Here is a 131,041-nt window from a genome sequence, read left to right as displayed (position 1 = left end):
GAACAGGGAGGCTATCCCAGAGCATCTCTGGGACTCTTCAGCTGCCAGCAGCCCTCTGCTGACCCCAGGATCTGGCTTTCCTGCTGTTCCCTGTGGTGACAATACTGCCATTCACAGCCTTCCCTTCAAGTTTTTGGGCAAGAGGTCAGTACAGGGTGCTGGCTATTGAATTGCTTTTGGATTTCTGCAGCACCAGAGCACTCCTAGGAACTTGCTCAGCGGAGCATCCCTGGCTTCAGTGCTACACCCTGGTTGTGCTGGGCCCCTCCAGCACACTGCCTACAGCAAAGCACACTCCTCAGGAAGCTTTAAACTTACATCTCAGGACCTCTCTGGCACCATTAATTATGGCTCCTCAATTTATTCAAATTAGGACTCTATATCTAATAAAATAAAAGAACTTAAAGATTACTTTATTGATTTCCAATTGAGGCAGCTTTTCCGTTTATGGTCAAGGGCAATCTACAAAACACAGGCTTTAATTAACCCTGGTGAATACAGCTGATGTGAAATGTCGATACCCTCAAAATATTCAGCACAGACAGTTGAAGGGTCTTCTCTGCTCCCTCATATCCACCCTGCACATTCCCCTGGATGAAGAGCCACAGCAGAGGCACTTCCCTACTGGGCTACCCTGCAACAGGGACAGAAACCTCTGCTACCACAAGCATCTATTGCTGCCAGTGTTGGCTATGCCTGCTGACATGCCTGTCTGTTTGCCTTCATCTAGAGGATTGGACTAGACCTTTGAAGGTCCCTTCCAACCCAAGTCACTCTTGTTCTCCCATGGCTTTGCAGGTACGCAGGACAAAGACTCACAAGTAACCTTTCATTCTCTGGCTGTCACATTGTGGCTGCTGCATTATGCTGGGCCTGTTCTCTGCAACAGCCTCCTGTAACTTAAGGCTTTGCTGCATAGAGTTTAGTCAGTTACTTGAGGTCAAAGCTACTGAGGTGCCTAAGCAGGGCAGCCCCATCACAAGCTCTGATGCACTTCCGCATTCTCACGGGTGGCAGAATTCATTTTTTTCGTCAGCAGCACATGATCCAGACTTTTTATCCTCTCCTTTTTGTCCCCACAGGAAGACCTTACAGAGGAGAAAAAAAAAACCCCAAATACACTTTCTGCACAACTCGTGCAAACTTGGGGGGCTGTGTCACACCCATCCCACTCCCTTGGTTTCTGCCTTTGTTCCACCACTGCTGTTGTTCCCTGTGCTGGGGGACAGACTTCAAATGGCCCTATCCTTCAAAACCTGCCCCAGGGATTTGAACCTGCAGCATCTTTTGGGGAAAAGAAAGAATCAGCAATCAGGACCTCTGGCTGGCCAAAGGTGCAACAGAAACTTGCCTGTGGGAAAGTGTGTCTCACTGCCTCACATGGCAGGGCTTCTGTAGCAGAGATGCCAGCTTTTGGGGCCTATCCTGGTTTTAGCTAGGGTAGAGTTAATTTCTTCTCAGTAGCTGTTACAGTGCTGTGTTTTGAATTCGAAATGAGAATGCCGTTGAGAACACACTTGGTTTTTGCTAAGTCTTGCTTATCCTAACTCAAGGGCAGTTTTCTTCCCCTTGTCTCATGCTCTGCCAGCGGGAGGGAGCATAGCTGGGACAGGCCACCTGAACTGACCAAAGGGATATTCCACACCATAGAACATCATGCCTGGTATATAAACCAGGAGCAGTTACCCAGAAGGGGGACTGAGCTGTGTTTGGAGAGTCTGGCATCGGTCAGCGGACGATGAGCAATGGTATTGTGCAGTACTTGTTTGGTTTTTTTAAATATCCTTTTTATTATTTACCATTATTATTATTATATTTTCAATTATTAAACTGTTCTTATCTCAACATAAAAGTTTTACTTCAATTCTCCTCCCCATTCCACCAGGGGTGTGGGGGAGAGGGAGGAGAGGGGAGGGATTGAGCAAGCGGCTGCATGGTGCTTAATTTCCACTGACAGGGCCACATCACAGCACACAAGGGAACAGCACTAAATAGCACAACTACGGAACTCACTCCCACAAAAAAACCCCTAAAAAAACTACTAAATAAAACTGGTAGGGAAGAAAGAGCTATGTGGGCAAAGAGCATTTTGCTAGTTTTCATCTCTGCTTTCCACTGTGCATTTATTTTCTCTAGATTTGTGGCTTTCTGATAGAAAGGCAACTCTGTTGTTGTGTTCTTTTTTATTATTAACAACTTTCACCTTTCTCATTACATCAGTAGGACACTTCCTCGGTCAGGCTCTAATGAACATGGCTCATTTGTCTGTCTCCCTCCCTCTCCACTCTGCTTTTTGTCTGCTTGCTCTTTGGGTAGTAATTTGGTGTGTTGAGCTCTCACCACCTCCGCTGCCCCTGGGGCTGGAGTTCTGACGATGCTAAACAGTTAAAATGCAATGCAATTACAGGCAGTGCAGAATAGCAGAGAATAAGCCAGCAAAAATTCAGCCGGGCATAACGCTGCAGAGACGGTGTGCCTGTCAGTCTCCAACTCCAGGAGATAATTTGGGCTTTTTAAGAAGCAATAATTGAGCCTCTTGCATATGCCACAGTTATGAACTAGTCAAAAGCCTGTTTGCTCTGCAGCCGAGAGCACCAGATGGATTGAATAGTCCCTGCAGTTCTTCAGGGGTGCCAGCTTTACACTTCAAGAATTTCAAGCTCCTGTAGTTGTAAGTTATTCCTTTGACAGCTTTTATGCATAAGAGTGCCTTGTCTGAATTTAGCTGGCAAAGTGAGGGAGGAAGGATGAGGAAGAGTTTGTCAAATGAAGCCCAGAGCTGAATTTGGTTGCTCACATCATCCCAAGAAAAGCCCACATGAGAGAGAATACCATGTCTTACCCTCAGGCCTCAGATTATGGCAAGTGCAGGATGCGGCCACAGGTGCCCCATGCCATCCAGTTTGATCACACTCAGACTCTTTCAGTCCTATTTTCATTAATTCCACATGCATATTTCTGAAGAAGACTCAGTGCTGTGAAGCTCAGCAAAGAGCTGCTACTAGAAACAAAGTAAGTGGAGGGAGACTTTTCCCCTGGGATTTAGCAGCTGACCTCAGTAGAGGACACCCAATGCAAAGGGCAGAGAGGAGGTGATTGCAGGTACCTGCAGCTGCTTTGCTGACCATCAGGGATGATTGGCCTTGCAAGTCAAATCCCAAGGGTGAGCTACAGAAATCTTTAAAAGATTACCAAAAGAAGCCCCCAAAAGATTATATTCTTGACTAATGATAATTTGTACTAGTCTCACTGAGGATTGCATTTCACTTCTTATGTCAAAATGTGTCTTTGCTTGACTCAAGCAAAGGTTATGGCTTCAGATATTTTTCCCAAAATCTTCACAGGGAAGTGCAGGTAGATAGTCTATTAGAGAAATATATATTAAGACTGTTCAGAGTAAGTAAATACATTTTTGAACCCCTCTGATGGTAGGCAGTAGTGAGTGGCTTGTTCTGCAGAACAAAAACCCAGGCATGTTTCTTATTGCTGGGGCTACTTTGCTTTGGCTGATTTGGAAGTGTAGGTTCCGCTTAGCCCTGCAGTTACAGAAAAGACCACCTTTCAACACCTTTTAGTCCCAAAAATATGGACAGGTACATGCTGTCAGCACTTGCTGGCCATGTCCCGTGTATCTCCCTGTGACTAATGGGGATATTTCTGCCATCCAGCACTCTGGGTCCACATCAGCACCCTGGATCTAGGAACTACTGCTGGCTCCTCGTTCCCTCTGTAGACAATTTGCTTTTGCAGTAGGAAAGGTAAATGGTGATGATGGTGATGATGATGATGATAGTGATGGTAATGGCCATGGTGGCAGTGCACTCCCCGGCGGTTGCTTTAGGTCTTTGCTTCACTGCTTTTGCTCACTGCTCTCTTCTGTTCTGCAGGACAAATGCTGGACACAGCAGTTCACAGTGCTACATTCTTGCGATTGCCCTGAAGCTTACAGGCCTTTCAGAAGAGGAAGAGCTTCACATAAGCTGACAGTGCTGCTGTCATCAGCTGACAGTGGAACATTATAACCATTGTAACCATATATAAACATAGCAAGGAGCAGCTTGGACCATAAACGAGCTCTCTAAATACCTACCAGTTACTCTCAAAGAAAATAGTTTTCTTTGGATGTGTGCGCAACCTGCTGCTCTTTCAATCTACAGAGCACAGAAATTACAACATTTGCAGCAAAACATCCACCTGAGTGCATGCTGAAAAATAGAAGGCCTCTCATCCCAAGCACTACCTGTTTCTTTTCTCCCATACAACACACACTGGTCACAAGAACTACCAAGTTTATGCCTTTAGCACCTTTCCACCAAAGTCAATGACTACACTGTGGTGAAAAGAATGAGCGCTTCTGACTGGTCAAACCAAGAGTGTTATTTCCACCTACTGAAAGATGTCTCTATCCACCAGCAAAGTCCGGCATAGATGAGCAGACACACTTGACTATCTTTAAGTTAATCAATACTTTATTTATAATTAAATTCAGGAAAAATGGAACTATACACAAGAATAACTATATACATGAAGGAAAAGGTCTTTACATGGCCTATCCCTCAAGATCCATCTGAGTCTGTCCTGAGAAATAGAAGTGCTCATATATAAATGGAATGATACTGTTCATGAGTGAGTTCTGTCCTGCAGATTGGACACGTGTTGGCAGTCTCAAGGGCAACAGGGAGGCACTGACTGCAGAAGACATGGCCACACTGGGTTGACAAAAACAGTCGTTCACTTTGCAGAATCTGAAGGAAAGAAAACCACAGCATGTATTGGGAGGAAAGAATTCCAACTTGCTGCTCTGTTGGCAGCAGAGAAAGGAGGCTTGGAATATCTGGAATCAGTCCATTACTGCTAGAATGATGAGGGACCCAGAGAGCTGCCAGTGCCATCTTGGCAGGGGTTTCTCTCTCTGTGTACAGCACCAAGAAGTGACTTATGGAGCTTCACAGCAAGGTTTGTGCTTCAAGGCAGCTCCCCGTAGCAGCTCACATAAGACAACTGAGTTGCACAGCTCCCCCTCTGCCCCCTCCTCTCTCCAACAAAGCAGAAAGGATGACAATATGTGAATCCTTACCTCTGAGTAAAAATCCATGCAAATCGGACACCTAATGGTACCCTCTGGCCATGCCCTAGAGAGAACAGAACCACAAAAAACATGCAGCCATTAATATCACTGCGCATCGAGGGTTACCGATATATAAAATGTCATATAATCATCTGACTGCACTGACTGGCCATTGTCCATTTGATTTGAAGAACCCTGCAAATCTTTAGCTCTGTTTGCTGCATGTAATGAGGAGTTTGGATCTCCCTGGTCTAAAGGAAACAGCATCTTGGTTTTCATGAGGAGAAAGATGCAGTCAGTCACCCTGCTCTAGGATTTGAAGTAACAGGAACCTCTAGCGCTGGGCAGTCAGTGTATGGCAGCATTAATTTCCAACAGGTCATCAATAACAGCTTTGTAACTAAAGCATAGAGCTGTCCTCTGGGAACTATTAATTGCAGAAGGAAACAGGGCCTGATGCTACAGAGTAACACTGCAGAGGGCCTTGACAAGTCCAGCCCCAGGAAGGACCCTTTGGTCAATGTTAAATGCGGCAGCACCAAGCTCTTTCAGCCTGGGCTAAACAAAGCCGGAAAGTGCACTCAGCAGAGAAGCTTGAGACTCAAGGAACAAAATATTCCTTTTTTTATATTAACCAAGTGGTGGGATTTGTTCACTGACATACTTAAGCAACCAACACTTAAAGATCTACAAATCCAATGGCAAAATGCACTATGGTTTAGAAGAGTAGAAGCCCTTTAGGTGGTGTATTTAAGGCCTGACACCCAAAAGTACCATACTCAAGTTCTCTCCTACATTGCCTTTTATCAATCCAAAAGGTTCAAATATTAAAACCTGCATGGAATTTGCCCAGCTGCTGCTTCCGATCCCATGATGCCAAGCCTCATCAACACCAATTTCCATATCTGACATCACTACTAGAGCTTGGCAGGAAAAGCAAACGCTATACTTTTTGAACTATGGCCTGTCATTAATCCCCTTTTCTTGCCATACACCCATACTTGTCTTTAAGGTTCTATGCAAAGTTGTTCATCTGCCTTTGGCTGCCTTTTTCTCCTGAAGTGCAAATGGTATCATTTGATCATCATGCAACACAGGAGAAAGAGGGAAATAAGTAGAGTAAGTGAAGGCTTCAAAGATAAGCCAGGCCATAGCAGTATAACTTCATCCTGCCTCTATTATAAAAAAAAAAAAAAAAAAAAAAGAAAAAAAGAAAAAGGCAAAAAATTCAGTCACATACACATCATTATCTATCGCTTCATCTTCATCATTGCTACCCAGTACAGAGCTGTCTGACTGTCGCTGGCTTCTTAGTGTAACGTTTCTCCTTTGCTCTTCATATTCTGTAATTTAATTTTGATAAGTTAGATCTATTATTCTCTCTCTCCCTGAAACTATGCTTGAAATGTATTATTATAAATAGTCTGTAATGGTTCCTATTCAGCTGGGTTAAAAGCAGTCTTAAACAAATTAGTTTCCTAAATATTAAGGCTGAACCCTTCCAGACATTGTGACTCTTCTGCTACAGACTGACACAAAACATTTGCTCTGTTCACTCTACAGACGGCTAAAAATATGACCTGAGAGACTCTCAGTGTCTTAAGTTCCATAGAGTTGCACTACCTGTAAATAAATTTGCCCTATAAAGGGAAGCTCCTTCCCCAATTTTTACTAACAGAGTCTGCTGCGATCCTGTGGTGAGGAAGGGCAACAATTGCTGTCTGATGGGGGAGAGAGAGGTCTGCAGTCAAGTTTCGAAGGAGCACAGCAACTTAGCACATACACAACAAAAAAGCCTGGAAAAACAGAGTGCTTTGTTCAGAAAGTTTCATAAGGGACAGAAGAGGTGCTTAAATCTAAAACTGTTCATTCTAGAGGTGCTGTGCTTCCTCATTGCTGTATGATGCTAAACCGTTGCACTCTTTTCGTCTGCATTAAACCAGACCTCACCACTCAAAGGAAGTTTCTATCCAATGTGTCTTGTTAAGGACAATCCTTGGAAATTATAAAAAGACTTGAAGCAGTGTTTCCTTAGAAATTGTAATCATTTCCCTCCTGAGTTAAGGTAACTTGAAAATGGAGTTATATTGCCCAGTTTCAAGGGAAACCAATTTTTAATGGCCTGGTCTGTAAAATCCAGAGAGTTAAGAACTGCTGTTTGATTTTTAACTCTCAGAAACTGCAGGTAACAATGATCTCTGCTACTCCAGTGTCCATGTAACAATAATCAAGTACTAACCAATTACAAGTACAGAAAGTTTCACCAAATTAAAATTTCTTCCTGCATAAGTATTCAGCTACAACTTTTATTGCAAGGACTTTCCACTGTGTCTGAGAGTGGCTTCCAGACAAAGATTGGATGCTTTCTCTAAGCCACTGGCCAGAGGCTTTAGCACTGTCCTTTGCCTTTTGCTAACAGTTTCAATCCCTGCTGCTAGAGTTTCTTGGAAAAGACAAACAAAAAATAATGATTAAATTTAAGACAATTCCATTATCAACTGTAAAACATTAACTCACCTTCAAGAAGCTTCATCAATACATATGCGAAGGGAGAGAAAAGAAAATACAATTAGATGTTGTTGTGAACTCCTGATGTTGCATGCAAACAGCAGTTCAGCAATGCAGTTACAGTGAGGAATAAATGGTTATTGCCCTCTTATCTTGGGTAAGAATGTTCAAAACAGGAGTCAATCAGCTGCTGTGCCGAAAACAAATAAATAAGTGGGTCCTGTAGGTTCTCCTTCCACTGCTGCAGTGGGGTAGAAATAAAGGCAATATAGGAAGAACCTGAACACCCCCCTCCCTGCTCCCCTGCTTCAGTTCCCTAGCTGGATTTAGGCTGGAGGTGTTTGTTTCCCTCTTTCTTGCCCAAATAGGCAAATTCAGCTGTGATAGCCACAAACACTTTGTGTAAGATAACAGCTGCTGAAGAAAGGAAACCACAACAGGGACTGGGAGGAAAGAATTCCTGTTGGCTGCTCTGTTGGCATCAAGCAAACAAGATCTGCAGTCTGGAGTATCTGCAATCTGTCAGTCACTGCTAGAACTATAAGGAATCCACTGCCATCGTGGAAAGGGTTTCTCCCTCTATGTACACCATAGCATCCCACATAAGACAAGAGTTGCACAGCTCTCCCTCTCCCCCTCCCACAAAGCAGAAAGGATGACATGTGGATCCTTACCTCTGAGTCCTCATCCACCCAAAACAGAGAACTTGCAGGGCCTGCTGGCCATATGCTAGAGAGAACAGAATCAGAAAGAACAGGCAGACATTAATTTCACCAGGGTTAATTAATTGCATCCCGGGTTACTGATAAATAAAATCTCAGAAAATTAAACATCTGCTGTTCTGATTTAGCAACATCCCAGCCCAACAAAACAATCATTCAAAGAATTTTTATGTACTGTAGTGTAGCTCAAGTCATTCTGTAAGAAACATTCGATAAGGATGTCATGAATAGAGGAGAAAAAGTTTTCTGATGTATTTTGCTGGTTGGGTTTTTTTAATTAGTTCTCTTCCAGACAGGCCACTATATTTCAAGTCAGATTTTTCACACAGGATCAAGCAGACCTCAAAAGCTGGGGACAAACAGGTTTCTACTGTAGAGCAGAAATTGGACTTTAGAGAGAGACTTTCTCACATACTCATCGTAATCTCCTTGTTCCTCTTCATTGTCACTCATCAGTAGCACTGCTGAATTATCTGCTGCTCTGAAAAAACGTGGGTATTGCTGGCTCTGCTGCCACTGCTGCAATGGGGTAGAAATGGAGGCAGCTTAGGAACCACCTGAACACTCTCCTACCTGCTCCCGTTTAAATTCCCTGATTGGTTTTGTGCTGGAGATCTTTCTTTCCCTCTTTTTCCCCTAAACGGGCAAATTCAGCTGTGGTAGCCATAAATACTTTGTGTTAAATGAACAGGTGCTGAAGAAAGGAAATCACAACAGGAACTGGGAGGAAAGAATTCTACTTTGCTGTTCTGTTGGCACGAGGCAGACAGGACTTGGAGTATCTGCAATCTGTCAGTCACTGCTAGAACTGTAAGGAACACAGATTTTCCAGTGCCCCAGGGGAAAGGGTTTCTCTCTCTATGCACACCTTCAAGAAGTGACGTGGGAAGACATGGTAGTATGAGCTCTGAAGCAAGGTCTGTGCTTCCAGCCAGCTCCCCATAGCATCCCATAAAAGACAACTGAGTTGCACAGCTCCCCCTCTGCCCCTTTCCCCTTCCCACAAAGCAGAAAGGATGACAACATGTGGATCCTTACCTGTGAGTCCTCATCCACCCAAAGCAGAGAACTAAATAGACTTGCTGGCCATGTGCTAGAGAGAATAGAACCAGAAGAAACATGCAGACATTAATTTCACCGTCCATGAAGGGTTAGAGATACATAAATGGTCAGAAATTAAAACAACCCCAACTGCAATTTAGTAACATCCCTGCCCAGCAACACACTAATTCCCAGAGCTTTTATGTACTGCAAGTATTTCAGCATATTGCAAGCCATTCTGTAAGAAACAATGATGTCATGAACAGGGAAGAAATGTTTCTGCAGGATTTTCTTTAATTACATCTCTTCCAGACATGCCATTATATTCCAGCTTGAAGGTTTTGCACAGAATCAAACAGAATCCAAAAGCTTGAGAATAACCTGTTTGTACTGTATATCAGAAATTAGACTTTAGACAGTCACTTTATCTGTCACATACCCATTATTGTCTCTTAGTTCCTCTTCGTCATCACTCATCAGTAGCACTGCTGAATTATCTGCTGCTCTGAAAAAACGTGGGTATTGCTGGCTCTGCTCCTGCAATAGGGTAGAAATGGAGGCTTAGGAACTTCCTAAGTTACTAAATGGAGGAGAATCTTAGGAACTACCAGAACACCCTTTGCTCTGTTCCCCTGTTTCAGTTCTCTAATTGGATTTAGGCTGAAAGTATTTCTTTCCTACTTTCTCCCCCAAATAGGCAAATTCAGTTGTGATAGCCACAAACACTTTGTGTAAGATGAACAGCTGCTGAAGAAAGGAAACAACAACAGGGACTGGGAGGAAAGAATTCCTGTTGGCTGCTCTGTTGGCACCAGGCAAACAAGATCTGCAATTTGGAGTATCTGCAATCTGTCAGTCACTGCTAGAACTATGAGGAATACACAGATCTGACACTGCCATCATGGAAAGGGTTTCTCCCTCTATGTACACCACCAAGAAATTACTTGGAGGGTCATGCAAGTTGGACCATCACAGCAAGGTCTGTGCTTCCAGCCAGCATCATAGCATCCCACATAAGAGTTGCACAGCTCCCCCTCTGCCCCATTCCCCCTCCCACAAAGCAGAAAGGATGACAACATGTGGATCCTTACCTCTGAGTCCTCATCCACCCAAAACAGAGAACTTGCAGGGCCTGCTGGCCATATGCTAGAGAGAACAGAATCAGAAAGAACAGGCAGACATTAATTTTACCATGCATCCGGGGTTACTGATAAATAAAATCTCAGAAAATTAAACATCTGCTGTTCTGATTTAGCAACATCCCAGCCCAGCAAAACAATCATTCAAAGAATTTTTATGTACTGTAGTGTAGCTCAAGTCATTCTGTAAGAAACATTCGATAAGGATGTCATGAATAGAGGAGAAAAAGTTTTCTGATGTATTTTGCTGGTTGGGTTTTTTTTAATTAGTTCTCTTCCAGACAGGCCACTATATTTCAAGTCAGATTTTTTCACACAGGATCAAGTAGACCTCAAAAGCTTGGGAAAAACAGGTTTCTACTGTAGAGCAGAAATTGGACTTTAGAGAGAGACTTTCTCACATACTCATCGTAATCTCCTTGTTCCTCTTCATTGTCACTCATCAGTAGCACTGCTGAATTATCTGCTGCTCTGAAAAAACGTGGGTATTGCTGGCTCTGCTGCCACTGCTGCAATGGGGTAGAAATGGAGGTAGCTTAGGAACCACCTGAACTCTCTCCTACCTGCTCCCGTTTAAGTTCCCTGATTGGTTTTGTGCTGGAGATCTTTCTTTCCCTCTTTTTCCCCTAAACGGGCAAATTCAGCTGTGGTAGCCATAAATACTTTGTGTTAAATGAACAGCTGCTGAAGAAAGGAAACTCCAAACCCAAACCTGCTTTTGGTGTAGCTGGAGCTAAGTCATGCAGATTCTGTCATAAAGTTTGAGGCCTTTTCTTTGCAAAGGCTCAGGAATAGCCCTATCAGGAGATACCTTCGTGCTATGCCTGCTGCATGTTCTTTGTGTGGCAGCAGTGGTATCCCAAAACTGAGGAAATAAACTACACTGTGAGCTGGATCAAAGACTATTCTTTCAAATGGCAAGAAAATTGAAAAGAAAAAGAAGTGACTTTTTTAAAGACTTCATGGAGTAATAAACAGGACTAGTTCGTACCCCAGTCAGCTGCATGTGCACTTGGCACCTCAGTGACAGGAGTACCTTAAACTGATGTTGCAGCTAAACGCTTCTTATTTGGGAAGTCAGAGACCTCTTGTCCTCTCCTTTGCTTTTTCTTTAAATCACTGGAGCAACAAGCTCTTTTAGATTACTCTTCAACTCAAGTCGAAGAGATGCTCAGAGAGATACCCAGTTAGATGCCAGAAGACAGGTCCAGGAGCACAATAAAAAACTAATTTCAGTGCAAGATGGAGAGAAGTGTGCCATTCACTGCTTACCACAACTGAATTATCATCAGTTAGGTCACTGACTTCAGGCTCAGAAGATCTATCTGTGAGATCTATGACTTCTTCAACAGCTGAAAAACGGAACGTTAAAATCAAGATCAGAGACTGCAGCAGAATGAAATGAGTTGCCACTGTGGAACAGGCTGAGGTTGGATTCAACTTTTCCCTGGGTCTTTTCTCTTCAGGAATGTGTCCAACATTTCATTCAAAGCTTTGCCCTCAAGAGTCCACAGAGAGCATCATCAGCTCTGTTTCCTGCAAGGGGCAGTGCAAGAGAAACATCAGCTGACCTCCTCACACAGTTCTGTTGGATGACCCTAATTTTACATGCTATACATGTTCCCTTCAGGGATGGGGCACAGCTAATGACACTTTTTCTTATCTTCTTCCAACTTGGGAGATCCCAGATTCAGTTTGCCACCCTCTGTAGTGGCAGCTGCAGTACCTCAGAGTAGACATTCAGACTTTGAGCAGCACTTGAGGACCTTTGCTACACAGCTCATCTCCCACTAGTGGTGAATATATTACAGCTCAGTCACAAACCAAAACAGTTGTCAGAAGGCTTGTTGTTCAGAGATGTCATACTAAGCGCTTCCTAAAATCCAAATTTCCCTTCTTTCCCAGTAAAGAGCCTAGAAATGGGCAAAAGCTCACATTCAACTGGACCCCAACCCTTCAGAAACAGTTTTTGTTCTCACAAAGCTCAGAAAAAAGCGTACCACTTTCTCTGGGGTCTACTGGCTCTGCTTCTGAGGCTCCACCTGTGTTAGAAGCCACCAGCATTCTTCGTTTCCGAGCTTGTCTGGAATCAACTGGTTCCCCACAGTGCTTCGGCTGCCTCTGAGAGAGAACAAAGCCTTAGCATTTTCCGTGGGAGTAATATTAACATGGCCCTCATTTCTGCAACAACAGTGAAAGCACATGAGGATACAGAAAACACTCCCACAAGGGCTGGAATATGCATCAAAATGGTGCTGTGGGCCATTCCAACCAGAGCACGTGACATCAAGGAAAGGACATTCCCCTGATCTCTTACCAGTTGCCTCAAAAAGAAAAAGCCTGTCCTGATGGCTTGCAAATGAGGAGAGTAGTTCACAATTATATCAGACTGTTGCTCACACTGTAAGCATTTCTGAACTATTACAAGCACCCAGAGAGATTCAAAATCTTCTATATCCCAGAACATGAAGTTACATGAAGTTTTAATAGGCTTCTGTTCCCATGCATTTGCTACAAACTCTTGAAATCCCTTCTAGAACACCCTGGAAAACATGTTTCAAGAATCAGATTTGCATTGAGCAGTGAAATACTTACTGTGCTCATGGCGTTTCGTGATCTAAAACCACTGGAAAAGCAAGCAGACACTGAAAAAAGAATGTCAGGGAAGCTACAGCAATCAATCCCTTGGGTTCCTTTAGGTAGCACACTGCTACAAAGCTCTGATTTCTCAGAGTCAGAGAATGATGTTCTTCCAAACCTACCAGAAAAGCAGAGAGATTATCTTTCTAGAATGCCTGTTCTTTGAGACACTCCCCTGCTCCAAGATTCCCATTCCCAAGTCATCAGGTTCTGCCCAAAGCTAGAGGGGAAGTCCATGAGTTTGGTACTTGATCCCACCTGCAGCTGGACCTGAAGCCCAGAATAGTCCCTCAGCCTCAGAAATCTCTTCAAAAATCATCTGCTCTCACCTGTACACTCAGTCCAGAGTTTTTCTCACAATGTCAGCAAATTGCCTTCTGATCCCACCTGGGATGGAGAAGACAGATGCTCTGCATCTGATGCCCAGCAGAGAATCCACCAACTGACTTAACAGACTCCTGGTAACCAGAGTCCTCGAAGCAGGACTGTCCATGTCAACCGCTTGGTAACATTCCATGCCCAGGTAGCAGGAGTGCACTTTGCACCCTCATAGAGTTCCAGAATGCCTTGCCTTGGAAGGCACCTTGAAGATCACCCAGTTCCAACCCCCTGCCATGGGCAGGGATGCCACCGGCTGGATCAGGGTGCTCAGGGCCCTGTCCACCTTGGCCTGGAATGGAGCCTTCCAAGGATGGGACATCCACAGCTTCTCTGGGCAGCCTGTTCCAGTGTTTCACCACCCTCACAGTTCTTCCTAACATCCAATCCAAATCTCCCCTCTTCCAGTTGAAACCCATTCCCCTTTCTCCTATGACTCTCTGACTCCTTTAGACACTGGAAGGCTGCAGTGAGGCCTCCCCAGAGCCTGCTCCTCTCCAGGCTGGACAGCCCTGGCTCTCCCAGCCTGGCTGCAGAGGAGAGCTGCTCCAGCCCTCTGAGCATCTCTGTGGCCTCCTCCAGCCCCGCTCTAACAGGCACATCCTGCCTGGATGCAGCACTCCAGATGGGGCCTTCCGAGGGCAGATCAGGAGACATTCACCTCCCTCCACCTTCAGCCTGAGTAACACTGTAGCCTTCCCATGGCTAAAGAAACCCCACCAAATGCCCTGCAAAAAAAAAAGAAACTTAAACCCTTCCTTAGCCTTTGTCCTCCATGTTTATTCTTCTGATGCTGAAAACTCTTATGAGACTGTTTTAACTTTAACCCTAGTAAATAGCAATTAAAATTAAATCAAAAGATTTTTTTTCAAACTGCTGAAAATCTAACAATTTAGATCCTTATTTAAAGTCTTTGAAGCCTTGATGTTTTCAGGTGTTCAACTATTCCTCTGCCAGCATTTCACAACAGGGCTGGGAGGAGGTTTGCTCTGCTCCTGGGGACAGCGTCTTCCTCCCAAGACCCTGCTCTGCTTTGAAAAAAAGTCAAATTAAAATTCCGTTTGCCTTCTAGCCAGTCTGCCACTGGACCTGCATTCAGAGGGATCAGCTGAGGCAGCAGGCCTCTCTCAGCCCTGCTGGATACAGACATGCTCCTCAGCCTCTGGTCCCATGGGTGTTCTCAGGTGTGGGGAGGATGATGGAAAGTCATCCAATGCTGTGGATAGCATAAGGATATTTTTAGCTCATGCTCTACCTGAGGAGGATCATTTCTTACAAAAATTTCTCTGTTATTACAACTGTTGCTTTTAGGTAATTGGCAAAGTGCTGATTGTTTAAGGATGGGTGAGGATGACCTTCCATTTTTCTCCGTCCTGTGTCTGGGAAGTGACACATAGGCTTGTTTCTGTCACCGTATTTGCATCCTTCATTTCTCATATTCAGTGCCTGGAAACTGACACGAGGTACTTAATTATTCATCTATAAAATATACATTTGGAATTGCTCTAGCACCCTAGTATTTTTTTTATCAAGCATTAAATTTCCTTTATGATTGCTTTTATCTAAACCTCTGCCCTTTGGATCCAACATTTTTGGAAAGCAAAAATGTTTAAGTTGAGATGAAGCACAAGTGGATGTGACACATCCCACATGTTAAAACGAGGAGCCTGTCCACTCAAGCTCCAGGCACAGCTGAGGTTGGCTGAGTGGACTCGGCACCACCTGTGTTTCAGGGAAGGACTGGATGGCTTTTAGCAGGAATGTGTCTTCCGGGTAAGGGAAGAGGGAACACTGAGGAAAAGGAGGGGCACCTTTTAATAAGTCAAACATTTGAAGGCTATTGGGCTTGATCTCCCTCATCGCTGCTAGACAATCGCAGCAGGAGGCTGGTAGGCCTTTACTGTAAGGCCCAACATTTTTTAATTAAACCTGCTATTGAAAATATTCATCACTCAATGGTGGGACAGAGAGAAACTTTCATCCCTTCTCTGCACATCCTAGGGAAGCTGTAAAGGTCACATACCTGTTTTATCTCGTCCCATTCGGGCCAGCTTTGAAGCAAGGTGTAAGACCACTGAAACAACCCCTGCCTTTCCATTTTGGGAAGGAAGAAGTTTACATCTTTCAACTTTCAAAAATAAAAGGTTAATTATGGCAAACAGCCTAAACTAAGCCCACATTCAGCTGGCTTGGTGTATTAATCAGCTGGAGGTACAGCATCAGCATTTTCACATGATTGGCTACAGTTTGTCAGGAATGTTTAGAAGGAAAAGTCACCTCAGGAAGTGAGAAACCCACAGTTCTCTGGACAGGGGTTGTCAGCTCTGTACTCTCCCAGATCAGAGCTACCCTGGGTGTCAGAGCAAGGACCATAAAGTAATTTAAGAAGAGTGTCTGTAGTATAGGTTGTCATATACCAAAGTAACCTGCTGCATGGCAATCACAAGAAAATCTACAATGACATGAGAAAACCAACTTGTCACCCCAGTTGGGTCGGTGCTGCCTCTCTCTCTGACTGACTATCTTTAATAACCATAATGGTTTTGAGCTGTGGGTAGACAAACAACTGCACTCCACAAGGCAGCAGAACTCCAGTAACCAGACCAGTCCTTCAGCCCCATCACTATGGCCATGGTTGCCCACAGGGCTCCTACCAACAGGCAAGTTGGTTTCTCTACCATAGGGACCCACCCAAGTGAAAGAGGTTCTGTGTTGTCCTCATGAGCCACCAAGGATGTGTGACTGGTTATTGATGGGGGGTGCGAGACACCCAGCTCTCCACACGGCTCAGCACAGGAACAGGGTTGCACTCCCCAGAGCAACCCTGCAGACCAGTCCCTCTAAATCCACTATAGGGATGCAGGGAAATAGGCAAGAATTACCAAAAGAAGCTCCAGAAAGATGTTATTATTGACAAATAATAATTTGTACTAGTCTCACTGAGGATTGCATTTCACTTCATGTGTCAAAATGTGCCTTTGCTTGACTCTAGCAGTGGCTATGACTTCAGAATATGTTTCCCAAAATCTTCACAGGGGAGTGCAGGTCTATTAGAGAAATACCTATTAAGACTGTTCAAAGTAAGTAAATACGTTCTTTAACTCCTCTGATGGTAGGCATTAGTGGGTGGCTTGTTCTGCAGAACAAACATGTCTCTGATTTCCTTCTCTCAGTTTTTTCTAATTCTCCACAGATGTTTGAAATTCTCCCGTAGAGTCTACATGGGCTGGAAAGCTGAGCAAGATTTATACCTTGCTTTGAATCTGAGACAACATCTATGAGTGTGCTTGTAGGAAAATGTGCATATAAGGCTCTTCAGGCAGTAACTGAATGGATAATGTTTTTCCATATAGCTTCTGTTGCTTTTTCATACTCAAGACCTAACACTTGGAAAACTCATCTTTGTAAACTGCTTTCTGTGAAGATAGGTATCATATAGTGCTTTATATAATGTTAGGCAAAAATTACCTTTAAGGATTGGGTCACTATGGTAACCGTTCTTATCTCAGAATCAAATAGCCGCTATAGTTGTAATTAAACAATATATGATTTCTGTGAAGAATAATTCTGAATTATAATTCATTTTCTGTCACATGCTGGAGTTATTTTTATTGCCCCCAAAGGCATCAGGATTTGTTATAATTCAGCAATGCAAAACTTTATAGAGACTATAACCTACGTTGAATCTACTACCAGAAATTGCAGTCAATGACTTTTGACTTCAGTCTCTTAAATAGTTCAACATACTCCAGCAAAACATCAGTAACATTTTTTGTGGAAAGCAGAAGATAAACAAGGTCTTCTGAAACTTGCATTTTGTCACAGCTAGACATGTATCCTGAGCCCAGTGGTGCACAGAAAGGGGCCCAGGTTTGCTGCTGTATGCAGGTGGGTGGGCCACAAATTCAGATTTTCCTTTGGCTTAAGCAGAAGCTTTATTTAAAAACAAACAAAAAAAATAAACAAAAAAATAAACAAAACAAAACAAAAAAAAAAAAAAAAAGAAGAAGAAATGAAGAAATAAAAAAAAAAAAAGAAGAAGAACCTTCCTTGGGTACTTTTGCCTATCACTTCTGTTCCCAGGACCAAGGTCATTCATGGAAACTTTGGCAGACTGCTGAGATATTGTCAACATTTATAGGTAAATCACTGTGAAAAACTATAACATGAGTAACAGGAGTATAATGCTCCACATGGCCTCAATCAAGCCACTGGTAAAGCTGATTTTCAAATCAAGGGGAGCAAACCCACCCTTGTGATTAGGTGAGCTGCACTAGCTGGCTCTGATGGGAGTTGTCCACAGGAAGGATAGAAGCTCCCAGTGCTAATAGGAACCATTTCCAAAGGGGTAGCAGAAGGGTGGTCCCATTCCTTTCTCATTGTCCAGGATCTGCACCAGGTCAGGAGACTTTTAGTAGGATTTTTTGGCACTCACCCCAATAATTCTTTTGGGGGGGGGACTGGAGTTTGTTTGTTCTTTTTGGAGCAAATATTCACCTATGTTCTATGTAAATAGTAAGAGAACTGTTTGCCTAAATATTTCTCTTTTTATTCTCCCTTTCCAAGAGGGAGGCAGGACAAACATTTATTTTCCTAAAAAGCTGTAAATTTTTGAGGCACTTGTTTCTCCATAGTACAGTTGTGAATCCCTGTGGACTCTTGAGGGTTTTCTCCTGGAAGTGGATTTACTGCTCAGTGACTGCAGCTATTACATCACGACATATAGAAAGCCTTTTTGGTGACTAAAATGAGAAGTTTGTTCTTCCTGGTCTGGAGAAGCAGACTCTTGTACTCCAGATGAGCAGTAATGTTAGCTTACTGAGCCATGAACTAATAATTTTTATACTTTCAGAGCTGTTCTGGCCACCCATCCACCCCAGAGCTCTCAGCGGAGGAAGAGCTACAAATCATCAAGTTGCCTGAAGACTTTTGGGAAAGGACCCTGTAAAAACCCCAAACCACAGTCCTCTAGAAGAGCCCAAATACATCGTTGGAGCCTGAGCACTGCACCCAGGACATGGGCAGTCCTGCCTGCAGTGGCAGAGCTGCTGCCCTCATTTTGATTCTGTCACAGGGATGCTCTCAGCATCTCACCCTTCCCACCACACTGGCTAACACTGTGGGCTTTCCAGGTGAATCTGTTGCCACCTTGATAAGCTAAATACTTAATAATGGCTATTAATAAAGCCGAGTGGTGAATGACTTCGTTAAGCCTGGGCTAATAAATAGCTTAGTTAGCTGAAGCACAGCTCAACAAAGTGCAGTTCAGAGATGAGTCAGCTCTAGCATGCCGTGCTGAGGGCAAGGGAGGGTGCTGACAGTGGGAGGGCTCTGAGGACCCCTGCTGTGGTGCTTCCCAGGCATGGAGGGATACAGTGCTGGAGGGGAAGCATCAGAGAGATGTCCTTGGTGGGGGATAGCATCAGAGGAATGCCCTCGGAGAGTGGGGGGTTCCTGACCCTCCAGCTTGCCCTGGAACAGCTCAGGGACAGGACTAAGTGAAAGGCAGCTCCTGTAGCAGGGGAACTAAACATTCTGGCCTTGAGGCATGTCTGTGGCTTTGGCCTGGGCATCAATCCCTTAGCTCCACTGGGTAGCAGCAGTAATTTGGCCTTTCCTCTGTAGGCTTTTCCCAGAGCATCCCTTCTGGTTTCTTTATTCTTCTTTGGCAGCTCACACTAATGGCTTTGTCTCCAAAACCCAGGCTGGTGGATGCTTTTTTTTCTTCTCTCTTCAGTTTTTAAAGTATGCAGCAATTCCCCTTTTCTTTAGAGCTGCTGTGAAAGTGTCCCAGCTGAGCTGTGGCTCAAGCTATGGGAAAATATCCTACTCCCAGCATGCCATCCCATCTCCCAGTGCAAGCAGGGTTTGCATTCATGATGGTTTTAATGTCAAGCAGTGCCTTCAAGTGGGATATCACTTGCAGAGGCTGGATCTCCTGCACTGCCATGAATTGTTAGCCTCCTCTGCCACCCTTATCTTTCTAGTTTCATGAAGGCAGTTTCTTGCTGGCTTAGCCCTACCCTTAGATTCAAGAAATGAGCTTATCTGTGTTGAGACTCAGGTCTACATTTTTAGTTTTCAAAGCTGGGTGTTTGCAGTGTGAAATCCTGCTTACCACCAAGGATGTGCTTCATAGCCAGGAAGGACCACAACTCCTCCCTTAACAAGCTGCTCCATGGACAGTGGAGTTGAGATATGCTGTGATGAGCAGGACAAAATGGTGTGTTAGTGCTGCAGCCTCAAAACAGAAAAAAAGGAGGCCGAAGCTCTTTACCCTTCCAACTTACTGAGAGCCAACCTCCTCTTCCCCACTCTCCCAGCAGCACTTGGGATCAGAGACACAAGAGCCCATCAGAAGGAGTTTTGGGGGAGGAGGACTGCTCTGTAGCAGTGCAGCTTTGGCAGTCCTCATGCTGAACTCTGAGGAGCTCTTGGCAATCATAATTACTCAAGATAGTGGAGGCTATGCAATCAGAGCCATGCTAAGCTTGGAGGAGCCTACTTCAGTCTGAAGTGTGTTAGCATGCCCAGTACTGGAGAGCAGAAACCAGCATGACACACCCTCATGCTGTGAAGTGAGAAACAAATCCTGCTGTTCAAGCTGGCTACCAGGATGCAGAGGCCCTCCTTCTACTTCCTCAGCCTGAATTCATTTCCTCATCCCTTGCAGAGAGTAGGACATGATGGTCATTGCCCACGGGGTAACAGAAAGAAGGAAAGCAGAGACATTTGCTCACAAGACACAAATAGCACCTTGCCAAGGTAGGACCAGCCCATGATCTCTCTTCCAGCAAACAAAACACCAAGCAGACAAAAACTCTTCTGAAAGTCTAACATTCACTGCACTCATCCTCTACTCATCACTCTAAAGCTGAGATAATGTTTTTAAAGGACTTCCCTGTGCAGAAGCTCCTATTCTACCACTTGCTGATGGAGCACCTCAAGGGACTGCGCCTTCACGCTGCTTTTTCTTCTCGAAGCAGCATCCTGCCATGGTGTGACTCTTTGGAGACTTCCCCTGGACATGCCAGTGGGTTGGTTAAGGGGGTTGGAGGAGAAGAAAACCAGGCTGAAAGAGGTGACCAGGAGATCTATGTAATGAAGTGCAACATCAGTAAGGTCAGTGCCTCCTAGCAAAGGTCCTTCAACCAGATGTACTCATGGGTGAGAAAGGAGGGATGGATGTGTCAGTTCCTGATGCCTCCAATAGCTGTTGTGTGCAAACAGATTTCTCGCACTGAAAGTTGCACTTCTGAATGACCAGAACAACTATTTATGGTTCCCTTTGCAAGTTTAGTTTTCGGGTGGGACACGTTTTGGTACCCTCTCCTCTGTCTATGCTCAAAGCCTGTTTGCAGTTTCAGCCATCACTGTATCAGCTTTACAGAGAAATCCCGGATTTCTGGTGCCAGAAAGTCTAGGCCATGGGCAGCTGTGTGCTGTCTCTATGGCTGTGGTCATTAATGCACCTGTAACTTGCTCGTTTTCAAATGGAGGATTTGCACCAGAAATCCTGGATGGATCACTGGTCGGTCTCATTGCATTTCTTTAGCTGATAAAGTTCTCTCATCTGGGAAAGCCCATTCTCTGTGACCCTGTAATGTAAATGACACATTCAGGCCGGTTTATTTAGAGATCAGTCACGCATACAGGCCTCTTGCAGCATCTTTATTCAAATACACATAGTCAAAAGTCTTTTCCCACTTGCTTTTAGTGAGGGAAATAATCATTGTAATCACCTTAGTGATGCTTCTGCTGAGGCTTAAAAAATTTATGGACTCTTGCTGTCTTTACCTCTGCCCAAATCTACTTTCCCCTGCTCTCACCAACACAAGTATCCTCTGCCTCTGCGCTGAACAAATGCAACAGGAAATGGAACCCTGAAGGGTTTCTTCAGGAGTGTGTTTTGCTGCACCCAGAAAAAAACCAACAACAACAAAAAAAAACCAAAACCAAAACCAAAACCAAAAACCAAAACCAACAACAAAACAAACCTGTTGCCCTGGGGACTGCAAAGGGTGGTCAGAGCAAACCAGAAAATTGTGTGTCAGCTATTGCAAGGTCTGTTGCACCAGTGGCTGATGTTTAGCCCACCTGTTCTCCCGGAGCACAAGGCTGTATGCAGCTGGGAATTAGGAAATACAATAGTAGTTCCTGTAATATGGTGTAGGGTGTGTGTCTCACTCAAAGATTGCCACCCCTGATTCATGCTGTGCTCCCTTTATGTTGAAAATTGCCCTTTCTCTTATCTAGGAGGAGGAAACAGTGGATGTTTCGGTGAGCTTTGCTTTTGGTGAGCACAGTGTCGGTGCTGTTTTCAAGGTGTTTAAAGCCCATCACGGCTACTTGATTTTGTCTGGTTAAATGGGGCAGAGAGTCACTGCTCAGACCTCCTGCCTGTAAGGACTGGCCCCGCGCAGTTAGTGTTGGTGTTGGGGGGGAGGGCGGGAGGTTGCCTTGGTTGTTTTGACTCATCAAGTTAGAGAAAGCTTTGAGAGGAGTTTCTAGCAAGCAATAGGCCAAATGCTACAGTGGGTGATGGATTTAGCTCTGCTTATCTGCTGCCGCGTGCTCCTCCTATTTGGCCAGGTGACCTGGGTACTACAGCAGTGATGGTGAGGCAGACAGAGAAACATATAAAAAATGTTCATCCTCAGGAGCCAAGATGAATGAAGAAGAAATATCTGAAAAGAAATTATGCACAATCTCAGCTGCCCATTTATAAGGTGAGTGATAGGCTGATATTGCTGGGTGGTTGAGTACTTGCCATCTTCCAGGCAGGCCATTTCTATATTTGAATATGAGGACAGCAAAGGCAGGTGCTATCACTATATATGGGCAAGAAACCCAGGGATCTTCAGGATCTTTTTACTCATGTCTGAGCAACAACTTGTCACCACTCCAGCAAAGTTTGCAAGGAAACACGTCACAACAGCTTTGCATTTACTTATTCAACAGCAGTCTGTTCTTTGATTTGAATTTTATTAGCTATTAAATGGGACTTATGGACTATCAGACTGCACATCTGACAGGTTGTAATGGGTTTTGTTTACAAAACTTTTTCCCCTTGTACAGCCAGGTGTAAAGGCAGTCAGGAATGGACCAGCTGGGCTGACTCTGCTGGCATTGGAAATGCTGTGCTGGTCCTCAGTGGCAGTGGAGCCTGTCTTCTGCCCTCTGCACCTTCCCTAAACCAAGCACTCAACCTTTGGATCATGTGAATACATTTTAGTTGGCTTTTTCTGAATGTTGGAGCATCCACAAGAGGCTTTTCATTTGACAGATTTTCAGCCATTATATAGGGAAAAAAGTTATCCTAAATCATATCTTGCCAGTGGCTACAGGAAACTACTTACCAGTCTGGTTCCCACCTCATGTAAGAAGGAATATGTGTGTAACCGTGTTTTCCCACATCTCTGAAAAAGTGAGTTCTATTACAGTTGTTACTGCTGTTTTGTGAACAAGCTTTGGGCAAACAGCCTGGGAAAAACTGAGCATGCCAGAAACCCAAGGCTCTGACTCAATTGTTCATCCATATTTATAAAATAATTTAATAGAAAATAGTTTAAGAGTGGACTTAATCGCATTGCTGAATTGAGACTTTCGGGTAAAGTCCCTGCTGGATTCAGTTCATCTTGAGCAGATATTCATCAGAGTTTGGACAAAGCCACTGACATTTTGTTAAAAGCATTTCATAAAGATGCTGTTGGTGATAACTTGGACACAATCGCAGTGGCATTTTGGGAAACAGATGAGTCTCAACCAGTATTGTTCTGGATAAGTCTTACAGGAAAGGCAGGAAATTGGCTGATTTTGCTATTTTTAAGGCAGTCAGCCATGTTGATGTGAGTGGCCAACAGAGGAGAGCCAAGTGAAAGTCAGCCATGGTGGAGTCCATGATGGCCTGCTATTCATTTCAGTGGAAAGCTGGCGGTAAAAGGGACCTGGTCATCATTAAGCTCCAGCAGCATTTATTCTAATTCTATCAAGCTGACTCCTTAATTAAACAGTTGCTTTATGGAGAGCTGGAGAAGTATTGGATGTGCACTAGTGACAGGTGGAGGCTGTCATCTGAATTCACTTATTTTTTCTGAATGCTGAGAAAACATTTTCCACCTCTGAGAGGTTCTTCTCCCAAAATCTACCAACCGCTCCCTGAGCAGACAAGACAAAAGGTGTGTGTGGAGGGGTGGCCCGTTCTTTTTGCTGTAGCCATTTGCTGCTGTACTCCAGCTATAGAGGATAATTTTGATTTCACTTTCCAAACAGCACACAAGCATTTGTCTTTTCCTAAGGGACAATTTAATTCCTCTTGTGAACTCATTTTGGGTTATAATGTGACTGTAGTTCAATGCCTCTTATTAACCCAATATTGAAGGCAAGCATAGTAAAGATGGGGGAAAAGAACTACAGTATATTTTTTTCCTTGCTTAAGGTCTTGTTTCCCTCTCCCCATGCCCAGGGCTTTCTCTGGGTCTCAACCCAGCAGCCCCTCCATCTCACAGTTCTCTTCCTAAAGGATTGATATAAATCTCAGATATACAAGAAATATGGTTGGTTGTGTCTTCACATTGCTAAGATGCAGTGTTGGGTCTACATAACTTAAAGGCAAAGTTTTGGAAAGTCATCTCTATGGTTGGCAGTGAAAATACGATTGACCAGGCAGGACTAGGATTTCCCCTACAGATGGGGTTTTCAGGCAAAATGGTAAACTGGAAAACCTTGAAGCTGACCTCCTTAATGGCATACAGCAAGCACAGAGTTGCTGGCAGCAGAGGTGGTTTCCTGCACAGTTTGGATTTTTCAGATTCCTAGTACATGGTTTTGATCAGCTCATGCAGGGCACTGATGGGAACCTAAGGCTTCTCATGCACATCATCCCTCACCAGGAAAAAGCATCTGCAACCAGGTGAAACTTCAAACAATAAGTGTGTGCATCCACCTGCATATGTGTGATGGACATGCAGGCAGTGAATTCAGCAGTTTGCCCTGTCACCGTGGCTGATGTGATCACTGATGTGCATAATTGGTGCCTACCATTGATGTCTGGATGATGGACAGTGATTTTGGGGGAAGAAAAACCAGATTTTCAAGGTCTATGGCAAATCTAGCCAGTGCTGGAGCCATGAGGGTACCTGTGAAATTGGTGGGCTGGCAGCAACATGTGAATACACAGACAGCACTCAGAGCTATTCAGGATATCACATTTGGCTTCTGTCTTAAAATAAATTAAATATCTTTTCATCGTGACTGGCCCTTGGCCAAGGATGGCTCAGTCACAATGTTCCTCAGGACAACCTGTGTTCCTTGTACACAGCTTGTTTTGTTCAGCAAACTGTGGGCAGGGAAAGAAAAATTGTCCGAGCCTGGAAGAACTTGACTTGTTATTTCTAAGGCCTCTGAGCTAAAGCATCATCTGCCCTCAGCAAAGTTATCCAGGGCCAGCAGAGGAGATTTGTGGTTTTTCTAAATGGGATCTCCTCAGCCCTAGCTCCATGGCGCACATCACTGTGGACCAGAATACCTGATGTAATATGTGGCAGGTACTGCATGCAGCAAGATGAATAAAGTATTATCTCTTTGTTTGTTATTGACCCCTGCACAGTTGGCGCTTTTTTTTTTTTTTGGTTGGTTTGGAGAGACTTCTTTCCAGCCATTGCTGATGGCTGATCTGCAAGAGGGTGACTGGCTTCAAGCACCTCAAATACCACCAAGTCCTTCCCTGCTAGCTGCCACCTTGCTGCTTAAGACTAGCACTGCTGGCCCTCACCCCATACATAGCACTTTCTGACTTATCAGGGTTGTCTTGGGGGTTTATAAAGTACTGCAGACTCTGATCTTGAGCTGTTGGGACAGCTCAAATAAAGCAAAAGATCCTTGCAGCGAGGAGCCTGGTGCTGCTGGTGGGGAAATCCTTCTGCCCCAGGCCGGCCACAGTGCTGCTGCATTAGCAATGCCGTATTTCATTCTGCTTTGAGATGGCACTGGCAGTACTGGCTGCTGTAGCAAATTTGTGTCTGGGAATGACTTTATTGAGATGCTTAATCCTCAGCAGGTGCCACGCAACTGACACATGCTTATGTCTAGGAGGTAATAACGGTGCATTGATGTTTCACTGTGTTGTTAACCCTTGGTGCAATGAGATATTGCAAATATCATTCACCTTCTGTGCTGTTACTGATAATAACAGGTGCTCTTGCTTGGAGACATCCTACCAAAGCAATGATTGATACAGTGCAGGAAGCAGCTCACTTCTTATGGCTGTTGTGTGCTTTATATCACTCTTATTTTCCACGCTTGTTGTTTCACCTCTGTTCCAACTCCCTGGAGTCTCACACAACAGAACAGAGGGTCCAGCTGCAGGATGCAGCATGGTCTTGCTTTTATGGTCACGCCTTGCTGCTATATGGATCTCATAGGGTCTCTTATTTTCATAGCTGTTCCCACCTCTTTTCTTAGGTAGGCTTAAGAAAATTTATGAGGAATGTAGCTTTCTGTAAGGATTTACATTTTTATTCCATGAAATACATTGTTTCCTGAAAAGCAGGTTTGAGATATGTTTGGATCAATCTATGATGCACTTCCCATGTTGTAGATCACTTCTTAATACAGTGCATGTTGCATCTCCTTGGTTCTTCCCTGATCAGTGAAATCAGTGGAGTTTTGACTACATTTCAGTGGAGGACCGAGAGCAGATGCATTTGGGTAATGAGCTGTATGTGCATGGAATATTTTCCTGATTATGGTTTTGGATAATTGGGGACATTTTCACAAGAATTAGAAGCCAGTACAGGGACATTACCCTGTTTTACATAGTAAGTTCAAATTGACTGAAGTATGGAAAATTAACACTGATGAAAACAGCCAGAAATTTAGGGTTCTAGCTTTATTCTGATTGTGTCATTACAACATTCAGATCTTTTATGCTTAGAAAACTAGAGAAAACCTCAATGGCATGACACTCTCGAGAAGTCACTGCTCTATGACTGCAACTCATCACCTTTCTCAGCATCTAATTTTTGCCTTGCTCCCACATCTAGTAACTTGCTTGCATCCCACCTTTGTGGCCTGACAAAGCTTTCCCCTGGGTTCTTCTGCCTGAGTCATGCCAAGCTCTTCGACAGAGATAGACAGGTAAAGGGCTGTGGTGCCACACAGAGGCTGGGGCTGCAGTTCTGCCTCTCTACTGTATGGATCCTGCCAGGGATCCCTCCACCTCCTCCTATTCCCTCCTGTCTATCCCACCTTCTTGGCAGCCTTGAGGCTGGATCACCACTTCTGGGCAGGGATGTATGGGTATTTGGTTGGCAGCTAATGGCAAAATAAGCACTAGCATTGCCTATTTTTAAGGGGCTGCTGTCTGTACAAACTGCTGCACTGATCACCACTGCATTCCTTCCAAGCTGAGGCTATCTCCAATATTTTACAGCCACAGCTGTCCATTTTCCCCGGTGTTCCCTGGCCACAGCATGTGCCCAAAGTGAGCTTCAAACTGGAAAGCAGATGGCAATTATCTGCAGCACTAAGGAAGGCTCGAGTGAGAGAGTGTGGTACCTTTTCTTCTTAATGCCTCAAGTGTGAAAAAAAGGTAGTGAATCCTTGTTTACTGGGATGAGGCAAAGCTCACAGCTAGCGAGGGTGCCCTTATGTCCAGCTTGTGACCAAGGGAAGCAACCACTCAGGAATGGGTTTGAAAGGGTGGTGGTGCCTGGTTCAAAACATCCAGCTTGATTATGCTGTATTTTCAGTAAGTCCCAGTTAAGATGTGTAGCATGGAAAGGTGCTTATTCTGCCTGTACTTAAGTCTTTTCCCAAACAGGTTTTTGCTCAGGAGTATTGACATAGTATTTACCACTATTGGGTATTGACATACCCAATAGTGGTAAAGTTCACTGAGCTAGAGAACCACAGATGCTTTACTGCCTTTGGGAATACCCTAAGGATAATTGCATTTAGCATTATTATTCATCATACATTTTACTGTCCAGTGATAAACTCTGCTCCCTTAGGTGTAGGTCCATATCTTTCTTCTGGTGAGGCATGATTATAGCCTAATTCAATATAAAGACAATTTGACTCTTGGAGCTAGCAGACTCCATGTTGTGTGTGAGGCTGTATGTGAAGTCATCAACCATCCTGAGGAATAGCAGGTAACCTGCTGTTACAGAGGGTAGAAGAAAACTTCCCTCAGCTGAACAGCATAATGCAGCAGTGAGATCTCCTTGAGCTTGACAATGTGCTGGCCTGGAATATTCATTGGAGTGATAAGGAAAGAGGGGCACAAGTGCTGAGCTGGGCTGGGAAGAGCCTTGCTGCTCCCATCTGGACACAAGCACCAATGTTTGGTTTCTCCTTCTCCCCATACCTCCTTCGTGAGGAAGCTGACCTGTGCTCTCATCAAAGTGATAGTGAGGGACCCACAGAGTTTCGTAGGGTGGGAGAGTGTGATGGGGAGAAAGCTGGTCAGCGGGGGTGTCCTGTGCCCTTAAGACACCTGATGGATGCAACAAGTGCAAATGATCTGTCTAATCCCCCTGCTCCTCTCCCATGGGAAGAGCCTAGCTCCTTGCCAGCTGGAGGAGGTTAGGTGCAATGTGGCAGTGCCATGGCAGAGCTTCTCTCACACCTGCCCACAAACAGTAAATCTCCATTACCAGACACAGAATTAAATCCACAAATGAAAGATAATGTCTCCTGAGGAAAATAAACTGAAAGGGGGTCGGGGGATTGGCAAAACAAAAACAACCCTTCCCACTTCAATAGCACTTGCAATTAAGAACAAAATGGAGCAGAAAGCTCTGAAGCTTGACTTTGGGCAGAAAGAGAAGGCCCTCTCCGAGAGCCTCGGGTTTCTGTAGGCACAGTGCAGCAGCCTCTGTCTTCATTTTATGTCAGAGCATTAATTCTGTGATTTTGCCCCTGGTATCAACAGAGCTTGCCTGGTAGGTGGGTGGGGTATTGGGATTTATGTTGTAGACAAATTCGGGAACACTTCAGTCTTTTTTCTTTTTTCTTGTTTTCTCCCCCCCCTTACAAAGCTTTTGAAAGTCCACTGGGGACCCCTAACGTTCAGCTGCTGCTGAAGCACACACTTCAAAGCCAGAGCTGCACACTTCTTTAGCCACCTATGGGTTTGATCATTCTGGTGGGTTTTCATTGCAGGCAGTAATGCTCCCTTCCCCCTGTTAAAAGTCATCTTTCTGGAAAGTTCTGAGAGCTCCTCAAAATGTTTGGTAAAACAACATTTCTGTTGTCATAAAACATGCCAGCCATATTAAACAGGGTAGGCCCTGGAGATGCTTTGAGAGGCAGAAACCTTCGTGCCACCTGCATAGCAGGTAGGACCCTTTCCTGCCCTGAGCTGTGGCAGCAGAAAAGTGCTTAGAAGTCACGGTTATTGCAAAAGGCATTGGGAGGAATAACTCTGGGGATTTCTAAGGATGTCGGTGACAAATTGGCAGATGCTCAGCTCTCCATAAACCCCTACTGCCTAGTCCCTAAACCCACACATGTCCCCATGGCTGCCTCACTTCTCTCCATAGAAAATCTCCTCTGCCCACATTCTAAGGCCTGCACCAAGCTGGGCAGCCTCCATGACCAAAACCTACAGTCCCCTCATTGCCCTCAACCAGGGCAGATGGGAATTGCTGTTATCATAGCCTTTTGTCCTGGTTTCCTAGTGCCTCTTCTGATGGGACCAAGCAGGACAGACAAATACGTCCATTGCAGCCTGGTTTAGGGGTTTTTTATGTCGAATTCATGAGATCAGCTTTTCTCTCTCTTATGGCAGAAATCTGTTGTGTTTCACAGACCAGCATTAATATCATTATAACTTCCCCCCCAGTCAAAGGCAACAGAGTGGTCAGTTACTGGGAGTGGGTAGCCACACCAAATCCACCTGAAAGTCTGAGCAGAAAAATGTTAGAAATGCAGCTGGAGTAAGTTCCCTGCTCTCTTTCATGCCTCCAATCCCAAGTAAATCAGAAAAAATCATGCTTTCTGAGTGGCTTCTAACATAATGAAAGTCAATTAGAGTGATGCAAACGGAGCTGATAACTGCAGGTTTTCATCACTGACTCCATGCTAAATGTCTGTACTGTGTGGTTTGCAAGGAAGTAAGGGTGCATGGAGAGGAAAGGATGGGGTTTTTAAAAGCAGTTAAATTGCCTCTAATTAGGAACACAACTGTAGTCAAAACATAATGTGAGGATAATAAATTGATATTTGCATAATGGAAATACTACCAAACTGTACTTCAAATAAGCTGAATTAGATTATAATTAGAGCTGTGTTTTGGGAAAGAAAATCCTTCTAATTGCCTGAGTACAGGCAGTGCCAAGGAGAAGAGGGCTGGCAGCTGCCAGGGAGGTCCTGTGCAGGACAAGCACTCCACAAACAGGGACTATTCCCTGCAGGGGGGATAGGGTGCCCACACCTACCAGCAGCCAGCACAGCCAGAGTGAGGCAGATCTGTGGAGAAAAAAGGAAAAAGCAGGAGGAATGTGAGGGTGCAGACTCAGCCATCGACTGCAAAACTCAAAACTGAAAGAAAATCCAGGGTGAAATTGTAGGGGCAGCAATTAGGGTGGAAAACACCCGTGTCTCAGGGGAGATGGTGTGAAGGTAAAAGTACAAGTGTTAAACCTGCAAATTGCAGGAAACCAGTGAACATCTTTCTCTGGTGAATTCTCAGCACTATACTGAGTTGCAATGGCCTCTTCTTCCTGCTGTTTGATAACTGGCTTTACTAAACCAACAGTAATTTTTTTTCTGCTGGAACATAGTGAGGTTGCTCGTGATTTATTGTCAAGCTCTTACTACTCTTTATTAAAAAACAGGCCACCTGGACAGCACTGGATGACAGGTCACTTGCCTGTTGTACAAGACTATGTATATCAGCAAGGAGGCTACAGCTGAGATAAAGGAAAAATGTTATATTCCAAAACAACTCTTTTTGAGATAATGAACACAGTAATTACAGCTTGTCACTGAAGTGAAGGCAGCATGAACCTTGAGGCTGACTTGTTGCCTGGTAGCTGCAGAATCTCATGGTCAGTGTTAATGCCCATTTTAGGGCTGGGCAGTGACACTATCCAGGTAGGAAAATTGATCAGCATACAAAAGCCTGCTCACTCATTTTAACTGGGGGACAGAAAACAGTGATTTCTTAAGTTCCATGTGTATTGGGTTTGCAAGGCCAGGTTTTGATAGTGAGGGGGCTATGGGGTTGGCTTCTTGAGAAACTGCTAGAAGCTTCCTCAAGAAGCCAGTTCCAGCTGGCTCCAGGACAGACCTGCTGCTGGTCAAGGCTGAGCCAAACAGAGATGGTCATAATGCCTCTGTGATGACATATTTAAGAAGGAAAAAAGTTATTGTGCAGATCTAATTGCGGCTAGAGAAGAAAGGAGTGAGAATATGTGATAGGAAAAACTACACAGAAGCAAGGTCAGTGGAGAAGGAGGGGGAGGAGATGCTCCAGACACTGGAGTGGAGATTCCGCTGCAGCCTCTGGTGCAGACCATGGTGAAGCAGCTGTGCCTCTGCAGCCCATGGAGGTCAACAGGGATGCAGAGATCCATCTGCAGCCTGTGGAGGAGACCCATGCTGGAGCAGGTGGATGCCTGAAAGAGACAGTGAACTCATGGAAAATCCATGCTGGAATAGGGTCCTGGCAGGCACCTGCAGGCCCATGGAGAGAGGAGCCTACACTAGAGTAGGTTTCCTGGTAGGATTTGTCCTCATGGGAGACTTGCACTGGAGCAGCCTGTGCCTGAAGGACTGCACCCTGCAAAAAGTGACTCATGTTGGAGCAGTCTGTGAAGAACTGCAGCCTGTGGGAAGGACTCATGTTGGAGAAGTTTGTGGAGAACTGTCTCCTATGGGATGGACCTCACACTGGAGCAGGAGAAGGACTCCTTTCCCTGAGGAGAAAGCAGCATCAGAAACAACCTGTGATGAACTGACCTCAGCACCCATCCCTGTCTACCTGCACTGCTGGGGGGTAGGTGTTTTTAAGATTTATTTTATTTCTCATTTTCCTCTGATTTTGCTAGTAATAAATTCAGTTAATATGCCCAAGTTCAGTCTGTTTTGCCTGTAATCAGTGCGTGATCTCTCCCACTCCTTATCTCAACTCATGAGGGTTTCGTTCTATTTTCTCTCTCCAGTCCAGTTGCAGAGGGGAGTAAGAGAGCAGCTTTGGTAGGTACCTGGCACCCAACCAGGGTCAACCCACACTGCAAAATACAATGACCCTGCCCACCAGGCTCTCAACATATTTGCTCCTCAAATACCCAGGTCAGTACACCTTAGCTCACCGAGGCAGTGCCTTATGTCATATCTGGGCCACTTACAGCATCATCCTGAACCCAGTGGCAATAAGAAAGGGGTGTGAATTTTGGCATCACCGGTTGGTGGAGGTGTACTATGGGAGATATGGCTCTCCCCAGCCATGCTTGAATGTCCCTCTGATATTGGCTGCTGTGGTTAGGGAGGATGAAGAAAACGAGGATGATTTCGGGGGTAGAGGAGTGGCAGAAGACACTATGGTTCTGAGTTTCAGTGGGGATTTTGAGACAGCTCTTCACATTATTTTCTCAGTGGATGCTGCATTATGGGGAAAAAACCTGCATTTTCCTGCTCACAGGCACAAAAAGGAGGGTAGCACAGGCCTGGAAAGGATGCCTAGTGCACTTAACTGGTGTGTCTCTCTCTATATGAGATGTATAGCATAGGTCTAGTTTCCAAAACAGGAGCTACAGCTCATGCGTGTTCATGAGAAAAAAAAAAAAAAGCAGGTCAGACATAATGCAGCACAAGTTTCATGCCAAGGGAAATACTCCCCTGTCTATAAAGGGTCCTGGCTTGGGGCACCAGTCCACAGCCACTACAGAGGCCACCGATATAAGCTCCTTTAATATTTGGAAAATGGTGTCTTGCTTTTCTGCTTGAGGAAGAGAGAAAATCTCCTGGTGCTCTGCTCTGCTGTGCAGTTTGTGGTACCAGATTTAATAAAGGGATGCGTGGGAGGGAGCACAGAAGGGAAAGAGAAAGGAGACAAGCAGGGGGAGCAGGCAGCTGCACTGCATCAGAGAGCATTGGTCTGCAGCACATGGTGCCAGGGCTGAGGGAGGCAGAAGGATAGCCAGGCCCCAGGTCTCCTCCCCTCTGTGCTCTCCTCTTGGGAGCAAGATGCAGAACTGGCCCTGAGGAGCCCAGATTGGGGACAGTCAGGTGAACAAGAGACAAAGTCTGGCTATCCCTTGCTTAATGTGTGGCCATCAGCCCCTGCCTCCCTCCACTACGCTGAGTGCTGGCACGTTGTGCCTGTGGGACGCACCCCAGTTGTTGCCAGCATCACTCTAGAAAAATATTGAGGCTGACACCCAAGATGGGACAGGAAAATAGGAGCCTGCCCAAAGTACTTCACATCTTTGCCTACAAGTCACAGCACAAATGCAGTTCTCAGAAACCAAAGCCTGGCCCCCCACCACGGGCTTGCTGTCCCATTTGCTCCCTCAGTGGCAACCCCTGGGTCTCAGGCCCACCAGCGAGGCCTCAAGCACCCAGGGGGAGCGCAGGACCTCACGTGTGCAACAAGTGAGCTGGATAATCACGGTAGCAAGAAGGGAAAGATTGCACACCAACAAAGGCAGCCCTGGGAAACAATTTTATTGCCAGCAAAATGCTGCGGGTCTTTGTTTAGTGAGTGCACTTCCCATGAAATGCAATTGCTCACTGTGGTTTTAAACCTGAAAATGAAGGCAGTTTCCATTAAACTGAATTACTTTTCCCCAAAACTGGCATGACAATGGTAATGCCAATAAGGAATGATAGCATTAAGTGAGAGCATCATTTATATTTTCTATTAAATCACTGTCATTTCTATTACAAATGGCATCGTGCATGCATGCCATGCTGATTTAAAGTGATAAAGGCTTAGTCATGATTAGTTATCACAATGCCTAAGCAGAGCATGAAATACAGGTAGCACAAATGTGCAGCAACCTCACATCAAGTCCAGGTGAACGCTGGGATCTAAACTGAACTTAGTATTAGCAGATAAGTTGGTACAAACATAGTGGTGTTTTTTCGAAAACATTCACATGCCCATCACCAGTGTAACCCTGAAGGCTATTTGTCTCCTCCACCCCACCTTTTCCACGCTCTTCAGAAGTGGCGAGCCAGGAAGCAAAAAGAGAAGGTGCAGCAACACATGACTGCCATAGATCTGACCATGGAGATCCAGTACAAAGCAAGTGCAATGTTCAGTGAATGACTCAAATGCCTAAAGACACTCAGCAAGGAGAAAGTGGGGTTGCTAAGTTGGCAAGGTTGGACGAGCACTGGTGTTGCAGCAGTCAATCAGGGAAGGTTTCTGCTCTTGAGGATGTTTTCCAAAAGTTGCTGAGCTTCCTGGAGCCCATGGGCTGCTGCCACACTGAGAAGTTTCTCCACTTCCCTGAAGGACATGAAACTTTCATCAAGAAAATTTAGGAGGATGTTTGATTCATTCATAACTAAATTTCAATTACCCAGGCTTTTATAAGTGGAACACAGCTACTGAAAATGTCTGCAAAGTTTACTCTTCACTATTCAGAAAATTATCTGATTTTCCTTCTGCTTTTCACTGTGGCCTGAGCACATGTGTTTTGGGTTTGGTGATTTTCTCATCTTAGTTGAAGTAGAGATGGATTTGGAGCTCTTGAAATCCCATTCAAAACATGAATCTGCCTCATCATGCGACATGCAGTGGAAATTGAAACAAAACGTGCTGGCCACAAGGTTTGCCCAAACAATGCTATTTTAGCTTCATGTAGTTCAAAACTGCTCTCTCCAACCTCAATTTCAATTTTCAGACTTGGAGTAAACGCAAAAAAATCAAAACTAAACAATACACAAAATCGATCAATCACTGTGTTGGGAACTCATCAGTTGTTTTAGCTTCACTTAGCCCCAGGACTAGTCGCCACAGCAAATGTACAAAGCACAAGGCAAGTTTTCTTTGGCTGTGGGCCTTGCTGGGAACACTGGTGTGAAGTGTGCACAGGCACATCAGAGAGAAAAATGTGTCCTGAGTGGTTTCAACCCAGCCCCCAGGCAGGCAACAGGAAACTTCTCATTGACTTCACTGGATGGGAATAAGAGCGAAAAGGGAGTTCCCCCCCAAAAAGAAAGACAGGTCTTTATAGCAGAAAATTCACATGTCACTTCAATAGCTCTTTCTATACCAGTATGGGTCTTGTCCCTTGCCTTGATTGGGAAGTCATGATGGAAACACATATGCATTCAGACCACAGGAATTTTGTGTACTGTGGCACTTAATTTTTAAAATCTCGTTGGACTAACTGGAGTTTTTGGTTTTCCTCTGCAGGTAGGGCTGCATTACTGACATTACAAGAAGAGGGCATTAGAAATGCCGGAGTAGCTTCATGCGTGGAGTACTTACAGCACCAGTTTCCCCCCCACCTCCCCAGGAGGAGCTGGGAATGCAGCTGTAATGGGAAGGAAGAGGATTAACTCAGGTTACCCTTCTTCAAGTGCCATGGTCATGTTTCTGAGTGCCCCCACCGCCAGGTTGAAGGAGGAGTGGGGATGGCCCTGTCCCGCAGCCTGCCTACAGGGGGGAAGAGACAAGCAAAGTCAATGGTAAGAGACATACAGAAGAAGAAAACCTGAGTTTGAACATTTCAAAATGAGGTAAGAGCTGTCCTGATTTTGGCTGAGGTACTAGTAGCTGGTACAGTGCTGTGCTTTGGATTCAGTATGAGAACAATGTAGATAACACATTGATGTTTTGATTGTTGCTGAGCAGAGCTTACCCTAAATCCATGATTTTTCAGTTTTCCATGTTCTGGTAGTGGGGAGGTGTACAAGCTGGGAGGGAGCATGACCAGGACAACTGACTCGAACTGGCCAAAAGGATATTCCACACCATAGTGTCATGCTCAATATGTAAACTGGGGGGGAGTTGGCCAGGAGCTGCCCATCACTTGTTGGGGACAGGCTGAGCATTGGTCAATGAGTGGTAAGCAACTGTATTGGGCATCACTTGTGTTTTTTGGGGTTTATTCCTCTCTTTTATTATTATTATTATTATTATTATTATTATTATTATTATTATTATTATTATTATTATTATTGTTATACTTTATTTCAATTATTAAACTGCTCTTTTCTCAACCCACACATTCTACCTTTTTCCAGTTCTCCTCCCCATCCCACAGGGCTGGGAGGGGAGTGGGGAAATCAGTGAGCGGTGGTGTGGTACTTAGTTGCTTAGATGAGGTTAAACCACGACAGAGCAAATAAGGAAGAAGGTATGTATAATTCACTGTTCTGAAATGTGACTCCTTCAAAATGTTCAGGCCCTGATTTGGAAAACATCTTTATTCAGAAAGGCACGAAGGCTTCAGCATTTCTCTAGGTAGGGATGTCCTTAATGATGCCTTCTTTGATTACAACTCCTGCTGTTACAGGCATAGTTATTTCAGCCCTTCCTGTAGCTTGATGCTGTTCTATGTCCTGAGCAGACACAGAGGAAACATCTAACGTGCCCCCCTCCTCTCCCCTCACTTTTTGGGTAGCACAGTAACTTCCTCCATCTCTCATTCTTTCCATTTCTCACCAAGACTGTTAGGATTTCAGGGGATGCAGCTCAGGTTCCTACTACAAGTGTGACCACTGTGGGTACCACAGCAAATGCACACACAGGCATGGCTGCCTCGCTTATGTGGCAGAAACCTCTTGGGAGGTGTGCTGAGAGCAGGAAATTAATACGTTGCTGTACCTTGATTTTCCATTGCCTCAGCAGTTCCTGGCTCACTCCCCTCCTGCGCCTGTGCATTTTCCCTGCTGCCCACCTGCAGCTCAAACTTCCCCAAAAGGCTATTCAGCAAAACCAGCATTCCCTGCACTCTTGCTGCTGAGACACTTTCTTTCTTTCACTGATTTAAAAAAATAGCAATAGTAGGTGGAGAAAGTGGAGCAAAGTGTATGACCCACAGTGAGAAGCTGGGAGCTCCAGATCTCCCTGCTGCCACCTGTGAACCTCCCTCCCGCTGCCACAGGACAGCTCAGTGCAGCTGTCCCCCAAAGCACTGCCAGCTCTTCTTCCTTCTCCCATGCCACAGTAGCCTTTTGCCAGAAGAAGCCAATTTCCGACAGCAAGAATTGTGCCTCACCTGAACCAGTGCATAGCCATGTCCTCATTTTTTTCCACTCCGGTTCCTGGGTGTGAGACAAGGTATCAAAGTCACAGATAGGTTACAGAATACAGCATCCAAAATCCAGCAGTGTGGTGGTACCACATACCACAGAGCCATGTTTGTAGTTCTGGCTTATAAGCATACCTACTCTGGCAGCAAGTTAGCCATGGATTGGAGAAACATTACCTTGTAAATACCTCTGTCCCAGGATGTGCTGGGCATTGGGGTACCCCAGGCGAGCATACAAATGAGCCACGTGGAAATGGAAATTCTCATAGCACAGTGGGATGTAGAGCAGGAGGAGGCCAGCGATGATTACAGCTGCCAACTGTAAAAGAGGAACAGTCATGATGCAAGGAAGAAAATAAACTGAGGACCAGCTACAGCAAATATTTCATCTGAGCTCTGAAGCCTCCCAAAGCTATTCCCCACAGATAAATGGGAGGAAAGTCTCACATAACCACAGAAAACCAAAGTCACCTTCGATAGAGAGCCAGTTCCAGAGTTTCCACTGAAGCTGGCAGAAAAAGCCCCACTGAATTCAGTGAGCAGTGCATCAGCTCCTGAGTTAATTTCCCTTTTAAGGTCTGCTACAGCAAAGGAAACTACAATAATTTTATTTTCTAGTGGTCCTATTCAAGAAAAAGGGAAAAAAAATCATAAGGTGCCATCAGGCTTTTACAAACATTCTATCAAAGAGGCTTGCCAGAAGTAGTCTCATTCCCCAGGCAGCTAGGTCCTTGGCCCACCACTGCCCACAGCATTGCATATGGATGTGAGCACTCACAAAATCACAGAATGGTTCAGGTTGGAAGGTACCACAGTGGGTCATCTGGTCTAACCTCCCCATTCAAGCAGGGTCATCCTAGAGCACATCAAACAGGATTGTGTCCAGACAGATCTTGAATATCTCCAGTGAGGGAGACTCCACAACCTCCCTGGGCAATCTGTTCCAGTGCTCAGTCACACGCACAGTAAAGTTCTTCCTCACATTCAGATGAAACTGCTTGTGCATCAGTTTCTGTCTGTTGCCTCTTGTCCTGTTGCTTGGCACCACTGAGAAGAGCCTGGATCCTTCCACTTGACACCCTCCCTTTAGATACTGATAGACACTGATGAAGTCCCCTATCAGTTGCCTCCTCTCAAGGCTGAACAGGCCTGGCTCCTTCAGCCTATCCTTATCCCTTAATCATCCTTGTTACCCTTTGCTGGACCTGCTCCAGGAGTTCCACATCTCCCTCCCTTTGTGAACATCCTTGGCTCATAAAGCCTTTCATTCTGTGTTACAGTAAGGACATGCCTACATCCACACGTGACAGGAGAATGACCTTTGGTCTGAAACTCTTCTTTCATCCAAGGTATAAATCAGCAAAAAGTCTGATGAACTGAACCAGCAGGGAAAAAGATGAGAGACTAGAATTAGGCTGTTTCCTTTTTGATGCCAAATTGGATTTTCTTTGTTCGGGGAGCTAGCTATTAGCTTCCAGTGAGAGGAGCTGGCACCTTAAGCATCCACATCTTGGCAGAGTCAGGGATGCCTGGCTAGGAACAAAAAAGCAGGCTTAGGAAAACGCTATAGGAGGCCCATGTGGAGCCTCCTGCCTGCACAGGTTACCAGGAGCCCATTGCCTCCCTGCAGGGGAATGCAGGATGTCTCGCCAATGGTGCCAGCCCTGCAGAAGGTAAAACCCTTTCCTACTACATGGGAAGATGGAGACCAGGTAGAGTCCTGAGTGGAAGACATGTCTTTGAGAACAACAAGGAGGCAAGTGCTGATCAGGTCCCTCAGTGCAACCCTGTGCTGAGATGCAACACTGATGGTATGGGATCCAGAGGAGACCACTAATACCTCAGCCTTCAGCCCTGTAGCTTTGGTGAAAGCAATGATGGATTCTTGGACCTGATGTTCATGGGGACATGCCAAAGCACCTGCAGACTCTCTGCATACCACTATTCCTCTCCTGTGGATGCAGAAGCAGAGAAGATATGAGAAGCCCATTTTAACAGCCAAGTCAGAAACAAGTATGAGGGCCTGTCCAGGGCCTGACCACGGCTCTTGCAGAACAAGCTCACTTTTTCATCTGGGGATAATTTCTTGCTACAAGTACTTGTGACTAATGGCTACAGCATGTGGGTTTGTCACCACACCATGTTCAGAATGAGCCAAAGGGACAAGAAGCAGCTGCAAAGGACAAGATGCAAGAGCTGTAATTGTCAGGGGCTCTTCTGGCCATTATGGATGGTTTGACACAACTGACAGAGAAAGATGCAAAAAGCAACTCTCTCTCTTTTTGGGGGGGGGGGGCACGGTATAGCACTTCAGGTATATGTAGACCATTGCAAAGCAAATGATACATTTAGATACTGATCTGCTTCTCAGTTGCCTGTAGGGCATAAGGACAGAGGTGATGTGGGTGTGGCACTTCCTTGATGTTTTGTGGGGGCTCCTGCACTCCCATGCACCATGATCAGCTGTGGTGACTGCTGGAGGCAGCATGTTGGTAAGAACTTGTTGGCTCCTAATTGGGACCCAGATCCTAGTTTGGGCCCATCACTAATTTGGATTAGTGAATGCTGAGGATTAAATGAGCCTAGTTAGCTAATAAAGCTAAGCAAATAAAATAGGTAAGCGATAATGACACGCAAATGCCCCAACATTTGATTTTCTGACTGATAAGCTTAGGGATGTAGGAAATTTTGATACACACACACCATCATACCCATTCAGCCTGTGTGATGCTGTGTGAACTATGCAGCACTGTGTATGTGCTGATGGGTATGTAAGTCCCTGAAAGCCAAGGCAAGTCCAAAAGGAAATGCAAAGAGTGGGAAATGTGGCATTTGAGAGGAGCTGCTTCTATTGCAAGTCTGGTATATCCAATACATGTAACAGCAATCTAGTAAACTAAAGGGAAAAGGATGTGGAGGGCAAGGTGCTGCAGGTCACAGGGGAAACCTCTGTGATCATGCACCACTGCCATTGGGGTACATCCTTGAGTGAATGCTCCCTGCAGGACACCACCTCTCCATGACAATGTCCATGATGATCAGCCATCCACTGCTGGCAGCTTCCATCTCACTATTGCAGAGACACTGTGCCTGGCTCCTTTGAGGCAGATAGCTCAGGAACCACTGGATGTCCACTTTTTGTCCCAAGCTGTTTTTTGAGGGGAGGCTTTCAACTTTTTGCAGTTGTGTAGGCACTGTCAGGTATGGCAAGCAAGACATTTCACAGGCAGTTCCTTTAGAAATGGCCCACTGAGCATCTCTAATCTGATTTTTTTTTTGGTGGTGGCTTGGGCTTTTTTTCTATTTTCTTTTCCTAAACCTTCCTAAAGGGTGAGAAAAACCAAGACCTATGCGTGACAAAAGGCAGGTGCACAAGGTGCTGGAGCACACTGATCCCAGCTCTGGAGGATGGCACCACCAACACTGGTTCCTTGGCTGCCCACCAACTTGAAAATGCACCTACAAGCACATAGCTAGTCCCACACAAGCAGAGACATGAGCAAAAATACTCCTTTGCCCTCTGCTGTGGCTGTGGCTACATCTGCTATTTTAAGTGTCTCCAAGACCAAAAGAGAGGGAAACTGAGTGACCTTTCTCAAAAAGCAGCTGCTGATGGAGGGGGGCACCTGAAGTGAGATCTCCTTAGAGAAGGGATGAATCAGTGAGGTCCAAGTCCCATGGGCTTCTTCCATGTTGGTTGTCTGTAGCCCTCACCCTCACAGTCAGCATGGGGGACTAAAGGCACAGTGTACCAACAGTCCCTGAAATGAGAGCTCCTCAGGGACCTCAGCCAGGCAATAAGTGCTAGTCTACCTCAAATGCAGGAAGGAACATGGGGAGCTTGTTGCATTGCCCCATGCAGGGGTGTGAAGCAGATCACTGGCCTGAAACCACCTTTGTAGTCTTGGGGGGAGCTCTCAGTTGCTCATCCCACCCTTTTCTTCTGTGGTGACTCATTAGAAACTACTTTGCATTTTTCAAACCTTGCATAGTTGGGGCTGCTCTAAAGCATGGGGGAAGCCCAGTAGTGTTGGTGGGGCTATGCCGGGGAAACAGGCAGTGAGGGACACAAATCAGGCTGGTTCCTACAGGGCAGCTTCAGCATCTTGCCTGTGCCATCACCCATGTGCCCAAGCCCACTGTACAGGATCGAAAATATGATCAAGAGGAACACCTAAAAACTCTGCCTATAACGACTGCACTTGAAGATGCCACCTTACTGTTTGCTAGCAAAAGCCTCCACTCCCCAGGCAGAGAAAGGCGTCCCAAGACTTGCATTTGAGAGGCTGCTGTGTGCAAGGAGCTCCTGTGGCTTTGACCCACTCTAGCACCAGTGGCTTTCAGGGGCAGGGTGTAACATAACACCCAGTGCCAGCATTCCCACCCTGAACCCATCCCCACACTTACCTCCCAGCTGCTCCATGTTGAGCTGTTGGGGTGAGGGTTCCCACCTCCAGGACAAGGATTTGCCCCACAGGGATCAGCACTGCCCCATCCCTTCTGTCGCAGCCGCACTGCAGGCTTCGTGTCCCCCATCTCTCCTTCCTGCAGGGAGTCAGAGCGCCTCATTTTAACCTGGTCTGCTCCCTCTCACCAGGCACCACCACCGCCCTGCCATAAGTCTTACCCATCACCATCCCTCGGTTTCACTCCTGATTTATGGCAGCAGTAGCCCAGCTGCTTCACTAAGATAAGAGGGATGGGTACACATCCCCTTGAAGAGTCATAGAAAAGGAAGATGCTTCTGACGAAAACCTTGCAAATCACCAGTGTTTAACTCTCCTTGTGCTGAATATTTCTGTTTCTTCAGACTGGTCCCAGGTGTTGCAAGCCCTCACCAGTAAATTGTTATATTTGACAAATTTGATTACATTTTTTTTTTCTGCTTTTTACATGTATGGATTTTGGACAAATGCAAGAACATGCAGGCCTAGCCCCAGGTGAGAAAATTAGAAAACGTGCAATGATATACAATTAGGAAATTATCAGAACGTACAAATCCCCACACAAAGTTTGACAGGATGGGATTTTTATTTTTTTAAGCTAGAAAAGAGCTTACTTGTTAAAGTCAGATATTTTATAGCTGCATAATTATGCCTCTATTCATTTGCAGTAACTGCACCTAGTAAATTTCAGATGGTAAATTTTGTTTTGCTTTCGCATCTAAAAAACACCTCTTTTTAATGCAAGATCCCTAATGCGTGTTACCTTCCTATTCTGAAGTCCTAGCAGAGGATTTTAACCAGATGCCTGGCAGACAAGGTCCATCTCATGTGAAATGCTGACCTTGTCTGGTTGTCTGACCATAAAAAATAAAATATTTTCCTTTCCAGTTTTACAGGAAGATAAGTGCCGTGCTTTGGTTTTAAAGAAAACCCCACCCCCAAAGAACAAGGATATCTCTTTGGTTGTGATGACTCAGCCTAAAAACCTTACTGAAGAGGAAACCCTTCATAGTTTCATATTTTATTTCTTGTGTTATGCTGCCACCATTGGGACAATTTCATTTGGTCAGTCACAGCCCCACTACAGTTGAAGAGATTCATCTTTATGTTCCTGATCAAAGTGTGAACCATTTTCACAGTATATCAAATTTAACTGGACAGTAATAGTCATAGCGCAAGATCAACTGTTTCCAAGTGCAAACCTCTGCATTAAGGAAACTCAGAAATTTCCAAAACAAGCCCAGAGCAGAAGGCCCTTCGCTGCAGCAAAGAAGAGACGAAAGAAGGTAATATCTACTTAACCTTTTTTTCTTTTCTCAGTTCCAATTACTAGAATTTAAAGATGAAGAAAAAAAACAAAAACAAAAACATAACACCCCTCTGGGAGTTATTCTTCCTAGGAATGATACACCCTTAGCTACAATTTCCAACTTTGGCAGAAGTGAACTCCAGAGTTAATCTTATTACTATTTTTAAAGGTGTATTGGTAACAGTTATATTTGTACTGACACCTCAGCTAGCTCTGGGAAATCAGTACTTTTCTCGGTGTAAAACAGACCCTGGGGCTTGCAGTTCTTTGTTGCAGATGACTAAAAATGAGAACATATTATTAATTATGCATTGTTCAGTGAGAGCCATGCTGTCTGTGTCACAAGCCAGGTGCAGTACAGGATCTCATTCCAGTTGTGAGCTTCAGTTACTTCTCTACAAAATCCAATCTTACACCATGAGGAAGAAATAAACCAGGTTGTCACACTAGAAACAAAAGATGGCTGTACTAGCTGTCTCCTACCAATAAAGAATTGGATCCCCTCTACTTGCAATGACTTTGGCAAGGAAAGGGCAAGTCTGCCATGAATTTTCTCTCTGCTCTTCCAAAGGGCAGGTGGCATTTCTTCTTTTTCCCTTTCATTTTCACAGAACAAGTTTTGAAGAACCATTTCCAGCTCCTGCAAAGGAACATTTTGATTGAAATTCTGGAACAAGGCACCTTCAGGAAAACACATTCTTTTTCACATTTTTCCAGGTTGCTTTCTTAGGAAAAGAATTTGGTATAACCAAATTGCTATGTCTGGTAAAAGCCTATTTAATTGCAATGTCCTCTGGGCATAGGTATCACGTGGCAAATTAGAGCCACTTGAGAGTTGCCTAACTTGAACACAGTTGGAGTAGGTCCTTGCATATGGCTTTGTAGCCAGCACAAAAGATCATGTAAATATAATTATTTTGAATGGAGCTCAAATATGGGTAAGGGTGAGGACCAAGGCACGTAGCAACAAGAGAATTTTGAGGGACAAGTTTCTGTGTAAGACAATGGAAGGATGAGGGTAAGGAGTTCTGGCTGCCACTGTCTCTGACAGACTGTCATTTCACTTTGCCTAACTAGCTGTAGCTTCCTTTCAGAGCTGGCTAAACAAGAACAAGATAAAAATCTATTCAGGCTAGTCATTATGACTATTAATAGCTGATACAAAGGAGTATAATGAACAGTGTAGATATAAGGGTAGTTCAAGTCTCTCTGAAATCAGTATGCAAGCGTTATCTGCAGAGCTATTACAGAGCCCTGTATTGAGTAAAGAGAATAGAAATTTGGCAGAAAATAAACCCTCCTGCTTTCCAGCTAGCCCTCAGGGAGGCTGGGTGCAACTAGGCCTAATTTTTTATTATAAGCAATTCAGCACTGTAAGTTTGGTTGCATTCAGTGAGATCCCAGATGCACCAATACAGTGGGTTACACTGTAAGTCTGGTCTCATTCATGATTAGATATTCACAAAGAGTGCAGTTTATCAATGCAACAGTCTGGTCAAGTTCAAAAGAACTTGCATGAACACAGTGCAGCAACAGATTTAGATTCTTTTAAATTGGTGGTGATTCACTAGACCTGCAAAATATAAATGTATACCATCATGTACAAGTGTTTCCAAGTATGCTCCAGAGGCACAGATCTTACCAAAGAGGCATCCATACTTTGGGGAAGGAGAGCAAGACTTGTCTGCAAGGTGGTTGTATTCTCATCTTCTGCCATGGAGGATTTCAAATGCCAAATTATACTCTTCTGGAGAAGTGGAGGTGAGAATGTAGTCAAATATTCTGTTAGCTGCCGCCATTAATGGGGGGGCAGACACTTTATATGTAAATGAGGAATATAAAAAGTTACAAATACAGTGATTATAAAGGCCGTGTGTAATGGTCAAGGGCAGAATAGAACTGTGACACCCTAGATCACTTCCTCTTCCATCTGAATTGCAGTGATCAGGATCATCTACAACCTATAGATAGATAGCTTATCATCCCATCAGCAGGCCACCATGCTCACAGTAATCCCTTCACCACATATCTCACAGTGTATCTCATTCTTTCAATGTGTGGAGCTGTTTAGAGATACCAGATTAATAAATGTATCTGTTAAACCGAACAGTTGAATCCATTCATCACTATGCACAACACAGCCGTGCAACAGGAGAGGATGTGAATTTCCTGAACCCAAATACAGCAGCCAACAGAGAGACCCAGCTCAGCAGAACCCTTTCATTTGCTAGAGATCCTGCAAAAGGGCAGCAGGGAAGCCCTCTGCAAGGGGGAATGGCTCCAGGGGCAAATACAAGTCATACTGTAATTGATCTCGCCACAAAAAACTACAGCCTAAATGAAAGTAAGCAGTGGCTACAGGCTGAAAAAACCCCTGACAAACTATATTACTCACTTAAGGGGAGTTAGGTCAAAGTTCAGCATACTAAAACCTCTGACTAAAACCTGTATACTAAAAAATGAGCTGACTCGGCTTAGCTGTCACCTAAAAAATAATTTCTCAAATGCTTTCTGACACCTGGCTTTTGAAGTTCCACAGATATTGTATCCCAGCAATGCCATGGCAAAGCTGAGCACCTAGGCATGTATCTCCTACTTAAACTTGTTCAGGATTCAGAAACTGTAAAGTTCTGAGGGATGTGATACAAAGAGCTTTCTGGGAATGCTTCATCAGTCTGCTAATGAAGATGATCTCCACCACTTCTGCAGAAACTAAAATCCTGAAAGAAATTAATTCAACATAGTCCAAATAATACCATGATCATAGTCCAGTACTTAGTGAGGGTGAGAATTGGTACCTGCTTTGTACAGTGTGTTCATATTTTGGAGGCAAGTAAAAATAATTGTTTTTCTCCAAGGAAATCATACTAAGTAGTAGAGTAGAAAAGAAAGCAGCACTACACCCCAGTTCTCCTAAGGCATATTGAACACCATTACACAAGGTACACACCAGGCGGACTGCATCTGTTCTCACCAGGTTCCCCATAATATATCCTTTTAGAGAGATTTTCCACTTTCTTAATGTTAATTAGGCCAATAAAAGCCTATTATTCTGCTTTGTCCCCCTTGAAGCATATCTTCCTTCTTCCCACTGGATAAGACACCTGGGGCTAGGCTTGGGGTACAAATATCATCAGGAAGATGGAGGTGGTAAGCACTCCCTTTGTTCATGTGGGATTGAGGTTATTTGTGCTCACAACTGGGTCTGAAGTTGCTTTGGAATTGTTCCCAGTGTTCCTAGTGTACCTAAACTAGTTTTCATTTATGTCTTTAAATAGCAGAGGGGGGAGTTCAAGTTGTGCTTGTTGAGTGAAAACTTCTGCAGGCTTCTGTAAAACCTTGAGGCTTGTTTTTAAACTTAAAAAAAAAATTCTAACCCCCTTCAAACCCTCTTATCTTCTTTCTTGCTGAAGGAGAATATAAACAAATGAAGCTTCAAATAGATAGAAGCACCAGACAGTTACATAAAAACAAACTGCCAGATCCCTGCATGTAGGCGTTATCTGCTCTCAATTCAGTCCTGCCTCTCTGTGCATGTGCTTGGAAGTAGGTCTCCCCATCCTGAGGTGGTAGCAGCTAGTACTAGATGCCCAAACTGAAACTCGGGTGTTGAAGGCACTGATGATGTGGCCTCAGGCTGTCTGGAGGTTCAGCTAAAGGGTCCTTTGTAACCAGGGGACCAAGTATTTGGGGTCAGACGTTTGAGCAGAAGAGGTACAAAGTTTTATATCTTTACTATTCCAGTGAACAGCTCGAAAGATCTTGAAGTGAAGCTCTACAGATCAGCACATATCTTCCTGTCTTAGTGCTCTGAGTATTTCAACTGTTGAAGACCTGAAGAAAGTGGAAAACTTATGGCAAGCAGAGTATCCTCATGAGAACGTTATGCCCTTAGCTCTACCTCCCATTAGAGGTCTGTCTGTAAGAGTATTCATCATGCTTGGGACCCTTTGATATCAAGGCAGAGGAAATACTTGTGTTAATGTGTGATTAGATTGGTAAAGTGTATGACAGATCCTGCCAGTCTTCCGCCTGAAGAGCTAATTGTCCAGGGAAAGGCCAGGGTTTCCCCCTGAGCTCACTGCATGCTCACAGATGAGTGGCATCTCTCTCAACAGAGACTTACAGTGTTCTGGAAGAGCACAAGGAATTGTTACTTTTTTGAAGCTGAAGGAATTGGATTAACCGAGAAAACCCTCAGCTGAGCTCCAAGGTTTAACTGATAATTTACTGAAAATGGCACCAAAAAAAAAAAAAAAAAAAGAAAAAAAGGGTTAAAGTTTCATTTCAGGAAAATACAGGCAGGGATTTGAAGCGCCAAAGCTGAGGAAACACTGCATTAATTAAACGTTACACTTGGAACAGAACTCATGATGAATTTCAGCCATAGTTTGTGAAACACCCAGTGAGACAAATGGGTCTGAGGCAGGATGGCCCTTTGTGATGGAGGTAGAAATGAAAACCAGTGCACGTGTGCGGAGCTGTCAGCCTTGCCGGCATTCCCCCACCCCTGGAATCGTGAGGAGGTGGTGTGACTTCATCTGTACTCGACGCCACTGGGCAGCCTCGTGTTCCCCGCTAACATCCCCTCATCCCAAACCCGGGACCTAACCTCCCTCAGGTTGCTCCTGAGGCGCTTTGCACACTAAACCAATTAACTCCCCCTGTGGGAGGGAGGCTTCGACGGCACTGCGGCGGCTCCGGAGCGCGACTTGGTGCAGGCGCGGGACCTGATGATAAAGAACCCCGGGTAACGGAGCGGGATGAGTCTGGCCAGCGCCCCTCCTGCCGGGGATCTCCCCGAGCCCCATCCCCAGCACAGACGGGGGCCGGCGGGATCAGACACCCCCCTCCACCCCTCCCCCGACCCGCGCCTGTCGCTTTAAACGGGGGCGGGGCCTCTGCCTTGCCCCGCGCCGCGGGCCGGCCCCGCCCCGCTCCGCCATTGGTTGTCGCTGGGGCAGAGCGGCCGTCCCGCGCGCGGCCATTGGCTGGCGGCTGGGCCGGGGTTCCCGGATGCGGGCGCGCTCGGCGGTTATAAAGGGCCGGGGGAAGGCGGGAGCGGCTGCAGTTTGAATCGCGGCGGGTCGGGGTAGGTTGGTGCTGTCGCCCGAGCTCATTGCGTGCGGGACGCTCTCTGCCTCGGTCTGCCACCCACCTTCGCGGCGCTGCGCTCCGGTTCGCCATGGTGAGGAGCCGCGGGGGCCGCTCGGGTGGGTGGCGGTGGCGCTGCCGCCGGGGGTTGTCGGGGCTGAGGCGCTGCCGCCGCTGTGGGTGGCGGGGGAGCGCGCGGGGGCCGGAGCGGCGGGTGAGGGCGCGGGCGGCGCGCGGCGGGAGCAGGGGGTGGGGGGGGCGGTCGCACGCGCACTGGCGCCGAAGGGGACAGGACGGGGAGCAGCGGCCGCGCATGCGCGCGGGGAGCGGCCTGTGCAGTGGCCGACGCGCACGCGCCCCGGCGCCGCGCGTGCCCCTCTGCGCGTGAGGGGGGGGGGAAGCGGGGCGCATGCGCGGAGGGCGGGGTTGGGGGGTGACATCAACTCCTGATCTTCTCTTGGCATTGCCAGGCTGGCGGGAAAGCTGGGAAGGACTCCGGGAAGACCAAGACCAAAGCAGTGTCCCGTTCCCAGCGGGCTGGATTGCAGGTGAACAGGGGCTGGGGCGTGGGTGAGGTGAAGTCAGGCAGGTCTTCCATCTGTTGGTTGATTGCACTTCGTGGAACCTTTGCACTCTGTGTCTGCCAGTTGTCCCAAGTGGTGTAAGGATCTTAAGCCAGACGTGGCTTTAGACCTTTTTGCATATCCGTGCAGGAGGCAAATTAATAACCATGTGGCTGTTGCTGCTGCTTGTGCTGCAAATTGTGAAGTTGCTGATGTGAGTGTGAAATGCGGTGTCCTTAACTGGTTTCTCAAGTGAAACACAGCTTGTGTGTCTGCCACTGGGACTTCGCAGCCCAGGATGTGGTTTTGTGCAGTGGCTTTCTGCTGTCACAGCCTTTTAATGCTTCTGGTTTTTTTTTCAGTTCCCTGTTGGCCGCATCCACAGGCACCTGAAGTCTAGGACAACCAGCCATGGACGTGTGGGAGCCACAGCTGCTGTGTATAGTGCTGCAATCCTGGAGTACTTGACAGCTGAGGTAAAACCTGCAGGGGGTGGTCAACTCCCAAATGCCATAATGACCAGAGCCTGGTGTATTTTGCCAGTTTGGACTGGGTTATGAGCTCTTCACTTGCTTTGAGCCAGTTTCAAGTGCGTACATTATCAGAAGACCATGAAATATGCATGCTCTGCATTTCACACAAATTTGGTGCTGTGACTTGCAGCAAAAATGCAAGTGTGAAGTAACTTATAAAATGGACCATTACAGCATGTCATATCTCCTGTAAATACTCTTCTTATTGGGAAAACTAAATGTAGAGCTCCAAAGGAGGAACCCTTTTGGAAGAGGCATTGTTTGCTATCTCAGTGTCACTAACGGTGACATAGTATTTGAAACAGCTGAGACTGTGCTGTTGGTCTCACTTGACTATGTAACTGTTCAAAAATGGTCTTGTCCCAGGTCCTTGAGCTGGCGGGAAATGCATCCAAAGACTTGAAGGTGAAACGTATCACTCCCCGTCACTTGCAGCTTGCCATTAGAGGAGATGAAGAGTTGGATTCTCTGATCAAGGCAACAATTGCTGGTGGTGGTATGTCAGTTGCTTGCTGTTTGTGGTTGGTTGGGTGGAGGAACTGTCTCAGACTACAGGTTGCTTAGTGCTGTCACTTTCATTTGAAGTACAAAGTTTAGGAAAACTTGAGAAATCATGTGGTCTTAATTGTTGCTCTTTCTTAGGTGTAATACCGCATATCCACAAGTCTCTCATTGGCAAGAAAGGACAACAGAAGACTGTCTAAAGGATACCAGGATTCCTTGTTATCTCAGGACTCGAAGTACTTAACTTGTCCAGTGTTGGTGATTCCAGTGGACTGTATCTGTGAAACACAATTTTGCCTTTTTTTAACTTTGAGAAGCTAAGGCTCCCTTGAGCTTTCTAACAAACCAAATTTCTGCATTGAAGTCTTAACTGTATTTAAGTGTTACCATGGCTTCAAAGAAGCTATTGTGTTTGTAGTGGGTTTTAATTGAGTTGACTGTTTCTAGATTGGTTTGAGTAAGTTAAGGAAATGTTTGGTTTTGTACAGACGTTTCATCCACTAGAGTGGAAATACTCAATAAATGTTATGTCAAGACTGATTTGTCTCTTCATAGGGGGAAAGGGGCAGGGAGGAGGAGGTGGTAAGAGAAGGTGAAGGGATGTTGAAAATCTGTGCTTCACTTGATTTTTTTTATTTTTTTTTTTTGTTAGCCTCTGGCCCCTCTACTGTTTCAGCTTGTAAAAGAAGCTCTGGGGAGAGCTGTGTGTGAGCAGGGGCTGTACTGCAGCAGCCCCTAACTCCTGCCATGCAGCAGCATCCTGAATAGTGGATTACAGGGGGTTCTGGTCACATCTTCAGCTGTTCTTCTCCAGCTCTCTGCAAGTTCATTTTTCACAGCAAAGCTCTGCTTATTGCTGTGGTCAGGGAAACCTTGTGATGAAGCAAAAGGGGATGGTTACTGTGTGTGGCTGGGGGCAGTGGCCTCCCAGAACTGCATCCAGCAGTGAAACACTTCAAATGGAGATGCTTTTGCTGTGACCAGGCTCTTCTGTTTCTATAAGCTCTTCCAGGCAATAATCTCTGCTGCAGCACTGTAGCTGGGAGGCGGTGACCTAGATCAGAGATGCTGGCTAGACCTGTATTAACTGCGTTCCTCCTGGCGCTGCGGTGCTTCCCTGGAGCAGCGCCCGAGCGCTTCCTTCGCGGCAACGCCGTCCTTGCCGGGATGTAATTGATGTCACTATAGGGAGCAGTTACGAGGTGCTAACAAGTACCCTCAGGCCCTGTAAGCACCGACAGCGCTCGGACTCCTCTCACATCGGTGCAGGAGCGTGCATGGTACTTTTCCATCGTGACGACTCCTTCCCGAGGCCGTGCGGGCGGGCAGCGTCGCTCCCGGCGGGGGCGCTCCCGTCCCCTTCCCGCCCCTCCCGTCCGGGACGATCCCGATGCTCCCGTCCCATCCCGTCCCCGCCCCTCCCGGCGGGTGAGCGGCGGAGCCGCGGGCGGGCGGGGCGGCGCATGCGCGGCGGGGCCCGGAAGCGGCCCGCGGTGGTGCCGGTGCGAGCGGCGCCGGGGCTGCGGCAGCGGCGGGATGAGCCCTGCGGAGCGAGGGAGCCCCGCGGAGTGAGGCAGCCCCGCCCGACGCCCCGCTTCGCTCGCGGGCCCTCCGCCCCGCCCGCCTCCGCTCTGGCTTCGGGCCCCTTCTCTCTGCGCTGCGGCGGGCGGAGGCGGCGGAAGGAAAAGCCCATGGAGGGGAACCGGGACGAGGCCGAGAAGTGCATCGGGATCGCGCGGGAGGCGCTGGAGGCCGGGAACCGCGACCGCGCCCTCCGCTTCCTCGGCAAGGCGCAGAAACTCTACCCGACCGAGACGGCCCGAGGTGAAGCCCGGCACCCTCCCCGCAACCCGGCGGTGTCGGGACGAGCCCGGAGTGACTGCGGGGCCCGCAGGAGGGCGGGCGGCGAGGGGGGGCCCCGCAGGCCGAGGCGAGCGCGACCTGGCCCCCAAAGCCAGCCCGTCTGGGCTCTGGCGGGGAAAGGAGGCCAAAGGATGTGCCCCGGAGCAACGCTCAGGGCAGGTGGATTCCCACCGCCAGTGCCTGCCTCCGGCGTCAGGCGGTGCGGAGGAGTGGGCTTGGTTCCCCCCGCGCCAGAGGGTATCCCCCAGGGCCAGCCCAGCGCCTTGCCTGCATTCCCCCTCCTCCCTTCAGCCGTCAGTATAAACGCAGCCATACAGACTAGGCTTAGCCCCGATTAACAGCAGGACATTTCAGGCCCCAGGCCGAGACAGGCTGGGTTGGCCTTTCTTCTGTCAATGTGAATTACCCCTCGATAACAGCTTGCAGTAAGAGCTGCAGCTCCGGAGTGGACCATGTCTTCATTCTCTAATTGCAGTTTGGGTTTTCTCGGTTCCCTTTTGGTTGTATGTAGCTACGTAAGAATTGCACATGGGTTTACCTTTCCTAGAGAAAATGGGATAGGTGGCTCCCCCTAGGACTTCATTGGCTCATCTGACAATTAATTCTGTACTAAAAACTGAAAAAAAAAATTAATATCTTTCTAGAAAAAGGTGTTTAGAAATAGTTTTTTTAAAGGAATGATAATGAGGTTTCAGTGTGTATTGGAACTGTCACCCGTCTTGAAGTCTTTCTGTTACACTGTGCCAGAAGTCAGCTGGAAACACCGTTGGACGTAGCAGTGACTTGTTGCGTTCCTCTGGTTCTCACTTATGTGGTCTGTGCTGTGGAATTAGTAGGAACAACTTCAGTTCTCTGTACTGACTTAAAGGCCTCAGCATTTGCCATTTCTGGAACACAACTTTGGGGCAAAATCCTGACTGGAAGTATTCTTTGCTGCATTTTATTCTGTAGGGAAGCCTTTTAAGTCAGGTGAGCAGATTCAGTGAACATTTTTGGGCCTCTTTTTTCTCCTGACTACTTTGTATATGCAAACAATAAGTGAAGGTCTCACTGGTGCTTTTTTTTTTTTAACAATGTTTAATTTTTCAAGTGTTTGTTTTTTCTCCTACAAGACAGCATAGATGTTGCCATACTCCCCTAAATGTCTGTGGCTTGAGAAGATGACATGCGCGAACATACTTTCAGCTTTTTGGAAGCTGTGTGGGTCAGGAGGCAGGAAGGCAGAGGGTTTCAATTCAGCTTTCACCAAGGAGAAAGCTTGTCTGCTTCACATAGCTCATTACCCTCTTGTATCTCCCAGATACTGGTTACAGTAGCTTTCAGGGAAAAAAATCTCTATCTGGTTTGTTTTGAGCGTTTGGGGTTTTTTTAAGTAGGACTGCCGCTGCATAACCACCATTAAAAAGTATTCAGTGCAAGAAATAGATGGCTAATTAGGCTATTGTCTGTAGGACACTTGTTTTATTCACTGTGGAAATTAGCAAAGTGAGTCACAAATGGAGTACAGACCTGGAGGAAAGAAGATAGTTTTGTGGTTATGATAGTGGACTGTAATCTGGGAAATTGTGTCCTGAAACTAAATGCTTCACAGAATTTGTCTGTGATGTTAAATAAGTCACTCCATTTCCTCTAGTGACTGGTTAGTTGTTTGTGTTTCATTTTTCAGGTATTTGGCTTAAAACAAGGGCCTGATTTGTGGAACTGGTGGGCAGTTAAAGCTTCATCTGAAGATAATGAGAATTGTAGATGCCCTAATACCAAAATATTCAGTGGTACCCTAGGCCTGATTTGAACTAGGTACTTAGAAATTAGGGAACTCTGTAAACTTGTAATATCTCTGTGCTTTAGTTTTCTATCCATGGAGGTTGTTAATTCTTTTACACTCATCTCATTTCCTCCCAAAACAGTACCAACTCATTGAATTTATTTTGGTTTTCAAGTTTTTGAGGCACTTAAATGGCTCTGCTAAAAGTGTAGTAAGCTGCAAGGACACAGAATCTCCTTTTTTCAGGACAGGAACTGGAAGGTGTGCAATACATTAGAACTGGCATTTTACAATGACTAAGAACAAATGAAATTATTCTCATTGACATCTAGATAAATTAAGTGGAGGGGCCACTTGAAGAAAAAAACCCTGTAATTCATAATTCAGGTAATTAAAAATATGCCAGAGCCCATACCAGAGAGAAAGAACAGTTACGGTTTTTGTGAGCCCACTTAGTTTGAACACAAACTCTTATTTTACAGTCAAAGTGTGTTGGGTTTATACAGTGATAGGACAATATGGTGCAGCCCCAGTTGTCTCTGTGCTCACTTACTTTCTCTTTGGGGTATGAATTAGAAGGTAGTTTGTACCAATTTCTCACTGAAGTAACAGATCCTTCATATGTTGTATCTTCAGTATCATTATGAGAACAATTGCCCACCATTTCACAAATGATGTTCTGTCAGTCATAAAACCAATGAGAATGGTAGTGCTGAATCTTTTACTAGTGGGAGCTTCCTCCTCCCGATGTTGTAGTGGATTATAAAAGGACAGAGAATAGGTTTTAACTATTGTCTCTAAAACAATACTATGTGTGATTTGCTTTTGGCAACATTTGCATTTAAAGGGCATTCAGCACTAGTTCAGTCATCAGTGAAGTTTAGTTTTGCTAAACAAAGCCTCTGCCTGAAATATGCTGACTGCAGCAGTGCTATTTTAAGGCTTTACTAGTCTGAAATGTAAGGTCAGTGCTTATTTACTGATACTTAGCTAATGACTTCACAGTAGCAGTTTTCATGTTGACGTCACTCTTTGTTAGAAAACTGTTTTACAGTTCAGCTGTTCAAAAAATTGTTTGATTTTGATTTTTGGTAATGATTCATCTTACAACTGAGCGGAAACTAATTGCTTGTCTGGAAAAGACTTGTAAGAGTGGATTTACAGATAATAAAGGTCAAGATGTCCTTTCCAAACATAGGTGCCATTCAGTTTGGAGTTGAAGACAAAACGACGTTAAGGGAAACTTTATTTTTTAGTGCTTCTTAAGATTTTCTTGCCCTATTTCTGATGCTGCCCTTAAAAACAAATTTTTCAGGAGCATGTCACCTTAGTTTTTAGGCTGTTGCAATAGGACAAATTCTGAATTAAACAATTCTTCCATTAGTGAAAGGGAGGGGGGGGTCATGTTCAATGCATAATGGAACCAAATGCAGTTCAAGGATCTTTCATTCAACAGCAGGTAATAGTACACACAAGAGAGGCTTCAGACACATTCAGAGATAAGATTCGTTGTCTTACCTGCTAACAAAATAAGTCTTTGGTTCTCTGTATGTCCTATTTTAAAATACCTAGATGCATAGTGAAAGCTTTCTTTAATACACTGTTAGTTCTACAGTTCTAACAGCTGGTTTTATCGCTGGCAGTTCATGGAAAAGTCAAAGTTGTTTCTGAATATCTGAACCGTATCTCTTCTGTGAAGAAAACAATGGCCCCGTACCCTTTGTACGGTTTTCTTTTTCAACATAAAACAATAGCGTTTGTTTATGCTGTCCTGCTATTTTAAGAAGTTCACACTTATGTATTTGAATTTTATATTTTTAACCACCCTGCATTGTCTTCTCAGCAATGCAGCTCCATTCGAGGTCTTAGAAGGTGAAATAGCAATGTTGAAAGTATACTGCAGCCAAACCAATTCATTAAGAGACTTAGAGCTACACTCACTGTGAAGAGACACTGGATGTTAAAAATGCAAACCATCGCCTTTGCCTGCGTTTCTGCCATTATTGCTCGCACTGATTCTGCACAAGCATTGGTGCAGGGATGGGAAATTTCTAGAGCAGTGCCAATATAAAAGCAGGAATTGCAAAACTTTGAGCATGAGTTTGAGAGGGGAAGTCAGGGTTACATGTTCAGTAGGATTCCGCACAATACCGTTACTAAATGTCATACTCACTGCATAGAAGACTTTTTTTTTTTTTCCCTGTTAGCACTTGTTTGGAGTGCATTAGGACTGAAAATGCTTCATTCTGAGCACACTGTCTGTTCAAAACTCTGTTCTTCATTAGTTCTTAACCTGCAGACCTGGTCACCTCATTGGAGTTGTTATTGCGTCATTTACCTCAGAACTTCAAATGCCACAACGGATTTTATTAGAACCAAGTATTGCAAATACCGAATATCTACTCCAGTTATAATCCACAATGCAACTATAGCTCTCCTGTTTTCAAGAATTTGATTTCATTTGTAGCGAAAACATGGCCTCAGTTAGAACTATACATCTAAATCGTAGTTGTTTCTTCATTTCTGCAGTAAAAAGCCCAGTCTGATCAATCGATGAGTCTTGCTGAGGCAGGCACGAGTGCAGGACCAGCACTGAAGTCAGCTGACTTTTTTGTTCAGGCTGAGTGTAGCTATTCAGGGCTTCAGTCTGCTGCGACGACTGGATAATAAGTGAATTTAAAAGTAAATATGGGGGAGTATTTAAGAAGCACATCTTAAGAAAGTGATGATTCTTCTTTTAAACAATGCACCACTTTCTTTTCTTTCCTGTGCTTCAGTGAGATAACAAGCTATGGTGTGTAGGATCCCAGTTTTCTGCTGCTCTAAGAGAGACATGCTAGGCAGAAGAGAATTTTTTTTTAATTTAGGAGAAAATTCTTCAGGAATCTTCCACTAGTTTCCAGAAAAAAGTGTTTTTAGCAGTAAAGCTGTAATATGCTTTCACAGTGAATGGGACATTTTTCCTTTGCAGTTTTTATTAGAGCATTTTTCTATGCAGATAGTAACTCTCATTTTTTATGAAACAAATGTGGCCTATGTAGTTTGCCATCTTGCTCTGAAGGGATCTCTTTTCAGGAAAGCTGGACTATTTAATAATCTTCGATCTATATTATGCTTTGTGTGCAGTCCCTTGTGTTAGAATGGTATTGTTTCTGATTCATAGGTAAGAGAGATTACCCCCAAAATACGGGCTTATATCCCGGAAGAAAAAGCAGACTTAGCGTATTTTTATTAAAACTGCTGAATTTGACATCTCTTGGAACGTGGAAGGAAAGAGGATTTCAAGATCTACCAAAAGCTTACTGGTTTTCAAGATTCATGGCTTGAGTTGGGTGTGGTTGGCTGGTCCTGAGTTATTTGTGGCATTTTAACAGTGGTTTGAATTTCAGCTAGTATTGCCTGGAAGGAGTGGAGCATCGGTTTGTGGCCAGTAATGGCTCAGGTTACAAGTAGGTACATACTATAGCAACTGAAATGTGCTGGAGATGAACTTGGCCTCTGTGTCGAATCACTGGCGGTTTCTTTAGTATTAGGTTAGTTCCTCTTCGATTTACAGTGGCTTAGTCAGGTATTCTGATGTTTTCACCCCAAGGCACAGGTTCAGTGCCTCTAAAAAACATCTAGGAATGAAGGACCTGGACAAATTATCTCCAGTATTATAGTACCTTGGCAGAGATGGAGGGGAGTCTGGTCAGTAACTGTGAAACACTTTTCCATAGTTTTGCCATGAAAAGGCATTGCTAGACTGGCTTCAGAAACATTTGTGGTGCAAAGTGATGATCAACAAGAAAGGAGGATGTAGCAGCTGGTCTTTAATAATGTGGTGCTCTCATGTAAGATACTTGAGAGCCCTGACTTCATCACTAATACCTGTAATGATACCATGATATACTGTTGTTTTTATAGTTTTGTTGGAAGCTATTATGAAGAATGGAAGTACTGCTGGGGGAGGCGCTTACTGCCGAAAACCAGCCAGTAGCAGTGATCAAAGTAAGCCCAATAGCACGAAGGAGAGCAATGCATCTGCTACAGGTGAAAGTGGAAAAGGCTACACCAAAGACCAAATGGAAGGAGTTTTAAGGTATGGCCTTGCTTAAATATGTCACTGCTTTTCATTTTGTGTATTATGTACTTAGCATCTAAAGAAGCCACAGAAAAAATAAGGTTAGTTAAAAGAGTTACTTCTACTGAATGGTAGTTGAAAGGAATAGGAGACTTTTGCTGTTTTTAAACACTGTATGAGATGCTGTCACTGTCTGCAAGAAAGATGATACTCCTTTCTTTAAACCGTCAGTGTTACTTTATGTAATGATTATACTTAAAATAGTTATGAAGTAGATCTTATGGTAATTAAAAGAAGTGATGAAAATTCTGTAGTACAACTTGCAGGACAGTGTTTCTAATAAATATTTTTATACTGAAGATACATGCTTGTTCCTGAAGTTTATTTTCAAGCTAATCTTCTTGTACAGGCTTGTCTTAGATGAGCATTAAAATGATTTTGTTCTAAAAGTAAAGGTGTCTGAGAAGCACTGAAGCACAGAGTCTGAGCTGCATCATAAACTCTGTGCTTGAGTGCAGTTTGATAGTATTAAGATGGGGTGGCATCACAAAAGGAGGATGTGCAAAAAGAAACAGAAGTCAATGAAAATGTCCTTTTGAGGCAAGGAACTGTTAAGTCATCACTATATACTTGCTGGCTGTAGGAGCAAGAAAAATACTGTTTGATATGTGCCCTGATTTCTGGTAAAGGAGTATGGATGTAGCCATTCTAAAATTGCACACCTCAAAACCCACCTGTATTTTCAGATAAGCCTAGCCCAAATGTTTTCAAGGGAGCTTGAAGGGAAATCAAGAGGTGCCCATCTCCTAGTTTGTGTAGATTGGATGAACTGTCGTGCAAAACAGAAATTTGTGAGGGATTTTTTGTGTGTGCATGTGTGAAATACATGTTGCTGTTGATATTATCTTGGGATCTTTTCCTGAAGCTCAATAATCTGTTCAGCTGTGCTAACAGTGAGGAGAAGGTAGCTTTTATTTGTTGATACAGAAGCTTTGCATTCAGACAGGTTGACAGCAGCATCTCTGACATGGTTATCCTCTTGGTGTTGTTATTTACTATAGCTTTTCATTTGCCATCATTCTCTGCTTAATTAATGTTATTGCCCTTCATAATGCATCTGAAGTGAAACACAAATAAGGATGTACATCTTTAGCCACCTTGTACAACCTGTTAAAATGAGTGTAGAATGTGTGTGTACACACGTGTGGGAGACAAAATACCCAGAAGTCCTCTGTAAAATGAGGCTTAGATCAAATTAAGACATGTAACATACTTCTAGAAAGCTACTACAAGGAAGGCTCTGTTACTGCCAGTATTCACTCACCTGTGACGTGCCATTCTGAGCTGCAGTCTGCTTTGACATCAGGCTCTCTGCAAGATCTGCCTTTTTGTTTGTTTTACCAGAAGGTATGTTGCCTACTTTGTCTTGACTGAAATGATGAAGTAGAGCCAGTTTTTCTCTCTGGTAGGCTTTTGCGTAATTCAGTATTGCTTCCTTGAAGGGATTCCCTAGATGCCAGATAAACTTAATCCAGTTTGTTAAGATCAGAACCAGAGTTAGGGGTATTCACAGAAGTTGCACATTGAGGATAATCTTGCTGCAACATCGCCTCAAGAATATTGAATATTAAATACGGGTTTTTAAAACCTACCAATATGTTTACAAAATCAGAAATTATAATAGCTTACAAAACAACCCATGTTTGTTTGTATTTTACATAACACTTAAAATCATGCAGTTATATAGCAGTTTATAAACCTCTGGAGAGAGACTGAATTTTGGTTTAGATGTGCAACGATCAACAGAGCAAGTCTCCAGTTCACATTGCAAGTTTTGAAAAGTTTGTCGTGTTTTCATTTGGGGACATCAAAAAACCACTTAAAATATTTGTGGTTAGGAATTAAAAAGCATATGTGCCTTGCTAATGAGAACAGAGTTAAGTATGGCTAAATGGGCTAAAACTTAATGGAAAAATATAACACATTCAGTGGTGATAGCTGAGAGAAAGTTCATGTTTAAACCACAGTGAGAACAAGGTTCCTAGCTGGAAACATGACAGGCTGCATATGTTATTGCTTCAGTCAGGCCCCAGACTTTTCCAGTTAAATGAAATTTGCCCCTCAGGGGAGGGTATTCTTCAGAGAGTAGAGCTTGTCACCACCATATGTTTCTGCCATACCACAGTGGAATGGTTTTCAGACTTTTGAATTGGTTAAAGAAATACTGTGTGAAAAGAGGTAGCTTTAAATAGTGTTTCAAGACTGATTTTTGTCTTTTCTTCCTGTAAGGAAAGAAATTTTTGGATAGCAGGGTAGCAAAATCTTCAAACTTTAATAAATTCTGACTCTCACCATGAATTTGACTCTTGACAAAGTTGGTTTGCATTTGTATGATATGAAAGATGGTGATTATCCTCAAGTATTCTTCCCTCTAGGAGTTTTTGGTTCTTATAAGTAATTGAATGTAGGTGGAGAGAAAGCATTCCTGCTTTAACTACACATGCCATTTCCAACACTTTTGTTGTAAACTTCAGTGAGCAGTTGGATGGGGGGACTGATTGGGCTCTCTGGCTTGGATCACTGGTTAGAGTTCCTGGTGTTGTCCAGCTATCTTGAATTTGCTTGTGACAATTCACTGTGATTTAAGAAGCACAGTGAAGACATGCTGAGAGCAATATAACTCATTTAACTGTAATAATTTTCATCAGGGTTACTCTACTAATGTGAGTAGGTATAAGTACAGACAAGCACCTCTGTGTTGGTTTTATTTTTTCCACATACACAGGGGACACTGCTCACTAGCAAGCTACCATAACAGTTCTGTAGAGTGTTACATGAGCTTGCAAGTTGCTCAACAGGGAGAAGCGTAAGATGTAATATATTTCCACTGATTGCATAAGTGCTGGGAAATGCTTTGTTCCTTGTGGGAACCTTGCTCACTGTTTGTGTGATGGTTTGAAGCCTGAGATGTACCAAAGCACTTCGTTGCTTTTAAATTGAAATGCTTTGAAAATACCATCTGTAGTGCATGCATCTTTTTCTTAATGATTCTTATTTTGTCACTGAGAACTGGATGGAGTTGCCTTAACACCTTTAGGTGATCTGCATGTCGGAGATATTGACAAGAGACTGACAGAAATATCTTAGGACCCACAGCAGACTTAACATCTTGTTAGAGCAAGTGCCCTAGAAGTCTCTTGGCAATTAAAGCTACCCGAGCAATGTCAGCTTAAGACAAATGTGTGAGAATCGTGTGCACAACAAAAAAAAAAAGGGAGAATTTGCTTTTGGATTTTGTGGTCTTTGCTTTAAAGCAATTCCTTCACTCTTTCATGTAGCATTTTTTGCTGAGATAAAGAAATGAAACATTTTTGTAAAAAAAAAAGAAAATTTAAACTTTTCCTTCTAGTTCACTTAACTGAAGAAGTACTGATTGGGATTAGTTATTGGAGTTCTTAATTACTCTAAAAAAAATGCTGTTCATAATATCTGCCCACTTGTACCAAGTGTGCAGACCCTTTCTGTGGACTAGCATGAAATGAAAAAAAAAAGGATGATTTGCCTGCTATGTATTAATCTTTTCCATTTCTTTTTATGCTTCAAAGTGTGTATTATCTGTTGTCTACTACATGATTTAAAAAAATAGTTTCTGACACATGTTCTATGATATATACAGGCTCTCTTTAAATGACCTTAAAATTCATATGGTGTTTGATCTCTTTGGTCTCTTTTTAGTGAATAAGCCATAGCATATATTCCATATTACCTTTTTCACATCTGAAAGATAACTGCCATGATAAGTAGTATGCTAGAGTTGGGTTTCTGTCTTATGAAAACTGTGGTGGAATACTGCTTTTTCTGCCATTGCCAGTGCCTGCTTCTTGGAAGAAAACACAAGAATGAAATTTTGTATTTATATCTTTGAGATAGAACCAAAACAAATCAAAAGAGGCATGAGTTCTATAGAAACCTTGCAAGGCAAGATTAAGTGTCATCCAGTAGTGGTTAAGAATAGTCAGTAGTTTGATTTTGAATTCGCATAGTAAACCAAAAAATTGCCTCTACACATTTCATGAATCAGACTAGAAGGAGTGTAAGTTGTGTGACTGACTTTCCAAGCATTCTACTGAGGCTTCTGCAAATTCAGCAAAAAGAGATATATTGGTTCTTTTCTAACATGGGGTCAAGAAGATAATTCACTGAAAGTGGATTAATAAAAGCAATCAACATCTGCTGAAATGGAAAAAAAAAAAAAAACAAACCATCAGAGCAAAGAAATCAGGGCATGCCTTTAATTAGGCTGTAGAACTACTATGAACTGTTGAAATAACCGGTTGAATGGTTGCGAAATTAAGGTGAAAATCATATTCACAGAGCCTGTCATGGAAAAGTGGCACAGAAGATATGATGGACTCTGTCAGAAAGCTCCTGGCTTTAATTTACACTTTTTATGACTAAAAGCTTAAATCAAATCTAGAGGAAAGTATGCTGATGTAAACACAGCCTTGAGTATTTCATATAATTCACACAGTAGAAACAAACTGATCAGGTACATGCCAGAGCAAGGTACTAAGACAAGCACCCAGATATGGTATTGAATCTATTAGTACAACAGAGATCTGAAATTTCTGGTGCATTTGTTCCAGAAACTAGGGATATGCTGGTACCAGCTTGAGTTCCTCAACAATGCTGCAACCTTCTCTTCCCAATCTAGAGCATTTTTTGCAGACCACGCTTATGTCACCCAAACTGTGACTGGCACATTCCTAATTCAGCTGCAAGGGAATTTGCATCAGGCCCTCTGGCATCACTGGAAATTTGACCTGTATAGAAATTGGTCTGCATTTTACTGTGTTTTTCTGCTCAGCTCTAGGATTGGAAGTAAGTGTAGCTTCCTCTTGCTCAGTTCTTTGTCATACCATTCACATTGCTGCTCACTGCACTGCTCAGTTCAGTTTATCATTGGGAGAAATAATTGTGACTGCCCTCACAACTGTTGGAGATTGTGGTCAAAGTATTTGTCTTTAGAGCTGTCCCTGTGTATGTAGACAGAGGCTTTGGAATGCCCTTTGAAATACCTAGTGATGCTCAAAACTTTGTGATTGTGGATTACTGTGGGTATTTGATACAGAAATGCAAACGTCTCTAGTAGGTTTTGTTAATCTGATAAAAGCTGTCAATGCTGACCTAATCTGAATTGTAGATTTGAAAAGTGAACCAAGAAGCACAGCTGTAGGATCATGTCATTCTGTAGTCACAGGAGAACCAGTGGTAGTAACCCCAGAATTTCTGCAGGTGAGAACAGACTTTTCAGGACCTGAGGGGCTTCCTGTACTGCCAGCTATCAGAGCATGGAGAGGAGCCCAGTATCAAGCAGAATTGGTAGTTACTCCAGTTTCAAGCTGGCTGACGAGTTCTGCTGTAGGTGCTGGGATAGTGGAGCTTTGCAAGTCATGGCAAGTTACCTCTGTCACCAGACTGGGCATGTATGTAGGCCATTGCTTGCTCTCATGCTGTTTGAGAAATCTATTCTCTAAAAGTCAGGTATTATTTCAGGAACATCCAGTAATGCGCCCTCTTAAAACAGTCAGCAAATCTGTTAACCAGAAGGACAGTGCCAAGGTGTTGGCAGGGGACTAACAATTCAGCAAGGACAGAAATTAGCAAAATGACAGAAATAATTTTATAGTCATTTAGATACAAAAATGATCCAACCAGGAATGAAAAGCACAAGATAAGCACTACACAAAAAACAAAACCCCAAACAAAGTATGAGTAAAAACACCAGACTTCCAGTAAGCCATAAATAAATAACAACAACCACAACAAAAACCATTCAATGCAAAATGAGCAGGCAATGAACAAGTGATGTGTCCACGGGAATTTTAAAAAGAAACCTCCGTGTCAAACTTACATATTCAAGAAAATTAGCAGTAGGAACTACAGTGCCTTAAGGGGGGCAACAAGACAAACACAACAATTTGAAATGCAGCATTCAGGAAGTTAGTTGTTCATGCTGAGAGTGTTGCAGGATAGGTATTTCAGGTGCAGTTAAAAGCCAGAAGTAACATCCGTGATTGGGCTTTTCCAAGATCTCCCCTGGTTTTACTCTTTATTTTAGCCTGCCTCTGCTGGCTGATGTTGTGTGCCCTGCAATAATAGAGAAGTGGGAAAAGGATGGATCCTACCATCCATCTGCCCTTCTGTGACAAATCTCCACAGGACAGTTCAGTGGTGCAGGTGAGGGATTCTGGCTGACTGAGCATCGTCAGTCGTCAGCCTACTAGAGAGACAGGATGAGGAATATGTCCAAAAAGGTCTGCATCTGCTGAAGGACAAGGGTCAAATTGACCATGGCCTTCAAGTTTCCAGCAGATGGAGAGAAATTTTTCATTGGGATAGTGGAGTATGGGGGAAGAAGACTTGGTGAATCTGTGCAAAGCCTGTGAACGCCATCTCTTTAAAGATGGGGAGGGATGGGCATGCCAGGCCCTGGTGGGGCTCCAGTGGTTGAGAAGCCTCGTGACTGCACAGCACATGTGTGACCTGAGGATCTGGTGAGTTGACCTGGTGATCCCCTACAGTTTGTCCTCTGATAAACTGCCTTACCAGGTTGAGTTTGGGATGCACTGAAGTTTTCCCTCTCAGGAGAGCATCACAAACTTTGTTTAATTGGAAAACACCTTTTAATCATCTTTGCTTTTCCCAACATCCCTCATACAAAGCAGCTGCAGTACAAGTTTTGGTTTAAAGCTCTCATAGACTTTGCTGAGGGGGAGAAAACTGAGGTCTTATCCTGTAATGATTGCCTTGAATGATGCTCTGTCAGGGACCTCCTGGCTGAAGTCACTGACTCCCTTCCAGTACAAAACTGCATTAACTAGGTGCTAGCTACTTGCAGTCCAGATGCTTTTTGCCTTGAAGTGGCCAAGCAATGGTATAAAACTGTTGGCTAATATAGCAAGGGCTTCATAGCATAAGGTCATTGCTGAGATTTCCAGGCTTAGATATGGTTTTTGGCCCTTGTGCATTTGTACAGTCATGTAATGTTTTTTATCTTTAAAGCTTGACCTGCCTAATCCAAAGTCATGCTAAATTCTGAAAAATTGCCATGTGGATATGCATGTTCCACATCTGTGTGTGCAGAATTTTTCGTTTAACAAAGCGATCACTAGGAAAGACTTGCAAAGAGAAAATAGAAATGTGATATACCTTGGCTGGACACTTGTTTCTTGATAATAAAAATACCACATTTGTGGACCAGGTTCAGGATAGCTGTTGTATGGAGGAGATTGCATTAATCCTTTGGATGTGACCCACAACGCAGGTTTCTCCCTGCACTTTCTCATCAGGGAGCAGTTCTGGTTTGATGTGCTGGCTCTGGAGCAGATCATGGTGTCTGAAGCTGGTGGGTCACATGCTGACCTAAACATCCTCTGATTGATACCAGTCCTGCTTCTCCCTTGAGGGTTGCCCACTTTCATTGGTTGTAAATGGGAGGGAACTCTCAAGTGAATTTTGGGAGGTTAGAAGAACAGGTTAGCATCTATTGTTTTGGGGGTTTTTTTCCGTATTTCTCCTCTTGGCTTCCTAGAGTTGTGAAATAATGCATATCAAGTCTGCAAATAAGTAAACTTTCATGGGTTTATTTTTTCATGTTTGTTCCTTTCATGAGCAATTCCTATATGCTCTTGAGGGACAAAGTTGTTGAGGATGCCCTGGTGACTTGCTATGTAATTTTATATCAGCTGAAGTTCTGAAGAGTCTGGTCCACAGACAAGTAATTCAGAAACTGAGTTACTGAAGAGAACTTAGATTTGATGCCGAGATAGCAATTTCATTAAAGAAAAGCTTAATTTGATACTGTTACATGTTTAAGTAAAGTTACCTGTTGTTGACAGAGTTCCTAAGTCATCCAGGTACGGAGGCTAAGGATTAAGGGATTTGTATACTACCACATTTTTTTCCTGCTTGTACAAATTATGAAACAAAAGTTACCAGTACTCAGAGTATAATTTAATGTATTTTCTTTCCATTCTTTCTTGATGGATTCACTGTGTTCTTTTTAGTTAGTTTTATCGGCTTCCTAACTGGAGCTTATTAAATGTTACTTCAATATAACGAGCTATATTTATTTCACAGGATGTTTGTGTTGGCAGATGCTTGCGTACATTCAATTCAGTGCTCTTGCAAGCATTACACCAAGACTTCCATAAAAGCTTGTATTATTTGAACACAGGAAACAGGATCCCTCATATGAAACTTGATTTGATCAATTTGTGAACTAGGAAGGACCACACATGACGGCGTGGTTGTACTTCTGATGCTCTCATTCCCTTAATTACAGGCTACCCATACTTCTTTCATGAGAATGCCAAAGGCTTGCTTGCCACCTTTTTTTCCACTTGGCTACTCTGTGTGTAGTCTTGGCAACATTAAACCCATATTTTTGTAGAAATTTTTGTGTTTAAAAGAATACAGGTACAGTTACAGCCATGTGAAGACACTCACATGAAGCTTTTAAAATATTTATGGATGTAATTTCTATTTCTTGCTCAAATCAGCCCCTTATTTTTTTGGTATGCACCCAATGTCAGCATGCCTCATTTCTGCAGTGCAAGTTTATGATTCAGCCTTATTTTTCTAGGTTTCTGAATTCTTACCCAAATAACTTGGTTTGATTTTTAAGGTGTATTTACTGGTTTGGTCAGTTCTTCCTGCCCACATAGAATCAATGTTCTCCCTTCCCTTGTAACTGTTTTTTCTTTCTTCTGGGTATTGTAAAGTATACCAAATGATTACATCATTTCCAGATTTTGCTTTTCCTGTCTGGGTGAGACAGCCTACAAGAATATTTCCAAGTTTTCAGAGTTTTAAAAAAAAGCTACACTTGAATGTGTGGGATGAGCCAAATGTATAAACGTTTCTTTGAATTTACATAAACACTTACAGAAAGATTGTTAAAAATCTAGGTGCATTCCCAGGGGCAGAAGTATTTTCACGTCTTATTTCCCTGAAAAGTGAATGCTTGAATGGTGTTATGACTTGACTTTTGTTTGGAGAAAGAGAGGTATTGTTTGGTTTGTTTTATGTGTGTACTTAAGTGCGTTTGCTGTTTACAGTTGAAACAGGCCTTCCTACCTGCTAGCTCTGCAAGGAAAATTTAGACTCTTCTTTTTATGCATTATTAACACCAATATTAATATAATTGGAGATGAGGAGTGCTACAGAAATTGCAAACTGAAATACTTTCTTACAGCTGTGGTAGTCCTACAGCAGAATAGGTAAAAGAAATGTATATAGTAAGTAATTTTGAGTACAGTAGTTTATTTTGCTTAGTAATGAGTCTATTATGAAAAATGGCATTCTTTGTTTCTAGAGTAGATATTTCAAAATATTTTATGTTGAAAGTGAGAGATGTAATGTAATGCAAAAGTGCAATGTATTACCTCATTTGCATCTGTGTTCTAACATACTGCTTTTACATCTTTTTGTTTGCAACATTTTGCTTCATTTTCTTTTGCAGTATAAAGAAATGTAAAAATTACTATGAAGTCCTTGGGGTGTCAAAGGATGCAGGTGAAGAAGACCTAAAGAAGGCTTATAGAAAACTTGCTTTGAAATTCCACCCAGACAAAAACCATGCACCTGGAGCAACAGAGGCTTTTAAAAGTAAAATACCATTTTTAATTAATTTTTTTTTAATTATTAAACTTTGTCCAATTAAAAGAAATTTATCTGCATTGGTCACTTGTCTTCTTACAAAATTGTCCATGTGTTTAGTAGCTAATATTAGACTGGCATTTTTATTCAAGAAAATATTTGACCTTTATTATATTAGAAGTATAGATAATTGTGGACTTTTGCAGTAGAGTTCTGTTTCAGAGGACTGACTGTAATGTTCAGGTACAGGGAGCAAATACTTGATCTGTGAAACCCAACTGCACTTTTTTACTGTTGTTGACTTAATGTAGTCAGTTGAATTCTACTACCTTGAATTTTTGCTGTACTGGAGCTTGAAAAAATTCTTGATAGGAAAATGCAGTTTTTAGTGAGTCATGTGCCACACTGTTACCTTTTCCTTAAAATTTCTTGTATTAGTGTAGTTTTACTATGTTTTCCACACAAAAACTCATGAGTTCAAACATGGCCTTATTAATAGTTGCCTTGGACTATTTTTTAGGTAAAATTTAGTCTGACTTGATCTTATCTAAGGCTGCCAAGCTTAGCCCTGCATAAGGGAAATTGTTGAGGAAAAGCTTTTTAAAGAAAACTACACCTTCATCTCAGATGAAGAAAAATGTGAATCTATAGGAAATGATCATGCATAAATAAACAGTCTGATTGTGGTACATCTTTTTTATTTTTTTCTTGTGTGAGGTTTACATGCAGACATTTGAAAAAATCATTCGGATAAAACACTTAAATTGGGGAGGGAAAAAAAGAAAAAAAAAAGTCCTGAGCAAGACTTCTGATACAGACTTGAAGAGGTAATTATAATAATATATTAACAATTCCAAATGAAAAAGTAGATACAGCTTAACAGGAAAGTTGATTGCTAATGATTAATTTAATACAGGTATGTGATGTCTTTATCTTAAAAAAAAGGTATTATTCTTATAAAATTGTCTCAGGCCCTAGGAATAAAAGTTCTTCCTTGTTAATAGCATTTTAAATAATCTTTAAAATGTTAAAAATCAGTTTCTTAATATTTAATATTTTATTTAACATTAGCACTTCGTACAAGTCTGATTTCTTCAGTTTAATTTCACTTTCTGGTTCTTAACTAGATAAATAAATGAACAGAAAATTTTGTAGGGGAATCTTGTTGACTAAAAGTTATTTAATGAAAACTAGCATTTTCTTGCATTGAAATTATTGTGATTTTTTTGTATGGCTGAGTAAATTTATGGTTTAGTTTTCCTTTAAGGGTGTCTGATGAATTTCTGACATCTGTCTGAGAAAAGGAATTAATAATAATAGTTTTTATTTCATAATGATGCTTTATTTTAAGGAAAGGTCACATTAGAAAACAGAATTGAGTTTCATGATAGGCAAGGTACTTAGATCTTGAGCTACCTACTGCTCTTCTGTTGTATTGAGCAGTCTCACTGACGTTGAATTTTAGATTAAAAAGTTTGTGCAAATATAATGACTTTTATTCTCTTGGCATCTCTTTTACACACTTCATCAGAAATCTATCTTTGAAACTTCTGAGTAGTGCTTTTTATGTCCTTTTATTAAAGAAAATCATATTAGAATCAAATCTGTTGTGAATTAGGATCAGATAATGAAAAGCAATTAACAAATAGGCATACAGTGTGGTGACAGTATGGTATCTTCACTTTATGTGCAGTCACCTGATTGGTCTCCCCAGATTCTTAATTCTTGAGAAAATCTAAATTTTTACTACCAATTTTATCCTTGTACTGAGCAACAGAGCAATACTTGGTGTCAGTGTATATTGTGATCTCAGTGCAAATTACCAGGCTTCATTTCTTTGGGTTTTCTCCACTTAAAGGAATTACTAATGATTTTTTTCTAAGGACAGCTTAAAAGACACATAGCTAAAACTCATTAACTTTTTCTTAGATTGGATATTGTTTAAAATATTAATTATAAGCTGTAGTCTTACTTTCCTGTGTTGAGATTATAATGTTGGACCTTTTATGAACTTTTGATGACTGATGGCTTTTCAACACTGAAAAAACATAATCCCTGTGTCTTGGGTTGGTTGGCTGCAAAAGAAACCTTTTGTTGGAGAGGCTTGGAGGAGAGAGAAGAAAGGAAGGCAGAAAGGGTTTAATGAAGTAATGACTGAGTGAAGATGGTTCATCCAGTGGCAACAGAAATTTTTTCTTCAGTCTGCAAGAGCTGTATGTCTGTGCACAGCAAGAAAAAAGGTTGTAAAGTCAGCAGAATATGTGGGGTTTCTCACTGATTTTTTTCTGTGGTCACCTAACTCAGTTTTGGGTTTTTTTCTACTGTCAGAATTGAAGTTTTTCATTTGTGATAACTTAGCATAAATGAGGACAAGCATCCAGGCCAGGCACTCCAAACATTGAGGTCATACTGACAGCCTTAGGAACACATGTGTTCCTCTTCTGCTCACATGTTCTATTCTTCATGTTATGTCATACAAACCTCTGTTATTAATCTAATTCATAAAATATCTTCAGAAGCATTGAGAAAAATACACTCACACTCTTGTAGACAACGAATTTGATGCATTCAAAGAACTGACCATTTATGAAATGAAACTAAAGAAAACCTAGTCTATGATTTTTTTTTAGAGCTAGGCTGCTAGGGAAAACTGCACTTTGCAAGTACCCAGCTGCAGAGCTTTCATTGAAATGCCTGATGCTTTTTTTGTAATTGCAGTGAGAGAACATTTCCACAGGTGTAGGTGTTCCCCTAGAAAAAGAAACAAAGCTCTCCTGCCTTCTGCCTCCTTCAACAGGATAAAAGGCCTTTGAATAGCGTTGGTGGGAAACCTTGTGGAAACTATTCTGAGAACAGTAGAGATGTTTCTGGACCTTCTTCTACTGCAGTTGTTTTGTAACAATGCAATAAAGGACATCGTTTGCTGCCTGTTTTTTGACTTTGAAATTGCAATTCTCATGTTGGAATAACTTTTATCATTCATTTACGGGAGTTGTCTTTTATTCCTTGCTTCAGAAATCGGAAATGCATATGCTGTGCTGAGTAATCCAGAAAAACGAAAGCAGTATGACTTTACAGGAAGTGAAGAGCAAACATGCAATCACCCTAGCAACGGTAGATTCAACTTCCATAGAGGCTGTGAGGCAGATATTACTCCGGAGGATCTGTTCAACATGTTTTTTGGAGGGGCCTTTCCAACAGGTATTTGTATACATCAGTATAATTTTTGGTATGTACTGCGCAGAGTGGCATTAGAGTTTGTGACATTATAAAACAGTAGAATTATTCCAACCTACCTCCAACCCTAGCTTTTCAATCTGCATCACAGTTTATTTTTCCCCCAAGTGTTGCTAAATCCCAAAAATGTCAGTTCACTTCTTTGGGGTTACTATCTTAGAGCTTAAAATGTTTATTTTAAACAACTTTGACTTTGTTAAGATACTTAATGTTATTTTATGTGCCATTGTGCAGTAATGTTAAGTACTTTGGTCCTGACCTCTAAATAGTACTTTTTTTCCATTATTTAAATGTGGATATTTCTTTCCTCAGGTAGTGTACATTCATTTTCTAATGGTCGTGCTGGCTACAGTCATCCTAATCAGCACCGTCAGAGTGGACATGAGAGGGAGGAAGAGAGGGGTGATGTATGTTTAATCACTATTGTCTTTAAACTTTGGATTGTGAAATTTGCTGGTAGTCACTGTCAGTGATGTGATTGTACAGGAGCTCTGTACTGTAGAGGAGGGTTTGTACTTGCCAATTAGGTATTTTAAAACTTCACTGGGTGGTAATCTTACTGATTGGCAAATAGACCTGCAAATTTGAGAAGCTTTTGTAAATCTGTTGTTGAATGTCACTGTCTTTCTGGTGACTGGTGTTATTAGCCTAAATATGCCACTAATTCTGGCCACTAACCCTTGCTGCATTTAAAAATGTATTTGGGCTGAGGTAAGAATTGAACTCAATGTTCACCTACATGAATTATCTATAGTCCTGTATAATTACATATCACTGTATAGATGAGACCAAATCATGGCATACAATGTAACTGAATCCAGCTTTTATTTGGTAGTTGCTCGTGGGTACCTGCTAACCCATGAACTCTCTCTCGCACTCTGTGAATATTGTGTATGCATTAGAAAGTTCAGATAATACCACAGTGATTGCAATTACAGTTTTTGTAGCAGCCTTTGAGGCTTAAAGCAGAAAGTCACACTTAGCATTAAATCTTGTCAAATTTATCTGCTTACTTGATGCTTATTTATGAAATACCTGCACTGTTTTGTTCCTTAGGGAGGTTTCTCTATGGTCATCCAGCTGATGCCTATTATTGTGTTGATCTTTGTCTCCTTGTTGAGCCAGTTGATGGTATCTAACCCTCCTTACGCCTTATACCCAAGATCGTAAGTAGTGCTTAATTACATTACCTTAAAACAGAGGGGAAGGTGATGTAATCACCCTCTCCCACTTAGAAGCATTTTAATGAGCCTACCATTAGTTTGTCCTTGATTTCCCACTGTGAGGAAAAGGAGAGAACATGTAGACAGAGCAGAACAAAACTTAAAATTTAGGTACTGAGAACATGCTGAGAACACAATGGAGAACAGAGGTCATCAACACCTGGAGTTTGGGAGGTCCAATACAAGGCAGTGGGTCCATGCAACATGGCATGTTGCAAAGGTGGTTGCATCTCCAACACATTTAAACAAATACTGAAACCTGCTAAGGCTCACTGTTCTTTTAGGGGTGATCTGTGTTTGCAGCAAGCGAAGTACTTGAAAGCAACTTTCTCAGCCTTACTTAAGTGTTAAACTAGATGAGGGCTGGGAAAGCTGTCTATTCTTTTACTTCATTTTAGGTGATGGCAAAGTAGTTCATCTTCTTGTGAAGAATTCCACTAGTGGGACTTACCTGTTTTGTACAGTAGGGTATATAAGCCTTTTTTCCTTGCAAGAAATAAATAACTTGAATCAAGCTTGCAGCTAGCTAGTAGACTTAACCCACTCGCTACAATGGTTTTAAAGGTCCTTAGTTCCTTGCAGAGCTCTCAGCCCCACAACAGAAAGGTTTCTTTTCTCTTGATTTTCATAGTTCTTTATGGACTGTGGTGTTTTTCCCTTCTGCAGTTAAGCTGTTGTGATGCTTAGAAACACTTCTCTGCCAGAATGTTTGCATCCAATCTTTGGTTTTTAATCTGCAGAATGCCAACAGGAGAATGGATTTATCAGGGCTGGCAGCGAACACTTTAGAATGGAGGTGCCTGTATATACTGGGTTGCTACAGAATAGTGACCTGATTTCCTTTCTGTTGAGTTTGAATGTCATTTTCTATTACCAAAGCTTACATTTGGCTAAAGAGGTATGAAACAAGTGTCTTAGTAAAGTGGGGGGGGTTTTGAGTTCAAGTGTTAAAGCAGCAGAAGTTCAGGTGAATGCAGTAACTCTATTCCATAACAGATTATGTGGCCATTCCTTTCATTACTTGTCTTGAAATGGCAAATTCAGTAATATGTTGGTATTATTATATAATAGCAATATCTCTTAAAAGTCTATTTTTGGTGTAAAAAAAAAATCAAATTAATATTTAGTCTCTCTCTCCCCCCTGCCTCCTTTCTTGCAGAAGTACAGGGCAGGTCATAAAAATGCAGACAGAAAACCTGGGTGTCATTTACTATGTCAACAAGGACTTCAGAAATGAATACAAAGGAGTGTCATTACAGAAAGTGGAAAAAAGTGTGGAAGAGGATTATGTGTCCAACATTCGTAATAACTGTTGGAAGGAGAGACAACAAAGTAAGTTTGGTAATATGTGTAATTCCATGAAAGCATGCATTACTATAAAAATATATTACCGTAGGCAAGAATGAAATGCTTGTATTACTAAAATGTCTCAATGCAAAATCAGGTGTAAGGTTCTCTACTGTTTCTCACTTCAAAGGTGTCTCCAGTGTCACTTAATTTCTGAGTTTTACGCCGTGACCTAACAACCATCTGCAAATCATCAGCAATTTCAACCTGCTGCTTTATTATCTGTGACCATTTCTCAGAAAATTAAAGACTACACTGAATTGATAATGACAAAGCTTTTTGTCCTTAACTTACGGCAGTTTCTAAGAATTCTAATGTCTTCCACATTATTTCATCATGGCAATATCTCATTTTCCTATAAATAAATAAACCGAAAGCTTGCATAGGTGTTTCCAGAGAGGGGAAAAAAATAATGTGCCTTGGACCACAGTACATACAAACACTGCTCTTCCAGGCAACCAAGGACAGGCAGCATGTCCTGTAAAATATCATAAGCTCTAAATCAGTGCTTCATCTTTTGCCAGCGCTGAATTATTTTTCTCCCTGGACTTGGTACCATGGCTATATCAGACCCTATAAACAAGGGTGTTTTCAGTTTACCATCTGTTTCTCCAATCTCATATTATACAATGAGCTATTTTCTTTCAAAAGCCTAGAATTCAGTTTTAAAGCATAAGAATACTAAATAGCATCAGCCATCTCCAAATCAGCATCAATTTTAACCTGTTATTCTATTATTTGGGACCATTTTGTGAGCCTTTCATGCTCTATGAGAACAGTGCTTCTAAAAAGACATCAGTGTTGAAACCAGATGGTTTTAACTTTTCAGGTGGTGAACTTCAGTAATGGCTTACTGGAAGAATAATTAATTCATGAACTATCAGTGAACTGACCAGAGGCAAACAGAATGCTCTTTGCTGTGTAAAATCACATGAAATCACATGTTCCTGCACAGCTTTACTCTCTGCAGTCCAGTGCTGCCAGGCCTTTCAGCTGAGATGGCCACTCAGTTTTTCCCAGCTGTAAAAAATAGTTTACAAAAATGAGAGGTGCTTTTTAACAAAAATTAAAGACAAGTTATAATCAAGCACAATAAAAAGATGTATTATTTATACATTTTTTCATCAGAGTATATAGATCTGGAAGGATAATTTGCTTTTATTGACCTAGTCATTACATTTAGTGGCATGTTACGTTTGTGTCTTCTGTAATATATTTACTATATAAATATCTTTGAAAAGGCTTCGTTGATAGGCAGTTCCGCCTGAGGAGGAAAGAAGGAGAAAGATTACCTTTCTCATATTTCAGCAGTTATTCTTGACGTGCTTACTTTTTTAAGCATGATCTGAGTCCTGGACAATGCAAGGAGGCTTATGCTTCTGTATGTACATATTTACTGGGAAAAATGTGATTGCTACAGAGACATCTGACCCCAGTAAAAAGAACAAAAATAGTCTGAAGGTGGAGACTGTCATGTTGTTTACTAATTGTAATTTATCAAGGTGTGAAAACAACTTGATAAAATTGATTTTGTGTAAGAGGCCCCTAATGGATTTTCTCTATTGATAGAAAACAGCTGATTTTGTGGGCTTATAGATTTAAAATACCTGTTGTGCGTTGGATCTCCTTGACAGTAAAAATGTATCCAGCACTGATTGACATATAAGAATGCCTTGCTAATCGATTTTTGTTTGAAGTGACGAAAAAGATTTTACAGAATTAAAATGCTTGACAATGTCAAGCTGCTGAACACCAGAATAATACAGAGAGTTCTTAATTATTAATACCTCTGAATCACTGAAGCAGTATCAGTTGAAGTAAAGGGCTTAACATTCAGAATGGATTTTTTTGGGCATAGACAAGATGTTACAGCTGTCAATAATATACAAGATCACTGAGTGTGGCCTATATTTTTATTGTTTAATTAGGTCTGACAGTAGTTGTAGGGGACTTTTTGTTGCTTTGTTCTTGTTGGGTTTTTTTGGTTTGGGTTTTTCATTTAATCAGATGCTTCTGTATGAACTGTGAGGGAGCTCAAAGGCTGTTATGGCTTTATCTGCTCAAAAAGATGCAATGCTTATCAAGATCCAGCAAAGTGTAGCAGTGCTGTTTACGTGATGTCTGAGAGAAGTTAGAATAGACAGAAAGAAAAAAGGGCAAGGATTAAACCTGAGGTGTTTTGTACAACTCTAAGCAGGAATATGTCATGTGCCAAGTGTCCAGTTTTTAACCAAAAAAATCTTTTCTCTTTTTTTCCTTAAAGAAACAGACTTACTTTATGCAGCAAAAGTATATCGAGACGACCGTCTCCGAAAGAAGGCGGAGTCCATGTCCATGGAGAACTGCAAAGAACTAGAACGGCTGACCAGCCTCTATCGAGGAGGATGAGCTACAGTTGTACACTACATCTTTACGTATGCTGTTATCTCTCTTGTAAATTAAGAAGAGATTTAGTTTCACCATGAATGCTGCTGGAAAAGAAGGGTGGATGTAAAACTCTACTGTGTAGCTGTTTCCAGAAACCTTATGCTGAAATATTATTTAATGGCTTCTTTACCTACTGTGAAATATAGGTAACTTTAATTGTCTAGATTTTACTTCAAAGCTTCTGTGAATTCTTTCAGCAGAGAGAATAGCTCAGAAAGGATGCTGTACTTGTAGAGACTTAGTCATAGTGGTTCTCCTCTAACATATTTGCCATGTAAATATCTGTGGAAAGAACACTTTGTGTATATACGAGTTAAATGACTTTCTATTTAAAATCTCAGAAATTTAGTTCCATACTACATTTTGTCTCACTGATGGAATAAATAGTATGATTACATTACTCCTATTCAGATGTCAAGTGTGTGGAGTTGAAACAATAATTTTTAATATTTTATCTCTAACTCTATGTAAAATCTTCTAGGTTTGCCAGCTTAGAGGAACTTGGTATTTTTAAATATAACGGCATATATTCCTAAATATCTGTTGGGGTATATTGATCTGGTGTAGAGTAGCAGTCTAGCTGTTGTAGTTTTTTAGCATTTCTAAGCAATGCTGAGAAAACTTCAGAATGACACTAATCTCTTTTCAAAGTAAATATTTGCAAATGCTGTACAGACCATTGTAAACATTGCTTTTAGTACTTGCAACAGTTTACAGCTGCTCTACCATTTGGTATTCCAGTAGTAGTAAATCCATATGTATGGTTAACATGCATCCGTAGCTTCCTTAATTTTCACTGGAAAGGCAGAGAAAAACATGCAACAGTTAAAACTATATAAAAAAAAAAATATTTTTTTTTCCTGGCAGGCTTCCATTTTTTTACTGCATTTTTATTTCAAGCTAGGTCCCAGCACTAATTCCTCAATGGGCACTGCAAGTGGAACAGGGAAATTTTGCTAAGGACAAGGTATGTGCCTTTCAACCCTTTTGCCAACTATTTAAATGCTTTGCTGCTTTGCAGTGTGCCCCTATGGCCAGAGCTCTGTCACTGGTCCTGAGGCAGAAGAGGCCTACCAGGGAATGCATTTTTTGGGACCAGAATGTTGCTGGACTGACTTCCTAGAAATGAGCAAACCTACTGTTTGGCTCCTACACACAAGATCATGTAACTCAGTGGCGTGTAAGTGGAAACTACATGTTGCCACACCTGCTGATGCAAAGAGGTGTTCTGAAGCAGCTGAGTACAATGTACTTAAAGTTTATCAAAGCGTGTTGAAAATGTTTTTAGGTTCAGTAGCTGATGTTTTTTACATTTTAACAGTGTTATGCAGGGGAATGTTTCTTGTATTTGAGAATGCCAGATAGCTCATAATATGGGCAGTGTTTTTTGTTTGAGAAAACTGCTATCTTTGAACAATGCTGTAAATTTACGTGGAGCCAAATTTTCCTCCAAAACTGGAAGTTTAAGTACTTTGACTGACTTCATTGCAACTCCTCCTGATCTAGAGCAGGATATGACTTTGCAGATATGCTAAATGTGATTGCTCTAAGTGACCCAGAAATCATTTTGCATATATCCCTTTTCTAAACTGTCCCAGCAGAAATGTCTTCTGTTGAATTGGTATAACATGAGACTAGCTGCAGGCTTTTAACTAAGCAGCTAAACCAGCATTCAAGGTGAACATCATAGCTTGAGGCACAAAGCAGAACTAAAAGTTGCAGAAACAATAACAACAAAAAACAAGGGTTGCTGTACTGGATGTCCTTTCTAAGACTATAGTAAAAGGGTGCAGAAGTAATGCAAAGGCATCCAAATGTTTGAAATATGCAATAGAAATTTATGGAGAAAACATGATTCCCTGGATTTTGTAACTGTCCAGAATGTATTGTAATTATACTAATGAAAACAAACTATCAAAGTACATACTGGTACTTCTGTGTCTTCTTAATAGAAGAAAATTGTTCAGAAGGCTTTAACAAGTACTTGGGCCTTCCCGTTCACAAATGAGTCTGAGCTTGCAGGTGATATTTTAGTTAATAGGAAAATGGATATATAACACACTTGTCAAATATCAGAACAGTGAAGTCAGAGTGAAGAGATGGTCTTAGCAAAGCTGCCCCTAATAATACTATGGGCTATGTCTGCCCTGCAGCCTCTTCTGCTGCAGGTGAGAAGTAGGTAAATGGACAGACGCTGAGCTGTGTGAGGTTGGTTAGGTTGCTATCGGTACCTCAGCAAACTGGAATAATGCAGTGGCTGTGTCCTATGGCAACACAGACATCCCAGTAGTTTAAAAGTGCTACATTTCATTTGACTGTCTATTGCAGTTGGCATTTTCAAAGAAGGAAACTATATGTTTACACTGATGGGAAAATGCTACTCAGTATTGAACATATCGAATAGCTGCACACTTTGAAATATGCACTAATGTGCAAAAGGATGCTATGATAATATAAAGATTAAGCTGCTCTAAATATGACCTGCAGACATTCTTTTAATATTCCAAGTGGTGTTTTTCTCTTGATTGTTACTTTTTTCCTCAAGTCTGAAGGTTTTTTTCTTCAGAAATGTCAGTATCTTCCCTGATTTTGTTAAAGGAATCTGCTGAAAAGTTCAGAACTAATTTTCTCATGGTTGAAATTGAAGAGGGTGGAGTACTCGAATCTTTTCTGATGACCTTTCTTCAGAAAAAACAAAACTGTATTTGAACAGCCTGGCTAAAAATCCCTCAACTTTTTTAGCTACTGATTCCTTACTCTTTATTAAAGATAACACAAGCATGGGTTCTTGACTTTTCCCTTTAAAAGGGCAAGCAGGAAAGTCCTGCAAAAAGTGAAAAATCTTGGCATGAATCTTTGACACAGCGCAATGAGAAAGGGAGATGATTTGCATCTGCTGAAATATAACATCAGTACGTGTTCTATTTATGGAGCATCGTGAGTCACAAGTGAGTTCAGTGTTCACATCGGATCAACATTTCCCTACAAGTTCCCTGTTTAGGTATAAGAAGTCTAAATTGGAATTTTTTACTTTTTTAAAAAGAGTCTTGATTCTTTAATAAGTTTCCAAGAAAACATAGAACATTACAGCACTAAAATGCAACAGATGCATTTAAATACGTAGCAGAGACAACTTTAAATGATAAAAATTTTCAATATAATTTTGTAATGAATGCTGTAAAAAGATTAAAATGAGAGGGCAGGAACATTTTTTTAAGGTTGTATGTTCCATAAGTTTCAGTCATTCGTTAAGAAATTGTTATTCTCTCTTGTAGCTCTGTCAAAGAAATCAGAAGGAAAGTGTAATTGTAAAAGCAGACATTTGGTTTTTAAAGAAACAGGTAATATATGAATTCATGAAGCTATAACTTAACATGTAATATAATGCAATATATATAGGAAAGAAATAGGCCATTTGTTGTGGTTTGGCCTCAGCCATCAAATTAGCACCACATAGCCACCGGTTCACACCCCCCAGAGTGGGACAGGGAGGAGAATCAGAAAGAAGGTAAAACCTGTGGGTTGAGATGAGATCGGTTTAATACTTGAAATAAAATATCAATAATAGATAGTAATGCATACTTCTCCAGGATAATTGTGAGAGTTCTCAGTCTAGCAGGAATTAGGTTTGAGTATTGGATATCTCCCCATTTTTAGAAATAATATTAAAATGCAGTGTTTAGTTACAATGTTATCCTTCATGCCGAATATACATTTTCCTTAAGTACTTGTTTGTTCCATGTATAGAAAAGCTGTCATTGGGATGGGAGACTAAATTCCCAGTAATAGCAATACAGGAGCCACCTCGCAGATGCTTTTGCATAGCTTTTATTCATAATGTGACAGAGAACCAAGTAAAATTCATCACTGAGCATACCTACAAATCATAGAAAGCCAGTTGCATTTTTAGACATTTTTAGTGTATAGTAGGGCATATTTTAATAAACGAGGGGACCAAGGTTGTCCCAGGTAGCATTTTCAAAATACTACCAGAAGCTCACACAAGATAATTTTATGGGGTTCTCTTTTAAGTATCTCTCTAATATGACCAAGTCCTTATCAAATTGCTGTGTCTGCATGGCTTGGATTAAGAAGGAGGTATGGATTCTCAGTATTCAAATAAATTTGTCTTTTTGAATGAGCTTTTCCTCTCTTACTTATGAAAAAGTGGCTTATCTCTGTTTTGGGCTTCTTAAAAAGAGATTTAAAAACTTCACTGGACCTATACCTTAGGAAACATCAGCAATTCCCATGTGAGCACCTTTTTTTTCATTTTGTTTCATGCTTCAGTACTGGCATCTAAACAAAATCTTCAGTTAAGTGCTCTAGTCACTAGTGGTGTCCCCCATGGCTCAGTATTGGGCCCATCCTGTCCAATGTCTTTATTGATGATCTGGATGAGGGGATTGAGTGTACCCTCAGTAGATTCACAGATGACACCAAATTGATTGGGTGTGTCAGTCTGCTGGAGGATAGGAGGCTCTGCAGAGGGATCTGGACAGGCTGGACTGCTGGGCCAGGGCCAGACAGATGAGGTTCTACAAGGCCAAGTGCTGGGTGCTGCTCTTGGGTAACAACCACCTTATGCAGTGCTGCAGGCTGGGGGCAGAGTGCCTGGAAAGCTGCCCAGCAGAAAAGGACCTGGGAGTGCTGGGCAACAGCAGCTGAACATGAGCCAGCAGTGTGCCCAGGTGGCCAAGAAGGCCAATGGCATCCTGGTTCATATAGGAAATAGTGTGGCCAGCAGGACCAGGGAAGTGATTGTCCCTCTGTACTCAGCACTGGTGAGGCCACACATCAAGTACTGTATCCAGTTCTGAGCCCCTCAGTTCAGAAAGGACATTGAGGTGCTGGAGCGAGTCCAGAGAAGGGCAATGAAACTGGTGAAGGATCTGGAGCACAAGTCCTATGAGGAGCGGCTGAGGGAGCTGGGAAAAGGAAGCGCAGGGGTGACCTTATCACTCTCTACAGCTACCTGAAAGGGGGTTGTAGCCAGGCGGGGTCAGCCTCTTCTCCCAGGTAACTAGTGACAGGACAAGAGGACACAGGCTCAAGCTGCATCAGGGAAGATTTAGTTTCGGTATTAGGAGGAATTTCCTCTTAGAAAGGATGATTAAACATTGGAATGAGCTGCCCAAGGTGGTGGTGGAGTCACCATCCCTGGAGGTGTTCTATGGGAAGACTGGATCTGGCACTCAGTGCCATGGTCTAGTTGACAGGGTGGTGTTGGGTCATAGGTTGGACTCAATAATCTCAGAGGTCTTTTCCAACCTAATTGATTCTGTGACTCTGTGCTTGGCCTGTAGCAGCTCTTTGTTTAGAGAAAAAGCATTGTTACAGGCTGAGCAGGGTTGGGTTGGGTTTTTTTTGGACCTACCACGAAGGGTCCTGGATTCTGATACAAGACTTTAAAAACAGATGTGCCATTACTATTGTTACACTGTGGGCATCTACTGGATTCATCTATTTTAATTCTTCACATTAGCTGTTAAATTATCAGCCTTCAGGTTTTGAAGATTAGATAGAAGACCAGGCTTGATAGACTAGATCCAAAAGTAGGGGAAATGAAGAGTAAAACTGGGAGTGGCTCTACTCGGCAGAAATGGACTTTTCTTTTTTGTTGTTTTCCTTTAACTGCAGTCCTAGGGTTTGATTTTGGTTTCGTGTGTTTTGCTGCCGGGGCGGGGCGGGGCGGAGGCGGCGGGGAAGTGGTTCCGGGGTTGGGAGGGCGGCACCGCCCATCATGTGACAGCGGCTCCGAGGGGAAGCGGCGGCGGGGCCGTGCGGGGCGCGCCGGGGGCGCCGACAGGTATGGAACGGCGGGCAGGGCAAGGCAAGGCAAGGCAAAGCAAAGCAGGGCAGGGCCGGGCCGCGCCGCGCCGCACCTCTCCCCCCTGCCCCCCCCTGCATACACACCCTTCCCCGGTGCGCGGTGGTCTCGGCCCAACCGCGCTCCTCTCCTGGGGCGGGTGGGAGCGGCCTCTACCACGGCGGCGGGGCGGGGGGGAGCGGCCGGCCAGGCCTCGGGGAGGGAGCGCGCCCTCCCTCTCTCTCGCCGCTCCCCTCCTTCGGGGCGGCGGCCGCTCCTCTGCTGACCGGGCGCCCTCTGTCTCGTCTCTCAGGCCCGCAGAGGTGGCGGCGGCAGCAGCGCCGGGCGGGCCCCAGCCATGGCCGACGTGAGTGTGGCTCCTCGGGGCGGGCGGGACGCGGGCGGCGGCTTTTGGCGGGGGCCGGGAGTCGGGGGGATCGGGCTGGGTCCGTCCGGGGCGGGGGCGGGCCGGGGCCGGGCGGGGAGGCAGCGCCGGGGAGAAGGGGTGTTGGGGCCGGGCGGGGAGGCAGCTCGGGGGCTCCCCCGCCCTCTCCGAGCGGGTGAGTAACGCGGTGCCCGTCTCTGCCCGCAGGACTTGAAGCGGTTCCTGTACAAGAAGCTGCCGAGGTAACTCTGGGTCTCTGCGGGGCGAGGGACCAAGGCCATCTAATCCCAACCCCCCCTGCTATGGGCAGGGACACCTCCCACCAGACAAGGCTGCTCAAAGCCTCATCCAACCTAGCCTTGAACACTGCTAGGGCTAGGGCATCCACAACCTCCTTGGGCAACCTGTTCCAGTGGCTCACCACCTTCCCAGTAAAGAATTTCTTACTAATATCTAACCTAAATCTTCCCTCTTCCAAGTTGTACCCATTACTCCTTGTCACTACAGTTCTTGACAAAAAGTCTCTCTCTGGCTTCCCTGTAGGCCTCCTTCAGACACTGGAGGGCTGCTGTGAGGTCTCCACGCAACCTTATCTTTTCCAGGCTGAACAGCCCCAACTTCCTCCAGTCCTCTTATCAACTTTGTGGCCTTCCTCTGGGCTTGCTCCAGCAGTTACATGTCCTGCATATTATTGGGAGCACCAGAACTGTACTGTCTGAACTACACAGAACAAGTATTAAATTACTGAAGGCATCAGTTTTTAACATGTTTTCCCCCTTCCTTGCACATTTGTTCAGAAAAAAAATCTTTGCTCCTAATTACTGTGGTTTTAAAATGGTGTCTCTTCGTCATCCTTCTTCTCTTTTTTTTGCAGTGTTGAAGGTCTTCATGCTATTGTGGTCTCAGACAGAGACGGTGTGCCTGTTATCAAAGGTAACTTCAGCTTCTTGCTGTACCCTACAGCTGAAATCGTGATTGAACAGCAGGGGGTGGAGAAGTACAGCAAAATCTTCTCTGGTTATGCCAAATACCTGAATATACCAAATGGAAGAATTAAATTTGACTTTTATTTCACGTTCAGTAATTGATTATGTACCTCTTTAAATGCATCCGTTTGTTTGTGTCCTCAGTAATTGCAGTCCATGGAAGTTTTCCTTGGTGAAAGGGGTTTCAATGCTATAAGGTCCTTATATCTTCAAGTCACTCGCAGGCTGATTGATACTGAGTACTAGAGAGAGCTTAGCAGTATTTTGTTGACTGGGCTGGTCTGTGCTTGGAAACAGTTGCATCCAGCTGTTACATATGTTTAGTTTGCTTTTTGGTACTGTAGTTTTTATCTTCTGCATTTCTTGTTCAAGATGCTTTTATGTTGTGAGTACACTAGTTTAAAGATACAAAGGTTCAAATACTGCAGATTTATTTTTTTTTAATCCGGAAAAGTATTGAAACACCCAGCAGAAATCGCACATCTTCACCTGTTCACAGTCAAGTGACTGTGTTGCAGTAATCAATTCAAAGGCTGAAATGGGTGCAGACAGTGAGGGATATGGAACCCAAGGGGCATCAGCACAGGCTCTGCATCCTAAAAGAAAAGACTGTTTCTTAGGTACGCCAGGAAGGACGCTTGGTGTAATGAGCTTTCATCACATACAGAGCATTAAAGGATGTATTGCTCATGAAGATTGTCTTGTGCTAATTGTGGAAGCACCTAAGATGTGCTGTGTGTTCCCCAACAGCAGATCTGCTTTTGGCAGAGCACTACACTGGATAAGGGCTTGGAATACAGTCAGAGATGCCATGTAAAGATAAGAATTTTCTCGTTTTGTTCCAGTTGCCAATGATAATGCTCCAGAACATGCACTGCGACCTGGCTTCCTGTCCACCTTTGCCCTTGCCACAGATCAGGGCAGTAAATTAGGACTTTCTAAAAACAAAAGTATCATCTGCTACTACAATACGTACCAGGTGAGTAACCTGAGCGTGCTTTGTCTTCAGTGACCTGAGCTGTTTCTGTATTACATTGAGCAAGAGAGAGAGAGTGGTTTAAACTTTTGTATCCACTTGGATGCTGTTGAAGTAATTGTGGTTTATTTCTTATTTTGCTTAAATGGCTAAGCCAAACTTTCACACTGTTTATTAAACTTCCCTTATATGTCTCAAAACTGAGATTTACTCACTGAAATTGGGAAAGTTTTCTGTACAGGTAGTAATCATGAATTTGCAGCAGATACTGCTCATATGGCCTTCAGAATCTGTTATGAAGGGTTTATGTTCTCTTTTATAAACAATATTTGTTTGTAGTTAGTGACATCTAAAGTTAATTAAGCACATGCAGCCTACTTCACGTAGTGTGACTTTGAGGTGAGAAAGTTTTGAAATACCACTCACATTGTTCACAAACTGATATTTGTGTAATCCATCGCCTGCTTTGTTTCTGCTCCTTCTCAAATTCTAGTGGTCCTGAGAGCTTTTTGTTATGACTGCAGTAAACTGACAAACAGTTTAGCCTACAGTGTATCAAGCTTTGTTTGGATAATAAATGGGTCAGTGAGTTATTTTACACACATGGAGTACATGCTTTGATTCTCTTGATGCTGTAGCTTATTGTTATGCCCAAAGTTCCAGTTCCCTATTAATGGAAGAAGAGATACTTCTATATAGGGAACAGTATTTTAAAATTATAAACCTGCCTGCCCTCTTGTTTCCTCTGGAGAGTGTGGCTTCCATGGTGTACTCTTCAGCATTTGCAGCTGAATTGGGTTTCTGGTGGACAACACACTGTAGAACATGGAGGGGGAGGGAAGTACCAGGCTTTTCCCATGCAGCTCCTTGTACTGTGGTGTAAGTTCTGTTGGTGTTTTTTAACCATTAATCTTGAGAAACAGATAAACTGAAAAGTCATCCCTGTGGCTTTTGCTCCTGCTTGTCCTTTAAACTGAGAAGGCTGCTTTTTTCCAAAAGAATTTGTGTCAGAGCTCCAACGTCCAACATGCATTAGCTTCTGTCTGAGCACTGTTCTCTCTCCTTGCAGGTGGTGCAGTTCAATCGCTTGCCTTTGGTAGTGAGTTTCATTGCTAGCAGCAATGCCAATACCGGTATGTCTTCACATGCATTTTATATACTGCAGTCTTTTAAGGCCCAGGTATTTAAGTAATTGAAAATAAATTACCTGAATTCACTTCTAACTGTATTAACTTTGCTCCTGCTGTGAATTTTGTCGGCATATTGTGAAGGTGAGAAGGGAAAGGTGTGAGTAAAAATTCAGAGATTTTAGGTGACTTGCTGAAGTTATTCTTCTAGAAGCATGTTTCTCCTGTGACTAACCTTACTCTTGCTACCTGAGAGTGTTTGCTATCCTGGCAATTACTGTGCTGTACAAACCAGTTGTTCGGTCTCTTTCTGTCGGTTCCAGGTTAACATTTTGCAGTAATGTGCAGCTGTGTCTTCTCAGTTCTGTGGGGTGGGGAATTCCTTCAGCCAGGCACCTGGCCTTGCTCATGATGGCTGATGAATATGAGCAGAAGGCACTGGATTTTGGCACAGCTGTTTGGGCCCCGGTAGCCGTGGGAAGCAGCAAGGCGATAGTGGGGGAGAGCTGCACTGTGTGGGGTGTGCCTCTGCTAGTGGTGGGGGCTGCAGGCCCCCTGCCTGGGGGTGCTGCACACTGTTCCCGTGGAGAGTGAGCAGCTCAAGTAAAACATTTCATGTTTTGAAAAATGCTGCCTTTGACTTGGGAGGGGGAGGGAGCTGCAGGCTTTAGAGAGAGGCTTCTCAGTGATGTTGTCTGATGGAATGTTCTGTCTCTTTTCTCTTTCCAGGGCTGATTGTAAGTTTAGAGAAGGAGCTCACACCCCTGTTTGAAGAACTGAGGCAGGTTGTTGAAGTTTCTTAACTTGATGCTATAGCCAGAGTGCAGCATTCCTCTGCAGCCCAGTGGACAGAAGGATTCAATAATCGTCAGTCAAATAACATGTCTCAGAAGAAATATCACAGCTCCTTAGTGTACTAAGTAAGAGTAAATTGTACATAGTACTGAATCTGAAATGATCTACTAGTGTGTTGTAGGTGGATGTTACTTTAGGCCGTGCTTCTTGTATTGTGCAGTACTGGAGAGACCACCAAAATAGCTCCCATGGAGTTTAGCTGAGCCAGATCGGCACAACGCTGTTGGCTCAGACGAGCAACCCACAGATCCTTTGCTTTACAGGGAACCAGGCACACACAGCAGGGTGTATCCTCAGGCCGGCCACTGCTACATGGTGGAGAGCAGATCAGTTGTGTAGTGTGATCAAGGACATGGTTGAAAGCATATTGGGAGAGAAGGTTTATTAGCAGTGATGTGTCGGTACAATCAATAAATATCCCGGCTTTCTTACATGGGTGATGCTTTGGCAAGGGTGTGCTACTAATCTGGATGCTAGCTGCATCCTGCTTCCACTAAGAAGAGAGTTGTTTCTATGGAAGCTGTCGCTTTAGGAGGTTTCCTGATGCCCAGCTGAAAGCACCCAAACCATGTCTCACTTCTTCATAGGGTTTTTTTGTGTAATATGGTTGTGAAGATCTCATGTCTCAGTCTTTGTGTGGCTTCATCACTGGTGACACTCTCAGCTCATTTACTCTTAGGTTTTCATAAGTAAATAAATATAAATAAAATACAGTATTTTTAAATGACAGAGCCTGGTCCACTCTTCTGTTGCATCATAATACCCCACAGCACATCAGCTTTCCTGTGCTGAGAACAGGTCTCTTGATTGTAAATGCACAAAATCTAGAAGTTTACAGGTTGAAAACTAACCCGTGTGTCTCTCACTTGGGCAGCAAGGATACACAGTCCTGTGCCAGTGCAGAGATCCTGTTGGTGGGGATCAATCCTGTGCTCTTTGCCACCCCCTTGTTCCCTCCCACATTCCCCTTGTGATAACTGCCAAGCACTGCAGGTCTGAGGGAGAGCTCTGGACAAGTCTCTGCCTCAGGCTGGGAAAGGGGGTGCCACAGCCCCTTGTTTACACCTTGTGGACCTGCAGCATCAGGCATGATAGGGGGAAATGGTGGAGCTGGAAATGACCACTGGGAACTCTTAGCTCAGAAGCTCTCCCAGAGACTACAGATTGTCAGTCAACCCTTTGCCATTTAAACTGAGCTGCAATGAGACTTTTGTTGCTGATCTTTACAGAAGCAGCTGGAAATTGAGCCCCAGGGTGTCTCTCTGTATTTCTGGCAAAGTGCATTTGTGTTCCATTGAAGGCCTACTCCTGCTGTTCGTCTGCCTGTGGTGGCTTCCAAGGCCAGCTGAGTGCTGTTTCTTTTACTGGCTTCAGTTTGTGACACCCATGTGCTGAACGTGTTTCTAATGTTTTGTAAAGCAGCTGTCCGTGTGAAAAAGGGAAGGTTGGTTTTGTGGTTACACGTCAAACTCCATTTCCAAGCCATTTTCCCAGAACAGTGATGCTGCTGGAGAAAATCATCTCTCTCTTCCCCTTACGCTGCCTCTCTCTCACACAGACTCAGCAAAGGTTTTCAAGCTAAATGGAAGATGCCAGTTTGTTAAACCACTTCTTTAAGGGAAAAAGGAGGACAAAGCTTTAACAATACAGTACAGGAAGACAAATACCCGTGCTAGTTTTATAATGACATTTTATTCAGAAAACAGTCTGTATAAAAATATTTACAAGTATTTTGAATTTCTAAGTTGCAATAAAATGCTATTCCTATGTCCAAATCTAGATTTTCTTTCTTCCAGTGTGTTTTAATCTTCCTCTTCTGCAGTCTTCTCACAGTAAAGGCAGTTACGTAACACTGACCTGCTGCGTGAGCAATGCTCAACACAGACTGCAGTGTTTGCACAGTGGGAGGTTTGTGTGTGCTGTTTCAGCATAAATTTGACTGTTATGCAGGGAGACAGGGCCTCCCTGCTCTTTCCCTACCCCTCCAGGAGACTCAGGATTGCTCAGGGTATCTTGCAGGTGGGTCAGCCAATGAGGTCGGGCCAAGTGGTCTTGGGCCTCTCCAGTGTGTCAAGCTTTTCTTCAAAAATGTAACATCTATTTTGACTACAGCACCAAAGTCCTGGGCTTCCACTTTTTGTCCCTGTAGTGAGCCACACTGTTAAATGTATATGAGTCTTGCACAATACAGATGTAAATTTATATCAGGTTATGTAGAAGATGTATTCTGTTAAATTTGTATTTTTAGCATACATGGTGCTCCTTGTTCAATATAAAGCAAGCAGTGCTTAATTCTAAACACAGTTCTGGTCAAAATCTTGTTTTGAGTTCTCTGTGTGAGGAAAAAAACCAACAGAATCTGGTGCATTTTGTTGTGATGAAAAAATTACAAAGCCTGGTGCATTTTCAAGGGGGACTGTAATGAGCCTGACTCATAATGCTGCTAACAGTGCTGGTGGCTGCTACAGGCAAAGCTCTTCTGCAGAGCCCTGTCACCCAGCCTTGGGGTCCTGTGGCACCTCTGTCCTGTGACTGCCTGGAAACAGCTTCCTGTTTCTTGTAACCCTGGTTTGTAAACAAGCATACCTACATGATGCTGCTCACCATTACCTATTTGAAAAAAGCATTCACTTGTAGCCATCACTGTGGTATAAATCTAAACCATATAAAAACATATCTGACCAGAACTAAGTCATCCATCACTTTGAAAAGGGCCGTGAAATATTCTCTGGATTACAACATAGATACTATTCACAAAAATGTAATTACTTCTGTCATTTTTCTTTTGGCTTAAAGCCTAAATAGGTAATAAAAAAGAGATATTTAATGTTTCCAGGAATGACTCATTTTAGATAACAGGCTCAAGTTTACAGAATGTGATACTGATGGTTAGTTGTGATGGAGCTTGCAATAAATTATCAAGAGTGCTCTGAATAACCACAGAAGTTGTCAACAGTGACTACTTCTGTGATGAGTTAACAGGTGTTTGAATTAAGTGCATTACAGGCATACACCATATCAAACCAACCCTGGTTTTGCAGCAGTCTCCATGCGTGATTCCGCAGCCGGGGAGCACTCGGCTGTGGGGATCCTTTGTGTGCAGAGCTGGGTGAAGGTCTGTGTGCGGTGCACAGGCAGGCACACACCCACTGTGAGATGTGAAACTGTCTTCTAGTAAGCACTGCCTTCCCTTGGCAGAGAGGCAATTCCTGCCAACGGAGCAGTGCTAGCGGCACAGCTAGGAACTGAGGGTGGCGTTGCGTTCCTCCAGCTGCTTCCGTATTTGTGACTGGAACAGAAAGACAATCCATTACTGTTTGTCGGCACGCGTGCGGATGTGGGTCAGTATGACCAACCCGATTACTGATATTTCTTAGGAAGTAGTGCTTTCAAGCCTTTACATTTTCTTCTCATGACCCAACATGTGTGGTCTGTGCTGATGATCCATAATGTTTACCAACCACATAATGACAATCCTTAAAAATGGAAGTAACTTTTTCTTCCTAATGAGCATGCATATTAAAAGTTGCATCCTAAAAATGTGACAGTGGGTTTGCAAGCATATACATTGTGCCCCTGTACTCAGCACTGGTGAGGCCACACCTCAAGTGCTGTGTCCCGTTCTGGGCCCCTCTATTCAGGGAGATCGTTGAGGTGCTGGAGTGAGTCCATCAGAGAAGGGCAACGGAGCTCATGAAGGGTCTGGAGCACAAGCCTTATGAGGAGCTGCTGAGGGAGCTGGGCGTGTTCAGCCTGGAGAAGAAGAGGCTCAGGGGAGACCTTACTGCTCTCTAAAAATACCTGAAAGGAGGTTGTAGAAAGATGGGGATCGGCCTCTTCTCCCAGGCAACTAGTGCTGGACAAGAAGAAATGGCCTCAAGCTGCACCAGAGGAGGTTTAGGTTGGACATTAGGAGGAATTTCTTCACAGAAAGGTTGATAAGATATTGGAATGGGCTGCCCAAGGAGGTGGCGGAGGCACCATCCCTGGAGGTATTTAAGAAGAGACTGGATGTGGTACTCGATGCCATGGTCTAGTTAACAAGGTGGCCATCCGTCAAAGGTTGGACTCAATTATCTCAGAGGTCTTTTCCAACCTAATTGATTTTGTGATTATGTGAAAATTATGTATTCCAGCCTAGCTGGCCTGGAAGCCAGAACAAATATTCCCCTCTTGCAGGTGCTGAGAACTGTAATACTTGGGTGCTACAGTACTGGGGGGGTTTATGATTGGCAGTACCAAGGGTGCTGCTGCCTGAGCTGTCCTGCCATGTAACTGCACATCCCTTACCAGTTTCCATCGCAGTATTTTAATCCACTCATCAGCTTCTATTCCAGTTTTTGCGCACAGGTAGTATGTCCTTAGTGGGAACACTAAACTGTAAGTAAACAGAACTTTACTAGATTGCTAGAACAACTGGGAGTTTTTCCTAAAACTGAGCCCAGCTGGCCTGCACCAACAGTTGGTCAGACAGAGCCGGGCAGGAGGGCTGTGCTCCCACTTAGTCATCAGGAGGGAGGTTAACCAGGAATGGCCGACAGTCATTTACAGCTCAGGGAGATGCTGTCCCAGGTCCATGGGGATAAAACACCCTTGTCTGGGCACAGAAGTGATTACCATGTGACCTGTAGTAATGTCTGAATCCAAGATCCATGGGTCTAGGAGATGGTTATACAGGCTTACAGAATTAGAAAAAGAAATGCCCACTACACATAGGCCCACCTTTTGCCAGCAGTAATTTGGCAAACCATGCAGGACTGAGGTTGGCTGCCAGAAAGAGACTCATGACTTAGAGGATCAGTAGGGTCACAACCAACAAGGGACCTTTCAGAAGCACTCAGTGTTTACATTTCTAACTTCCCTTTCTATTTTGACCTTCCCAGCGAGATGAACAAAGTACTGCTGCTTACCAGAAACAATTGACTCTTTCCTGGGAATAGTCAAATTGCACAGCTGAGCATTCAGTTAAGTCAAGTGCCCGAATCGGTTCTGTGGCCTTGAAAATAAAATGTTTTTAAAATGGGAACACATGAAAACAGAAGATAAGGCTATCTCAGTTCAGTGCATTTAGACCTTTACTAGATTTTTCCAGGCATAGATACAATAGTTGTAACACCATAAATCCAAACTAGCAAATGTAACATCAGTATTATCATATGAATTGATCTAAATATAAAAAACCCAGGCAGTTCAGATCTGGACAAAAAACTAGAGGAGATCTCTAGTTCAGGAATGTTTGAGCTAGATGCAGACTGCTTAAGATTTGGCTGATGCCTTATAATGCAACTGACACAGCAGCAAATCTGGTATCACTTCCAACTGAGGTTTACAGAGACAAAGGGATGGGTATAGGTCTTACCAGACCTAGCCAGCTGTTGGAGATTTAATTAATTCCTAAGTGCCTTAAAAGGATGTAGCTGGGTAAGGAAAAATGCAGAAGCAGAGCTAAAGTAGTGTTTGCAACAGAAGTGATGAGTCTGGCTGCCTGAGCGGTGTGTGTGTATACACATATATATATATATATATACACACATATATTAGTTTCTTTGGGCAAGACCAGGAGTGTACAGATGCAGGGACACAGACTGTCTAACTGCAATCCATCTCCCTTAAGAGTTTCATTCTTCCTAGGTGTGAGAGTTCTTCCTTGATTTGTTTCAGCCTCACAGTGTTAAGACCTCAGAAGAGGCAGCTTAAGCAGAAAACCATCTTGCTTTCTGCCTAAACACCCTTAGCAGTTCCCATGGTCGTTCATCAGGTGTATGGAGGTGTCCGTTCCTTTCTCTTCTTTCCTTACATTTTTTGTTGGCTCAGTGGCTAGTAGTTATAAGCTTCACTAGAGGGAAGCCACTTGTGCTATGGTGTGCTACCCAATGTTATCCTAGGACTAGCTGCAAGCTGCTCACCTGTAGGTATCTGCAGCTCCACAGCAACAACAGGAGTGCCAGGAGACACCAGACCTGCTGCCGGGAAGGAGGCCATATTCCTGACAAAGACACCTTCTTGCCTGCTAAGTCACTAATAGAGTGCTGCCTCTTGAAACGATATCCTGTAAACTTAATTCAAGTTGGCTTGAACTGAAATGAAAACTGATGGAAAGCAAAGCAAAAACATAACTGTTTATAAATTGTAATGCTTGGTGAGAGAAGGCAGTTGTGTCTGCTGTTGCATAAAAATCTGTTAAGAGACTTGAAACAAGTCTTGGCAAAGGTGCAGAGGTAAACAGTTTGGCTGTGTTAATGAAGGAACCTGAACTGGAGGCACTGTAAGGGCAAAGAAACTCTAGGGGTGTTTCTTATCTTTACTCAGATTAAGATAGAAAGGGAGCAGCAACTGTAAGGACACGACGCTTTTCCCAGATGCTGCAGGTTAATCTTTGTCAGATGAAATTTTTTAATGAATGGTTTTCTATGTATACTTTTTCTACGTAAGACCACTTGAAATAATAGGACAAAACAAAAAAATGCAAAATATACTACTAGTACTTTTAGAACTATTTGGATAGCACGCTATCTGTTAGGTTGCGTGTCTAAGCTACCAATAAAAGCTGTGTAGTGCTGGTAGCTTAAAATCCTCTTAAGAAAGCAACTCAACAATATGTTCAAGGCCGGGCTCGATGGGGCTCTGAGCAACTTAGTCTAGTGGAAGGTGTCCCTGCCTACGGTGAGGGGCTGGAAGGAGATGATCTTTGAGGTCTCTTCTGAGCCAAACCATTCTGTGATTCTATGAAAAAAACCACTGTGAACAACAACCCTATCTAGTAGCTAAGACTGACAGAACACAATAAATATTTTCCAGCCGTAAAACTTATTTTCTCTTGTTGAAGTCATCAACAAAACTCTGACTTTACTTGAAAAGTTTGACCCCTCTGACAGTATGAGAAGCTTTAGCTCGGGAAGCTGTGATACAGATGCGAGAAGCAAGAGATACAAGAAGGCTGCAGCTGCGTCTGTAGAGGTTTAAAGAGCAAAATTGGTGTTTGCTACTTACTGTCTGGTCTTTGAAATACTTAAGTTCATTCCTATGAAGTGTAAACCACCTTGTCTTCCAGCTCTGAAAGATCAAGAATGGACGGTAACTGTCTTGGGTGAATTTAGTCTAATGCTTCTTAGGAAAGAAAAACATTTTAAAGCTGTTGACTTGCTCTGTTTTACAGTCATGCTCTGTTGTTGGTCAAAACACAAATTCTTCCTCTCTGCAAGGGAATGCAGGTAGAGCTATTTCAGCTCCACGTTGTCTGTAGGTTCTGTTGGTGATCAGAGTGGAAGGCAGCAGTAAGAGTTTTCCTTACCTTAACTATTCTGCCTTGTTTTACCAAATATCCTTCTTTTGTACCAAGCTGTGAAGTAATAAGGAAAGGGATCAGGGTTAGAGATTGAGCTCTGCTTCTATTTCCCACATTCCCCTCTTTGCCTACATCCAGAAGAAGGAAGAGCAGCCTGTTCTTAGGGAAACTCCCTGTAGCCACTTGCCTTGTCCTCATTTCAATGCTCCAGTCAGACAGCTGGACACCTCTAGGGTAAACACGGACCTGTGCTGGCTCTGAAGGCAACCTCCTAGACCGTGCCTCTCTCAGTGACCCACTAGCCTGCATCTTCTGAACCAAGCACAGCAAAATAGTTGCAGTTATAGTTTATGTAGTAAAGTTAGATGTTTCTAACTCAGTACATGTTGTAACCCAAAGCACATGGGGTTTAACTGACAGTGAAATTATCCACAGAAATTGCTCCTCAAATGCAAACAGGGGAAAGTGCTGTTTTACTGTGGCATTCTCTCCTCTCAAACAACCACATGTTTGAGAGAAAAAACCTGTTATGTTCAATGTGCTTTTTGAAAAATTGATTTTTGAGCTGTTTCTCTGGTATCATGAGTAGCACTTGGACCTTATGGCTTCTCAGATCCTGAAACTCTGTGTAGGGACCTGTGAGACTGCAGACCTCTGAAAATCAAATTCTTGCCAAGTTACTACTTGTTCTTGAAAAAATATTGTCTTTTTATTTGTGGTATGTGGAAGTCAAGCTTCTTTGGAGATTAAAGTGTAACTTGGCTGTGAAGGGTGGGTTGTGAGACATATCAGAAGTGGTTCTTTTATCAACTTTTTCTCAAAAAATATAGTATATAATTAAAATACCTTCCTCTCTCTTCTGAGCAAACTGTTCTCGAGAAACCACCTGTCTCACTTAGATATGAGTTACAGAGGATTTAGAACCTCTAATTACTGTCCAAGTGAGTCTCAGATAGGGTCACTCAGAATGGGTGGCCCAAATGGATGATTTTTTTTGTGTTTTTTTAATTCATGATAATGTTACTGCTAAGATGGCATTCTAAAAGGAAGATAACAGGACAATGACAATTTTCCACGTATTCTTTGTTTGGATGGTCAGACTCAGTTAGGTCAGCTGCAGATAATGTTTTCCCAGTGACATTGAAGGTCTCAGTGACAACATTATAAAAGGGTTTATTTGCCATGGGACCTTACTTAGCAAGTCTGTGTTTGTTTTGTCTTAGTTGGCAAAGACTTCCTGCATTTACAAACCCATAAAGGGATGAATTACTTGTCTTACTCCATAGCTCCCTCCAGCAATCATGCTGGAGGCCAGAAGCACCCCTTCTACCAGAACACAACTTACTGAGGGAGCATTTGGAACAAGATCACTTTCTGTCCTTCCCGTCTGCATTGCAGTGTGAACTCGGACGGACTCATAAATGGAAGGTTCTTCCACTTGCCGTGGGTAGGGATGCTTTAATACAATTAAGGTTCCTGGAGAGAAAAAGAGCAGGAGTAATTCCTCTGGCAGGACCATTCACAAAAATAATTGTCAGTAGCTACCTGTTTATGGAACGATTAACTTTACTTTTTCCTAAAATTATAAATGCAACTGTGAAAACTGTAAATACATGGTCCCTTTTCAAAACTTTTGAACTTACTAATGCTTGCAGGGATCACTTGACCCATTCAATTCCCTTCCTGCAAAGGAGGCTGGCTGGCTGGGTAGGAAGGATGCTAAACAGGATAGGAGGCCATAACAGTCATTGGTTTTGCCAAACAACTCACTACTTGCTGGTTAAACCACTTAATCTGTCAGAGCTTCGAATACAGACTTCCTACCAAGAAGCCCATGTTACAGTCGCCTTTAACTGTTTTTACTGTAACTCTTTCCAGTTAAATGTTTTGATTATGGCCATTCTTTGTTCTCCAAATAAGGTCACATTTATTGCACTTTCCCTGAAAAAAAAAGCTGCATTCTCAATAGTGAATTTAATACACTATTCAAAATAGTGAAGAACTTGCTTAAAATAGTAACTGCTATGCGATCTTACTTCATTCTTTAAAAATAATGTCGCAGCATACCAAGTGCTGCTCCATTTGCATTTTATGCTGATATTGCACGTCTTAAAGAGGAAAGATGCTAGAATTGGTAAGAACTTGGACTTGAAACCTACGAGTGAATGAGTAATTTAGTAATTTTGTAATGGGAAAGGCTAAAAAGTGAAGTGGAAAACTTATATTTGAAGTAACCAACTGAAATCTATTCAGAGGCACAGGGGGTGTAGGCAAATGTGATATATGCAACTTGCCATAAGTGAAAAGTCAAAATTAGTTTATGTCTCTCTGGTCTTGCAGAAAAATAATGCTTTATCATTTAAAATGAAATTGAGAACACACCCATCACCATTCTACAGAAACTACTCTTAAGCTGTTACATAGAATCAGAGTACCATCATCTGTACACCATGGATAAAGAGCCCCATTGCAGAACTGGAAGGTCTAATTTAACATTTTATACAGTATTTATTTTTGAGTAAGTTCTCTGTGGTTTTTTTTTTCTCCACAAAATATACTTGTACAGAATCATCAAATGATTATACACAAGAACTAGTAAAAGCTGCACTGGAGCAAGATTCCTCTTTCGTGTTTGTGTATGGTGTCTATTTCTACAGAAGAATGAAATTAGTCCCATTGTTAGAAATGCTAGTTTTAAATGACTGGCTTTTTGGTCTGGCTAATTACTGGCTACATTTTTACATGTTTTCAAAATCATTTAGTCAAAAACTGATAAACAAAGCGAACAGGTAAGAATAACATGTTGACCTTGTTACTTTGAAAGAAGATCCATCTTGCCTGTTCAATAAACCATCTCAAAAAACACAATAGCCCCACATTCCTTACAGTTATCTGTAGTTTAGAACAAAGTCTACACATTGCACTTCAGAGAAGTAGATGATGGCAAATTAAGCTGTAATACAGACAAGACTGGTTGGGCTTGAAGCACAAACCTGCAGCTGTCCCAGTACAAAAGAACCACAGCACTCCATGGACCAGTTTGCATGGGTGTAGGCCTCTGTGTTTAAGTATTGATCAAAGAGAGTCTGGTGAGCCTCTTCAGACACAAAACTAGCTCCTGTGAGACAAACTTAAGTGGAAGATAGTAGAAACCATCACACATCCTATTTCATGTGTCTCTGTTTTATAAAATCCTGTTCAAAAGCAAGGAGAAGATGAAAAATGCGGTCTTCCTTTACTCCTTCATTCCTGATCTCAAAGTGTTTCTATAGAAAATTGTTTGCAAGTATAACAGGGAATAAGAAAAATTGGTCCAACTACTTTCTACTAATGTCTGAGCTAAGGGTCACTTGCTGCTTTTCACTGAAAGAAAATGTTCCCTACAAAATCAGACTCTCTTCCTGGCCCTTCTGCCAACCTGCTGTGTGACCCTGTGCTGGGACAGAAATTCTGCCACACTGACACATGGCTTAGAGTTGACACCGATGAGCCCCTACCCCATTTTTGACAGAAATTGGTTACCATCCAGGAGAACTTGAACACCCATATCTGAAGGAACATTGCCTGAGTGCTAACACTCTCCTCAACTGTTATCCATGGTAAGGTGAAGTGGAATGTTTCTTAATGTGATGTTCAAGTTTATCTGGTTTTTTTTTTTTATTCTGTTGCACATCCAACATGGAGGTTTCACAGAGCCAGCAGAATCTGAGTAGGAAGCCTTGAAGTGATAAGTGAGCAGTGTTGATCCCATCCACAGAGATCACATATCACCAACACCTTGCTTACTAATGTGTGTAACATGTGCAGTGAAGGAATGAAGAATGGGTCAATACAAGTTTTTTTTGTCATCTGAAATCTTTACAGAGTTAGGCCTGTTGATGCACATCTGATTGCACAGGAAAAATAGCTACACAAGTAGGAACTCTGTGTTCAAACCACTCTTCAAAGCAATTTAAAAAGACAATCCTTTGAAAGATACTAGTGCCATATTGAGTGTACAACTGCATTTTTCTTGGGGGGAAGAAATTTGCAAAGCAACCCTTGAATTTAATGTTTGCATTAAAAGAGCACTGGTGACATATTACAGTTAATGGCATGTGCCAACTACCATTTAACTTGTCTCTTGCATATATAATTAGTACTACTCTGAGTTATTTGCATACACTTTCTACAGAGGATACTGGAGATTTTGGTACTATCTTGTACTGACACATCTTCATCTCTTACTTTTAAAGAAAAACCTAAAACTGGCATTATTATGATATTACGAGTCTGTTTCTCCAGGGGTTCTAATCTAGTCATGTTCAACTCACTTGTAGGAATCAAGTTTAATCTTTTGAGCTTTAATTCAGGCAGCACATGGTCTGTTAAAGAAGCCTATGCTTTTTCTCTCTTAAAAGCAAGACAAATCACTGTGATGGCAGATGGCATCAGCAGGCTGATGCACTGTAGACAGAACAGGAGAGATGGTTCAGACCACATTCCCTACAGGAAAGAGGAACATAACACTGCAGACTCTTTCCTTAGATGAAGAATAGTGAAGGTAAACAATTTCAAGTCCCTTTTCCATTTATTCTTATAGGAGAATTTCAACTTCATAGATGAATATTTATTTGCTCACTAAATGCCCTTTTTGAGAATGTTCCATTCCTTCCACTACAGGCACATTTTGAAACAATCGTCCTCTGAGAAATCAAAATGTCCCTGGTTAGCAAAAACTCAGTAAACTTACACGTGGTTTATCTTCAGAGTACTTGAAAGATTTTTTTGAAGTGGAACTTTTTAGATACCTGAGGGTAATAAGAATGTTAATTTATGAAGAGGAACACTTCAGCAGTAGACCTACTTGCTAACACATTGGAAGCTCCTTTTACTTAAATCTGTTTGAAGCATGACTACAAATGTATTCATATAAACATATGGCTCTCCTTACCTGTTTCACTTCCAATTAAAGGCTGATTGGCAAAATGCATGACCAATTCCTTCAAGCTAGAAAATTCATTAAACCCAAATTTGAATGAAGTTCCTGTGTATTCAACATGGAAGTGTTTCACAGAATCTTTTCCCCTAAAATAAAAAAGGAAAATTTGTCAAGGCATAAACGCCAGAGGCTTTTGGGATATACAATCCTTAAATAGCAGCTTTCACTACAGGAAATCTGGCCCAGAGCACAGGCTGACATTTGCTGTCCTAGCAGTAATACCACTGCCATTACTGTCCCCACTAATATTCAACACATCCAAGAACTGGATTTGAATTGCTGCTTTACAGATGTGAGATGATGAAAGCCTAGAAAGGCCAAGTGACTTAACCCTTAATTTAACTCTTGCATCAGTAAAAATACTCATAAAAGAGATTTTAAGCCTTCTGCCTAAAACCGATGATATCCCTTCACTTACTGGCTTTAGTCTTGATATTACTTGGGACGTGTCTTACTTTTCAGGAAGCATCATAATATTTAAAATGTCTTCTATTTCTCTTTCAAAAATAAGCTCCTTCTTTTTGCACCCAAACAGGGATTTAATAACCTACTTTTAAATACCTAAGGCTTTACAATTTGTCTGCTTTGTCTCTATTTGGATGAATGGTTCCTCTGTGATGGGCACTACTAAAAATGAACCAGGGTCCTTTGGCCGTAGGGGAAGTAACAGCATTTGTTTGTGAAACCTGATGGTATTAGAGAAGTGTGCAAGGCCTCACTTCCTTGATGGGCAATTATTTTGACTCAAAAGAAAGTGAAGCACTTAATGAAAGTATTTATCCAGTGAAAAAGTTACTTTCGTTAATGTTACTGGCACTTAAAATAGTTCAGAGTAAACTTTGTTTGAGCCAAAACTTATATTGAAAATAGAGTGAAGAAAGGGATTTATAGCATCTTTTCCGTTGTTTACTGACACTTCCACTGAAGATTATGATTTCAATCAGTAGGTACTTAAATATTCATCTCTGAACAGTATTTGTGATATTGCAGAACATGCCTCTATTGGTCTCCAACATTTTTGCATTACAGTCAGCTGGGGCACAATGCCTGCAACAAGCCAAGTGCAAATGTTCCTCACTAGCGCAGAGCTGCTGTAACTCTGCTGCAATGACAGGATTTTCCGTCTTTTCCTCTAATTTCATAAGAAATATAATGTTGCAATGAGAGCAACTTCTACTCTGTTTCCTACTTCCTTTTCAAATTGGCTAATTTCAGTGGGGGAGCAGACTTCGGGCAATACGTGATCTCCCTTCCTACAGCTGTCAATAAAACCCTCAAGGGATGTCTAAGCAGTTTTTCCTTTAAGAAAATCCAAAACTATAATAATGACTGAAGTTCCTTGTGAGGCAGAGGCAAAAAGTAAAGTAAAAGCTACAGAAGACATTTTAGGAGAGAAAAAAAATGACAGCCAGAATTGCTAAATTTATCCTTTCCACAAAAATATATCAGAACAAAACTGACTTACTTATTCTAAAATTAAGTTTTAATATTAGTCAAAAAATTGAAAGGAAAATGTAAAATTAAACAAACATAGAAAATAAACATTTTAAAATCAAAATCAGTATTAAGGGAACAGTACCACCAAAAACTGATGTAACACAATAAAAGATCAAACTCCAGATTAGGCTATTCAGTTCACATGGTAATGCAACAAGTAATTCTTGAAACTACATGAAGAGCTGAACAAGAGATTGGAATAGGCCTGAAGTAGACTTTTCTAGGTCTTCTAAGGCTAGAATTTCTTAAAGCAGCAAATTTATTTTCATCAACTAACACTTTTGTTTCCTATTAAAAGAGCAACTATTTAAATTTCCTTTTATTACAATAAGTTGATTCCTGAGTGCCCTTTAAAACTAGCTTAAGTGTATATTTTTAATTGTCTGAGGTAGACTATCTCAAATAATGCTTAGTTACATTTTAAAGTCAAAAAATATTAACAAGAGAAACAATGATTCATTTAAAATTACTTTTTTTAAGGAAAGCTATTACTTACAAATGCCACTATTTTTTTTCCTAACACTTGCACTCAATTCAGTCGTTGCTACTCTGAACACTCGTTTTGTAACATCACCTTCAGATCCGTTGGGTGCCCCCAAAGCTCCTTGTATAAATAGCTGTCTATAGTGGTAATAATTTTAACAGTATATGTATAGGCACACTTGCTCCTGACCTTCTGTCAGAAAAGGGTGAAACAGCTCATAGTTGCCTTTTCTGGGGAACAGGGTATGTGCAAATTGGACTTCCAAATTGTAACAGCTCATGGTACTGCATATGCAGAAAGCCACAATCTCAAGGGCATATGCTGTGTTCCTGTCTGAGTTGTAAATAATCAGCATTATTACAATGTTCAAAGTGACTTTAGTTCAAAAAGTTACCGCGATTCAGCTGAGCTGTGGCCACCAATTGTTCAGAGGCTCAGTCTGAGGCAGAAATGAGCTTGAATGCAGTAGCTTAAAATTTCACTCTAAGGCTGCTTATACAGTTGCCAAAGGCTAAGAATGTATTTAGGGTTGGTTACCTCCTCTCAGCTGACATGCAGGGACCATCTTGTGTGTCTAACGCACATGTCCTTTGTGTTGTCTTGCTAAAATACTGTGGCTTCTCTACTTCTTGGGAGAGTCTTTAAATGTGATTCGTAGTGAAGTACCCAGGCCAGGCTACCTGTGCTCTGTATTGGTTGTGTCCTAAACTCACATAAATTGCTGTAGTTGACTTCAAGGGCCTGACATCTGTCACCTGCAAAATACTGTCTAAATCAGTCATGCATAACTGGCTGAGGCTGAACCCTAGCCCACAACAGAGGAGTAAAACCATCAAGTCAAACATTGGAACATCCTTCAGAGATGGTGGTTCCTATTCAGCAATTCAGAAAGTGCTAGTGAAGCTAGCACCTATTAAATTGTATGTTTGCCACTATCCTCATCATAAAACTTCTCTACTCCCATCAGCTGTTTCTTAAGCTCTTGTAGCTGCCATACAGATTTTTATCATGCAGACTGAAAATCTACAGCCAATCCATAGAATGATGTTTTCTACCAATAAAATTAATTTATAATTTGGAAAAATGAGAGCAACTGTCAAATCCAATCAATTTTTTTTTCCTCTAACAAAATGTGGCTCAATGGGATTACACCATTAGGAATATACTTCAAAACAGTCCAAACCCTAAGAAAAAATCAGTAGGTCATCTCAACGCATGAGGCATGCAAACAAACATGCGAGTAAGTGCAGCATTATATTAATTCACTCTGCCCATACCCTACCTTACAGAGAGGGAGTACAAATCTTCCCTGTCATTACTCTTCCTCAAAAGATAGCTGCCATCCTGCCCGTTGGAAAGCAGCAGCGCTTCTGCTGCATGTCGGGTGAGATTATCATGGTACCACCTGGGAAGACACAAAGGGTTAAAACATCATTCTCTCAGCTCTTAATTGACAGCTGCTGCTGCTTTTTGGAGCAGGGTTACAGAAAGAGGAAGGACTGCAACAACACTGCTACAATTTTGAGTTACCATCCTACTCACAGGTTGCATAGATCCATGCCCCTTTCAGCAGCCACCTTTTGACATGCTCAGAAAACTATTTTTTGTTAATGCAAAGTTGTGTACAAACAGCTGACGGTCTGAACCTAAAGAACCCTGCAAATTCTACTTGTCTGAGCAACAAGTTACCCAGGTCTGTGCTGATAAGGTGAAAGCAATTTTGGGGGGTATACAGAATCCTCTGTCTATTTTCAGAATCTGTACTTCCTGACATATGTATACGCTTTGGTACACTTCCTCTTCTGGGGCAAACAGGCAGCACTTAAACTCCTCACAAACTCTGTATTGCCCACAACAAATCTACTGTACTAAGATCTGCAATTGAACATGCTTGCCTAAGCTTAGAATTACAGGGATAAAAATTAACTGACGAAATTTCAGTGAAAATTAAGAAATCTCATGGTTGTTGCCACTTGGCCACACAAGGTCTGAGAGATGGAGGAAAACATCTAAACACCTGCTTCAATTTAACTTCAGTGAAAATTAACTTCATTTTTCTATGTGAAAAATTTTGCAAGGAATTCAGAGGGGTAAAAAAGTCCTACAAAGAAGTCCAGGAAATGTAGTTTATGGCTTTCTTTCCATTCATTTCCATTCCATTTCATCTTAACGTTCCACGGTAGAAACACCCAATTTCTTTCAACAGTCAAGGATCTCCTTAGCAATGAACCTGAGACTGAACACAAAAAACGCTTCAGCTATAAAATGTTGGAGTTCCAATCCTGTAAGATGTGTGTGCAGATATCAACAATAGCTATATACATCCACTAGAGCCTCTGGTGCAGGAGGGAGGGATACTACATCCAAAGCACAGTTCTGCAGGGAACAAGCTTCCTATGTCTGTGAGTGAAGTGGTGACAGGTCTTCTTTCCCTTCCTTTAAATTGTGTGCGCCTATAGCACTGGGCTTAAAGTCTATCACTGTTTCAGACAGAGAAATACAGTTTCACTGAAAGCAGAAGTGTCATCATAGCACTTTCCAGAATTTGTATCATGGCAGTCTTTAAACTGAACCCAGGTGCAATTGTATACTCTTTCTCCTTAGCTGTTCTTCACAAGTTGCCACTAAACTTGTCATCTCACACAAAGCTCTAACTCTGAATTTGGACAGCTGCCTAGTTGAAAAGCCAGCTGGCTGATAAATTGCTTTATAAGAGACTCCAGACTGTTAACCCAGCAGAAGACAAGATCCATGTGAAACTCAATACCGACAGGGTACTGCTGCTTTGGCTCTAGTTTGTGGTTCGTGGGCCATCTACACAGTGGAATAATATAATGAATATTTAAAGATCAAAGTGTCATCTTCTGAAACACCTGTCAGCCAAAATCCACTTTGGTATTAACTGCCCAAGTAAGTAACAGTCAAAGGTCAGATCTGTCCTGATGTGAAGAGGATCATATCAGCATGCACATTTGGCTGGACCTGCAGCTGGGAAGGTAACACTGCATTTTGGGTGGGATTTCATAACACCACTTCTCTTACTTCTGTGCAAAAGAAGCATACGTTGACAAAATCTGTAATAGGTCATTTGCATGAAGGAGGTGAATTTAGTTTGACATTTCTCATAAGTGTGCTGTTGCCTTATTTCCAGAAATGCCTTTTTCTAAGATTTTAATTAGGGTTTAAAAAGTGCTATGTTTAAATCCATGCTCTCTTTAAACATAAAAGGCCAGTGACTAACAAAATTTTACCACTATGCAAAAAAAAAAAATAAATAAACTAACCAAAAGCCAACAACGAAACCCCACCCACTTAAATGGGAATATAATTTTGTCCCCACCCACTTAAATGGGAATATAATTTTGTTTGAAAGTGCGGTTTTGCTAACAAGGTTGCACCAGTCATCTTGCCTAAATATGCTGTCTCAGACAAAAATCCCTCAAATGTTACTGTGTTCCTCTTGCTCATCTTAAAAAGTAGAAGTGGATGTGAGGCAGTACTGCAGATCTTAGTGTCGAAGGGACTGTTATACATATTTTGGGGGGTTTTTTCTTTCCTGTAACAGATGGTTCAATTGGGTTACTTGGATATTCCACTGTGAAAATGGTCACACAAAATTTGTTGCAATTGCACAAGCATAGGTAATATTTTAAAATGCTGTGGAAAATTTAGAATTTGCACCACAGACAACTAGGAAGGTAAACAAATACACACCTGTGCAAATAGTCCGCTCTCCCAATCAAGCCTGCCTGATGATACAAATAGAAATAAACGAGACTAAAAATAAATCCAAACAGTTCTGTTGTGAAACACTACTAGGTATACTTGAGGTAAATTTAAGTATTTGTCAGAGGGGAATCCTTCTTTTTATCTGTTTCAGAAAAAATCATTTAAACAGTTCTTTGAAATTTGCAGGGAAATCAAGATGGGAGACATGGATCATTTGGCAAAACACTGTAAGAGGCAGTCACATTTAGCTTAAATTTTGGTTGTTTTCCAAGTGATACCTGGGACAAGAAACTGTTGGATAGAAAATACAATACTAAATCTACCTTCTTGCCTTCTTAAAATGAGACATTAAGAAAATTAAAACACTTTATAAACACCCATCTGTTTGAAGCCCCTAGAAAGTCCTTCAAAAAGCTTGGCTTCAGTCTTTGATTTTGAACCATGGTGCGCATCCTGCTGTTTCTGAAGCTCCTTCCAAAAGTCTTTTTTATAAATTCCTGTATTCACTACAAAAAAATTTCAGAAATAAGCTCTGTACTTGGACACTCAGACTGAAAATCATCAGTAGTGTAACAACTGTGTGGGGTTCCTGATTCAGATTTCTCAGAAGAAACACAAGAAGAAAGACAGATGAAAGTTCTTTCCTGCTTTAAAGCCACTTCTGCTGGCTACCCTTGGCCTTGCACACCGTCCTGTCCGATATATAGAGGTTTTTCTTTTCTACTAATTTCATTTCTCCTATTAAAAAAATCTACATCCTCACCTTTTTGGGGTTACTTCTCCATGATTTGACTAGCAGTCTCAGTCTCAGAGTTTATAACTGCTGTCATTTATCCATTCTGGTTGCTTTAACTTTGTCCCAAATGACGTTAAATCTCTTAAACCTATACACATAAGCATGTTTGTGTTATCAGTGCATGTTGTTGAATGACCACACTATTCTTCCTGCTCTTCGAAACAGAAGAGTCTGCTAGGCCAATGAAAGCACATCTTAGGATGGGCATGCACACCTAGTGAGATTACCTTTGTTAATCTTTGGGAAAAAAATTTTTTTAAAAATTAAACTATTCTTTAGTTCCGAGCGCATTGGTGACAGCATAGAAAGGACCTTACCAAGATGGCTGATAAGAGAAGGAGAAAGAAATGAGACACTCAGTGCTCCAGAGAGCCAAAACTCATCAGAGCACACAGCCTTGCCCTAAAGATCTGCCCATCCAGTCAGCAGTGGGGTTCCCCTGTGGAGCTGTGGAGTGAGCTGGTGGCTGCTGCAGTGCAAGCCATGTGTACGCTGGCAGCCAATATCGCTGCAGCTATGCTGGTCCTCACAACTCCAGAATAGGATGCAGTCATGTTAAAATCTCTTCTTGCATTAAGATCTCTGTGTAGTTAATGCAGAGACTAGAGCTACCTACACTGAGGTGATGATCACAAATACGTTACAGCAATGTTTGAGGTGGGAAACTCCCTCTTTAGGTTAGAACATCGTCTTCAAAATGGTCATTTGTTCTTTAACAACCCAAGTTGTTTCAATGAAAAATGTTAATGAAACTTTATTCCTATGTCCCCGCAGATCAGAGAGCCCTCTACGTATGGCATCTGTTGTTTCTGGTAATACTGTTTTTGAAGAAAACATATAGATATCTTGCAAAACATTACTACCTGTGTAAATAGGGGCTAGTGAATAAACTTGTAGCTGGCATTAAGTGGATTAACTTTTTAACAGTAACATAATACACAAGGAGCACAAACACTCATTCATGCAAGAATGAATGTTGAGTGACTTGGGTAACTCTCTTCTCAGCCATTTCTGTGTGCAAACTGAGTAACACCCAGTACAAACACTTGCTTTTCTTCCTCATAAAAATGAAAGACAGTAGCACCAGAAGAAAGAACAGCTAGAAGTTCTGACTGCCATTTGGTTTTAGTGCCTGGAGTGATAACTCTGAGGTATGCCCAGCTCTCAGATAAATGCAGTAGGCAGAGGTCACACTTAGTTTTTGTGTCCTTATCAGATTATGTTCTCAGATGGTTATAGCCTGGATAGAGTTAGAAAGTGTGTGCATGTTAGGCTTGCTGTCGTAAAAAGTCAGGCAATTCAAAGTTCCTTCTCTGATGCAAGAAGGAGATTCTGGGTATTCAGCTGGGTGAATTCTCTGCTCCCTTCCCAGAAGCTCCCTCCCATACTGCAGGTGATGCTCCTCAGTGGGTGACCATCCCTGAGGAAAGCACCTTGTAGGACCCAAGCAGAAACACTGCAAATCGAATTCATCTCTCAGACACTTCTGAAGGGTAACAAGAATCCCCATTAGTGGGAAGATGGTCCAGATGTGCTTGCAGTAGGACCTCACTCCAGTATTATTCATAGTAGTTATTCACCCTGAGTTGGTTGGTTGGGGTTTCTTGTTGTTTGTTCGAGGTGGGGGGTTTTTTGTGGTGGTAGATGATGACAAGTTTTGCACCTTATTTTTGTATTAAAAATATCTTCTTCAGCAAGAAGCTGAATTTGCTTACATTTTGAAACTATACACTAGGTTCAAAATGTATTCCCATTCTTAGGTTAAAGGAGTGGTACATAGTACTGCTTGATGGAGTGCACAGGAGAGCACTGACTTATCTCCTCTGACTGGATTCAATGCTCTTCACATGCCTGTAGTCCAAAAATGACTCTAGAAAACTGCCTCACTAGTTCTCTATTTTTGGCATTCTGGATTTCAGCAACTTCCAGATCTTATCTGTCAAGTTGTTTTGGTTTTTTTTTAAATTTATTTTCCTAATATCAAACTCTAGAAGCATTGCCTTCCATCTGAAAGTTGCAAAAGGGTACCTCATGTCACTAAAAGTAAAATTTTGGCAAGGTTTTTAATGGCACATGAGTTGACAGAGCTCTAGAGAACCTACAACGGCGCAAGAATGCTAAGACAGAAGTTATAGGTGGCATGAAACCAAAACTGGTATTTATTAGACATCCTTTCAATGTGTCACACCAAAACACTTAATCACACACCTATGTAAGGCACTTTGTTCAAATACAAGGATGCCATTACATGGGAAAAATAATTTTAAAATAGAAATAAAAGGAAATAACATCAGTGTATCCAGCCTTAAAGCTCCTGTCTTCTAACTGTAGACTTTCACTAGTTCAGCTTCTGTTTTTCACTTCCATTTTCTCTCCCCCTTCTTTCAACTGCCTTCATTCTGATTTTCACCTGGTCTTTCAGCCCACTTTCTAGCTGTTTTAATTTTTTCTTTGTTAAAATTTGAAATATAGATGAAGAAAAAATTCTTATGACCATATACCCTGTTCCAGTCATACGTGCTCCTCAATTCCCCAATTTTATTATCACCTGATCTAGGCCTGAGGCCCAATTTCTCTTCTGAAAACTAAGCATGAAGTGTATTGTTCAGACTTATAAATACCATCTGTCATGGGACTGTCAAACCTGGAGAAGCATAAAAGCTGTGCTGCAAGGGGTGACAAAGAAAGCTCAGACTACAAAAGGAAAAAGGCTACAAAAACTTGTTTCCTCTTGCCCTGTTCCTTTCACCTCCAACAGGCAAACAGTGTCGCCCAAACTATGCTGTACTGGGACAGAAACTGCACTACCAGATCAGCCTGGAATTACTTGGATGACAAGATATTCCACATTCTCATCTCTTGCGCAAATAATGTGAACTGTAATGTGGAATTCCCCGGACTCACATAGGACGTGATCAGTTACAGGAGCTTCACACTGCAGTATATGGGCTGTCCTTTCAGCTGTAACAGCAATAACTGCAAGTGAAGAAAGGGTTGACCCCAGGAATAACCAGAGACCTTCAAAGAAGAATCCCAATGTCAGTTTCCCTTTCCTTTAAGCCAAGATGTTTATGTCTCTTTTGACAAACTTCAGTGTTCCCTTTTAAACATTTTAGTATATTTAGGGACAAAGTTAATAAATGAGACAACAAGTTCTTAATAATATGTTTTGATTTTGATCTTCCTTTTCATTAGCCACTAGGTCCACCTATATGCACATCCTCACAATGAACCTGCATGTAAGCTGAATTTTCACTACACTGCTGACAACTTTCCATTTTGATGAGCAGCTAACCTGGTAAACTATGAGCATATTCCGGTGCTCAGCCTCCTTTCTTGTAAAAGGAAAGGAAAAGTCCTTCTCATTTCACACTTCTTCAAACCTTATCCAACTTCTTTGATTTTTGCACCATAAAGCAGAAGCTCTAAAATAACCTCCTTCAAATTCCCCCCCAAAGGCACCTGAATTTCAAAGCTGCTCCTCATTTGAATGACTGCTGTCTCTGCTGGTCTTTGCTATGGCAATGACACACGTTCCTCACCAGAACTGGGTCTCAGTTGTGCTAGATACTATGTTGGGTGCCAGGGAAACTCAGCATTGTGATGGTATCAGGAACTAAGTTTAGGTCGGAAAACCCTTGTGATGACTGAAAACTTAATTTTATGGTCTGGAAAGTGACACACCCCCTTCTCACAGCTGTAAAAGTATTTGCATTAAGAGACCTTTTAGACTATGCTGCAAGAATGCTTGCTGTGTGAGGACTTCTTTTTCCTCTTTATAAAAAGACAAAAACAAAAGCGACCTTAGTACTAGCTGAAAAGAAAAGGCCTTGTTTAGTAACTTGAAGGGATTCTTTGCCTGGCAGTGCACCTTTAGTGCATTTAACTCAACAGGCTCCCCTGAAGGAGGTGTTTAGTATTCTGTGATAGGGTGAAAAGTTTAGGTTTTCCATTGAAGTGGAAATAAAATAAAGAAACTACAGCTCTAAAAATGCATATTTGTATCACTCTCATTTGTACCCTCTCCTTCTTATGGACACCACATCAGGTACCACATCAAGCTGCAGTACTACAAGATCATCTATGAGGATGAACTCCTCACCAGCGAGTGAGGCTGTTACTAGGCAGGTGTTACTGGCACATATCAGCTCAGACCATATAGTGTAAATGAATAAAAGTCTGGTAATTAGGAATAATGCTACCCACAACAGCTGTAACTATTTTTTTTCTTTCTTCCCTGAAGATATTATTTTAGGATGAGCATAACCTTACAGATGCAAAGAAAAGGTATATAACGGCCATGCCGGGTACCACTTGAAAGTGACTTAATATCATACCTGTTAGATGCTTACATTAACAGGCATTTCTTTTAAGGGTTCTTCTAAATATGAGAAAATATCAGCAGTGTTTAGATAGTAATTCCAAGTAACTGTTGCAAAATGGGTGTGTCGCATCAGACAGGGAAGGTCTGTTGTATCCTTCAGCCTTCCTTTTTGCTTCTGGGATTTTTGCTTTTCAGTGACTGTGATGTCCTCCTAATGGCTGCGAATTACAGCACCTTTGGGAAGCCTGCTGCGTCCCAGGGCTCAGCGAGGAGCAGCCGGCATGGTGGCTGGGATAGCAGCCCTCTGCTCCAGGGCCCAAACCAAACTACAGAGAGGCAGCCAAAGGGAGGGCACGGGGAGGACAGCAGCTCTGATTCCAGGCTCTGGGTTTGGCGCTCCCTTGAAATGAGGGAAAGTGGCACAGCAAAATCTGGGCTCTTCCCAGCAGAGGAGGTTTCAACATCACAGAGATTCTCTGAGGGAAACTGCCGCAAACTCTCCACTACATTCGAAACTCCTGCCTGCGCTCTAGTTTTTCCTGACTATTTTTTGTTCCTCCCACTCACCTGTGGCTTTCCAACCTTTCACACCTGCCGCAGGGACGAGGCACTAGGCTTCTCCGAGGGACCGCACACCACGCCCGGAGCCCTTTGGCGGGCTCGTTGAGACAGACCCCATGTTGTCTTATTACTCCATTACCAAAACCCAGCAGCAAGAACCAGCAGCTCCCACCCTGTCAGCTCCCATCGGGTGGCGCGGCACCACCAAAACCCAGCAGCAAAGAACCAGCAGTTCCCACTCCCTCAGCTCCCGTCGGGTCACCCGACACCACCCCAGGACGGTCATTTAGGGCGTCCTTCGTGCGGGGACCCCCCACGAGCGCCGCTTACCCGAGCGCCGCCAGCTCCTGGTCCAGCGGCGCGGCGGGGCGCGGCTCCCGGCGCTGGGTCATCGTCCCACGGCCGCTTCTCCGCCGCCTCCGCCCCGCCGGGGAGCGACTCCTGCCCGCGACCGCCCCCGCGGGACGCCGAGGAAGTGCGAGGTGGCACCTCCCCGGGCGGGTCCCGTCCCGTCCCGCCCCGCCGCCGCGTGAAGCCCCGTCCCCAAGGGAACGACCCCCGCCCGAGGCTTTGCGGACCCCTCCGGCCTCATCCGCGGTGCCTGGTGTGCGCCATGGCCCTCCCATCCTGCTAATGCTTTGTTTTATCCCTACAATAATTCGTATTCGCAATTGCTTTAATCTGTACATCCCTAAGCGCATATTCCAAAGTGTTTCGTTGTACGTTCATTTTCTTTCCCTGCAATCAGTGATTGCCCCTCACCTCTTGTAGTGTCCGACAAAGTATTCAGCGAGGAAACCTGTGGAGGTGCACTCTGTATTTATTCTGCAAGTGTGAGGTGTTCAACCCAGACCCCGGAATCCCGGTGGGTTTGTAGCTTGCCCCGCCGAGAGCAGCTCCCGCGGTGTGGTACTGCCGCTGGCTTGCCTGGGAAGGGGGATTCTTCCTGCCCGGGGCCTGCCCTGCCGCACGCACCTTGACCACTGATTTCTTTGATCATCACCCCTCTCCGTGCAGGCTTTGAAGAGGTCATGCTGCCTCTCAGAAACAGTGATAGGAACATCAACTGCTGAAAAGATACCTCTGAAGAGGGAATGAGGTTGCATCAAAAGGATGAGATATTTCTGAGTGTTGTCTGCCATCCGCCCTTTCCAATGACTAAAACGATTTCCCACAATACTAGAGGTTATTTGTATTCCCCAATACTTCATGGGCAGTAATTATTATAGGTGTGGCAAATTCTTCTACAAATTTCTTTGACAGAAGGACAGTCTCCAAAAAAAAAAAAAAAAAAAAGAAACAATAGAATACTGTTTTCCAGTCACACTGAAGTTTTCACTAGGTATCCAGTACTGAAAATATGGTTTTTCCAGAAAAACTGGTATTTAAAGAGGATGGAACAGCTACTTATTTTCTCTCACACACTCAGTGTGGAGCCAAGAGTCGTGGAACAGGCGTTGCTGCCTCTTAAGTGGGAAAAGCTTCAGAGAGATTCCATGTGTCAGATCAGACTATCCTGTTGTTTGACCTTCTGATTGTGGCTGCAAGGTGCTGTGCTCCTGTACTTGATTGTTCATCCTGAGAACCAAACATTCATTTGTAGATAAAGAGTTTGCAAATAAGCAAACTTTTCCTTATTAGGAAAAAAAATTTTTTTATAGAGAAAAATATTTTTTCCTCTTTCTGAATTTGCTCCTTTCCCTATTGTTTATTGAAAGGTTGTGATTTGAAAAAGTCTTTGGTAACCTGACACTGAAATCCACAACGTTTGATTAAATAGATGCTTTGGAGGTCTCCACTGTTTGCTCCTATTTGCTGGATAAATTTATTTCTTGTTGCTCTCCTGTTCTGGAAGCTGCTGTATTTGATTTCAGCAGTGATGAACTTGGTTATCTTGAAGGTTATCTTATCTGTGTTATTGATAGAGGCAGAAAAGCAGTTATCAAAATTTCTGAGTTACAGAGGAAAAAGCAGAGAAATTAAAATTAATTAAATTCCAAGCAATTAAGAGCCCTGACTAAATTTTAGTAAATTCTAATTACACCACAAATGGTCTAAAAGTTCACCAGTGCAGGCTCAAAGGTGGTTTCCAACCCTTCTGTACACCATCATGTTTTGTGCACCAGTGCATTGTGGAGGGAGGGGGTTTCCATCTGGGAGCAGATGCTTCCTCTTACTCTGTACCTGAGAGTGCAACGTTTCCCCTTCATTGCAGAAAATAATAAAAAAAATAAATTTTAAAAAAAGCAGAAATTGTAGTCTCGTGCAGCACAGAGCAACTTTCCCTTTAAGAAGTCCGTCTTATTTGGGGTCTTTAAAGCAGGTTAGCCACAGGGCAAGAGAGGCTACAGATTGCCAGCTTGCATTTCGTCAGAGCCAACACACTTTAGTGTCAGGGGTTTGGTCCCTTTCCCAAGCAGGAGCATCCCCGCCGGAGGACTTGGTTCCGTATGCGATTTGAGCGCTGCGCCGAGCTGACCTGTAGGCAGCAGCAGTGCTCTAGTGCTTGCTGCTCAGCCCGGAGCACTGCTGAGCACAAAACACCCCCAACAGAAATGGCAGGATAAGGTGCCTTTTTGAAAATCAGTGGGCACTTGGGCTTTCTACTCATCCCCTCACAGCTGTCAGTTATCATGACAGTGTGATTTAATTAAAAAAAAAGCGATCTCTTGAAGTCTTGCTTGAGTAATTGAATCTCATGGGAAACAAAACAAGCAAACAAACATACAGACACCAAACCCAATCATTTTTATTTCAGATCGTGAAGAAACGGAAGGAAAACTATGGCCATCAAAATGGAAAGGGGAAGGCCAATAATGATTGATACATATGCCATTATTCCTTGTCTTATGTGCTACACTAGGTTATTCCAGAACGACATATTTACCAGCAGATTTTAAAATCTAATAAATGCTTTACATTGCACCCACCAGGTCTCTCAGGGCAGCAGGTGCTTGCTTTTGTGATAGTGCTTTTGGAGATTATGTGTTCTGTTTAGGCAGAAATTGTGGGATTGCTAGGCGAGGTTGTAAGACGTGTCCTGCAAGTGGTCCGGTCCCAGGACATGATGGTTCTTGCAGATTTTCAACTTTTTATGCAGTAATTACTTAAAAGTGTTTGAAAGTTTAAAATTTTTCAGGTGGCTGTAATTTTGTACTTAAGTTTTAAGATATATTAAATTGATAAAGGAGAATTAGGCTTAGACAGCCATGTGACTAATAAATAGACATGATCGTTGCAAAGCATAATAAGCACCTCCAGTTAATTGACAGAATTTGGCAGGAAAGAGTTGAAAATTTAAGTTCTTTCCTTTTACCATTCCACTTTCCGATAACCTGAATAGATTATAGATAGCTGTGAACCATCCAAACCTTAACCTAAAGGAAATGGCTTCATCCAAGTGAAATGAAAAGGAATGGAAATCCATCATTAACACTATTGAGATGAGGGCCAGGTTGGGATGGAGCAGAGCGGGCACCTGCAGAGCACAGGTTTCCTATACAACACTGAGATGCCAATTAATTTATTCCTTTTCAGGTAATTGCATCTGAAAATGTTGCAGCATCCAAGACATCTAATCCCTATTATGCTCAGGTATGATCCCATACTGTGAATACTGTGAAATCCGCTGAAGCAACCACAGAAATCTTTCCACTGTGTTCACACACAGGATGCACACTAATATCATCTTCTGAAATTAATCTCATTCTTCCCTTCTGAATGTGTCACAGATTGTCTTGGAGTGTTTATTGAAAACAATCTTTTTGTTGGAGAACATTTCATATACTGGATATCAGCATGGTGCTAAGTTTACTTTGTGGATTTTGAGGCACTTTAGGCACATTTATTTAATGTGTTTCTAATTTCCATGGTCAACAAATTTTTGAAACATGCCAGCTAGCCTCATGTTGTCTGCAATCTATTCAGGTAGGAAACACAGAACAGAGGTGAGAAAAGGGATTTAAAATCACCTGGGTTCCTAGGGAAAAATGGCTTGAAGACCAATTGTGCAAAAGGAAGGGCTGTTCATGCCCCATTTTCTCCTACAGTTTGGGCTGGTCAGTGCTTCTATACCTAAGATCATATTGTGTTGCTGTGAAGGTTCATTCCCCAGAAGTGGATTAGGAACATGTCTCCACCTAGGCACAGCAAGAGATGCAACAGCCATGCCCTCCCAAGCATTTGTAGAGTTTTCTGCCAAGTAGGATGGGCACAGCCATGTCACATATGAATATGATTACATATAGGATCCCAGAGATATTTATTTAATAATTCAGCTTTTTAAATCTCTTAACTCTGTCCTTAGTAAAAATGCTAGCACTCTCCATACTCTTAATGATGTGACTTTTGGGACCAAACATAGTTAGCATTTCTAACTAAATACGCTTTCCCCTCTTGTTTGCTCTAGAAAATTCAGCTCCCACTCTAGAGCTAAGCAAAGGAGGATTTTTTTCCTGATTTGTGAACTTACACAGGGACACAGGAATAAGTACAGGAAGTTTTTCTTGATGCTTGTTAAGTTTTTTCCTAGTCCTTGCTTGCTGTGCGCATAACCCGGAGCTGGAACATGTATATTTTGAGAAGATAGTGGGAGATTAAATGCCTCTAGCTAGAACAGCTGTGTTATTGCACGTGGTTTGGTTTTCACAGTTTCAATAATGTGGATAATGATGTGAAGATTATCTGTTTCCAGTTTCAATTCTACAAGGAAAACTTTCTAGGAACTCTGTTTAACGTACATGTGTGCTTGAAGCCTTCAACATGTTTATCAGGTCTCCTCAGACACAAAGTCTCTTTAAAACTCCTCCCTTTAGAGCGATGCTGTTCTCTCTGAGTAGATTATGCGTGTTGCAAATGCTTTTTCTGTCCAGCCAAACCCCAAGATAATCTCAAGAAATAAACCCAAACATCTAGAAATTATCTTTAAATTAGGAAATGTGAGTTTCAGAGGCTGTTACTGGCAGCACACGTGGGGAGGTGGAGGAGAGCAGGTCTTGTTGCCAAAGGTCAGGGTGAGAGGCATGGTTGGAGACAGGCAGCTCCTCTTGTGGGCCAGGCAGAGCCTTGAGCCAAGTGACCTGCTGGCAGTTAAGCCTGTGGCCAAGAGGAATCAGACCTGGTTGGCATGTCTGTGCACTGTGACTATCCAGTAATTAAAGCTGTAGAGAGGAAGGGCCTCTCCAGACTCCCTCAAATCTGGATCTGTGCTGTAGCGATCTGGGGTGGGGAGCAGCTTCAGGATCGGAGACCTGAATGTCTTCACATCCAGAGTTCCTCCAGGGATTTCTGCTCCTCTCCCACTTGCATGTGAAGCCAACCCATAACTCTGTCCTGCAGCATGTGGGATTACAGTACCCATCTGACGAGCTTGGCTAGAGACTGCCAGTGCATCCAGAGGCATAACTGACCACAAATACCTGTGTCCAACCATATATGACAAAACTGATGGAGGCACAACACATGCTTTTAGGCTTAGGTAAAAGTGTCTTAAAATACAGAATGAAACTGTTTAAACTAGAAAGGAGGTTAGGGGAAAAAAGCTGGGAATAGTTTTACTTGCTGTTTCGTAGAACTGTTTCTTACTGCATCTCGTAAGTTTTTTATTTATTTCATTTTGGCTTTTTGCAGCTTCAAAGTTTGCATTCAAATAACATATGAGATGTATCTGTGCACTATCAAACTTGATAGCCCTGTCACTTTATGCAACTGCTTGCGGATACAGGGAGAAACTTTAAGAGTAACACTGACAGCTGAGTAGAAGGGAGCTAAGGAGAAAAATTATTTTACCCCCAAAAAATTACGTTGCATCAGTAGCTCTGAAAACATTTGAATGTTGCATCATTTTGCATTTTATGGCACTGCTGGTGCATAAGTAGGATACTGAGAATCTGGGTCAAAAAGAGGATACAAATTACTTTTTGACGGCAATGATTGCAATTACAATGCTTTTTCCTTGCTGGGGAAGCATGGGTTAATATGCTATCATAATGTGAGCATAATATGTTATGCTCACATCAGAAGACATCTTGCTGGAATTATGGTGGGCATTTTCCAGTGCCTTTTCAAAAGCACAATTCGCTGCCAGTTGCTAATTTAAAGATGTATATGCCCTGTGGCAGGTCAATTTTTTTTCTAAAATAAATAAGAACTTAACCTTAGAAAGGGTGCAGGTGCTTTACAATTAACATTTTGTGGACCCTAATTGGTTTAATTGCGTTCAGTGTGCTGCCAATGCCCAGTGTGGATGGCTTCTTCTCTTACCAGCACATGGCATGAATGACCATCTGCAAGCCAGCAGCAGTTTCATCTTCCATTCCATGTTCAGGCATTTCAGCGACTTTAAAAACCAACACTCTGTCACATTAACACCCAAGACTAGTCTCCTGTCGGGGCCCAGGTTATAAATAGAGATCCTCTCCAGAAGCCTGGTCTTACCTGAGACATCCATCTACTGGTGCTGCCAGGCGTGATCCTTGCATGTGCATTACAGGGTGATTGCAGAGGATCTCTCCTGCAATGGGGGGCAGAGGTTGTGCAAGTTATTGTGCATGGCACACTCTCCTGGCTCGAAGGGCGAGAGCATGTGCCCTGCTGGTTTTGATTAGTGGAAAGGATTGTGTGAAAAGAGGAGAGGGGAGAGCAGGCAGGCAACCATGCCATGCTTTCCTACAGAGCCTTTGACACGCACCAGGACAGTCATTTTTCTGCGATTAAACTGACTTTTTTGTTGTTTGGTTTTTTTTTCCTAGGCGAGTGCATTTGTCCAAGTAGCACAGTAGGTGGTATTAAAAAATCCTGCCTGACCGCACCACTTCCCTATAGCTATTTATTGTACCACGGACTACAACAGCTGCACTGGGCTTCCACGTGACACACATGTCTGGTCTGTGCCAACATATCAGCCCGTCAGGTCCTCTTATTTATACTGCGACTTTCATAGCAGCAATCTCACCCCACTTCACATGTTATAATTAGACCTTGAAAACCAGTGCAGATAAACATAACTCAAATGTTAAAAATCTCCAAACTGACTGACACAAACAAGTAATGTAGTGAGGGGCTGGAGAGTTTCGTTTTGATGTGTCCTTGTCACTGTGACTTTGGCACAGTGGGCCGGCTCTGGTTTGAATGAAATACAGCTTTCAGGCAGTGCTCTTTGGTTGTATTACCTTAAAGCAGAGCAGGGTTCACTCATGTTTAACGGCTGCAAAGCTGATATAGCTCAGACCTTGTCAACGCTGTGGATGTGCTCCAAGTACTGCCACTGATCTAATTTCATTGCAGATAGGAAAAACTAATCAAAAGACAGTTGTATCCTGTCATACAGGTGCTTGAAACAAAAGCTGTAATTGAACAAAGAGACAATTTGTGTATGACCCAAGAATGAACCAGTGAGGATTTTTTCTGGTTAAAGAGGAAGAATTAAGGAAATTGAGATCTGAGACACAGCCTTAATGCTGTAAAGAAAATGGAGGAGATTCTTAGAAACATGGGTGGTTTATTGTTATTATGACCTGATTTGGTTTCAGGAAATTAAGAATCTCCTCTTTGAACTCAGAAATTCAATTTGCATGTTTATTCACTCAAGAAGTCTGCTTTCTTTCTCAGTTCTGACAGACTGTAAGTTGTAATACCTGGAACCAGAATTTGGGACCTCTTGTTGGCCACCTTAATTTCTAGTATTTCTCCAATTTTTACATTTAGGTCATGACGTGGGTTGGAGGGGGAGTGAGCTATGTGTGAGCTCCCAGGAAATCCTAAGTTTGAGACAAGAAATTCATAAGATGCTAGCTTCTACATAATTATTTTTATGAATGTTAAAATTTAATCAACTTCTTCCTTGCTTTGAAAGGATTTGATGGTCTGGGAGTCTGTTTGCCAGACATGGAATAAAAAAACCCCTGTGGTCTGAAATCTATTGAGAAGTGGAATTATGCACAAAGGCAAAAAAACCCCCCACTTATATCCAGGAAATTTTAGTTATTTAAACTACAGTTCTTGTCTATAATAACCCAGATCTTTGCAGCCCTAAAAAGAAAAGTAGATTGTCACTTCAGCTGGTGCCGGCCAAAGTAAACATGCTATACCCACAAAAAGCATTTTACTGACTGGTGTAAAAATTATATATTGCACACATTTAGTTACTATAAAAACCGTAAGACATTCATATAGAAAACTGTATTTCTGTGTTATAGGATTGTGCCCATAGGAATCATCCTCACAGTCTTGAGAACAAGATGAAAGTCACACTCTAATATAATCAATAAACATACACTGAAGCAAAGAGGCTTTATGGCAGAATAAATGTATGCACCACATACGTGTTGCTGTTTTACTTATTGAATCCAGAAATATGCCAACTGATGGTTTCACAGGGCCAGACAGAGATCTGTGAGTTTTTATACTTGTGGCACAGTTCAAAACTGTGCATAGTCAGAAGATGATCTCTATGGTTTGGTAAGGCCAAGCAACCCCTACCACAGCTGGGAGCAGAATCCAGGTGTTTTTACAATCAAATCCCTTTCTGTATCACTAATGAAAGTTTGAAAGTCTTTGATTTGAGGGAAGGAAATGGTATTGCAAAGAAAAGTACTGATGAGGTCAAAACTATTTTTAAACTGCTAAAATGAAGTTCAGTTGTTTAGGAAAGGCTGCTGAAATTCATAGTTAGGTTAGTGCAGGTTTAATAGCAGTCCTGAGGTGACAGAAATAAATTGAAACTCTGTAAAAGAAAAGTCCATTGAACGAAACAACACTGAATAAAAAATGCAGAATCAATGTAGAGATCTCAGAATAGGCCAAAATGCTTATCTGCTTGAGTTAGTGAACATTATTTTGACTTTTGTATTTGTTGCAGGTCGTGTCAGAGTGTTCCTGGAAAAGCTGCAGACAAGGAATTTATAGCAATTCGGCTGGATGCAGCAAAGGTCCAAGAAGCTGAACAGCAGTTAGTCTGTGGCACATTTTGCAAGTGATAAAAATCCGCTTTAATAACAGTTGCACGCTCGTAATCATGTTCATCAAAGGAGAGATGCACATCCAGCATACCTTGGAGATGTCTCACCAGTGCACAAATAGGGATCTCACTCAGCATCTCCAGAAAAAAAAACCTGTGGAGTCAGATGTGAGGGTGAAGGTGGGGGCAGTTTAGTTGGTGCCAAGAAGGAAAATGTCACTTTGATTCTTCCTCTGCTATCATGGTTACACAAAATAACCCAGGCAGCAGCAGCTTCTGTTAACACTTTGAAAAACAAGCTTCTACTTGTTTAGGATTCAAGGTAAAAACTGGTTTGGGATTTATAAGCAATATGTTCTGCTCACATTTTTGGGCTGTTTCTCACTGCGGAAAGGTTTGACTGGCTGCTCTGTGCTACCAGCATGTAGTTAAGTATTGAAAGATTCCTTTAGGATCTAAAGACAGGGAATGTAAACTATCCTCCTTGCAAGTTAAACACCCAGACACTAAAAAACCCTTTATTTTTTTGTCCTGCTTTTAAGCTCCATTTTTTTTTAACATTAAAAATGTATAGAAATACAATACATCAAAGCAGAGCTGTCTCAGAGATGTCCAAGCATAAACACGTACACTCCTGGTGAGTAACAGCAGCAGGGGAGGAAAGAGGAAATCTTATCCAGGAGGAGCTGGAACATTCCTGTTATGAGTACTGTGAGTCTGTCAGGTCCTTCAGACTGATTCAGAGTGGATTGTTACCTACAGGAGCATACACTGTGAAGAAAGTAAAGGCTGCATCAGACCTTTCATTATCAAACCCAATGGCTTCAGGGAGCCCTTGTGTTGCCAGGCTGATAAATAGATTTTTCTTATCAAAGATTTTTTCCTTGCAAAAAAAGTAGCATCCACAGACTTTCACAGCGAAGTCACTGTGAAAATTGCCTCTGATGCCTGCTGCAAAAACGGGCAGAAGATGGCTGGGACTGAGATATTTTGGAAAGCTATCCTGTACTTGCAGAATATTATTGAGCATGCCTTGCAATCAAACCAAGGCAAAGCAAGCTGGTGTTGTGGCATCTTAGATAAGTGGACTAAGAAGCTATCTATCGGAGAGCTCCTCCAAAGAGCTCTCCCACTGATTGTACACTGAGAAGCAAGGATGTCACATAAAGCTGGGCTTGGTTTTGACTGTCTTGGTGATCTTCTAATAAAGAGTTTGAACTGCCAGATTACCAGGGAGAGAGGGTCCTTAGCCAGGCTGTTAAGTGAATCAAGCCAGGACAGATGGAAAAATGCTGTTCACCAGAGGTAATGTCCATATGGCCTTCTGAATGCAAAGAGATGAGTAGGAATTATAGTGCTTTCCAGCACCATTACTCTATAATTAGTAGAATATTTCTTTTGAGCAGAAATAGCTCAAATTAGTCAGATGGTAATAATTTCATAAACTTTAGGTAAGATTTGCTCTGTAAGTGCAATCCCATGCACTCCTCTATTTCCACTGCTGCAGGCAAAAAGGGGCTCCCAAATCCGATGTTACTGTCCCAAATCCGATCTTACTGTCGCAAATCCAATCTTACCCTCAAGAACAGTTCACTCCATCCTTTCCAGCTGTGCAAGAGCCTCTGAAGGTGTGACGAAAGGTAGTTGCTAAGTATTTAATCTGTGTGCTGGGGTGCTGCTGAGAAGTCCAGCTCCCTGCAGAGCAGCAGAGTGGAGCAAGTAGGTATGCTGCTGCAGCAGTCATATTGCTTCAGAAAAAAAATACAGTATCCTGAATAGAAAAAGTAGAGCAAAGTGCCCTTCCTTCTCTAGTGAGAAGGGGTACCCAAACATTGTTAGAAGAGATGGGAAGAAGCTCCCTTAAGCCAGCCACATGCTTGCAAAACCTTGTTGCAAGTCCCCTTTTATTGTGATGGATTCTTCCTTGCATGTATTTCATTTCAAAGGTTTTATTTGGGAACAGAGAATTGTGATTTATTTATCAAGAAGAAAGAAGTCAACATGCAAAGCTCATATTTCAGATTCTCACTGATTTTACTGCTGAAAGTCAGCTGTTCAAATAGTTGAAAATACTTGCCTTTAATGCATGTTGGGAAGAAATTAAACGTGACTGAGGGATGCACATCCAGGAGTTTTTCTTGAACAACCATTTCCTTTTCCCTTGCATTTAAACCTGTTTCAACCTGGTGTCTTAAAAGCCCTGTGACTGAATTTTTGAGTGAGAACATGAACCTCTCTACTTTGGGAACAGCCAAGGGGATCTGGGGCAAGGTAATTTCCCCTTGCATGGATTTCCCCATTTGTAAGGCAGGCATGACAATCGTAAGCTCATCTGCTGAGTGTTACAGGCTGGCAGGCATGAGCCAGATCATCTCTTTAGAAGAAATTGTTATGTGTTTACTATACTTTATGTAGTAACACAGAGTGCTGTAGTTGGAAAGTCAAGGGACCTTATGGGCTCAAGCAAAGGACGAGAAACAAGCTGTCAAAGGGGAGGGCAAAAAAGAAAAATCAGTTCTTTAATCTTCCCAACTTCTAATCCATGGCAACCTGCTGCTGAGGACAGCTGAAGGAGATGCACTGAATCAGCACGTCTCTCAGCTGCTTTGGCCACTCACCCTCTTCGCCCACTCTTTGGGCTTTCCTGGCTATTGCTCGGTCTGTATTTATACCGCGCTCCCCAGATACCGCAGTGCCCACTGTGGTATAAATACTGCTAGACAGCTATATATCATTCCTGTCACTGAGAGCTCCCAGTATGGCACAAATATGATTTAGCAGTGGGTTTCTGTGGTGGGAGAATTTTGAGCTGCTTTCTGACACCATGACTTCTTCCACTGCTGAACTCCCACCTTGGGACTTAGTGCCTGCATGTACATTGAGGGAAGTTGGGACAAACCATGGGACAAACCTCTTTTGTTAATGACAGCATTGTTTTGAGCTGTGCCATGATAGGTGTGAACTGTAAGGCTTGCTGCTCCTATAGCATCTTTACATTGAAGGAGAGCACAGGGCTTTGTGGGCCTGCTTACATAGCTGTTTAGTTTCGGTCCAGAACTGCCCTCCCTGCAGGTCGTGCAGAGCGTAGGCTTGAGGCATTCGTGCTTCATCTGCCTCTGTTTTTTGCAATTGGACACCTGGGGTTGAGCAGGGAACAGTGACAGTCAGTCCAGGAGAGTGGTTATAGGCTTCTGGATGTGTGATGGTGGTGGTGGTGGTGATGGTCAGGAGCTCTCTGAGCTCCTTTTTGGGGAGCATTAATCAGAAAGGCAAATACTGTATCCACAAATGAAGGCCCTTGCTATTTTGCTAGTGATCTTGAATATGATTTTAATATAGTCATATGAAATAAACTAAGTCTAAAGGGAGCAGACAAAGAGTAGAGATAGCAATGACAGTTTGTAACTTCTGTGAAGGGTATGAAAGTCTTGAAACTCTTCAAGGCACTACCAAAAGGTTCATTTACTAAGCGATTTCTCTGAATCCCTTCCCTTTCACATGGGATAGCCTTGCAGCTGTCCAGGTGGCCTGTCACCTAAATTTAAAGACCAGATTTAAATTCCTACAGCTGGGGTTAGCACATGATATCTGAAGCCAGAGGAGTGGAAAAATGGAATTGTCCTTCTTGGCAGGGCTTTGTCTGACAGCTACGGATTTCCCAGCTTTTCACATCACCTAGTCTGGTGGAGCTGAGTTGGCTGAAGGGGCTCGTGTTTGAAATGAAAGAACAGGAGGCACTGGAATCAAAAGGATCTTTCAGCTCAGTCACAGTTTTACAGTAGAATACATATTTTAATTAAAAAAAAAAAGAACGTGGTAACATTTTTACCTCTTATAGCTTCTAATTTTAGCTTTAAAATAATCAGTCTTTTCCCCTAGCTGAAAAATTGAGACATTCCTCTAGAATTAAAATATTTTCTCAATGTCTTCTCACTGGTTCTTGGGCTTGCCCTGTGGGCTCACATTTTGTCAAGAATTTGCAAACACCTGCAGCCTTGCTGGCTTGCAGGTGGTGTCACTACTTTAAAGGAGAACTGCATTTTGAACTGTTAGCAGAGTCCAGGCCTTTTGAAACCAAGAGTAAGGTGTTCTCCCTGGCTTGTGTGAACACACAGCATAAAACAGCCAAACCAAAGGCTTTGAGCATTTCTGTGGCAGTAAGAAAAGAATAATATGATGAGAGAAAGTGAAGGAGGGCAGAAATTATGAGGGCAGAAAATAGTCTACAAACACACTCCTTTTTCTTACCTTTTTAACTTCTCAGCCAACAATTTCACTGTATTTTAAATGCTTTTACCACTTGCGCTGAAGCAGTAGTGAAGGAGAAAAAATTACTACCAAAAGAGAAATGGAGGCAATGGCATAGTTTTTTTAAACTAAGCATCAGAATAGTATTTTGTCCTTTGTTACTTTAGAGTAGATAAAATATATCTAATTCTGGAACTGCTGAGTAGGGAAATTATGTGCACTTGATTTATGCTTTGAGATACCACCGGGGAAAAAAAATCCTTTGAGATACTCCATGAAGAAAGAGACTTTAAATTACTGAAGCTTTCTGAGGTGAGGGGTGGAAATGATGTTCTGGACAAGAGTTTCCATAATGCCAGCAAAGCAAAGATGGATGAAAGCCACCCCAGCTCCTGAAGCAGCACACCAGTTCACTTGGGGGGCTTGGGTGCTGGAAGCAGTTTGTGAACTGGTGGGGACCATGAGGGCAAAGGAAGGCTCAGATGTCTTCTTGCAGCATAGAACATGCACCATCAAATTGCAAGTAAATGGTCAGGAGCCTGACGAGATATCAAAAGTGTAATTACAGGGTAGACAGGAACTAGAAGTACTGAAGAAAAAATGATGAAAGAAAGAAAAAACCTAGAGTGGAGAGCTGAGAGGCAGATAGCAAAAGAGTAAGCCCAGAGTTTAGTTGTAGTCCTAGAAAGCACTTTTTCCAGAATTTATTTAAGCAGCTTTCAGTGTCAGTGGGGCATGGTATAAACAGCTCGTCCTCCTCAAAGATAATGTCATTGAGGAGGAAAAAAAAAAAAAGGGAATCTGTACACACATGTCAATCTGGGGGATCCTAGTGCAACCTATATGTTAAGAATATCTAAAGGATTTGCTCCTGGTTTTAAGTAAGCAGCAGCATTATCATTTCCAGAATGGCGGTAGGGAATATGTATTTCCATCAGAATGAGAGTTGAAATCTTAATCTTAGGCTTAACTAAAATGATATAGCTCTTTAATCTTAACACTAATTGTCTCTGGAGCATCACGTAATCTGTGGTAGAGAAACTGGGCTTCCAGTGCAATCTGTAGTTTATAAAGTGTAAGTATAACAAAGAAGTGGGTGCATTCATGTGCGTGTACCCAGGAGAAGGTGCCTACACCTGTAGGCACAAGTTGTGGAAAGCTCTCTGAGGAAGGTACAGGCATACCAGCCTACCTCTAAAGTGCTGCCTGGGTGCTGGTCAGTCAATAAGCTTGGTGGATATTTGAAACATGAGAATTTGCTATTTTTGGAGTTTACATGTCAAAGATGGGCTGTACATTGGAAAATACAAAACTTTATTTCTTGCACTCTTGGGAAGCAGGACAGGGATGGCATTAGCTTAACATGATGTGAAAATAGTGCCCATCATTCTCCATGCCATGCTGCAGAAGGGCCTATCTGGGGGGAACAGTCACTTTTAACAGAGGTTCCAGAAGACAAAAAACATCAGAGCTCTTAACCCTTAATCCCCAGCATTAACATTTGAGTTAAACCAGAACTATGAATCCCTAATGTTACCCACTGATATGTGTGGGCTTGTATCTGGTCTTTTGGTTAAATACTCAAAATATGTTATATATTCAAAATTATTTATGTAGTCGGAAAGCATACTGCCTTAATGAGTCAAATAGTTCTTATTAACACTGGATTTGCAGACCTTATTTTCCAAATAGTGAAGAGGGTGCAGAAAAATGCTATTTTTTTTACAAAAGAGAAAACATAATTGCAGAAACTTGCACCGTGACTGATACGTTTTTTTTGGGAAAGGGTCAAACTGTCTTTTAAGACAGGAAGTGTGAGACAATGGACAACCAGTATTATCCATAGCATATGACACAAGAAGAAGAAGAAAATATTAAGGAAGCCTTCCAGAAAGTTCTTTCTTTTGACATAATCCTTCTCACCTGTATACAAGTATACTCACACATCCTTTTCTAAGACTCCTGTGTCTGCTGTGTAGTACAAGCTTTGTTGCTGATACAGGAACTGTTTGGGGGCTTTTTATGATTTTTTACTCTGTTGTCTATCATGAGTCCTATTAATCTCACTGGAATGCTGATCCCTGAAGGAGCATGTTGCCTTTGCGTGTAGAGCAACAAGGCTGTGGGGGATCCAGAGGTGAATAATGTCTCAGGGTTTAATGCAGACATTAGTGCAGTGAGGAGCCAGAGCCTGGCAGCTGGAGCAGAAGAGGGCTCAGCATAGAGTGGTGCTGAAAGCAGATTGTAAAAAAAAAAAAAAAAAAAACCTCAGAAAAAATAGCCTGAGCAACAACTAAGAGGTAATTCAGGTAAGCCCAGTGCAGACCTTTGTGCCCCTGCAGTGGCTAATCCACTACAGAGGCTAATGAGAGCTGCTACATGACTATCCAGATCCACCAGAGCCAGTCTGACCATCCATCCCCCCAAATCTCTAATATGACCCCTACACTACATGCTTCAATAGCCCTGAGGCAAACACATCAATTCCCTTTCCCTCTGCACAGTGCTATTCATCCAACAGGAGAAATGTTTAAAAAAAACAAACTCTAGAGGGAGTACAAAGTATTTCTTGGGGAGACAGAAGTGCGGGATAGAAAGGTGTCAAGATGGAGAGAGCTACAACCCTGCTCCCCATTGTCTGTCTTCCCTGCCCTCCACTTCCCTCCACTCCAGTGAGTATTTTGTTCTGTGATAAAGCAGACAGTTTGAGATGTAAGTTAAAGTTTGGATACCTTGCCATATGACAAGGAAAGATGTAGCTTTGGATCTGGGTAGCTAACCATTTATAAAAGCACTGTAGTAAGTTCTGTGACGGTATCAGCAGGTAGCTCTGATTTATGTGTGACATAACTGGTTGTGATTTCTTCCTGGATGGATATCTGCATCTAAAAATAAACGTGACACAGTTTGTGTTTTTGGCAAGATGGCACAAATACTTTTCATATTACTCAGTTCACTGGAAAACAATTGCACTTCATCCTCTGATGAGTGCTGGCACCTGCTGCCTTCTGAAGTTTATTTGCAGCGTGAATCATCAGTGGGGCCTTGAAGTGCCATCTGTCCATTTTAGGCTCTGAAGACCTGGAACGCATAAAGACTTGGCCTTTTATGGACTCCACCTGGAAGCCCATCTTCTGCTGTAGGATCTGAATCTTTGTGTTGTTCCTCGTCTTCTGTGTTCCTCCCATGGGAAGGGACTCTAACCTGCATGTCCAAACAATGGAGGGCATGTTGCGACTGTCGCAGTTTCTGTTCACTCAAGGGCAGTGGGTGCTCCGTACTGCTCTGCCAATCCAGGTGCTGAGGACCTCGGTTTCCAGCTTGTCATCTTGCTGTGCAGAAGCCAAGCACTAAGCAATCTTTGTCACCCTGTGGTCTGCAAAGGAAATTAATGAAATGTGATCACATCCCTGAACTATAAGAGCAGTGAAAAAGATATTTCTGTACAAAGACATATAAAATTTTCTCATCAAAAATGTGGTGAAAGCTGGTCTGTTACTTTCAGAGAACTTGAACGTGTCACATTCTTCCTTAAACTGCCGGTGACTTTGCAGTCATAATCTAATTCTTTCTGCATATATTTCCTCATATTCAAATATTATTTACGACACAGAGCTATAAGAATCATAAATGTCTCTACCTCAGAACTGCAGAAACTCAAGACTTTTAAATGCCCTTGGATATGAGCAAAGCTGTACAGTGGACACTAAGTGTTATTATAGTAGCATTTACTCAACTAAGCTGGCCTGTTGAACACTGACAGGCATGTTAAGAAATATATTGGTACTATGAGTTCCTTAGGAAAGGAAGTGGAAGGCAAGTCATGATGTGACATAGTTTCTCAGGATGTAGGGAGAAAAGCTGCATAAACTCCATGTGTTTGTGTGCCTGTCTGTGGCTGTTTGCGTTGGCAATAAATTCAGTTTCCTGTGAGTGAAGAGGTAAATCAGAAGAAACGCAGACACCACCCCAAAGCACTGTGCAGGAGGGTGCCTTGGCTGAGATGCATGTAGTTACAGTGCAATACAGTCTTGCTTCTGGGGTCTGTGCTGCTGCACATCCAGATCATGGGGTATCTGTAAGGATGGGGGGGGGGCACTATCCTGCACTGTCTTGCACAGCACGGGCGAGTTCTGGGTGTCCTTGTATACCTTTCGTCATACACGCTGCTCCCAAAGCTGGAGCCTCTCCAATAGCTCCCTGAGAGCTGTACATGCATTCTGTGCTCCTGCACTTAGACAAGACAGCTGCACCTCATCTCTCTTTCCCTTTGCCACCTACGGCAGCGAGGCACGGCTGGCAAGGGTTTAGCTTTCCTTAAAATTCCCAAATGTCTTCTGCCTTGAATGAACATGACCCATCCAGACCTTGATTAGACCATATACCGCCCCCGATCCTCTTGTGCGCAGCATTTCAATATGATTGACTTAAACCCTGAGGGCTTCAAACCTGCTCTTCCTGACACGGATTAGCGCTGCTAAAATATGGGCACAACAGATGTCTCTTCTGTCCCACAGGTGCCAATCTGCCCCTTAGGTGCCCCTAAGTGCATCTCCCTTTTTGCTATTTAACAAGGGACTCTGCAAGGTCCCCGCAGACACTGGCCCCATTTTGGATAATGCCAAGCATATAGTTTATTTAACACATGGTTACATCATGCATCATCAGTATTGTGATAATTTGCCTGTAAGAGGCAAACACCCAAACTGAATGCAAACCATGAATTACAGGTGGGAGGCAAGGTGGTATTGGAGAAATCTGCAACAACCTGATTTCCTCTCTGACTTCCTGTGGGGCTATCAAATCAGTATGAAAAAGTTCAAATAAAGCAAGTTGCCATTCTTACCCCTCAAAAGCAAAGGCAGCTCAGCTTTGCCTCATTCTAGGCAAAAGTGGCCTCTACCCAAGGCTTTTGGGCAGAGGCCACTTCTAATCCCTCAGCGGGAAACTATGCCTTCTGTCTCTTTGTAGCGCATGGAAAGTTTTAAAGCACCAAGGCTGTAGTTTAGGACCAGCACAGCAGAAGGATAGCGACCAGCTGATGAAGGCTACTGAAGCCTCAATGGGACCTTCTAGCTAGAAACGTTTCCTTTGCCTCTTCTATGTGCCACTGCACAAATAGACCACATGAAGGACTCAAGCAGAGCCTGGCCACATTCAGGTGAGAGAACAAGACCAGCCACACTCACAGAGTTCACTGAAATCCAGAACTGGGGGTAATTGTGCTAATGCCCCACTGCCCAGGGTGCACAGGCAACTCCCCTCCTTGTGTATCTGATAGTGTTCATACTGAACCAGGTCCTGATGCTGTTTATAGATGAATATGGGTTTTTCTTGATCATGGAAACATGATGGAAATGTGCAGGAAGCTTCAGAATCTGAGAAAATTCTATTTTTCCTGAACACAACATACACTATTGTGGTCTGCTGCTCAAAGCAGCAGAAAAGGCTTATTTTCTTTGACTGGTTTAAAGAAAATTGTGTTTCTTTTTTCTTATAGGCTTAATTGAAAATTACAAAGGGAGGAACTGGGTCAGATAGATCAAAGCCAAGTTTAAAATTTAATGTGGTCAGAGCTGCCTGTTTGATGCCTGTAGTCTGCAGGACATGTGCTAGGTTTACTCTGATCACTTCACTTTCTCTTCTGGCTATCTCCAGCCCCTCAGAGCTTTTGTTGGAGCTCTTCTGTGAGGTTTAGACTCTGATTTTACAGCACCTAGACCATCTGGGACCCTGTCCTGAATGGACACTTTGGCAGGGACCACGGTATGGGCAAGGACAATTGACAGCAGGGCACCTGTTCTGCTTCAAACAGCTAAGATGCTTAATTTCAGAGTTCTGCTAACTTGGCAATTGCTCATACTATGTGCAGAGATACTACATGAGTTTGATGCACTGCCATTTAGGTTAATAACCCGCAATAGGTGTGGAACAAAAAGGTGTGGACAAAAAGGAACAGAATGTCCTATCTGATGTTTTGCAAAATGCCAACTCTGCATTTCAGGCATCACAAAACTTGGAGCTATTTGGAGCCAGGATTATAGTTGTGTTTGTTCAGTTTGACAGTAAAACTCTTCTCAGATTCCACTCCTGACCTGGGTCCTAGGAGGTGCCTCAAACTAAATCTTGAAATTCTGAAATTGTGTGTCTTGTTCTAGGCTGCCTTCAAGTGCAGGAGGTGAATTTTGTCAGGATGCTGGTAAAGTTAGCCACTTCTGGTTCAGGGCTCTATGAATGTCTAATGAAGGTCAGAATATTCTCTGATGGTTATCCATGCTGCTCATCAGATGTAATGAGAGATTAATGAAAGCACGAGTTCTCATTAAGAGCATGGGCTCTGTTCTGCTCCACGTGCTAAACTGAGCGCAGGGAAGGTATCATACCAGATATTTCCTCCCATCTGGCAGCTCTGAGCATGAGCTCTGTATAGAGAGCTCGCTTTCCATACAGAAAGGTCAAATGAACTTCACACTTACTAAATTTTATTAGCCAATTTTTGACATCCTTCCTCATGGCTCTACCACATGTTTAGCTTGAGCTCTTCATCCTTCATTAACAGTGATAATGATGTTGATTTTCACTCCTAGCTCCCAGTCCCTACAAAAAAGCCTTGACCATGTAGAGATGCCTGATGACTGCTCAGCCTGCACTACTTATGTTTTTGTGCGAACATGGAGCATATACTTACCCTGCAGATTAAAGCACTCTGAAATAACTTACTGCTTAGACAGCTCACCCTGAAAATTAGGCAAGTGTCTTTAGCACCTGTAAGCACTAAACAAGACTGGGTAAATAAACCAAACTTCAAAGATAAAACAAATAATTATTGATTTGTACTGACTTAGTTGAAATTTACCTTGGGAGAATTTTGCAGTCAGACTGGGACCAAAAGGTGTCTTGTTTTGAAATGGGTATTTTGGACTTGCTGTATTTTTTTTTAGCCAAAACCCACAGCTGCACTGCAACTTTGCCATGACAGTGGTAGAATCAGCATTGTGTTTTGGAATGTAGGTTGGTTTTTAGTGTAAGTATTTATTAAAAAATTACCTGTGATTTAATAGTAGAATTTGAGAGTGACCAATGGAGGCTCCAAACCTGTCTATCTACACTGTTTTAAAAAATCTGATTAATTTTGAATTTTAAATGTTTGGGATTGACAATATGATTAACTTCTAATCGAGTGCCAAGAGTTTAACACGTACCCTATCTGAAGTGTTGCTGTGACTTATTGACAGCATCACAACCTTTGGCTTGCTTTTTCCACACTTCCATGTTTTAAATCGATATTGATCAAAGATGGAAGCAGCCTGCAACAGTCGGACTAGAACAGCAATTAGCCTAACGGACAACAGGTGGATCCTCCAAAAATCCTCAGCAATTTAGGGGGTTTATTTTTGAGTTTCTGAATTACAGTTTTTTCTAATGCTTCGACTTCTCTAATGGAAATGTATTGCAAGTAACCATTAAAGTACGTCTGTGCTGAAAACATCTGTTAATCTTTATACAGTGCCTCTATAAATAACCAGTGCAGCTATTGCATCCCCGTCTTAGCACTTATGTGACAAAACCACATTAACGTGGCCAAGAAAATAATTTTCTGTGGACAATACCAGGTTCTTCAGGGAAAAAATTTCTTGTGTTTCATTTATCCTTCCTGTCTTCTACTGAGGCATATTTTGGTCCTGTTCAGCACACAAGAGATGATGGGGATTATTTCTGTGGTACACTGCATTTAAAATTAGGCTGAGGAGAGCTGTTAAAATGCTGCCTGATCAATACAAATCCAACATGGTACACTGCCATGCTATTTTGTTTAGAAACTTGAAATCTTCCTCTGCTCTAGGGAGGTCAGGTAATGTCCAGCTGGGTGGAAATCTCCATCTTGTGCCTGGTGAAAATGCTGAAGCAGCGCTGCAGATTAATCAGCAAGTGGAAAGAGTGTTCGATTCTGCTTTCATGGTGGTGTAAATCTGGAAATATGCTTTAAAACCAACAGGACAGCTGCCCTTCAGGGGCATCTGATCAATGTGAAGTTCTCAGATATGAGCCCAGGACCTAGTTTTATTTCTCTAGTTTGCAAATAAGGAAATCAGACAAACTTATTGTTAAAAGGGCGTTGCCTTGTCTCGCTGTGCTTTACTTCTCTATATGCAGCCAATTGTCTATTATTTTAAGTGTTAATTTTTTAACAAGTCTGTTCTTTCATTCTGTCTCACTGGTCAGCCATTATAGCCATAAAATACTCACAACCACTTTGCCTTTAAGAAGATCAGATAACCTGTATTCTAGTAGGTCAGCTGATCACTCAGGAAATTCTGGCTTTATTTTCTCAGGAGTTATTGATATTCATAAGCGGGGAAACACTCTGCACAAGAAGAACAGCAAGGTTATACAATTGCAGAAAACTTTGGACTTGATGATCCTTGTGGGACACTTCCAACCCAGAATATTCTGTGAATCTCGAATCAGGGCATTATCAAGAATACTAATAGCTCTGCTGACTTTTCTTATTGCTAAAGGAGAAGGGGGAGTGTACCCTATTGCTAAAGGAGAAGGGGAGGGTGTCCCCCCAAAACAAAGCCACAATATTCAGCTTCAGTCATATGCTGTATCATCCTCTGATAAGCACAGAAGAAAAAGCTATTTCTTGAATTTTTAGTGCTTTGCTTTTGAAGATGCTTTGTTAACAGAGGTGTATTTTTGATGTGTTCTTACTAGGTATTTGTTCACTACTTCTAGTACTTAAATTTATAAACATGATATCTGAAAATAAAATCTGTGAAGAATGTAGTAAAGTTCAAGCATGTCTTCATGTCTTCCAGCAGCATACTGTGACAATGTTGAATTTTGAGCTCCCCAACCATTTCCTGAGTAGCAAAGCTTGGGAACCAAACTAATTTGTTAAAAACAAGAATGTAATGACTTTCCTCTACACAGATACCCAGAGACCTCTCTTTGAAAGCCCAGTGTAACATGTCTTCAGCAAACATTAGTGCATGTGGGGGCAAAAAAGGTTTTGTACATGTATCTCTGTTTTATCCATTTGGCTTTTGTGCCAAGTGCAAAGCCATCTGCTCTGGGGTAGAAAAGGCTGCCTAACAGATGAAGGCAGCTGCCATGAAAGCTGTTGTATGCTGATCTCTCAGCTACTTCTCCTGTAACCTTGAATGACCATCGTTTCTAGGTAAAGAGAGAGAACATGAACCTCTGGGTTAGGATCTGATAAACCGTGCCTTCCCCCTAAACATACGCGATTAGTTCTATCCCTCCTGGTAAGCAACAGACTGAACT

General features: G+C 42.7%; 6 protein-coding genes and 1 long non-coding RNA gene across 9 annotated transcripts; 4 read left to right on the top strand and 3 right to left on the bottom strand.

Moving 5' to 3' along the window:
• Positions 1-4,447: 4,447 nt before the first annotated feature.
• On the bottom strand, positions 4,448-13,585 carry LOC135412966 (uncharacterized). 3 transcript variants are annotated; one of them, XM_064651988.1, is made up of 12 exons: positions 13,448-13,585; positions 13,074-13,236; positions 12,479-12,599; positions 11,751-11,830; positions 10,884-10,987; positions 10,431-10,485; positions 9,779-9,876; positions 9,337-9,391; positions 8,714-8,817; positions 6,309-8,305; positions 5,078-5,132; positions 4,448-4,745 (listed from the first exon to the last, which is right to left on the bottom strand). In XM_064651988.1, exons 2-10 carry the CDS (start codon positions 13,080-13,082, stop codon positions 7,951-7,953), a joined length of 981 nt encoding a protein of 326 aa, XP_064508058.1. In that variant the 5' UTR covers positions 13,083-13,236; positions 13,448-13,585; the 3' UTR covers positions 4,448-4,745; positions 5,078-5,132; positions 6,309-7,950. The 3 variants fall into 3 exon arrangements, with proteins under 3 accessions (XP_064508058.1, XP_064508059.1, XP_064508060.1); XM_064651989.1 differs by lacking the exon at positions 13,448-13,585 and having other exon boundaries at positions 13,074-13,329; XM_064651990.1 differs by lacking the exons at positions 9,337-9,391; positions 9,779-9,876.
• A 14,743-nt stretch (positions 13,586-28,328) lies between these two features.
• On the top strand, positions 28,329-35,053 carry LOC135412965 (uncharacterized). Its single transcript, XR_010430050.1, has 3 exons — positions 28,329-31,500; positions 31,667-31,796; positions 34,873-35,053. It is a non-coding gene; the product is annotated as an uncharacterized LOC135412965 (long non-coding RNA).
• LOC135412962 (secretory immunoglobulin A-binding protein EsiB-like) lies at positions 33,154-46,254 on the bottom strand. Its single transcript, XM_064651985.1, has 5 exons — positions 41,123-46,254; positions 36,893-37,034; positions 36,683-36,728; positions 35,029-35,115; positions 33,154-33,960 (listed from the first exon to the last, which is right to left on the bottom strand). The coding sequence occupies exons 1-5, from the start codon at positions 41,282-41,284 to the stop codon at positions 33,864-33,866; spliced, it is 534 nt and encodes a 177-aa protein (XP_064508055.1). The 5' UTR covers positions 41,285-46,254; the 3' UTR covers positions 33,154-33,863.
• Positions 46,255-47,470: 1,216 nt separating this feature from the next.
• Positions 47,471-49,699, top strand: LOC135412963 (histone H2A.Z). Its single transcript, XM_064651986.1, has 5 exons — positions 47,471-47,657; positions 48,034-48,111; positions 48,489-48,602; positions 49,026-49,155; positions 49,302-49,699. The coding sequence occupies exons 1-5, from the start codon at positions 47,655-47,657 to the stop codon at positions 49,361-49,363; spliced, it is 387 nt and encodes a 128-aa protein (XP_064508056.1). The 5' UTR covers positions 47,471-47,654; the 3' UTR covers positions 49,364-49,699.
• A 948-nt stretch (positions 49,700-50,647) lies between these two features.
• DNAJB14 (DnaJ heat shock protein family (Hsp40) member B14) lies at positions 50,648-78,892 on the top strand. The gene is made up of 8 exons (XM_064651983.1): positions 50,648-50,987; positions 56,698-56,872; positions 66,381-66,526; positions 69,533-69,718; positions 70,067-70,161; positions 70,811-70,920; positions 72,137-72,309; positions 74,588-78,892. Exons 1-8 carry the CDS (start codon positions 50,855-50,857, stop codon positions 74,710-74,712), a joined length of 1,143 nt encoding a protein of 380 aa, XP_064508053.1. The 5' UTR covers positions 50,648-50,854; the 3' UTR covers positions 74,713-78,892.
• A 1,552-nt stretch (positions 78,893-80,444) lies between these two features.
• LAMTOR3 (late endosomal/lysosomal adaptor, MAPK and MTOR activator 3) lies at positions 80,445-85,618 on the top strand. Its single transcript, XM_064651987.1, has 7 exons — positions 80,445-80,560; positions 80,874-80,927; positions 81,153-81,187; positions 81,820-81,878; positions 82,777-82,910; positions 83,977-84,040; positions 84,764-85,618. The coding sequence occupies exons 2-7, from the start codon at positions 80,919-80,921 to the stop codon at positions 84,835-84,837; spliced, it is 375 nt and encodes a 124-aa protein (XP_064508057.1). The 5' UTR covers positions 80,445-80,560; positions 80,874-80,918; the 3' UTR covers positions 84,838-85,618.
• Positions 85,619-86,562: 944 nt separating this feature from the next.
• DAPP1 (dual adaptor of phosphotyrosine and 3-phosphoinositides 1) lies at positions 86,563-109,030 on the bottom strand. Its single transcript, XM_064651984.1, has 9 exons — positions 108,877-109,030; positions 100,419-100,541; positions 97,108-97,241; positions 93,520-93,650; positions 92,181-92,228; positions 91,880-91,942; positions 89,800-89,885; positions 89,180-89,267; positions 86,563-88,178 (listed from the first exon to the last, which is right to left on the bottom strand). Exons 1-9 carry the CDS (start codon positions 108,936-108,938, stop codon positions 88,128-88,130), a joined length of 786 nt encoding a protein of 261 aa, XP_064508054.1. The 5' UTR covers positions 108,939-109,030; the 3' UTR covers positions 86,563-88,127.
• Between the last annotated feature and the right edge of the window lie 22,011 nt (positions 109,031-131,041).

Source organism: Pseudopipra pipra, chromosome 4 (assembly GCF_036250125.1).
Source record: "Pseudopipra pipra isolate bDixPip1 chromosome 4, bDixPip1.hap1, whole genome shotgun sequence".
NCBI lineage: Eukaryota > Metazoa > Chordata > Aves > Passeriformes > Pipridae > Pseudopipra > Pseudopipra pipra.
Note: the sequence above shows the minus strand (reverse complement) of the source record. Positions and strands in the feature narration are given on the sequence as shown.

Excerpts from the sequence above, each read along its gene's own strand:
- DAPP1 (XM_064651984.1), bottom strand. The coding sequence starts at position 108,938 with ATGACCCAGCGCCGGGAGCCGCGCCCCGCCGCGCCGCTGGACCAGGAG. Across the intron at positions 92,229-93,519 it reads TTGTTCCAAATGCTCCCTCA|CTTGGTACAAAAGAAGGATA; the intron begins GTAAGTTGTGTT and ends ATTACTTCACAG. Across the intron at positions 88,179-89,179 it reads AAATACTGCGATGGAAACTG|TCACAAATACGGAAGCAGCT; the intron begins GTAAGGGATGTG and ends TTTCTGTTCCAG.
- DNAJB14 (XM_064651983.1), top strand. The coding sequence starts at position 50,855 with ATGGAGGGGAACCGGGACGAGGCCGAGAAGTGCATCGGGATCGCGCGG. Across the intron at positions 56,873-66,380 it reads CAAATGGAAGGAGTTTTAAG|TATAAAGAAATGTAAAAATT; the intron begins GTATGGCCTTGC and ends TTTCTTTTGCAG. Across the intron at positions 70,162-70,810 it reads GGGAGGAAGAGAGGGGTGAT|GGAGGTTTCTCTATGGTCAT; the intron begins GTATGTTTAATC and ends TTTGTTCCTTAG.
- LAMTOR3 (XM_064651987.1), top strand. Across the intron at positions 81,879-82,776 it reads CGGTGTGCCTGTTATCAAAG|TTGCCAATGATAATGCTCCA; the intron begins GTAACTTCAGCT and ends GTTTTGTTCCAG. Across the intron at positions 84,041-84,763 it reads TAGCAGCAATGCCAATACCG|GGCTGATTGTAAGTTTAGAG; the intron begins GTATGTCTTCAC and ends TTCTCTTTCCAG.
- LOC135412962 (XM_064651985.1), bottom strand. The coding sequence starts at position 41,284 with ATGAGGCGCTCTGACTCCCTGCAGGAAGGAGAGATGGGGGACACGAAG. Across the intron at positions 36,729-36,892 it reads GGGACAGAGGTATTTACAAG|GAACCGGAGTGGAAAAAAAT; the intron begins GTAATGTTTCTC and ends TCTCACACCCAG. Across the intron at positions 33,961-35,028 it reads ACCATGGCACTTGAAGAAGG|GGAAGTGGAGAAACTTCTCA; the intron begins GTAACCTGAGTT and ends CATGTCCTTCAG.
- LOC135412963 (XM_064651986.1), top strand. Across the intron at positions 48,112-48,488 it reads CCCAGCGGGCTGGATTGCAG|TTCCCTGTTGGCCGCATCCA; the intron begins GTGAACAGGGGC and ends TTTTTTTTTCAG. Across the intron at positions 48,603-49,025 it reads TGGAGTACTTGACAGCTGAG|GTCCTTGAGCTGGCGGGAAA; the intron begins GTAAAACCTGCA and ends GTCTTGTCCCAG.
- LOC135412966 (XM_064651988.1), bottom strand. Across the intron at positions 10,486-10,883 it reads GAACAAGGAGATTACGATGA|CATATGGCCAGCAGGCCCTG; the intron begins GTATGTGAGAAA and ends TGTTCTCTCTAG. Across the intron at positions 9,392-9,778 it reads GAACTAAGAGACAATAATGG|CACATGGCCAGCAAGTCTAT; the intron begins GTATGTGACAGA and ends TATTCTCTCTAG.